Source organism: Hippopotamus amphibius, chromosome 3, assembly GCF_030028045.1.
Source record: "Hippopotamus amphibius kiboko isolate mHipAmp2 chromosome 3, mHipAmp2.hap2, whole genome shotgun sequence".
NCBI classification, from domain to species: Eukaryota; Metazoa; Chordata; class Mammalia; order Artiodactyla; family Hippopotamidae; genus Hippopotamus; species Hippopotamus amphibius.
Window position 1 is genome coordinate 28932254 of NC_080188.1, and position 144179 is coordinate 29076432.

The 144179-nt window shown below is 43.6% G+C and overlaps 1 protein-coding gene and 1 pseudogene across 6 annotated transcripts; one reads left to right on the forward strand and one right to left on the reverse strand.

Annotated features, from left to right (window-relative positions):
- Positions 1-21141: 21141 nt before the first annotated feature.
- PDGFRA (platelet derived growth factor receptor alpha) lies at positions 21142-66842 on the forward strand. 6 transcript variants are annotated; one of them, XM_057729030.1, is made up of 24 exons: positions 21142-21263; positions 26944-27144; positions 30627-30687; positions 32190-32507; positions 35811-36071; positions 37079-37209; positions 39203-39374; positions 39466-39655; positions 42191-42306; positions 43262-43388; positions 44429-44622; positions 45377-45471; positions 45689-45821; positions 47505-47609; positions 47987-48097; positions 48346-48499; positions 49375-49541; positions 52100-52215; positions 52571-52693; positions 53856-53967; positions 55208-55307; positions 55420-55525; positions 56808-57049; positions 63776-66842. In XM_057729030.1, the coding sequence occupies exons 2-24, from the start codon at positions 27094-27096 to the stop codon at positions 63921-63923; spliced, it is 3333 nt and encodes a 1110-aa protein (XP_057585013.1). In that variant the 5' UTR covers positions 21142-21263; positions 26944-27093; the 3' UTR covers positions 63924-66842. The 6 variants fall into 6 exon arrangements, with proteins under 6 accessions (XP_057585013.1, XP_057585015.1, XP_057585018.1 ...); XM_057729034.1 differs by lacking the exons at positions 21142-21263; positions 26944-27144 and adding exons at positions 22012-22029; positions 22203-22443; XM_057729031.1 differs by lacking the exon at positions 21142-21263 and adding an exon at positions 25408-25508.
- A 33725-nt stretch (positions 66843-100567) lies between these two features.
- On the reverse strand, positions 100568-101039 carry LOC130848420 (oligosaccharyltransferase complex subunit OSTC-like; annotated as a pseudogene).
- Positions 101040-144179: the final 43140 nt, after the last annotated feature.

The following is a 144179-nucleotide window of genomic DNA, read 5'->3' on the forward strand; positions in this document are numbered from 1 at the left end:
ACTGCCTGAAACCAAGTTCTGGGCTCATTCGGCAGATGGGACTGTGGAGAGAAAGGAACTGCAGAGGGGACAGTGCCCAGGACAGTAGCTGAAACAGTGGACTCATCCAGGACCAGGTTCTGAGCCCCTCCCCCAGGCAAAATGCCATTTCAGACCAGGGTCCCATCCATTTTTTTTTTTTTTTTTTTTGGCACACGGGCTTAGTTGCTCCATGGCATGTGGGATCTTCCTGGAGCTGGGATCGAAACTGTGACCTCTGCATTGGCAGGCGGATTCTTAACCACTGCGCCACCTAGGAAGCCCCCCATCCATTTTTGAGCCTCTGACTAGTTCCTTCAAGGCGACCCAGCTGCACCCCTGGACGTTTACAGCCTCAGGAGATATTTAGCAGCAAGGGGCAGGGTTTGGGGAGGGGAGGGGCTGTTGGAGACTAGGTTACTTCATCCTTCCAGGCCTCGTTTTCACTATTTGTAAAAAAGAAAAAAGAAAAAAAAATAACAATTTCTACCTAATAATCTGTTGGGGGGTGGGGTTAAATAAAATAACAGGTGCAAAGCATCTAGCATACTGGTTAAGATGCAGTAAGAGTTCCATGATCGCCAGGTTTTTATTGTTTCACCTGATACTTCTGTTAGAGTAGGTTGCACATGTGTAAGTCACTCCCATTTGATTATAAGTCTCCTGGGGGCAGACTCTGAGTGTATTCAACTTTTTTTTTTTTTTTTTTTTTTTAGGAACTAAGCACCCCTTGAAGGCAGGGACATTTTCTTATTCTTGTAGATATCTGTTCCTTAGCAAGGGACCTGGCACATGGCAAACAATGTAGAAACTGTGTTTGTTGAGCGAATGAGTGAATGAATGAATGAAAACCACAGTGAAGTGAAGAGAATGGAAATCTGAGAATGCGGTGTGATTCCGTGTGCCTGTTATTTTTGCTTGAAATTGATTCTCAGATCTTCTCTGCTGGGATCTGGCTGACATACACTTGCTGGGTTGACTGGATTATATAATTGCTATTTTCTGTCTCTAACTACTGTGATTATGACTCAAGTAGTGGATACGTTTATGGTGCTATGTAAATAATAATTATTTTAATTATGGTTTGACCTGTACAATATATTCTAACAACGTAGCTGACTGTGCATTTGTGTATGTGCACTCTTGAGAGTGGTGGAAAAATCTCCTATTATGAAAGTACAAAGGAATCTCCCCTCTATGCACATGGTAATTTTAGAATTATAACATGGAGATGTACAATACCACTGTAATTACAGCAAGTTTGCAGAAAGAAATGGCTTTGAAATAGTATATAATCTGTGTTGTATTTAGATAATATAAAATGTAATGTTATCGACAATATTTTATTTGTGATGCCAGGAAAAATTAGTAATGGTGATTTTTCAGGCTCCCTATAAGAGTATGAAAGTGCCTTGTAGATTGAAGTGTGATTTAAGCAACATAATTTGTGTATGATGCTTAGCCAAGTGCCTGGCGTGTAGTAAGTACACAGTATTAGGTATCCATTTGGCAAAAGCATATATGTAAGTAAGCATTTGATGGAACTGATGAGCCTTATGCTTTTTTTTTTTTTTTTTGGCCGTGCCACGCAGCATGTAGGATCTTAGTTCCCCAACCAGGGATTGAATCCATGCCCCTGCAGTGGAAGCAAGGAGTCCTAACCACTGGACCGCCAGGGAAGTCCTGCATGCATTTTTTCAATGAGCTACACAAAGAATTCAAGTTCTATTCACATGGCGCCCGGGAGAACTTCATCCATTACAACAACACTATGTTTTGCATTTGAAATACACAAAGGACCATCTTAGACACTGGAGGGGGTAGAGAATGGTTGGGGCCTAGGGGTAGGACAGAAAGACGAACAGCAGAGTACCTACTTCTGAGGAACATACAATGAAATGAAAGAGACAAAACGTTCAAGGAACAATAAACTAGAGGTACAATAACAGAACTCTTACTGAGCACTTACTGTGTGCCAGGCACTGTTCTAGATGCTCTGCTCATACTACCCCATTTAAGCTTCAAGTAGATGAGGAAACTGAGGCACAGGAAAGTTAAGTAAGGTGTCACAGATAGCAAGCAGCAGCTGATTCCATTCTAAGCTGTCTCACTCCAGAGTCTGCTCTCCTGACCCTAAACCAAACTGCCCCCTCTAAGTGCGTGCATATATCAGTAATACAAGTATAACCTTCAGGGAGGGGTGAGAAAACCCACTGTGGGAATGTCAAGTAAGAGAGAGCAGCTTCCTAGAGACTTTGTAATCCTTAGCACCTTTTATTTCAATTGCCTGTTTAGCTGTCTTTTCCCTTGTTAACTATAAGCTTTTTGAGGACAGAGACCTATCTGGACATCTTTTTATCCTGAGTTCCTTGGAGACCCTCAGGGTTTACTGATATGATCTCCCACCAAGTTTTTTTCCCCCTGAAATTAGATATTTTACACAGCAAATGACTACATTTAATTTAAAATACCATATGTCCTACAGAAATGCATGTTTATATAGTGCTAAAATATGCTGAACATGCAGCTCATTTTTTGAAACATACGTTTGTGGCTAAATCAGTAGGATTACTGGAGCCAAAGTAAACCTTTTAAATGTACATGCCATGGAAGATGAATGCCTTCCAACTATCTGGCAAGTCAATTTTATTTTTTTTTAATTTTTTACTTTTTAATTTTTTTTCAGATCTTTATTGGAATATAATTGCTTTACACTGTTGTGCCAGTTTCTGCTGTACAACAAAGTGAATCAGCTGTATTTCTACATATATCCCCATATTCCCTCCCTCTTGAGCCTCCCTCCCACCATCCCTATCCCAGCCCTCTAGGTCATCACCAATCATGCAGTTGATCTCCCTGTATCATGCAGCAGCTTCCCACTAGCTATCTATGTTACATTTGGTAGTGTATATATGTCAATGCTACTCTCTCGCTTCGTCCCAGCTTCCCCTTCCCCACGTCCTCAAGTCCATTCTCTACATCTGCGTCTTTATTCCTGCCCTGCCAGTAGCTTCATCGGTACCATTTTCCTAGATTCCATATATATGCATTAGCATACGATATTTGTTTTTCTCTTTCTGACTTACTTCACTCTATATGACAGACTCTAGGTCCATCCACCTCATTAAAAACAACTCAATTTCATTCCTTTTTATGACTGAGTAACATTCCATTGTATATATGTACCACATCTTCTTTATCCATTCATCTGTTGATGGACACTTAGGTTGGCTATTGTAAATAGTGCTGCAGTGAACATTGTGGTACATGTATCTTTTTGAATTATGGTTTTGTCAGGGTATATGCCCAGTACTGGGATTGCTGGGTCGTACAGTATGTTTTTAGTTTTTTAAGAAATCTCCATGCTGTTCTCCATAGTGACTGTATCACTTTACATTCCCACCAACATGCAGGAGGGTTCCTGGCAAGTTAATTTTAAATGAAAATGACAAAAAAAATCCTGCTCTCATTCTCATTTGAATACTCTGTACTTTCTCTTCTACTCACATCTGGAGGGTGCCTAGCCTCTCCTTGTCCGGTAGGAAGTCTATAGCAGTGATTGTCAGATGGGTATTGTTTGACGGAATAGACAATAGAGGGAAATCAGGTTAACACAAGAGAGACTGAACATATTTAAGCAATGCACAAAATTACCAACTTCTAATAATGTATTCTCAAAATTCTTGCTGGAACACTATTTTTCACATTATCAACTTCCGTCCCCATTGTTATTGAAATGTTAGAATATTTAATTTCTTTATTACACTAAAGTTACTGGCTTTAGGGTCTGAGCCAGCAGATCCCTAATGCCTGCACCACTCCCTAAGGATAACTGAAGCCCTTAAGAAAAGGACATTCCCTCTTGGAAGGCATTAGGATGCTTCCAGGGATATGCAGGGCAATTTGATTCTTTTAAAAATTTCACTTACTGGAATACCCACACCTTTCCCCAAGGACTAAGTCATTTTACCCTTCTTTAGGTAAACTCTGTCTTTTTCTGGAGACTCCTCACTCATGGGTGAGCTCTGGCCTGCTTGTCTAAGTGTTGTGGGTTCATCCCTCAAACCCTCTCCCTGTCCACATCGGGCCATGTTTTTCCCATGCACCCAGGAAAATACCCCTTCCTTTAGTGAATGTCAAAACTCCACACTCAAAGATGACATTAAACGTTATTTTACTTATAGTTTAAAATAGACTGGAGGGACTTTCCTGGTGGTCCAGTGGTTAAGAATTCACCTTCCAATACAGGGGACTCGGGTTTGATCCCTGGTGGGGGAACTAAGATCCCACGTGCCTTGGTGCAACTAAGCCCACGCGCCACAACTAGAGAGAAGCCTCTGTGCCCAACAAAAAATCCCACATGCCACAACTAAGACCTGACACAGCCAAATAAATAAATAAATGTTAAAAAAAAAATAGACTGGAGTCATTCACTCGTTTTTTTCAATAAACATTTGGTGAATGCCCTGTCTGCCAGGCATAGGGGCTAGAGTGGTTTATGAGGCAGACAGGCTCACAGTCTTCATGGACTTTACAGTCTGATGGAAGAGACCAAAAAAAGTGGGGGAAAAGGGGAGAGAGAAATATGTAACTACAAACTGCTTTAAGCACTTTGTGATTAGCTCTGTCAAGGGAAGAACAGGAGCAAGGGGTTGGGGACCTCCTAAGGACAGACTTTAAATCTGAGATATGAAAGGGTGGAAGGAAGTCTTGGGAGGAGGGTGGGATGGAGTGAAATTTTGCAGGCTGACGGAGCTGTATGTAGGTCCAGAGTGGGAAACAGCTTAACAAATTTTAAAAAAGAAAAGACTAGTGTAGAGAGGGAGAAAGAGAATGACATACAGTGACTTTGGAGGGGTACACAGGGTCACATTTAGTAGTCTGGGTTTTTTTTTAAATTTATTTATTTATTTATTTATTGGCTGTGTTGGGTCTTTGTTGCTGTGCTCGGGCTTTCTCTAGTTGTGGTGAGTGGGGGCTACTCTTTGTTGCAGTGTGTGGGTTTCTCATTGCGGTGCCTTCTCTTATTGTGGAGCATAGGCTCTAGGCACTTGGGCTTCAGTAGTTGTGGCACGAGGGCTCAATGGTTGTGGCTCGCAGGCTCTAGAGTGCAGGCTCGGTAGTTGTGGCGCACTGGCTTAGTTGCTCTGCGGCATGTGGGATCTTCCTGGAGCAGAGATTGAATCCGTGTCCCCTGCATTGGCAGGCAGATTCTTAACAACTGTGCCACCAGGGGAGTCCCTGGGTTTTGTTTTAAATTCAATGAGGAACCGGGGACTTCCCTGGAGGTCCAGTGTTTAGGACTCTGTGCTTCTACTGCAGGGGGCACAGTTTCGATCCCTGGTCAGGAAACCAAGATCCCACAGTGCGTGGCACTGCCAAAAAAAAAAAAGAAAGAAAAGAAAAGAAAATTCAGTGAGAAGGCACTGAAGGCCATTAAGTAGGAAGTGACGCTGGTCAGATTTATGAAATAGCGCACTGTCCATGGCTAAAATTAAAAAGACAGATAAACATCAAGAGTTGGCAAGGATACATGGCAAATGGAGTGCTCACACCTTGCTAGCGAGAGCATCAATTGGTACGACTACTTAGAAAATCGGCAGCATCTACTAAAGTACTCGCATCCCACCACCCAGGAATTCCACTCCCAGGTATATTCCTGGCAAAAATGTATACATAGGCTCACCAAGAATCGGGCATGAGAATGTTTGTAGCAGTTTTATTCTTGATAGCTAAAAACTGGAAACTACTCAAGTATCCATCAACAATAGAACGGCTAAATAAATCGTGGTGAGTTCATAAAATGGAATACTTCCCAGAAATGAGAATCAACAAACTACAATTACAAGCAATAACATGGATGAATTTCATTAACAAAATGTTGAGTGAAAGGAACCAGACACAGAAGAGAACACATTGTATATTCTATTTATACAATGTTTTTAAAGCAGGCAAAACCAATCTATGATGTTGGCACTTAGGACATGGGTACATTTGGAAGGGGGGTAGCATGCAAAATGTGTGAAGGAATTTCTGAGATACTGATCATGAATGTGCTTGTTTTATGTAAAATCACTGTCATGCATTTCATGTAAAATCACTGAGTTATACAGTATGGTTTGTGTTCTTTTTGTATATATGTTATATTTCAACAATACCTATTTCATTTGCATAAGAAAGAATTTACATTTCAAAAGGAGCACCCTGACTGCTGTGTGGGGACTGAATTGATAACAGGCAAGATTAGGTGTAGGGAAGCAATTGGAAGATGATAACCGGTGAGAGGAATCTCATGGGACTAGGTGGATACAGTGCAGATAGAGAGGAATGAACAGATTTGAGATACTCTTGGAAGGAAAAAAATCAATAAAACCTGCTAATGGCCTGAATATGGGGGGTAAGGGAGAAGAAAGAACAAAGTAAATTCCTAGATTTGGGACTTGGGCAACGGAATGGCTGGTGGTGTCATTACCTGAGATGGGAAAGCCTAGCGGGGAATCAAGTTTGGGTGAAAATCTATAGTCTGTGAATCAGGACTTCCCACCACCTCTGTGGTACGAGGCTGATCCCCAGGGAAATGGAGAAGGTCAAAACGCTTCAGAACACCTACAGCCTTGCCAGTCCTGAACTCTTGGGACAGAAAAAGGAGGAACATTCCCATTCGGCATGAGATACTCTCTTCCTAGGAGTCCACCATCTCTCCCATTTCTTGCCACCCCCGTAGCTCTGGATCAACACGCAAACTCCTGCCATCAGGAGGGCGGCAAGGATATCCTTAACATTATTCTCTCTTGGCCGGAAAGTAGTAAATTCCCATCTCTTCCCTTTAGGGCCTATATAGTTGAAATTAAAGAACTTTTGGTTGGAAAAAAGGAAAGGAACCCAAATACCGATCAGAGAACATAGGAGGGAAGAAAAAGTAAGAGTGTTTTCTGAGTTGTCCAGGTTTGACCCAAACAACGGGATATTGAAAGCAGCTGGGTGCAGGCAGGGGTCTCCAGAGCAAGGCTGGGAAGGTGATCAGCGGCTCTATGATGGGCTTGGTAGGCGGTGCCAAGGATTCTGGAACTGGATCTTATAGTATTGGAAGACTATTGAAAAGCATTGCCGGGCACAGACTTGCATTTTAAGTGGCTGTGAAGGACATCAGGTAAGCTAGCATATTCCAAAACACTTTTGGAAGGTGTAAAATGGCATTTAAAATGGAATAGAAAAACTGAAAATTAAAGTGACCCATATTTCCAGTGGTTTGTCTGGATTTTGAAAGTTCAGGATAATTGAAATATTTATTTTTCATCCAACCTTCAGGTATTATGTAGACTCAGGGCATTTATCCTCTGAATGGCATGTGTGATTGTAATATAAGTCTGAGCTACTTGGCACACAGCTTTAGAATGAAACGTGTATGGTTACAAAGAAGGCTGTGCATTTTAACCAGCCATCTTGGCAGGTCACTGTGCTCAAAGACCAAGGATTAAGCAGCACCCATCAGACAAGCTCTTTCTCGGTCTTCCAGGTAGGGTGGGGGCAGGGAATTCTTGAGCAGCCAATTCTACTTTCTCAAGTTTTATTGGTGGCTTAAGGGAAAGCAAACAGCACTCAGGCAGATAAGATAACCACTATTTGAAGTGTCAGCCTGTGGTTTTAAATTATCTTTTATTTGGAAATACATCCAATTTCATTTGAAGGCCAGGATAAAACAAGTATTCAAGCACCTGGCTATAGACAATTCCTTCATCAAGTGTGCAAAATAAAAGTATGAGGTACATTTCTATCTGCAATAAGAGACTAGTTTAGTAGGCTAGGTATTAGGTTTAACCATAGTAATTGCTGATGTCCCACTGGTTTGGGACCTATAGAAACAGCAGTTACAAATGCCAGAGTTGTCAATCTAATCCAGATTCTGTCACTGGCAAAGTTAGGTGACCTACAGGAAACACTGATGACATTTATAGTAGCCATTCCCTTTGTGTGTGTGTGTGTGATAGTCTTAGTGTGTCTCCAATTATCTCAAGGAAGGTTGAAATACATCTTAAAACAAATTTACTTTCATGTGTTTTTACAAATAAAATCATGCCGTTGCACCCTTATTTAGTAGACGATGGGTCAATGGTAGAAATTTCAGTTCAAAGATTGGAAGTCATCACAACCATGCCTGAATTCAGCCAGAATGGAAATAGGTATTGGATCTGAATTATCGAGATTCTTCTTAAAGTCATGTGTGTGTGTCAGTCAAGTGTTATTTTTGTTTGTGGTAACGTGACAACATAAAAACGAGTCTCTTAGCTGGATATATCTCTGTGATTCAATTGACCTTAATGCCCCCAAGTGACATATGGGGCCCACAGTGATATCAGGTTTTTCACAAGGCTGCCATGGAAAGTTATTTGATGAGAAATATTTCCCATGATGCTTGCAGATTCTAGAGTACTATCTCCATGGGAGAGCCTCAGAAAGTTAAATCTTTTAGCTCTACGATGCAGGACAGTCTGTCAAAATACCGTTTTTGTGGTGATAGATGCAGCACTTACCATGCCATTCCTTGCTGGCAGCTAAGGTTTTTGTTTTAGCGTTTGAGAATTCCAGCAGTGGATGCAGACTCAACATTACGACGGAGTGACGTTTGTTACAGGAGCCCATTTGGGACATTTTAATTTGAGTTGAACTTAAGTACAGGTCCTGAGTGGTCTCTTTGAAGTCCCTGGTTGGGGGGGGGGGGGCGGTCGGAGTTCAAATCTGCTAAAGTTGCTCACAAAGGCTGCCAGTCCCTGCCTCTGATGGGGTGCCCGGCCGCCCCTCTCCCCAGCCTCTACGAGTGTGCTTAAGCCATTCCCTCTGCAAGGAACACACCTTTCACCTTTCTTCCCGGGTTACTTCTGCTCACTCTTTAAGACTTAGCTCAGGCACATCCCCAGGAAGTCTTCCCCAACCTCTGTGGTTCAGTAAAGCGCCCCAATTCTGTGCTTTCATGGCCTTCTCCTCTTTATAGAAATTGCCTGTCTACCTAGCACAGAGCCTGACACTTGGTTGGGGATGGAAACTGGCTGTCGTTTTCATTGTATCATCCTCCCCTCCCCCTGGTACTGACACACGAACCTTAGCGTTCCAGGGGTGACTCCAGGCAGGGTCATCCTGTGGAACCACTCCTTCCAGTGGAACCTTGGCTTGCTGAGGGCTGGACTGGAACTGAACCGGTTTCTAGGGGTGGCTGGGGAGTCTTGGGGAAGGGAGAGGCCCTGACCTGGTTTCTCTCGGTGACATTTGGGAACACTTGGCTGGGTTTCAGGCACTAATTACGAACTCACGCACCGTGGACTGAGATTCTGAGCTGGCCTCTTGCGCCCTCTGGTGGTTCCAAAGCACAGCTGAGCAGAGCTAGAACTCAACCAGCCGGTTGGGTTTTCTCCAAGGAGGAGTCAGCGTTAACCATATAGACATCCGCCACGCAGTGAAGTCATTTCATAAACACACTTAGGGAGCAATAAAATAATTAACCACATGCACACACAACCGGGACCTCGGAACCTCTTGTGGGCTCCTTGAAGGGCCTTGGGTTTTTTATTCTGTAGCCCAAATTCTAACAGTATGTACCCAGAAGATAATCAAAAATGTGCCTTGATCAAAGGCAATCACTGTCATTGTCAGCCTGTGAAACATTAGCCCAGGGGGCTCAATGGTGGTATACGTGTCTCTATCTCCCCGAGACAACTCCACCCCCAGGATGACTCAAGAACCAGCCTTGGGGCTGTCATGAGATCACAAGAGTCTCGATTACATTCAAATGTCATGATAACGAATCCCAGGGGAACCAAATCCCGCCCCCGCCCTTGGCTGCGCTGTGCAGCTTGCGGGATCTTAGTTCCCCCAGCAGGGATGAAACCCGTGTCCCCTGAAGTGGAAGCTTGGAGCCCTAACCACTGGACCGCCAGGGAAATCCCCAACTTATCTCTTTTGGACAAGGACAGTTCCTTAGTTGAGTGTGTTGAATCATTTTGTGATTCAATCTCAGAAAATTACAGTTCCTTTGGGGGCACTAAAAACTGTCATTTCTAGAAACAGGAGAGTGTGCTTTGCTATCTCGTAACCACCCGAAACATACACTTCTTGTGGGAGCTAACTTTCTGAATGACTTAAAAATAATAGCAGAAAATAGCTACTTTCTTCAGAATTGCATGCAGCTTTAAATAGCACCTTCTCAGGGTAGATCCTTTGAGGTGCTGGACCACCTGAGGCTTCCTAGGGGAGCCTCCTGCAGCCCCGCAGCCCCGCAGCCCTGCAACCCCGGACGACTGCAGAGCACTTTAATCAGGGCCCGGTTTGTCTTCCGTTTGACTCCCCCCACCGGAAGCTACGCCCCGCAGTGCAGAGGTCTTGTTTGTTTTTCTGCCAGGCCCCTCCAGAGTCTAGCACAGTGCCTGGCACAGGCGGTGCTGAATAAACATTCGTCAGCTGGCTGATACAGTCTAGTGGGGTAAATGCTAAAGAGACAGACCGCAGAGGAAAGGTGATTTTGATTCTTGTCTTTAGGCTATGAGGGACCCCTTCACTCAAATTAGGAGCAGAAAAAGTATGATTCAAGACTCAGTGATACCTGAGTTGGAGGCTTGAGTTAGCACCCAGAGGCCAATGTACATCTGTAGCTGTTAGGGCAGGGAGAAGAGAAACTCAGGGTTCTCTCCTTCAATTCCCAAGTCAGTTCGGAATCATCATCTCCTTGCCTCGTTGGTCTGCGTTTCTCTGCCAAGAGCCTGGTGGAATTTGGCCTAAACTCTGTGGATGGTTTACCTGTAGGATCGTTTTATGACCTCAGAATGTGGGCAGGAAGTTTACCTTTCTGAAGGCATATTTTTAAAGCATGAAGAATCGTATGAGGATGTAAATATATTGAGGATCTGACAGTGGCAAAGAGAGAAGGCCAGCAATGCGCAGACTGGAAGAATATAATGCAGGGTAAGAACAAGGATATAATGAAAAATGAAAGTACAGGAACAGGAGAAAGAAGATGAAAAGAGAGCTACTGTGTCCTTCCTTTTGTATTCGTCACGTTTCCTTTTGTGTCACTAACTATCCAAAGACAAATTAAGTTGAACAAGCAGCGTTTCAGAATAACTGTTTTAAAACACACACACTCTCTTAGAATCCCACAGGAACATTGTCAATGTGAGCATGTCACAGGGAGACATGCAGTCTTGGTAGGCTTAATGGGGATGTCATGCAGCTGTGTGTGTATTTTCAGCCCTTCTCTCCCCAGACAGCTTTCATTTCTGAGCGAGGGTAGTTGTATTCGCAGTTAGAATGAGCAAATCCTTTCTGACTTCATTAGGATCAAGCTTGGCTGCATGTCACAGAAAAATTCAAAATAAGAGACTAAACAACATAGAGTTTTATTTCGCCTATATTTTCCATAAGACAACAGGTAGTTTATAAGGGGTTGTTTGGAGCTTCTTGGGTCAGGGAACTTCCATTATATTGCATTACAGGCTGTAGTTTCCATTTTCAAGATTGCCTCATAGTGTAAGATGGCTGCTGAAGCTCCAGTCATCACCTGCTTTCTATCCAGCAAAAGGATCAGATTGAGAAAGATATGCCCTTTATTATTTTTTTTCTTTTTTTTTTATTGAGATACAGTTAACATACAATAAACTGCATATATTTAGAGCATACAATTTGGTATCCCAATCTCCCAATTCATTCCCCCCCAACCCTCCCTGCTTTCCCCACTTGGTGTTCATATGTTTGTTCTCTACATCTGTGTCTCTATTTCCGCCTTGCAAACAGGTTGATTTGTACCATTTTTCTATAGTCCGCATATATGTGTTAATATACGGTATTTGTTTTTCTCTTTCTGACTCACTTCACTCTGTATGACAGTCTCTAGGTCCATCCATGTCTCTAGAAATGTCCCAGTTTCCTTGCTTTTTACAGCTGAGTAATATTCCATTGTATATATGGACCCTATCTTCTTTATCCATTCATCTGTTGATGGACATTTAGGTTGCTTCCATGTCCTGGCTATTGTAAATAGTGCTGCAATGAACATTGGAGTGCACGTGTCTTTTTGAATTATGGCATTCTCTGGGTATATGCCCAGCAGTGGGATTGCTGGGTTGTACAGTATGTTTTTAGTTTTTTAAGAAATCTCCATGCTGTTCTCCATAGTGACTGTATCACTTTACATTCCCACCAACAGTGCAGGAGCGTTCCCTTTTCTCCACACCCTCTCCAGCATTTACTGTTTGTAGATTAAGATATGCCCTTTATTATTAAGGACACTTCTTGGCAGTTACACCCACAATTTCTGCTTACATTCTATTGGCCAGAACCTTTCTTCATGACCACATCTAGCTGCAAGAGAGACAATGAAAGGAAGAATTTGTCCCAGGAAGCGAAACAAAACAAAAAACAAAAACCTCCCCAAATAACCCAGAGGCTCGATTACTGAGTAGGAGGGGAGAATGATTACTGGAAGACAATATACAATCTCTGTTGCTGGAATCATACATATTTTTTTGTCCCTGAAAGTGGGCCCTGCCTTAATTTCTCCAGTGCGACCAAAGACTGTAAGTGGGGGGTACAGAGCTGGTACTGAGTATTCTTAGGACAAGGATGTGGCTTCAACCTTGCTTGGATCTTTAGGTGATCTGAAATCCAAATATGGATACAAATGTATATTTAAGAGTATGAGTGAGGGAAAAAATAATCTATTGGGTTGGCCAAAACATTCATTCAGGTTTTTACGCAAGATGTGATGGGAAAAACCCAAATGAAATTTTTGGCCAACCCAATAGTATTGCTGGTCATATAACAGTTAAAGCTCTTATGTTTTCATAGAAAGTTTATACTCACTCATAAATAGAAAGTCACCTGATATGTCTGGCCACAATTTATAATGTTGAACTTAGATGGTAAGCATAGATAGCTCTTTAAATTCAGCCAAAGCCAATCTTATGGATTCAGAGACAAGAGCTGAATATTCAAGAGATAAAGATTCCTGGCTGTTTCTCAGCATCTGCTTTGCACACTGGAAAATGCTGGAGTTACTCAAGATTCTGTTCTGGATTTTCTCTTCATTTTAATCCTCCCTTGCCTGATTTTTTTCAAATGTATCATGTTGAAGAGTGGGTTCCTCATTCCCCTTCCCAAATTTGTGTTCCTTTTGTTGCCCAACTGAGTCAACAGCACCAGCTATGACCTAAGCCAAGGACTCCACTCTCCCTCACAGCTTATATTCAAATTCCCTCTCTCTGATTCACTTTCTCCAAATTCCCTCCCCTCAGCCCCCCGGGCCAGGGAAGCATCCACTCTTGCTAGATTACCACAGTAGCCTCCCTGCCTCCTGGCATCCTCCAGTCTACTCTTACCTAAAATTCAACTCTGCTCCCATCCTGCCCCTCCTTAAATCAGTTCTAGTGTCTCCACAGAATTCAGTCCAGACTCTTAACATCTGGCTTCCTTCTCGTTCCTCCCCATCTGACAAGTTCCAGTCATTCCAAGCTTCTTTCACTGCTGACAACCGTGTGCTGTCTCTCATCTCCAAGGCCATGCCCACAAGAGTCTTCCTGAACTAGATTCTTATTCCTCTTAGGTTCACAGAGAAGATGTCCCTTCCTTCTAAGAAGACTTCTCCAACCTCCAAGTTGGGGTTAGGCTCCTCCTATGCGCTCCTGTGCACCCTAACATTTGCACTATATTCCAACTTTATGTTTTATTGGTGGTTTGCTCAACTAGTCTATAAACTCTATGCAGGCAGGGCTGTATCCTCAGCACTTGACATGGAGTCTTGGGAGTTATTGGCTAAGTATTTATTACATTAAACTAGATAAAGATAAGCTCCTCTCAAGCCAGGCTGGAGATCCCAGTTGTACACATTCTGAAGAGTTTGGGGGAGGGAGTTCTGTGGCCCATTGAGGCAGGAGACAGATGGGCCCCCATGGCAAACAGTTGGAGTTCATTCCCTGTGGACCAATACTCTGAGACAAGAATAACAGGACAATTGGGAGAGGAGGCTGGGTCCTGCCCAGATGGAAGATAAGGGACACATATTCCTCATTCTTGAAGTCGGGAGACCTCCCCTGATACACATGCGCAGAAAGCCTCCTTGGGAGTCAAAAGCGGAGTGATGCCAAGTGGCCAAACCCATCCATAGGCCTCTCTGGTAGACTCCATCTTGGCTAAGAGATGCGCACACACACGTGGGAAAATTCTGAGATACACCAAATATGGACTCTGAACCAGGCAAATCAAAATGATTAGTCAAAGGAAACACGGAAGAAATACCCCATATAAGTGATTCAAACTGTGATGAGGGTGTGACTGTCTCTCTGAGCCCCCCATGTGTCTATCCACATGTACTTTTTTTTAAAGATTTATTTATTTATTTACTTATTTATTTATTTTGGCTGCATTGGGTCTTCCTTGCTGTGCGAGGGCTTTCTCTAGTTGTGGGGGGGGGGACTCCTTCTTGTGGTGTGCTGGCTTCTAATTGCTGTGGCTTCTCTTGTTGCAGAGCATGGGGTCTAGGCACGTGGGCTTCGGTAGTTGCAGCATGTGGGTTCAGCAGTTGTGGCGCACGGGCTTAGTTGCTCCTAGGCATGTGAAATCTTCCCAGCCCAGGGATCGAAACTGTGTCCCCTGCATTGGCATTCAGATTCTTAACCACTGATCCACCAGGGAAGCCCCCCCACCAAAGATTATTTACTTATTTTAAGTACTTTCTTTCCTAATAAATACTTTACTTGTTTCACTGCTTTCCGTCTTTGTGGGAATTCTTTTCTGCAAAGCCATTGGGCTAGGACCTTGTCACTGACCACTGGTCCAGTGACTAGGATTCAGTGCTCTCACCACTGTGACCAGACCTCAATCACTGGCTGGGAACCGAAACCTTGCTTTAAGCCGCTGCAGGCCAAGGCCACCCGAGACCACCGTGATTCAAAAGGTCTGCCTTCTCCAGCCATCTTCTTCATAACGGTCTCATGAGAAAAATGAATGTTATTCTTATGTAGGCTCTCCCAACCCACAGCAGTGAGGCTGAAATGGGGAGGGGGCACTGGTGGGCTAGACAAGAATATTCTAGCAAATTTCCTCAAGGCAAGGGCCATATCCATTCTGTTTACTACTGTAACAGCAGTAACCCTAATGTAACCATAATGCCTAATATAGAGCCAGACACAGGGCATGTGTTCGATAAATGTTTCCTGAATCAATGAATCTACTCTCTCTCTCTCTTTCTTTCTTTCTTTTCTTTGGCCTCATGGCTTGGATTTTAGTTCCCTGACCAGGAATTGAACCTGGGCCCATGGCAGTGAAAGTGCCAAGTCCTAACCACTGGACAGCCAAGGAATTCCCTGAATCAACCCTCTTAAGCTGACAGGAAACTCTGATTGGCACATGCCATAAGTTTTTTTTAAACTTACTTTAAATTTTTAAAAATTTTTATTTTATATTAGAGTATAGTTAATTTACAATGTTGTGTTAGTTTCAGATGTGCCATAAGGTTTTCTTAAATTAATTAATTAATTAACTAACCTGTTGGCTGCATTGGGTCTTCGTTGCTGTGTGTGGGCTTTCTCCAGTTGCAGAGAGTGAGGGGGGTGGCTACTCTTCACTGCGGTGCACAGGCTTCTCATGGCTTTGGCTTCTCTTGTTGCTGAGAATGGGCTCTAGGTGCACGGGCTTCAGTAGTTGTGGCACGTGGGCTCAACAGTTGTGGCTCATGGGCTCTAGAGCGCAGGCTCAGTAGTTGTGGCACACGGGCTTAGTTGCTCTGCGGCATGTGGGATCTTCCTGGACCAGGGCTCGAACCTGTGTCCCCTGCATTGGCAGGTGATTCCTAACCACTGTGCCACCAGAGAAGCCCCCGTAAGTTTTTGATGAACTGAAAAATGGGAAAAGAAACTCTTCCAAAATCAAGGTTGGGGGAAGCCTTGTTGGGGAGAGCAGCTGTGTGCGAGATGCATGCATGGGACACCTTGCCCTACCAAGTGCATCCCCTCAAAGCCCAGACATCTGGTGCCCAACCCCACAAGCCACCCCAGAGGCTCCCTCATGGATCCTGGCCCCAAGTTTCCCGAGGCTAAGGCCTCAGCTTCTCTTTTTCCTGACTTTCTTACAGACTTTCTTGTTGGTGATGCCAGGCCTGTCTTCTCATTTCAGTTGCTTTTTCCAGTCCTCCCTGGCTCGCCCCTGCCTTCTTGCCTAAGTTCCATTTTTTTGAGAGGCCCTGAGACATTGGGGGGATAAGAGCTGGGAACCAAGATGCCCCTGCTCCACCTTTAATTGAGAATATGAACTTGAAAACTAGACTGGCCTTCACACAGCTCTTGAGGCCAATCCAGGGGGAGCAGAGAACTGGAGATGAGTGTGACAGTGCCTGTGCCTGTAGAAAAGCCTGAAGAAAGAAGAGGAGAAAATTCAACTGTGTCTTCCTGGGCTTCTTATACCTCATCTCCTTTAAACTTCACAGCAGTCTGGGGATGTAATGCAGACATTATGTCCATTCATACAGATGAGGAGACTGATGCTCAGAGACGAGACATGTTTTCACCAGATCACACTGTAACTGGAACCAGGACATGGTTAGGCAGATCCTAGCACTGCTAGATGAGAATTGCTTAACCCTTCTGACTTTGTTTACTCATCTGTTAAAAGGGGATAATCATGCACAACCCACAGGGTTGTCTTGGGGATTAAATAAAATAATACCCCTATTAAATAATGTGGCTCATATTCCAACTCATGTACTATAATTAATGCAGTTGTGGGGCCAGGTTCCACTGGCTTTCCCCTGAACAACGTTTCTGCTGGAAGCTTTTAGCTTAGCTTTTTTTTTTTTTTTTTTTTAAATAACATCACTGGGCCTTGCTGTACTCCTGGGACTTCCAGAGGACAAGGCCCTTTCTTCAGTCAAGCTGACCTAAACAGAGCCAGCCCTCCTTCCCCTCCCAAGCCACAGCTGTGTGTTGGGAAGCTGGATGCTGAGGCCCCTAATAAAGAGCAGACCTCCCAATCTCCTCTTTCCCGCCCCCTCCCCGACACGGTTTTCAAATTAAAAGTAATAAAAAGCTAAGGCCTAAGAGAAGGAGAGGGGAGTAGGAGGTACAAAAACATCTCTAGATTGAGGAAGTAGGGCTCTCTCCCTAGGAAAAGGGTACCCAAAAATCCAGATCCGGAGGGATCTAGTCCTACCACATCTTTCCCAGGTCTGAGGAGAGCAGGGCCCCCTGGGCTGGGCGGGAAACAGAGCCCACCGTCTCTGGTCCTCAGGTCAGTAAGCAGGTTGAGGAGTAAGGAACCCTAGCAGAGGGCTGGCTCTGGTCTCCAGCCACGGGGAACTGCTTTCTACTTCTCTCTGGAAGACAAATCTCTGGAGAGCACCAAGGAACCCAGAAGAGACACTGCACCCTTAGTCAGCCAGCAACTGGGAAGAAGAGGAGGTGTGCCAGGGGTTCCGGAGAGAACTCTCATCCCAAGTTACACAGGCCAGTCTGGACCCTTTCTCCTCCGTTTCTAAGAACTGGGCCTCTCTGTGTCCTCAGCGTGCAGAGGCTCTCAGCAAGCTTAAAAGCCTCCGCTGGGGCAGACGCAAGGCAAGGGCGGAGTCTTCCGCCCTCTCCCTGCGGAGACCCCCACATCTGGGCGCCACATCCACAAGCCTCCTCGGAGCCTTCCCGGCGAAGTTCCCTTCGCTGGGCCTAGTGAGGCTTCTTTTCCAGGCTCAATCAAGAATTGAAGAGGGGTGGGAAAGGGACATCTAGAGCCCCCCCTCCCCCCCGGGCCAAACCACCAAATGGCCCTACATTTTCAATCCAGAAAGCAGAACTATGCCCCCACTCCATCAACTTCCTTTGAAAAACCAATTGCAAGTTGGTTTAAATGTGATTTTCGCGACTAACAGCTTTGATAACTGCTGCAACCAAAGGTCTTCGAAAACTGAAGGACCTTTTGCATTCTCCGAGGAAAGCAGAATTGGGGGGTGGAGCTGGAGAGCCGGGGGGGGGGGGCGGGGGGGGAGTCAAGGAGAAACAAAAAGCCTTCTCAGCGGGAAACGCCCATGGAAGCCAAAGGTGTGATGCCCGGAGGTGCGGCAGCGGTCGCCCAGGGGTGGGGTGGGGACCGAAAGCACGGGCCCGGGAAGCAGGGCAGGGGGAGATTTTGTTTTTGTCCTCAGGGACCATTTTGGTTTGGTTGTAAAAACTTTGTGGGGCCCTGTTTTGGTGGCTGGCTCTTCTGCTACAACTTCATTGTCGCTTGAGGGCCTAGATGCGCAAGGCCACGCCAGAACCACTTCACTCCCCAAACTTCCCACCTGGCTCAGTCCCCGAGTTGGACCTCCTTCCCAGAGGGTCGCAGCCGCCCAGACTCCGGGTTTGGGGAGAAAACTCTCATTCTTAATCCCATGATGATTCCCCAAGGGAAACACACAAGAGGTTGAAAATCAAAATCCGGATTCAGGCTGAGACCTTCGCTCAGCTGCCGAAGCCGGCAAGGGTCCCTCCTCGTGGCACACAGGGTGGCCTGGTCACCCGCGATGCCCCAGGCAGAAGCTGACAAGAAGAGACCCCTCAGTCCGCCTCGGCCAGGAGGCACTTCTTGCCCGCTGCGGCTCCAGGACCACCCAGGACACCGGGCATCGGGGGAGCCATCTGGAAGGATCTTAGAACAACACGGTGAGAGAGAAACTCGGCTCGCCCCACCTCCACGCGACGCCCGGGCTGACTGACGCGCGAAGACCCGACCTCTCCAAGCCTCCGACCTGCGGCAGAGGGCGGACAGCAAGATTCAAACCCGCCTATGAGCAGTGGGAGGGGCGGGTGGGCAGGACTCCTTTTAAGGACGAACCGCCTCTTTCCGAGGGCCTCCAGCCCTGAGGTTGCTCCCGACCACTGGGTTTATTTTGCTTCTGCAGGAGAGGCAGATGTTGACCTCTCTCCATCTTTGCTCGGCTCAGACTCGGCGAAATCTTCTCCCAACCATTTGCTTCCCTGCGCCACCCCCCACCAGTGTTCTATCCCGGGAGTCTGCTCCCCAGGCCTTTAAACCTTCTGGAATGTCACACATGGAAGCCTTTAGCAAAAGTTTGTTAATGATCATAACAAAGGCATCATTCAAATTAGGCAGGTAATTACTACCAGAAGGACAACTGGCTGCTTACTGGCTCATCCATTCTCTGCTTTAAGTCCTCGAGGAGGTACCGCCCGAAGACACCCCCGCCCGGGCCGCTTTTCGGGCCCCTTTAAGCGTCTCTGAAATGATCTGTGAAGTTACCTTTTGTGGGCGGGGAGCGCTGCGGCCCTGCGTTCGGCAGATCCCGGCGTGACCCGGCTGGCAATTTCGTAGCAGCAGAGCAGGCCTTCCTGGGTAGGCCGTGCTCCCTGCCTCGCCTCTTACCCTCTTGGGTACTTGGTATAAAAACTCAGATTTCAGCTTGACTTTATGAACAGCATGAAAGCCAGCACCCGATTTCCCCCTATTATTCCGCACTCCGATTTTGGGGGGGGGGGGGGTCTTTAGTCCCCGTTCGTTATCTACAAACATTACGGTATCCTGTTAGCATTCCGAACAAGGGGCTGTTCATATATTTGCCTTCAATGATTTCCTGAAGGAACATGTGGAAGTAATAGTGAGCAGTGCAGTCACCCCAACTGGAGATGTACGAGAGGCGGTTGCGCAGAAGGGTTGGGGGTATCAGGCCCCTAGCCCAGCCTCAGGCGTCTTCCGGAGCCTGACATCCCAGGAACCAGTCCCAGTTCAGTACAGCAGCCCTCGGAGTACTTCTCTGTGACCTTCCCTGCAGGCTGTGCTGTGTCCACCCTCATGATGAGGGAGGTGATGGCTGTCCCACGTTCCAGCCTAAACCAGGCCGCCCTGGCCATTCTCAAGAGTGTGTGTGTTGGGGGGGGGGGGGGGGGCGGGAAAAAAGGATGAGCCCCTCCGCCCCACAAGAGAATTCAAAATTAGAGAAGGCGGGGAAGGTTTAGGCGCTCCCCTCCCCCGCCTTTGCTCGGCAAGCCCACTCCGCCCGGATCTGGTTCCTGGAGCGTCAGCGCCCCCTTTCCTTCGCGAGCAGCATCGCTTTCTCCCCGCGCGGTCTCTGGCCTCGCGCCCCAGGCACAGGGTTTGGGGCTCCGCTCTCAACCGCAGGGTGCTGGTAAGGTCCGACCTAGGCGGCGGGCGGGAGCGCGGGTAGCGTCAAATGGCACCCTCCCCAGAACGAGAAGGTGACAGGCTGGTTGTAGAAGATCCCCCCAAACGCTCAAGCCTGAGCCTTTTTGTGTGCGTGATAGAAGCCAGGACAACCTCGCCCAGATAACCGTGAAAACAAAGGCATGACAAGATAAGTGCTCCCGGGGAGTAAAGGTCGTTCTGTCGGAGAACGTTCCAAACCTACGCAGACCCTCGAATCTTTGTACCCTCCTTCAAACCCGTTTCCAAACAAAACCAGACAAAACCAAAGCAGACCAAAAAACACCCATCATGTTCATATTAGACTCAACAGTTTGCCTAATCCCATTAAAGGATTAGCAACGACACGGCACTTTCCCTAAAAGACCCCAGGTTCAAAACGACGCAACAGCTCGGAGACCTCTCCAGACGGCCCCAATTCTAGTTGGGCTACGAATTTCTATAGATGGGACCCTTCTCGAGTCCAGATTTATATTCTCTCTGGGCATTGACTGCAATTTTACGTGTTCTTTTTCTTCCTTTCAAAGAAAATACAAAGCAACATAGCAGCGTAGAAAAATATCCACCAAATCAGGAGGCAAACTCATTCTGGAAATGATGGGCAGTTTGTAGTTTCACGAACCTCTTTCCCGTCAGAGCCTCCACACCTCCCCCTTCCACCACCCCCACCCCATCTGGTCTGCTTCTCCCCGCCCCCCAGTTGTTGTTGAAGTCTGGGGGTTGGGGCTGGACCCCCGATTGCGTAAGAGCAAAAAGCAAAGGCGCAATCTGGACGCTGGAAGATTCAGAGCGCACGGAGTTCGAGGGAAACTCTTATTTTGAAGAGGTCAAGGGGAGGGGGGGGCTTCATTTCCTGACAGCTATTTACTTAGAGCAAATGATTAGTTTTAGAAGGATGGACTATAACATTGAATCAATTACAAAACGCGGTTTTTGAGCCCAATACAGTTGGAGCTAGAGGGAGAGAAACAGAGGAGGGGACTACAGGAGAGGATTGAAGGCCGTGGACACACTTTTTGCTCCATATGTAGGATTTTCATTGCGAATTGACATAGGAGGAGAAGGTAAGGGAGGAGAAAAAGGATTTTTGTTTCTAAGAGGAGTCCCTAATCAGGCCCTTTGGGCTAGACGAAGTGAGGTTAACTTCACTTAAACTTTGGGCGATGAGAAAAAAAAAAATTGGAGTGGAATTCTAGTTGTGTGTCCAGAGAGTAATTTATTTTGAATAAACTTCACTTGGAGGGAAGATAACCATAGAGTTCGAAAGTCTAGGAGTTTTAAAAAACACATTTTTTCCAGACCTATTTTTAAAAGCAGTGTTTTTCTAACAACTCTATGGCCTCCCAAAGAAATTGTTTAGGCTTACATTTTTGAGGTTTCTTTTGGGGTTGGGGGTGGTATTCCTGTATACTGGGACGAGCACCAAGTAATGCTGGGAGTTGGGGCAGAGGTGTTTGCCCTCTTCTTGGCATTGGGTCCTGGAAGGCGACAGGTTTTTAATGAGTATTTTCATTCCTCGCCCGCGGTTTGGCGGGACAGCGCTGTAGCCGGTGGTGTGGAGCGCGGCCGGTGGACCCAGGGAGGTGGGGAGCGAAGAGCGCCGAGTGGGGCGCGGAAGGGACTGAGGAGAGGGGAGGCGTGAAGGGCTCGGCTGGAGAGGGCCGGACCTTGGGTGCCCGCCGGGTGCACATGGCGCCGACCCAGGGCGCGTAATTACTGGACGGCGCTGCGCCCGCTGCGAGCCGGGGCCAGATTCAGCACAACCTTGGCGGCTGCGAGACGAGCAGAGGGGGCGCGGACTTGGGCGAGCGTTTGGGGAGCTCCTCAAAGGTTTGTGGGGTCAGTGAAGTGCGAGGCACAGAGGGCGCCAGCCCCGCAGTGCGCTCGGGTTGCGCGCCCTAGCGCGGGGGCGACGGCGGCGCGGGCGGGCAGGCAGGCGGTCTGGAGTAATGACAAACACATTTGGCCCCGAGTGAGGAAATCTTCGTCGCCTCGCATTCCAGCAACTGGGATTTGAGGAATTTCGAACTGCGCTCCAAGGGGCCCTCATTGTGCGCGGTGGTCCCCACCCCCACCAATCTCTGCGCGTCCCCTTCCTCGGTGGAACTGTTTCTGAAAAGCCCGGGGCTCTGCTGCTGCCCAGTCCCGGCTGCAGGAAGGAAAGAAGAAAGGTCGCCAAAAAAGTGGAGAAATTCTTGGGAGGGAAGTTAGGGACAACTCGGAACGGAGAAACTTGGTTCCCAGGTAAGACAGATGGGAGGCGAACCGTCCTCACTACTTCCCTCGGGGCACCCGGGCCCTGCACCCCCCTTGCGTGCCCCTTTCCGCGCGGGGATGCGTGGCACCCGCCGCCTGCACTGCAGCCTCTCCAGTGTCTCTGTATCTATTCCACTCTCTGCCCCTGCCTCCCTGCCCGCCTCGGAGCCGTCCCCTCGCGCCCCTCCTTCTTCCACCGTCTATCCCCATGGAAATCGGCTTTTATACGTGAGATTAACTTCTCCAGGCAGCGCCGGGGGAGCGGGCGGCGTCCACTTGGCTCGGAAACAACTGCGATCGGCGGTTCGGAAAGGGTCTCGGCCAGCTCAGAGCGAGAGGGAGTGTGGCTCGACCGGCGAACCGCTGCGTGAAGGGGCCAGGACCCCCGGCCGCCTGGCCAGGTGTGAAGGAGCTGCCAGTAGCCTGGCCAAGCGTCTCAGCCTTGGAGGAGGCGCGAGGTGCTCTGTCCGCTGTCTCTCCCGCTGCTAGAGCGCCCTCCCCGTGCTGTGCTCCCCCAGCCTGCTAGGACCCCAGGATGTGCAGAAAGAGTGCCTGGAAGACCTTGCCACTTACGGCATCTCCAAGGGTGAGAGGCAAACTGGGGCTAAAGAGGGAGCGTGAATGACCCTCGTCAGGTCCGGACTGCCCCGCTCTCGGCCCGGCCGCCCGGAAAAGCCCCGGGCTGCGCTGTGTGGGAAATGGCTTTTTGGCTCCTCAACCGAATTGCTCAACGTTTTGGACCGACTCGCCTCGCCGCGGTCGCTCTCGAACAGAACTAGGTAGCTTTTTGGAGCAGGGAGGGGCAAACGGGGCACGACAATCAGCCGCACAGCTCGCCGGACGAACACCCCAGAGACCGGCGGGCCCCGGGGCCGCTGGAGGGGGAGGCAGGGGCGCCCGGGACGTAAGCACCTCATTTGTTGCGGCGCTGGCTCTGGTTTTAACATTCCCTCCCATCCTCAACCCGCACCTCCATCTGACCCACCCGGGTCCTGGTGCTGCACCCCTTCTTTGCACCCCTTCTCTCTTCTCTTTCTCTCTTGGCTTTCTCCTCTTGGCTTTCTCCTCTTCACAATCCTCACGGTAAAGGGGGCCCTTCCTCCACTCCCTGACAGGCGAGGGCCAGGCCAGCCTCAGTGACATTCTGGTGAGTCCCTGCTTCGGACTCTTGGACAGTCTTGCTTTTGGTTTGACCCAAGTGTAGCTGGACTCCAGGACTGGAGTCCCAAGAGCGAGGGGTGGTGGAGGGTGGGAGACAGAAAGACGAGGTAGGAGAAGGCACCGGGAAGGAACCCTCAGCTGCCCCTCGGCCCTTGCACCATCTCGAAACGCAGCCGCGGCTCCCGGCCCCAGGTCCGCTTTCCTCCCGGGACACGGATTGGGAGGGGTGTAGGGGGAGGGGCATCGGGCCGGGCTTTCCAGCTGCAAACGCGTCTGGCGCCGAGGCGGGCCCGTTTTGTGCCTCCTGGGGACCGGCCGTGGGCGGCGCGCAGTGCCGGGACGCGTCCTGGGGACGTGGTGGCCGGCGCCTTCCTGCAGACCCGGGTGGGTGGGACTCCTTCTGGCCTCCGGGGAGCTGCGATAGGGTTACATGTTATTGATGGAAAAGTGACAATTCTGGGGGAAAAGCTAAAAGCTTGTTCGGTGGCCGAAAGGAGCGGCTCTCAGCCTGCCTGGCGTTTGCCCTTACGGGGTCCGCGCTCAGCATCAGCCGTCGCGGTACGGGGTGGGGGGAAGGTCTCGCCGTCTCGCCTCCCAGGGGGATGCAGAGTCGGGGCAAATTGCTTTTTCCCACAGCGCTCTGCCGGTGCTTGTCTTTTGCTGAAGCGGCTTGGTGGCATCTCCTTTTGTTTTAAACTGAACAGTGAGCCAGGGATACGTTGGAACAGTAGACTGCAGGGGACGGAGGACCTCGCGGTTGGGGTGCTTCCCTCCCCGCCTGTTGCAGTCTTCCTCTTCCCCGCGAAAGGGGCGCGAGAGGCGCGGGCGGCGCGCGTGTGCGCAGGGTGGCCTCGGCCAAACGCGTCTTCGAATGAGAGGGGGAGGCTGGGCTCTTACAGGCGGAGGGGGCGCCGCCTCGGCCGTGGCGCTGTCCCGCCCGTAGGAGGCGCTGGCGCGCGACTGTAACCCTAAACCGCCCCCCGTCCTTCTCCCTCCACCCCGTCCGGCCCCTTCTCAGCGCTCAGCCGAAAACAATACGCTGAGCGTCGTGCCCGGGGCGCAGCGGCCGCCGCAGCTCGAAGGCTGGGAGTGCGGCGGACGTGGGCGCTAAACCCGGGAGCGAGCGGTCGTTGTCCTCAACCTCGGGGTGACCGGGCCGCCGAGGGCGTGGGCCGGCGGGAGGGGGCGCGGCCCGCCGGGCGTTGGTGCGGGCGTGGCGCGGCCGGAGGCCGCACGGGGCGGGCGAGGAGGCGGCCCCGCGCAGGCGGGCGAGCGGCGGCCCCCGCGGTGCTGTCGGGGCCCCGGAGCCGGAGCGGCCGGCGGGACCGAGGAGCTGGCCGGGTGAGATTCGCGGGGCTGCCGCGCCCTCTGGCGGGCGTGCGGCGCGCGGGCCGGCTCTCCGCCCGCCTCGGGCCGGGGGGGAGGAACGCCGCGCGGAGACCCCGGGGAGGGCGCCCCTCGGTCACCTCGGCCGCCCCCGGACGCCTCAGCGGGCACTTTCTGTGCCCGGGAGGCGCCGGGCTGGCGAGAAGGGCGGAGGTCTCCGGGTTTGAGGGTGAGGGTGGGGGCGTCATTGTAATTAACTGTGGGAGAAGCGGAGAATCTGGCGTCCCGGGCGCTCTTTTGGGGGGGGGGGTTCAAGCCCCTCGAAAGTTCTCGTGCCGCGCAGGCGGCCTCTTGCTGTTTGTTTGTCTTACGACCCTGCTTTATTGTGCGACGGGAACTGTGCTCTCCAATCAGCCCGCAGTTCCCGGGCTGCACCGCCGTCGCGGCCCCCGCCGAGGGGCTTACGAGGGGTGACAGTGACATGCGAACAGATTGGACAGCGCGGGCCCTGCCATGGCGTCGGGGCCCAGGTGGTCTCCCTCCCCCGAGCGGGCGGAAACGGCAAGGTGGGGACAGCCTTGACGAAACAAAACCCTGAGCCGCCCCGCCTCCTCCCGAGTGGCTTTTCCTGCTGAACCCTCTCTACCTTTGCGACCTGGGATGGCAGCGCCATTTTCCTGGCTCCCGAAGCTCAGTTGCAGGGGTGATGGTGATGGTGGGGGTGATGGTGATGGTGTCTGGCCCTCAGTGAATTCTCCTGGGGCCCCGCCGAACGTTAAACCTTTTCGCCGGCAATTACCCTATTCCTGCTTCTATTTTGCGGGCTTTGAACTGAGGTCACTGCGAAACCCAGATGTACAACTCTATAGAATAAGAAATTGGAAGTTAAGATTCGGGACGTTTTAGCACAGAATTTAGCAGCATCTGAGTCCCCAAGAGCCCCGGACTGCCTGTCCTTTGGAGCAATACTGCCACCTGCTGGTCTTACTTGAGCACTGCAACGACCCTTTTTCGGGGAGAGCGTTTCGCGGAGATTCTAAGCAAGTCGTGGCATCAGGGAGATGCGTTTTCCACCCGGCAGGACCAAGTTTTCTTTTTCTGTGAAGTTGCAAGAATCATTGGGCTGACAACATTTATCTTACAGGCTTTTGGGTAGTCTTTCGCCTTAGTTAATCCTTTGTATTTACCTAAGGAGCAAAGCGCTGACCTACCACGTCTGATTATTAGAGCAGACCTGTGAAGAAGATAGGCGGGTTATTTGCATTTCCTTCTACAGTGAAGCCCTAGTGTTCCGGGACTTGGTGAGCTCAAGTATACTGCAAGCTGCTACACCTAAGGCTGTCCCATTAGGTGTCACAACAGTTTGGTGACAGTTGAAAGGAAGTGACATTTTAGTCTCCTATAGTCAAATAACTGGTGCAGGAGAGCAGAAAGGTTTATGAGCTCAGGCAGTCCCTTAAAATGTTCCCATATAAAAATACTCCAGCCCTCACCCATCACTGGAATGTCTAATGGAACTCAAGGAGATAAAAACAACAAAACAGGCTCTGGTGAGGCGCAGTAAACACACCCTCGCTGACGTTGTCACCAGGGTAGACCAGCATTTGGATTGCCTGGGCTGAAGTTACAAGAACTTTTGTCTCAGGGAAAAAACAGCACATGTAATTTTCACAGTTAGAATTAACTGAAGAGGGCTGAAATTAACTGAACCTCGGAAATCTGAATCTTGAAGTCGTCAGTGTCTTTTGGGCCCGTGAGAGAGTTTTCTGTGGCCTCTAATCATGCCAGGGTGGGGTGAAACTCAATATTCAGTGGCTCTGCAGCGGGATGCATTTTGCAGTTGGTGATCCGGAAGCCAGCTCTCTGGCTTTCTGAGAAGAATGCGGTGCTCTCTCTTCTGGAAATAGTGTCCTTGCATGGCTTGTCCTGTTTACTCTCTAGTTTAGCATGTTGTTTTTGATTGTAGAGTCACAGTTAATGACTCTTCGCTTCTGTTTGCAGGGACAGAGATGGCAACCTGTGAAAGAGAAAGAATAGTGGCTGCAAACAGATTTCTCTGTTTACATAACTGTATATGTTGGTTCAATTTGAAATAGTCTTGATAACTACACCAGGCTTCGCTGCATGTGAGTTCAGATCCGATTCTCCACTATGCAGGTGGTGCAGGGCCAGTCAAGTGGCCTCTGGGGCCTGACTTTCTCAGTAAGTAGAAGCTGAAGTAGCCACTCTGATGTCCCTCTCATCTGAAACATCTTTGGAGCTTGCAGAAAAAGAGGCAGTGTGATAACCAACAGCTGCAGTTTCTGAAGCTCTTTCAGTTAAAGTATAGAATGTAGTCATTATAGTAATGCAGCAAGGCAAGCCAGCAAGTCAGGTGTTCTTGGTCCTTGTTTACAGAAGAAGAGACTGAGGTTCAGAGAAGTGGGCTCGGTGTCAGATGTGGGAACAGAGCCTGCTCCAATGCCATTTCTGTCATATCTTCTGAGCGAAGGCATGAAGGGCAAGAGACTGGGCGGTGGGAGGAGAGACCACACTCCTTTGCCTAAGGGTGAAGGCGGCAGAGATCTCTTGTCTCTGATTGTTTCTCCAGCCTGTGGCAATGAGTTGTAATTATAGAGGACTGAGGCTGAAGTCCAGCATATAGTTGGCATGAGCGAAATGATTATGCTTAAAAAAATTTTTTTTGGATGAAATCCATTGTTCCTCCTTGCAAAGTGATTTATTTTTGCTGACTCATAATGTGCTGTTTCTCTGAATTTGTAACGTCAATTACTTACATTTGCACATCTGACTTTTGGATGAGCTCTAGGATGGGGTTATGATTAAGGATGAGCATTTACTCCCAGAGTGGAAAAGCACTGGAAATAGCAACATGACTCCAGGAGATTCTCACTCCAGGGCCAGTAGGAGGGGAAGCCTCTCTTCTTTCCAGTTGTTTTCCATTACCTCCCTGTAGGGCTAACAGCCTGCAATTATTCACGAGTAAATTGTCTGAGTTACAGATGAGTAATGACATGAAATTTCACAAATATGCCTGGATTTCTAGCCAGGGAATCACTCTTATCAGAGAAGGGAGTTTGAAATCACAAGCAAACACATGTTGATTTTCAGTATTTATCATTATCGCTTTGCTCTGAGGCCCTGTTTTCATTGCCCACTTTGTATGTCACTAAGTAATCCTCCCTGGCATCGGGTCCCCTATATCTGGATGCACAGAAGGAAATATGGTGGGGCCTGGCCAGGGTAAGACGCTCCTCAGAGCCTGCGCTGTGAAAGCAGCAAGCCCCTCTCTTAAGCTCGGGAATGCTTTAAAGATGCATCACTGGCAAGCCCAGCTAAAGAAATGGCAGGATATAAATGTGATAAAACCCAAGACATGGAGCTGGTGCTGGAGGGCTCCTTTGAAGTGGGATTATCAGTGGGAGGCTGATATTTACACTTACAAACACTCAGGCCCTTACTGCAAATTGTGGTAAATCAGGCCCGCCAGCCTGGCTTTGGGGCCCGCTGTGCCCGTCACTGCAGCAGTGAGGAAACCCTGCACCCCTGGCACATGCCGGGATCCTCGGAAGCCATCAGCCAGCCAGCATTGTGCAAATTGCATGTGGGTTCAAAGCACATTGTGCTTCCCTTACTGAGGCAGTAAGCAGAGGAGGAAAGCAGGGCCTCGATTTGCATGAGGAAATAGTTGTGGGTGGGAGGAGCACAGAAGGTTGAAACACTGACCTTCCCTTGAGAGAGACCATATGGTGGATTGGAGAGGGCTTGGTTTTTGCATTTCACAGGCTTGGTGTTAGTATCCTGGCTTTACCAACTGCTATGTGATTTTGGGCCATTTGCTAAACCTCTCTGAGCCTCAAGCGGCACTTTTTAAAATCAGATATTTCACAGGGTTATTATTAACAAACATGGCATACACATGACAGCTTTGCCTTAGTAACTACTGGTTTCTTGTTCCGGCTTTGGAGAAAACAAAATTATCATTTTCTTTCCTGTCCGACACACTCGCTCCCAGTTACCAGCATTCCATCTTTCACTCTTTCTTCCTCCTCCATTTAATTGGTAGAATTTAATGAGGCAGAAATCTGATGCCTGCAGATAGGTTTGTTGCCACTTCCAAGCAAAAGTATATGATGAGGCTCTCAGGCTCCACCAAAAACTACTAGGCTATTATCAACTGGATCCTTTGCAACCAAAAAAAAAAAAAAAAATTAGAAAGTTAAAAAACAAACTAATAAGGAGAAGAAAAAAAGGGCTAAACACAAGCATACATTGAATTTCTTCTTTTGTTTTTTAGACAGTTCACTCAGAAATCATGTACATACACCTTAGTTTCCAAAGTCAGTGATGGAACAAATTAAGTCCCACGAACTCATTCCATTGCACGAGTTGAGGTTTTGAGCAACTCAGGGACCTAGTACATCCCAGACCAAGGCTTAGGTAGTTTTCTATGGGTCATTTTAAAGCTTGCACCCCTGCCCAGGCCCCTCAGTGGAGCCTCTTCCATTGAAACTTGGGTGCTCAGCGGCCCCAGCACCAGCAAGCTCATTCTGGTCAACTTTGGAAAGATCACTTTCTCAGTGACTTCATGTGGGAAGTGAAGGGGGAGATAATAAAGTTTGTGGGGTGTGCATGGAAAGAAAAGGATAAAGGAGAGGGGCCTTTTCAGAGGATGGACTGGAGTAGATTCTTCACTGCAGGGCAATAGGGGTTCCTCTTTTCATTTTTCCTTCTGTTAATTCTCCTCATCCTCCCTTTCTTGCCCATTGCTTTTCCCTATTTGTGTCTTAGGGACATTCAGTTTCAACCTCTCCACTTCTCTTCCATTCCCCAGAATTTGTTGCAGGAAATCAGAGTGGAAAACTTGGTTTCTGCAGGTACCTGTGTGAAAATGAATCATCCATTGGATTTTATCCTGTTGTTACTGCAGCCCTGAAACACAGGAACTTAGCCACACTATTCTCTCTCACTTCCTCTCCCCTTTTCACTTCCTTTACTGGCTCCTTCTTCCATGCCTGTGCCCTGGGCTTTCTGTGCCTTGTTTAGCCCAACTGTGAGTGTAGCAACTCCTGGGAGAACTTGGGCTGGGGGCCCAAGCCTGAGCCTGATACAGACCTGCGTATGACATCCCACTCTAAGTGACATTGGGTTAGGGCAACCAGCAGACCCTCTATACCAGAAGGGCGCTTTAGTATTAAGATATTTGTTGGCAGCCTAAGCATCTTTCCCACAGGTTGCCAAGGATGTGACCATGTACTTCCCGTTAGCGAAACATGAAGCAAATGACAACCCATGTTGAGTGAAAACAGCTCAAGTTTAGAAGTTGAGTTAATACATATGTTTATTTGGTTTTCGCAGTCTTAATTTAAATGGTTATAGAGGAACAGTTTTTCTATACTTTTGGATATATTCCAAGACAATAAAGCGAGACTTTCTGGAATTTGAAAGCTGCAGGCAATCAAAAAGGTTTTCGGCTTCAGACGGCTCCTGCCATGGTCTTGGGGCTGCACCAGGCTATCTGATTCCTGCTTTTTAGGTATCTTGCTGTTTAAACTGTGAATCTTAAAACAGGATATGGTTGAGTAAAATGATGCTGTTAACATTTTCCACAGTGCAAAGTGCTAAGAGAACTCGGCTCACAGGTTGTTTTATTGACTAACATTGTTTCTGTTTGACTTTTTCAGTTTTCCAGAACTATGGGGACTTGCCATTGGGCACTCCTGGTCTTAGGCTGTCTCCTCACAGGTATGGATCCCAGGTCTATTTGAGTTTCTTGTCTTAGGGGAAGTCTTTTTTTTTTTTTCTCATAAGTTCTGTGCTCTGGGGGTGTATTATCTGTATTCTGCAAACAGTCCAAAAGAGTAAAGAGAAGTAGAAATCTATAGGACGTTATCTAGAAAGACCACAAACCTTCAGTTCTTTTTGTTGTATTGCACTAATTCCAATTCAAAAAGAATGTTCTCCAGCAGCAATTTTAGTATATGTGTAATTACAGAATTGAAATGTTGTTAGGAATAATAGTCTAACTTACCTACCACGCTCTTCCATTTCCTTGGGACATGGGTTTCCAGTAGAGGTGGATCAGGGGAATTCAAGAATGCTCAAAGGAACGAATGATGGAAAATTCTCATCCAGGAAATCATATCTGTCTTGTTATACCTGTCTTAAGCAGAAGATGCTTTAATTGCTGCAAAATCTTAGAATCACCTTTGGCTTTGAAATGGAATTAATAGACCGACCCTTGGGGAAGCTTACTTAACTGTTTTCCACCAGGAGGATGCCATTGGGACCATTTGTTGAAATATTTATTGGATTTTCTTAGTTTTCATCCAGGTATTTATGAATTGCAGATGTTCACCCTGACACCAGTGTTTTTCTAGTCTGAGTTGACTTAAGCCTATTAGTTTCTTTAGGTCTTATCGAGATGAATGGTAGAATTTAGCATGATCTGTGATTTGGGAGTCCTGAAGTCCACTCGGTGTTTCCCATCTGCAGAACGGTAGTGACCCCGGTGCACTTACCACTTCCCTCTCAACAAGCTGACCAGTCGTAGTGGACTCATAGTGAAGTTGGGTGGGATTCCCACACTAGGCTCAGAGGGACATTAGAGAACATTAATGAATAATTAATTAAGTCATAGTGTCTCTTCTACCAGTTTTATAGAACGAGGAAACGAGACTGATGTTTTAGGTTCTAAGATGAACTTAAGAGTTTTTGCTCTGGGGCTTGACTCTTTTTGAATTGAAATCCACATCTTCCTGCGTTGGTTTCTGGAAGTCATTAGCGAGGAGGCACGCCAGAGCGTTGTGAGAAATGGAAGACGCGTACTTCTTGAGCACGGATCTGCCTTGTGCGTTGTTTAGCCCATCTGTCTGGCCCTGCCCTCCTCCCGTTTCTCTGTCCACGGGGAACGCGGACGGTAAAGAACCCCTATGTGCTTGAGCTTATGCCATCTTGGGATATTTCATGGTCACACATAAGAGTCTAAAATATGGAATTGGAGTCAGACGTCCTCTGTCCATCGGAGTGTTTGGAGGGGTGCATCCAGGGGGGCCTGGCGGGACTATTGAGGCCTTTGGAGCATTTGCTGCTCTCAGCAGATGAGGTGCTGTTACAATAGGGGGGCCTGGCACGGGCATCCAGGCTCACGGATTTTTGCGTAGAAACGGTCATTGTTCGTAGAAGATGCTCTGGGTGAGACCGTCCTTTCGGATGGCATCCTATTCAGAGCATGTTTCCTTTCACAGGGCCGAGCCTCGTCCTCTGCCAGCTTTCATTACCCTCCATCCTGCCCAATGAAGATGAGAGGATTGTGCCGCTGAAGTCATCCTTTTCTCTGAGATGCTTTGGGGAGAGTGAAGTGAGCTGGCAGTACCCCATGTCTGAAGAAGAGAACCCCAATGTGGAAATCAGAAACGAGGAGAACAACAGTGGCCTTTTTGTGACGGTGCTGGAAGTGGTCAGTGCCTCAGCGGCACACACAGGGCTGTACACTTGCTACTACAACCACACGCAGATGGAAGAAAGCGAGATCGAGGGCAGACGCATTTACATCTACGTGCCAGGTGAGTCGCCTGGGTCCCCTGGACCAAGCTTGTCGTTGTCCCATCTCTCCTGTTAACTGTATGGAGAGTTTTTAAAAGTATAAAAATAATAAATATTTATCGGAGAAAATTTGAAAACTACAGGCACACACATGACCTCAAATCAAGATCATTTGTCATGCTGTCATCCAGAAATATTCACTGTTAATATTTTGGAACTGTATTAAGTTTTGAAAACCATTTTCATTGTGGCATCTGTCATTGGCATTGTTCAGAAATACTGAAATGGACTCATTTCTATTGCGTTCAGTCAAGTTCAACAAACATTTACTGTGTATTCTCTGGGTGTCAGGCACTGCTAAGTGTTGGAGGATACAAACATTCATTAGGTGGGCCTCATCTTGGACGTGCTCATAGTTCACTCTAGTAGCTTCCAAATAACCATGCTATTTCTCAAATTCAATAAAACATATGCCGGCACGCCTCGGCGATATTGCAGGTTTGGCTCCCGACCCCCACGTTATAGTGAGTATTGCAACAGAGCACGTCACACAAGTTAATTTTTTTGGTGTTCCAGTGGACGTAGAAGTTACGTTTGCATTATACGATAGCCTATTAGGTGTGCAATACAGTAGCATTATGTCTAAAGGAACCATGTACATACCTTATTTTAAAATATTTTATTGCTAAAAATACCATCATCTGAGCCTTCAGTGAGTTGTAATCTTTTTGCAGTAGTAACGTCACGTCACCGATCACAGATCCCTGTCACAGATATAATAGTAATGAAAAAGTTTGAAATATTACAAGAATTACCAACGTGTGACACAGAAACACGGAGTGAGCGACTGCTGTTGGAAAAAATGACACTGATAGATTTTCTTGATGCAGTGTTGCCATAAACCTTGAGTTTGTAAAAAATCCAGTATCTGAGAAGCAGTAAAGCAAAGTGCAGGAAACCACGGTGTGCCTGTATTTACTTTGTTTTTTTTGGCTGCGCTGGCCCTTAGTTGTGGCACTTGGGCACTTTGTTGTGCGCAGGCTTCTCTCTCGTTGTGGTGCGCGGACTCTGCAGCTGCGGTGGGGTGCGGTGGGCTTCGTTGCCCCGTGGCATGTGGGATCCTAGTTCCCCGACCAGGGATCGAACCTGTATCTCCTGCATTGGAAGGCAGATTCTTAACCACTGGACCACCAGGGATCACCTGCCTGTATTTACTCTTGATGAGTTGGAATGGATTTTTTTCTTTTTTAGTAAAAATTCATCAAACCATAGGTTGATGTTGTCTCTTGTCCTCCAAGAAGCACATGCCAGAATAGGAGTAAGGTGGGATTAAGTATGCAAGGGTTTTACTAGGGGAGAGGCTTATGAGAGAAAATGGGGAGGGATCCAGCAGAGGCTGGGAGAGCTGTCTGCCTGCTTTGTAAGTGTGACCCTGAATGATGGAGAGTGGGAAGGAAGATGAGTCTTAGACCTCTGGGTAAAGAAGGTTGGGGAGTCCTCCAGCCTAAGGGACCCCTGTTCCACACAGTCCTTGCCTGGAAGCATCTCTGGAGGGCATATCCTAGGGTTGTGATGGATTTCAGAGCCAAAGACCCTATAGCTGGAGGAATGTGTGGTGCTTTCCCACAGCAGCCACCCTCATCAACTAGACTTAGCCATGAGCTTGAGATGCCTTTGGTCTACCAGCCCCCTAACATTCCCTGGCACTCCTGTGTAATGATCTGTGTTTGTATCTGTACCTTATCTATATCTGTATCTATATCTATATCTGTGTCTGTGAATATTGTCTTCTTCCAAGGACAGTTGTTAAAAGAAGGACCACCATGTTTTTTAAATATTGCATAGGTTGTACATGGTGGTAGGGGAGACTTGCATTTTAAAGGAAGCCCTGGCTGATGTATTATGGATATCAAATTGTGTATTTTAACCTGAAATTAACTTGCAGCTTTGTTTGCTGGAACCTATGCTAACAGAGCTAAAGAATTTGGCACTCCTCTAAACACAAATTCAAGTCATGGCAATTTTAGTATGTAGATGGGTGAATTAAAGGGGATACACACACACACACACACACACACACACACACACACACACAGCTAGAGTACTTGGTTTCAAATAAACAAACATATAAACCATTTACAGCTCTTGCCGTCCATGTTATTTTAGCAGAGGTAGAGTAAGGGGGTTTCAGAAGGATATCTTCCTGCCTTTCTGCCTTTTCTTTTTAAGTTTTTAAAATCGGCTTCTCTTCCCGCCGTCTGTAACTGAGGGTGCTCCATGGCTCTAGACCCTCCTCACTTCTGTTCTGACACTCTTATCTATATCGGCCTTCCTTCCCAGCAATCAAAAAAAAATTATTTCAGAAAGGGTAGCTATTTAGAATATCACCCAGTGTCATTCCCACCATAAATGCCCCCCTGTTGTGAAGGCAGTGGTAGGAAGTTGGGTTTGTTAAAGGTCCCTGGGTCTTGGGGAGTTTTGAGTTTTGGTCTGCCTAAGGTTGTCCAAGGATTCTTCTCGGGTTTTGTTTTTTGGTTTTTGTGGGTTTTTTTGTTTTTGTTTTTTTGCCGCACCACGCAGCTCGTGGAATTTCCCTGACCAGGGGTCGAACCCTGGGCCCTCAGCAGTGAGAGCACGGAGTTCTAACCACGGGACCACCAGGGAATTCCCAGTCCAGAGATTCTTCTTGTTCCTCCCTTGCCCAAGCACAGACATCTGGCTAGGGCCCTGCATTGTCAGAGATCCTGTTTGCAATTATGAAGAGTTTCACAAAGCATGTGAAACTGATGCTTGAGACTCAGTGCTTCTTACCATAGTAGCTTAAGTAGCTGGTTTTCTTTTGAAAAGGAAATTCTCAAGCTATGGAATTATACATTTTATTTATTATTTGAGTCATTTTTTTAATAGGTAGGTTTCTGTACTACTTTTCAATAATACTGAAACACGCCATAGGCATTATACAAAGCATTTAATAATTTAAAAATTATAAGTATTTTCTCATGTTTCGAATAGATCTGATTATTTCATTGTCCTTTTTGTTTGTTTGTTTTTAGTAGTTGTTTAAATTCTGACCTCAATTCCTGACTAATGTTTATACTTAGCATCAGTATTTTTTATGAGGGTATAGGCAATGTGGCATTGTTCATACTTTAAAAATCACCTTCTAGCTGTTATGGTGGTCAATTAGTATATGCTGCTGTGTATATGTGTGAAGGTAAAATTCATTCCTAACATGATTAACTGCAAAGGGGTAATTTTTCTGCCTAAATGTGTAAAGATGAAATTAATCCCTAATACGTTTTTCTTTCTTTTTCAAACCTCAGACCCAGATGTAGCCTTTGTGCCTCTAGGAATGACAGATTACTTGGTCATCGTGGAGGACGATGATTCTGCCATCATCCCTTGTCGCACGACTGACCCTGAAACTCCGGTGACCTTACTCAGCAGTGACGGGGTGGTGCACGCCTCCTATGACAGCAGACAAGGCTTTAATGGAACTTTCACTGTCGGGCCCTATATCTGCGAGGCCACTGTCAAGGGAAAGAAGTTCCAGACCATCCCATTCAATGTTTATGCTTTAAAAGGTACTTGTGTCCTCTCTCTCCTTAAAATACGAGTTACAGGCAAAATAGTCAGATGCATGCAGGATTTTTTTTTTCAAACCTAGCCCCTGGTGATGGAGAGCCCAGATTCTGATGTGGGGACTTACGATCCCACCTTTACCCTACAACGTTAAGCTGACCTCTGTGGCTGTAACAGTGCGGAGTTTAGCATTACCAAAGGCAAAAGCTTTTCTACCCCTGTAAGATTTTGTGTTTGACTTCAGAATACTGTAAGGAATTCTTTTCTCACATAAGCCTCTTACTGTTTAGTCACATTCCTGACTACAAAGGCCTTAACAACAAACACACACCTGTGGGAGTTGGACCCCTAGATTAATTTTAGTAACTTAAGAAAAGTGATTTTGATTTTGAGAAAAGCTGGTAGTTGTCTGCTTCATCCCTTTGATATGAGTGCTTAATGCACATGGGAATGTATAAACTATGCTTGGGTCAACAGATTTATTGAACACTTACGTGTAGGTATGGCGTTAGCAAGAGAGTGCCGTTTAACTCTTGTGAAGGGCGTATTTGATGCCAGGCTCTGTGCTAGGTTCTCGAAGTGCTGAGAATAAAATGACTGGGGAGCAGAGTGGGAGAGGAGAGAAGAATAAATGGTGGGGTGGGAGCAAATGCCTAGGGGAGTGCAGGTCAGTAAAGGCTGAGTAGATCCATCAGTGAAGGCAGTTGCAGTCGTAATTAACCCAAATGCTTGGGGATTCGAATGTGGTCTTCTGTTTAATTGGAATTTATTTTTACTATTGGTATTGTTCTGCACGTGTGTCTCTATATACGTGTGTACGTGTGTCTTATTTTGTGCCAAATTATGTATGTCAATGCAAATCAAGGCTTCTGAGGTTTTCAATATTTTGTCTTGATCAAAGTGGTTTGCAAATTATTTTTCAGGGTCCTCTTAAAAAAACCCAAACTTTATAAGATCCTGACTATACTGTGGATATTTAGGTCCTTGTGTTTGTCATTTTTTAAAATAGCAACATCAGAACTGGATCTGGAAATGGAAGCTCTTAAAACGGTATACAAGGCAGGGGAATCGATTGTGGTCACCTGCGCCGTCTTTAACAACGAGGTGGTTGACCTTCAGTGGACTTACCCTGGACAAGTGGTAGGTACCCTCAAGGCCCCTGGTGGCATGGAGTGGAGCACAGCAGGGCTCCAAAGACCCATCCCTGCTGGAGCACCACATTGCCCTCTTCTAGACCTCAGCTTCCCATCTCTAAACTGCACGCTCTGACCAGATGACTTCATGGCTCTTGGAGCAGTGGGAAAGTCTGTGATGATGATAGCTGGGCAGACCCTTCAGAATCATTGAGATTTCACACTGAGCCCTCTTTCTCATAAGTAAGAAATAGGAAGGTTCTGTGACTACAAGGTAACAACCAAAAAATTAAAAACATATGGATTTTAAAATTTGCTGATTGCTGAGAGAGTCGTGACTTCTTTTCTCAGCTTCCATGCCTTTGGGTTTCGAGGCGTTTGATAATGTTGGTGGCCTGCCCCCCTTCTGTTTCTGCTTTGTGGACACCCACGATGCGTCTGCCTCCTGCCTGCCTGGTCTTTCTTTGCATGGCTTTCCTTCAGTGAACAGGCATAACTTGAGTCATTCAACAAAGATTTAGTGATGTTTGCTAAATCCCAAGCACTCTGTTAAAAGCTGGCCCGTGCACAGGAAAAGGGAGAAGAAGGGAGGAGTGGAGATGGAAGAGGGGAAGGGGAGCCACCATGCCGTCTCTGGCCCCTGGGGATTTACACGTACGGTCTCATTCATTCTGGGATGTTTTTGTTTTTTTTTAATTGAAGTATAGTTAATTCACAGTGTTGTGGTAGTTTCAAGTATACAGTAAACTGATTCAGTTATACATACATATATTCTGTTTCAGGTTTGTTTCCATTATAGGTTATTATAAGATATTGAGTATAGTTCCCTGTGCTACACAGTAGGTCCTGTTGTTGTCCTGTTTTGTACACAGTGGTGTGTATTTGTTAATCCTGGGTCTCATGCATTCTAATGCATTGTCATAAGTGTATATGAGCCATCGTAAAAGGCTGTGATGGTCCCACGAAGAAACAATTAACAGTGTATAATGCAGGGGCCTCATGGAGAAAAAAACCATATATGTGTGTGTGTATATATATATATATATTTTTTTTTTTTTTTCCCCTTCACTCCTAGTTTGCAAATTTCTGCTCCTTGCTCTTTTTTGGTATTTTATAGTCTCTCTCCTTTTATCCATTTCTCTCCCCCATGCTTTTGCTGCCCCTTTTCTTCCTCTCTGGGGCATCTGATTGAAAGTTGGGCATTTTCACACATTGTCCTGTAAACCTCACGTATTGAAGAGATGTTCATAGACCTATATATATATATATATATATATATATACACATCTTCCCTGAAATACAAAGCTATCTGATTTTTCCGTTCATACTTGATTGCCTTTAATCCTTAAAACATAAACATTTCTTTTCATTTATTGGAGGTAAATTTTTTTCCCCTCAAAACCAAACTATGTGCTGTTTGGCCTCAAAATATATAATCAGAGTATTGGTTTATAAGTCATATTCTTGTTTGATATAGAAAATAATGCAGACTTATTGTTGTAACTTCATAAAATTTAGAGAAACAAAGGAAAAGTCGCTTCCCAGAACACCCCCTTTATAATTTTAGGGAGATATATCCTTTAAATACTTTATAAATGTATTAATTAATAGGTATTATACTTTAAATAATACTTTTGTTGTATATTTTTTCTGTGGCAGTATAGCACAAACACCTTACTATGTCATTAAATATCCTTTTAAAACAGGATTTTCAAAGGATCAGGGAGCTTAAAAAGAACCTTTTTTATTAGACTTTATTTTTTAGAGCAGTTTTAAGTTCACAGCAGAGTTGAGCAGAAAGTACAGAGATTTCCAGTATAGCCCCTGGGCTCACACGTAAGCAGCCTCCCCCTTCACGGACATGCCCCCAGGGCTGTGCACGTGTTACAATCCATGAACCCACACTGGTGCATCATTATACTCAGAGTCCAGGGCTTGCATGAGGGTTCACCCTTAGGAGCTAGCTTGTTAAAGTCGGTTTTCCTCCCCTTCTTCTGTAGAAAGGCAAAGGCATCACAATGCTGGAGGAAACCAAGGTCCCGTCCATCAAATTGGTATACACGCTGATGGTCCCCGAGGCCACGGTGAAAGATAGTGGAGATTACGAATGTGCTGCCCGCCAGGCCACCAAAGAGGTCAAAGAAATGAAGAAAGTCACCATTTCCGTCCATGGTACATGCTGCTTTCTAAAATGTCCATCGCCGTGCTGCTCGCGATCCACTGTGTGGTAGTCGTTGTTTAATGGAAACTCTTCCCTGTACAGAGAAAGGCTTTATTGAAATCAAACCCAACTTCAGCCCGTTGGAAGCTGTCAACCTGCATGAAGTCAAACATTTTATGGTGGATGTGCAGGCCTACCCCCCTCCCAGGATAGTCTGGCTGAAGGACAACCTGACTCTGATTGAGAATCTCACGGAGATCACCACTGACATAGAGAAGATTCAGGAGATAAGGTAAAGAAACACCCTTCCCAAGTGTGCCTTTTCTTTTCATTGTGTACCCTAGGTAGACTGAGGTTTGTGCCTGTCTTACAACCCAAACCAAGAGTCAATATAGAAAATTTAGCAGTCAGAAATAGGAGATATTAGAAATGAGGTACCTTTCACAATAACATTGCAGTGCAGTAATAGTAAGTTGGTAAGTATTTAACGATCAAATGAGAAGAAAGAAGATCTGAAAATCTCTGTTCCCAGTGCAAGACCAGTTCCTGGATTCAGCAAGGAAAGGGGGACAGAAAGTAAAATTGGACCCACTTGGATTGAATTTGTGTTCCTTGGTATCTATCCGGCACCCATATTGCAAGTATTGTATGGTGATTCCAGTTCCAGGGCAATTATCACATAAACCGACATGAAACAAAACATCGTTGGCTTAAGTTGAAATGCGTTTACCCCAGTGAGGCCTCCATGGGAAATAAGAGTAGAGTCTGGTTAAATTTGGTTAGGAGAAAACATTCAGTGAGTAGTTTGGATCCTTGCCCTCTGAGGAGACGGTAGACTGCTGCCATCTCTTAACCGGTGGTGGAGTTTTGGGTAAGTCAGCCTTCAGCCTCAGTTTTCTTACCTCTAATGTAGGATTAATAATACCTTACGTCCTTTAAGGCGAGGAACTGGACCAGATGATATTTTGAGATCTCTTGCAGTTTTAAGCTCTGATTAGAATCTAGGAGTAGACAATACCTCTTGAAGGGCCCAGCTCATCCAGCCCTGCACGTTTGTCAGAAACCATCCCAGGGAGATACAGTCCTCTCTTTCAAGCCTTCAGGGAAGAAGAGGAGACAGAACCCCTCCCATCAGTTCACTCAACCTCTGCATTTGCTTTCTTCTTTCTGAACTAAATTCCATGTGTAATTGAGAGGCAACATGTGGGAAAATGGAATGACAACCTTTGTAGAACAGTGATGGAAAAAGAAGCGGGATACTGAATCTGGAAGGCTTTCTGATGACATGAAATGGAGGTGCACGAAGAGGTGGGCAGTGCCCAACTTTCCACTAGGCTGTGAGGCCAGAGAGGAATAGAGTCTTTCCGGCTCATCCAACACTTGAGACACCTGTCTGAGTGCTGTCTGTAAGCTACTGTCAGTAGCGATGGCCAGACAATGGTTGTTAGCTGAGCAGTCCAGGGGAGCAGCTTGTTCAGTGCTTCGAGAGTTCCTCCAGCACATCTTCTGGTCCCCGTGACGGGCCAGGGAACATAGGATGCACATGATGGAGCGGTGTCTGGCTTACCTAAAACTAGTGCGTCCACCAGCTTCCTTGGCTGAACAAGTGCAGAAAGTGAACGACAGAAGATCTTCTGGTCATCGGCAGCCAGAGGTGCTAGGGGACTCTAAGGAAGTCCATTCCGGAAGTGTGTCCAGTGTGGTGCAGCAGAGGGAAAGCCAGCCCAGCATGCTCTTGTCACAGGTCTCAGCGCCCGGTGTCTTGGGCTAGAAGACTCTGCATTGATTGGCAGGGTATTTTGGAGTCTCTGAAATGCTTTCCTATAGATTATTTCATGTAGTTAATTCTCAAAATGACACTTGCATTCCCACGCTACCCATAAAGAACCCGAGGCATGGAGAGGTTCAGTCATGCCCCAGGTCTCCTCCCTCCGTGACCAGTGCTCTCCCTCGCGCTCTGTCTTTCTCGCGTTCCCAGTTCCACACTGCGCTGTTTTGTAGAGGACAGTCAGAGGGACGGTTACTTCATTGACTCACACACGCAGGCGCACAGACACACTCCTGGCCAAATGTCATTTATTACGTGTGCAAGACACCTTTTGGAGAAACTTCCCTTTAATGAAGTATGAAGGAATATGTTTCTCTGATTTATTATTTATTTTAAAAAGATGAATCCTGTCCTTTAAAATCATTTAAGCTGAAAGACAGTATATTGTAAGAAACCTTATTCCACTCCTGTCCTAGTGTTCCTGGGTACCCCTCCTCTCCACCCCCAGGGGAATACTTTTATTAGTTTTGTTAGGTTCTTATGAAACCTTGCAGAGTTTCTTAAAGCAAATACAAGCAAGCAGGAGTTTTATACCCTAGTGACCTCTCTGTATCAAACCAGAGACAGTGTCCTCATTCTTTCTCCCAAGGATGTTCCATTCTTTGGCTAATCCCTCAAATGATGAATAGTTAGGGGAAGCAAGTATTTTTTTAAAAGGCAAAAATCAAGGACCTTTTTTTTTAAAAAAGGAAAGTTGGTGGGATGGGTTTATACCCATTTAGAAGTCTGGCCTTAGCAGAACTGACTGCTCTTGTAGCCACATAAGCCATTGCTCATCTCAGGTTGTCTTGTCTTATGTTTAAGAATTAAGTGTCTATGACTCAGACCTTCAATGCGTAGAAAGTGTACCAAAAATCCCAGAAAAGCGATGATACGTACAAGAGAAAAAGATGTTTTTACTTCTTCACAAACACAAAATTTGAATTAAATATGGTAATTACTTAATGATGGGCATTTATTTGGCTGCAACTTGCTGAAACAAAGTCCTTTTCCCTTAAGGTATCGAAGCAAATTGAAGCTGATCCGAGCTAAGGAAGAAGACAGTGGCCATTACACTATCGTAGTTCAAAATGAAGATGATGTGAAGAGCTATACTTTTGAACTCTTAACTCAGGGTATGTAAGGGCTGTATGCAGACAATGCCAGCTCAGGGGATTGGTGACTGAGATTCTTCCAAGGAGAGCCTGGCACTTTTCCCCCAGGTCGTGGAGGGAAAAGCAACCCTTTTAGGGGAGAAGCAGGGACTGTAGATGTCACAAGTCAGGGGTAGCTTCCTTGGACTTATATAAATCCACGTAATTCTGGGAGGTTCCAGGCTAGTTTGGAATAGTTTGGGAATTCCTAGGCTCCATTAGCTTGCTTACCACCTGCTTCTCAATCTGGTACCTCCAGTTCTGGGAAGAGTGAAATGATGCTTTTTGGTCTGGATGACCTTAGATTGTTCCAGAGCGTTTTGGCCTTTCTGCTTTACTTTCCTTGCAGACCTCGTACAGCGGCCCTTCTCAGAAAGGAGTGCCCAAGTCTATTTACATTCCGGTTCGGTACCTATTCACCTACCTTGGGCCGTGTACTGTCTTAGGTGGGCTCCTTTGACCCTCACAATCAGTCTGTGATACAAGTATTAGCATATTTCTAACTTATTTCATCATAAGTTAAAAATATTTAAAATCTAATCATATCCCACAGATGCACTTTGGTAAATGCTGCTTTAGATTATATCATTTAGATGAATCCATTAGATGATTCCCAAGCTATAATATAATTTTAAGACCTTCTCTCCTTTCAGGCCAAATAACCACAGGGGCTTTTTGCTTTTCTCACTCCAGATTTAAAACACCAAAGGGCACAAATGCCAAATCACTGAAACTGTGACCATGCTCTTAACCAAGAAGGTCTGTTCAGACTAGAGTGCTACTGTGCACATGACTGGTCTCAGCCCCCCTCAGTGGTTGCCTGACGTGTCGGTTTGAATGTCACGTGGACAAGTTCTGAACTCGTATTCCACTTCATAATTCTCAGAAGTTCTGGGACACCAATCATTCAATTCTGATTTCTTTTCACCTCTTGCAGTTCCGTCTTCCATTCTGGACTTGGTTGATGACCACCATGGCTCTAATGGGGGCCAGACAGTGAGATGCACAGCTGAAGGGACGCCTCTTCCTGATATTGAGTGGATGATTTGCAAGGATATCAAGAAGTATGGAAACCACACATTCCTTTTTCATTTGTGGTCAGAAAGTTTCTTCCTTGGCACAAAGGACCTCAGATGCATTTTATTTCTTTTACTGGACCTTTTTCTGTGTTTGTGATTCTTATTTGGCCTAAGTCTCATAAACTACAAGATAGGATTGTGAACGTGGACCGTGCACGCGTGCACATACACCCATGTGCACTTTTGTGTTCATGAATGTAAGAAGGTCTACAGCTTTCATCAGATTCTCAAAGGGTGTCTAATATGAAAAGTACATGAATTTAAAGAACTGCTGTAGGAGGGTTTTTACTTCCCTGGCCCACATTTCCAGCTCACATTTCGTCTGTGGTGAATGTTATTTGGTGGCTAGACGGGCATGTGAAAATAAATGAAGGCAGTGCCCAGGTGACTTCTCACTAGCTGCTGTGTGGTGGGAGTGACGTCACCAGTCCCTCCTTCACCTCCACTCCTCAGCCTTCTGCAGCGGGGACGCGAGCAGCACCCTTGCACTCCCACCCGCAGTGGTGGCTGTGCTCAGAAGCCTTGTTGCTTCTCCTGGAGGTGGAGACTCCTAGACCCACCCCCTCCTAGGCCAAAAGGCACCAGATTGGATCCAGACTGGAGCTGGAATCTAGGTCTAACCCTGTTGACACCTGAGGGGCTCTGACAGTGTGGGTGGAGAGAAGGGAGGGCCCCAGGCCTCTTCAGAGGGGTGGGACGTTGGGCTAGTTACGCGTTCTTGCAGTCCGGCTTGCGCATGGGGTCAAGGCTTGGGATGGGTAGTTCTATTGGATTGAACTTGTTTATCTCTGCCATGTCTTCATAAACCGTTAACTTTTAATTACCCACATGTAGGGTATTCTCTCTTTAAGAACAAGGTTTAATTTTAGTCTGCACATAAAATAAGAAAATCGACCTGTAGCCCCCCCAGATTCAGACAAGGTCAGGTGACGTTGACTTGCCGTCTGAGACGCTTCTCACTGTTCCACCCACCTCCATGACTCCTTATGATTGGCTCTGTATCTATACCCTTTTTCTCTCTCCAGATGTAATAACGAAACTTCATGGACAATTTTGGCCAACAATGTCTCAAATATCATCACAGAGGTCCACCCCCGCGACAGGAGCTCGGTGGAGGGCCAGGTGACATTTGCCAAAGTGGAGGAGACCGTTGCAGTCCGATGCCTGGCCAAGAATCTCCTCGGGGTGGAGAGCCGAGAGCTGAAGCTGGTGGCTCCCAGTGAGTAGCTCACGGGTCAGGACAGCACGAAGTCATCGGCCGAGCCTGTCTTCCCTCAGGTGGAACTTTGAATCCCAGATGGGGTCCTGTAGGAATGAAGGTCCCTTGGTGGAAATTCAGCTCCGGATGCTCTTAAAGAGCCATCTCTGGGCATCTGTGTGGGAGCCCTTTCTTTCAGATTCAGATCCCAAACCGCATCTTGCAGAGTCCCCTGGGCATTTTGCTTGTCTAACTGTATAGCTACCCAGTCTCTTTGGTCCGAGTGTGCAGATGGAGGATGGGAAGAAGGGTCTCCTGCCTTGTTCTTTTTTTAAGAAAGGTTGAACTCTTGAAAAAAAAAAAATCAGTGAAGCCAAAAGCAGTATAAATAAACTGCAACCTTTCAAAATAACTGAACTTGTTTCTGGATTTATGTTCTGAACTTATGTTACTGATGGTAGCTGTCAATCTCATTTATTAATCTTTATATTCCCATTCACATGTTGTCCAGAAGGTTAATGTTGGAGCACCGTTGGAGAAAACATTTTGTTCCCAACTGAATTTTGTCCCTTTCCCTTCTAACGGGAGAGTTGGAGTAATTTCATGCATGTAGGTAATTGAGAGATGGTCTTGTCCGCCCCCAAAATGAGCCTGATAGTTCTTATGCTTCTCCACCAGTAGTGAAAGATTTCTGGCCCAGAAGCAGCCGCCCTGCCTTCCTGCCCTCCCACATGTTTGTGCAGATCCCCCACCGTGCCTCTCTCTCGTCCTCCAGCTCTCCGTTCTGAGCTCACGGTGGCGGCCGCGGTCCTGGTGCTGCTGGTGATGGTGATTATCTCACTCATCGTCCTGGTTGTCATTTGGAAACAGGTAGATATTTTTTAAAGGACTAAAAATATTTGAAACCAATAAGAACAAGAAGAAGAGCCACCTAGTTCAGTGCTTGGCACAGAGAAGGAGCTCAGTAGCTATATGATGAGTGAATATTATTGAATCCTACTGTGTCCAGTCATTTTGCTGCTGCGGTTAAGCTCTGGTACGTTCGGACGTTGGTAATTCACCAGTTACCTGTCTTGGTTATTTATAGAAACCAAGGTATGAAATTCGTTGGAGGGTCATTGAATCAATCAGCCCCGATGGACATGAATATATTTATGTGGACCCGATGCAGCTGCCTTATGACTCGAGATGGGAGTTTCCAAGAGATGGACTAGTGCTTGGTAAGCTCCTACTGGAGTGATGTCCCAAGACTCCCTTTGATTTGTACACAGCTTTACTCTTTACAGGCCTGTGGAGGAATAAAGGACCTGAGCTTGTGCTTAGTAAAAGCTAAGCATTAGAAACTGGCTTTCAGAAATATTTTTGTCTTGAAAATGAATTAATTGTATCACTGCAATGATTTTTTTTTTACCTCCTTCCATAGCAAATTACAGCTAAAGAAAATTTTACAGAGGGGAAGAGAATATGAGGAGGCTTGCCAAAGATACTCATCAGCGTGGCTTTGCTTTGGAAATGACACCAATTGAAAATGAGATGAATTTCTGTGACTGAAAAGGAACAGAAGAGAAATGAATGAGGACAGTCAGAAAATGTATTTTGACCCAGTACATTATGAGGACTATTAGATACTTCTTTAAAATATAGAATATAAAATATAGGTACATTTTAAAGCAAACATGAAAAAATCATCAAGCCAGCTAATCACAAACTTTTCAAATATTTCAGTCTTGGGCTGAGACCAAGTACATGAAGCTTTAGTTCAAGGGATTTTTTTTTAAATCACATTCTGAATGAATGAAAACAGGTCAAAGACAAATGAAAGTTAGAGCTAGAGGTTGTGTCATCATGACTATTCTAACAGTATGTACTTTGGAGGATGCCAAAGGCATTTTAAAATTATCCATTTGTCTCATTCCAAAATACAGCCAAGTTAGGTCTTCTTAGAGAGTTACTTAAACTGAAATCAAACAAGACACTCTATTCAAGTACCTATACCTGGGAACTAAGTTTTCTTTATTGTATCTTCTCCCTTGTTTTACAAAAAGGGGTGAGGAGCTTAGGGAAGTTAAAAAGTAATAAAATATGGAGAAAAAGGGCAACATCTCCAATAGGCCAAGAGGCATTTCTGTGTCTCTCTGCTTCTGTGTATTGTCAAGTTGCTGGGGAAGCAGTACCTTTCCAGGAACGGTTTCCAGCCATGCAGACATGGAGTCAGAGGCAGTGTTGGCTGTCAGTGCCCTTTCTGAGCTGAGTCTTCCCCTGGCTTGGCAGAAACATCTGTTTTAGACTGTGAGTTCTTTAGGAGTGGGGACAAGAGCCTCCGTTTCATTTTGTATCTCCCAACATGTGGCAAAGTGTTGTGCTCCTAGGGCATGTTTAGCCTTTGAGCTTCCTCATTTTCTTAGCAAACAGGCAGCAAGGGAGCCAGCCCGAAGCTGTCCTCATCACTGCTTGGAATCCGTGATGTTTTGAATACTGAAGCATCTCCAGTGGATAAAGGCTTATTGATGCAAAAGATGCCTCTGTTTGTGTGCAGAAAACAGAAGGGTAGAGAACCAGGAGGTTTGGACCAGAGCCACAGAGAGCAAGTGCCACAGAGCCCATGATTTGGCCCGGCTCTCCAGCTGGTAGACAGAGCGCTCACACCAGGGAGGGCTACACCCTCCTTCTTCCCGTCTGTGTTTTCCTTTCCTTTGCGACTATTATTTGACAAAAGCAATTATGCTAATTTCCTTCCCCGTGGGCTCAGTTCTGGTTTTGACATGATGACTTGGAGGAATCATTATGCTTCCTCCATACGGGAAGAACACCACCCAGCTGTGTAGCCATGAGCGCTGGCTGTGGTAAATGAAGCTGATGAGATGCCTGAGTCTGTGTGTGTTAATGGTTCTGGTTGCCCACAGGTCGTATCCTGGGGTCTGGTGCGTTTGGGAAGGTGGTTGAAGGAACTGCCTATGGATTAAGTCGGTCCCAACCTGTCATGAAAGTAGCAGTGAAGATGCTAAAACGTAAGTGCCCTTTTCTGGGGACTTTTTGAACATGGAGATGTTAACTAAATTCCTCAAAATCACACCACCAGTAAATGCCAAATTTAGGGCTAGATCTTGGTTCTTGTGACTCTAGTTTTCTGCGTATTAGACTCTTTTGTAAATTAGGTTTATTTAGATTGTTCTTGTTGCCTGTGTGTTGGAAAATCAAGTTATTTTTATTGGCTTCTTTTTATCCTGAAGACTAGGGATCAGTTTTTAACATCTAGACTGAGCCACTTACCTGTTTCTCTTCTAGACTGTTGTTAAATAAAATGATATCCAATCATAGGATTAGCCATGTTTTTGGCTTTTTCTGGGTAGTACGTAGTTCATTGTGTGATGGATTTCTTCAACAGCCACAGCCAGATCCAGTGAGAAACAAGCTCTCATGTCTGAACTGAAGATAATGACCCACCTGGGGCCGCATTTAAACATTGTGAACTTGCTGGGGGCCTGCACCAAGTCAGGTAGGCTTGCTTACCTGAGGGTGAGGATTTTCATACAACACTGTGGTTGTGAAGACTGTCCAGGCTTCTTAATTCCCCACGCTGTACCTCCAAACACGCCAGTGAATATACGTCCCTTTAATGGTGTTGTTAACTGGATTCCATTGAGGGAAGCTCACTGTTCTTGAGTAGCATCTCTTACCAGCGTAGACACAGTAATTCATGGCTCTTTTTTCACGTTCATCTCCAACTGATTTTGGACCCCACAGGACCCATTTACATCATCACTGAGTACTGCTTCTATGGGGATTTGGTCAACTATTTGCATAAGAATAGGGACAGCTTCCTGAGCCGCCACCCAGAGAAGCCAAAGAAAGAGCTGGACATTTTTGGATTGAACCCTGCTGACGAAAGCACACGAAGGTAGGTGCAGAGAGAGGTGCTGCTGTGAATCGTTGTCTTATGAGCTTCACCAGTGGAGAGCACCCTTGTCTTGATAGAGGCCATGTCTGCAGATTCAGTGCCAGGAGGTAGCAAGACTTAGAATCAACTGCCCAGCTCCGTCATCCTGTGACATGGTGCTGAGAGATACCTGATGTCTGCAGGTGTTTTGAACCAGGATATCATGTTGGGGATAGGCTTGCTGATAGGTTTGAATGAGAGTGAGAGCTGGAATCGTTCTGGGAGCCAGTTTGCTGTTTATGTGTGGTCTACTTAAGACCTCCAAATGCATCTCTGGCCAGGGATGCCTCAGTGCTCATATCTTGTGAGAAACTATTTGAAGATTTCCAAGTTTGAGATACTGGTCCTTGCTGAACCTGGGGCTATATCTATAAGTCAAGCCAATAAAGTGATGATCCCCACTGTACAAGTCTAGAGGGGCTAAAAAGATCTCTGTAGATATGAAGTTCTGTTAAGATCAGAAAGTAGGTGAGTTCACTTCATATTAAATTACTCAATGGACACGAAATTGGTGCTAAATCTATTGAGTAGCAGAAATTGTCTGCCCAAGCCACTTGGTCACGTGGTGCAGGTTTGTGGCCAGAGAACTGAAAAACAGAATAAAGACAGAGCTGAGTTGAGATGGTCCGTGTGTTTGTGTGATCATTGATTAACGCTCATCTCCCCGACTAGAGCACCCACACGAAGGGTGTGGGTGACTGTGCTTTTGTTCCGCCTGCCACCCCCACGCCCACCACTGCCTCACACATGGTGGGTACCTGGTCGTCATCTACTGAATGTTGGGTGGTCACTCCAGAGGGACACCCTGGATAAGGTTTCTTTTTCTGTTTTTACAGTTATGTTATTTTATCTTTTGAAAACAATGGTGACTACATGGACATGAAGCAAGCTGATACCACGCAGTATGTCCCCATGCTGGAGAGGAAGGAGGTTTCTAAATACTCAGACATCCAGAGAGCGCTGTATGATCGCCCAGCCTCTTACAAGAAGAAATCCGTGTTAGGTAAAGGGGTCTTTGCTTATGCTTTGGGGGTTGTGATCTTCCGGTGGTTTAATATGATACTTAAAATACTCAGACAGTTGGTGAATAGACCTGGTAAGTAGGACTGCCAGGCGACATGGTCCCCAGCTGCAGATCTGCACAACTGGGTCTGTGACATGTTTTTGAAGGTCCGTGGTCTGTGAATTGAAAAAAGATTAAGAATAAAGACCTGATGTAATGAATTTTTCAGATTTTAAATGTAATGATCTTATTTTATTAATTTAGTTTAATTTTTTTTGTCCAATTTTATTGAGATATAATTCACATACAGGACCGTATAAGCTTAAGATGTACAGAGTAACGATTTGATGTACCTACGCCATGAAATGATTACCACAAGTTTAGTGAGCATCCATCATCTCACATAGGTATAAAATAAAAGAAAAAGAAAGCAAATTTTTTTCCTTGTGATGAGAATCCTTGGGATTTACTCTCTTAACTTTCATGTATAACATATACAGTGTTAATTATATTAATCATGTTATACATTATATCCCTGTAATGTACATTTTAAAATGTAATCATTTTAAAGAATTGTTTATTCTGGCATAATGATATTCATGTTTTGATGTTAACATGACTTTTAAAATTTTTTCTTAAAATGAAATTATGGTGGTAATTGATGTTTTTTTCTCAGTGCCCTTACTCAGAAAAATTAAAAGCTGGCAATCTTCTATTGGTTCCTAATATTATTTTTTAAAGTTTAATTATATAAATCTCTAATATCTGTGAGTTCAATAGTCCTTGCTTTTAGCTTTGCTAATATCCAGTTTGTGATAGAGACTGGAAAGTGGACAATTTGAGGTTATGTTTTCTGACAAGGGTGTTGGGTGTTTCTATTGAATGTTGTTTGACGGAAGATCTTTTTGTTTTCAAAGCAGATGAGCATGTGGCAGGGTTAAATTGATTTGTAAACTCTGGGGAGCCTAGCTGATGCCCATACGAGATGGACCACCCCACATCTGCTGGGGGGAGGTCCCTCAGTGGGGAGGAGGCTGCTAGATAGATCTTACGATGCCTTGTTCCGTAATCTTGTATCATTGGGTCTGAGACTTCCCATTGGTCCCTGCAAAAAGGTGTTGAGCTGCCATGGAAATTGTTTTGAAAATCATTAATGTACTCTGGATGCTTTCAGGGTTCTTAAGTAAAAGGTACAATCATTAAAAAAAAGAATGTGCTTGTTTTGCAAAGTGTAGTACATACTAATATTTTCCACTGCTGCAGCTCCGAGTTCCATTCACTTCTTATTGCCAGCTGGGTAAACTTCCAGCCCTTTAAAAAGATTAGCCAATGAGACTTGTCGGAACCAGCATTTCCTCTCCCCTCCTGTATTGTTAAAAATAGTTTTTTTTACCACATGGCTTCCCAGTCTGGACCTGGCTCCAGATGTCAGGGGAACCTGATTCGTGCTCAGCGCAGGCCCAGTTGGCAGGCAGACCATTACTTTCTGGCTGGAAAAATGTGAATGGCTGCAGCTACTCCTCACTTGCCTGAACTTTTTCAAAAAGTGCTGAGAGCTGCTGGCCTGGATTGCCTCCTTCCTCGAAAACCCTGGGACCCTTCCAGAGGGGACCAACTGGGGAAAGTGGACAAGTTACAGAGAAAGGGAACTACACGCAAAGTCTTGGCACTGATCTTTAAGATCGCTACCTCTAGTTGGACTGGTGGCTAATTTTATTCACAGAGTAAACCAAGAACTATGAAGGTGGCTTTAAAAAGAAAAAAAGGCAATTCCTAGAAGCTGCTTTTTCAAAGAGCCCTCGTGTACTTTCATCACGGAAGATGTGTATGTGTGTGTCTGTGCGCTAAAGGTGGCTGAGGTGATTTATTAACTAAGGTTGAAAAAAGAAATTTGGGAAGCAAGCCAGAAAATATGTGTGAAAACCCATGATACTGGTCCTTAGGGAATCATATATACATACATACATATATACACACACGTATATATACATATGTATATTTAAACCAGGTGTGTGTTTCTACAGATGTATTTATTTTTATTTTTTTATTTTATTGTATTTTTAAAATTTAGTTATTTATTGGCTGCGTTGGGTCTTCATTGCTGCGTGCAGGCTTTTTCTAGTTGCGGAGAGTGGGGGCTACTCTTTGTTGCAGTGTGTGGGCTTATTGCGATGGCTTCTCTTATTGCAGAGCATGGGCTCTAGGTGCATGGGCTTCAGTAGTTGTGGCACGTGGACTCAGTAGTTGTGGTGCACGGGCTTAGTGGCTCTGTGGCATGTAGGATCTTCCCGGCCCAGGGATCGAACCCATGTACCCTGCATTGGCAGGCAGATTCATAGCCACTGTGCCACCAGGGAAGCCCTATTTCTTTTTAAAGAGAGCACTTTTGCATACTTTACACCCCACCTGTGAGGTTTAGAAACTATAAGAAAATATTATATGTGTTCTTTGGACAAGGCTTCGCGGCCTGATGAGTGGTCCAGCCCTGAGGGAGTGTCACGGTGGGTGATGTTTCGTGCTGTCCACCAGCACCAACGCACTTAATTCCTTTCCTGCAGACTCAGAAGTCAAAAACCTTCTTTCGGATGATAACTCAGAAGGCCTTACTTTGTTGGATTTGTTGAGCTTTACCTATCAAGTTGCCCGAGGAATGGAGTTTTTGGCTTCAAAAAATGTAAGTGTGTTCAGGGGACAGAGACTTCTTTAGAGCCAGGCCACAGATCTGAGCGAGGTGAATGTGGAAGGGAGATGGTGGAGAAGCCCATAGCAACGGCTGCTTCTCTATTCCTCTTCCCCAAAGCAGAGTGGGGCATCCGACAGGATCAGGTGTCTACTTTTCTCCAGAGCTTTCTCCTTCTTGGGAGGGACTGGGATGAGCGCCTGGGAGAGGTGAGCTCTTTATGCCAGCACAGCCTCCCTGAGGGGCACCAGGCAGCTCCGCACGCCCCCATGGAGTGGCCAGTCTTGCAGAGGTGATGCTGCCTAGTGCAGGTGGATTGACCCCTGTCGTTTCTTCCGTTTCTGCGCAGTGTGTCCACCGGGACCTGGCCGCTCGCAATGTCCTCCTGGCACAAGGGAAAATCGTGAAGATCTGTGACTTTGGCCTGGCCAGAGACATCATGCATGATTCGAACTACGTGTCAAAAGGCAGCGTATGTGCTCTCGCTTCATTTGGCGTGCTCACCCTCCCTCACTTGAATCTCTGAAAGCAGGAGTTGCTTCCAGCCATTCAGTGCCCAGATTTTTAACACAGAGTCCATGCCATTCATGAATGGACTCCAGGGGTCAGTATGAAAAGCACAGCCTCTACAGACAGACTGCCTGAGTGTGAGCACCATCTCCAGCGCCTACTAGTGTGGGGACTTGGAGCAAGTTACTTCTGAACCGTGGTTTCCCTATCTGTATCAGGGAGGTGACGTTAGTACCTGTCTGCTGAGTTGCTGCGGGATTAGATCAGTGGATTCACGTAAAATGCTTAGGACAGTGCCTGGCACATTACAAAGCAGCCTATAAGTGTTAGCTATTAATATGTAAATTGTGCATTCATTTCCAAGGTTAGCACCTCTTTTTATCAAGTTTTCAAATGGTGCCTGTGACCCCTAAAATGTTAAAACCATTTGAGTTAATACCTCTTAGAGGCACAATTTCCTTAAAGTTATTCTGTTCTACACTTGCACCTTCTCCCCACTATTTCTCTTTTCTTTAAAAAATATTTATTTATCTTATTTTTTTATTTGGTTGTGCTGAGTCTTAGTTGTGGCAGGCAGGCTCCTTAGTTGTGGTTCACGGGCTCCTTAGTTGTGGCATGCGAACTTTTAGTTGCGGCATGCATGTGGGACCTAGTTCCCTGATCAGGGATCGAACCTGGGCCCCCTGCATTGGGAGTGCGGAGTCTTAACCACTGTGCCACCAGGGAAGTCCCTCCCCACTACTGCTTACAGTTCAAAGCTGTAATTGGCTCTCAGGTCACTGGGTCTGTTCTTAATTCTCAGGGACACCTGAGAATAGGGGACAGATCCATTCAGGGCTCACATATTTGGGGTAAAAATTCAGGATTAAGTATCTTTGGATGTTATTCCTTGGAAGGGCAACAGTGACCATCCATCCATCATCAAATACGTACTGAGCACCCACTAGGGGCCAGGCACTCTGCTGAGTGCTGAGAGTACAGAAGTGAGCTAAACAAAAGAGACACTCTTGTGAGGCAAGGTTGCTAGTGCACGTGATTAGCCCAGAGAGAAGCCCTTTCTGTTTCTGCTGCTGTAGATCAGTGCTGCATACGCTGGGTTTACTGTGCTTCCCCCTTCCCTGCAGACCTTCCTCCCAGTGAAGTGGATGGCTCCTGAGAGCATCTTCGACAACCTCTACACCACACTGAGCGACGTCTGGTCTTACGGCATTCTGCTCTGGGAGATCTTTTCCCTCGGTACGGGCCTGACATCTCTGCTTGTTTGGGTTGTTCTGGAACAATACTAATACTGGAAGGGAGACTGTGTTTTCCAAGCTCCAGGATGTAAATAATGTTAAGATACCTGGTGTGAGTCAAGTGCGCTGCAGCCGATGCACACGTTGTGCACTTACGATGGCTGGTGTGTGCCCGAGCAGACTGAGAAGGGGTCTCACCCCGGCCTTTGCTCCCCCTCTCCTTTGAGCTACCTCAGAGGGACTGTCTCCTACGGGAGATGCTCTTGAGGACATCCACTCCCTGGCGGCTACTTCCTCACCTTGGACTTCGGGTTAAGTGGGCTCACCTGTGGAGAGCCACCCCTCCCTCACCTCGTGGTGATGGACACTCAGTGAAAAGTAGTGCAGTGAGGGAAAGGGAATGCTGACTCCCTTCCTGGTCATCACTCTGGAGAAGAGAAACCTCCTAGTCATTCAGTCCGTCAGGCACCAGGTACAGGTGCCCCGAGCTGCCAGGTGAGGGCCATGCAAGGGAGTGATTCACAACCTTGACCTCCGGACAGTTCACCTGGGGAGATAAAACTTACACGTTTAGTGATGAACTGTGTGGCCCTGATTTAAAATTGTGGTGGATGCCAGAGAAAGGAGCCCTGGAGTAGTTTTGGAAGGAAACTAAACTTGACCTGACTTGGCCACAAAAATGTGAAACGTTTCATGAATCCACCGTTGTTCTGAGGTGATAGTAAAGGGCTTTCCCTGTCCGTCCTCCTTTCTCGATCCTAGTTCATCCTTCCATGGATGTCACTGTGGATCATCCCAGTGTGTGGCTTAACTGAGTCTTGTATGCCATTGAAAACAGAGAAGTATCTAGACATTTTAAGATTTCTGTCTTCATCATTTGAATATTTCTCATGAAATGACTTTTTTGGCCTCAGTGATTTAGAATTTTGCTGGCTTTTCTATTTTGTTGTGCATTCATAGAGCCAGCAGTCAGAAACATTGAAAAACACTTCTGCACTTTTTCTACACATGTAGAATTTTTGCCTAGGGTGTCTGGACTTGATCAACCTAGGAGTCCTGGTTAAATGTAAAATTTGGGCAGGGCTGTGAAAGCAAGCAGATGATAGCACTTCATTTCCTTGAAAGAACCGATACTTCACGGTGGGGATCTCTAAACATTTTCTAAGGATGTATCACCCCAAGTGTCTCAGCAGTGTACCACACACTTGTCAATCCTGGTTGTTTTCTTCCTGGGCCCTCAGGAGGCACACCCTACCCTGGCATGATGGTGGATTCTACTTTCTACAATAAGATCAAGAGTGGGTACCGGATGGCCAAGCCTGACCACGCCACCAGTGAAGTGTGAGCCCCCTCCCCATCCTGTGGGCCTGTGTCGATGCCCAGTGGGTCTGTGGGGGTGGGAGGTCCCCGGATGCTCCTCCCTGTGCCCACTCTGAGTCCTGTGCTTCTCCAGCTATGAGATCATGGTGAAGTGCTGGAACAGTGAGCCGGAGAAGAGACCCTCCTTTTACCACCTGAGTGAGATTGTGGAGAATCTGCTGCCTGGACAGTATAAAAAGGTTGGTCTAGGCCTCTTAAGATGGGTGGGTGGAAAGGAATGGACAGAGGGAGGAGACGACAGCTGGTCATCATGCGGGCGAGCAGTACTGTTCAACACTATTTTAAAGGAACATTTGCAAAGGAGGAAAAAGATTGTGTAATCCGGTGGCTGGGGCTTCATGGGGTGCTCCCCGGGCCTCTGGTAGCAGTGATGAGTGAAAACCCTTCCGTTGCCACATGGCTCCCTTTCATCCTAAGTGTGCAGCACCTGTAAGCACTTTATTCTCCAGATGTTTGAGTATCTGAAGCTACTGTGCAGTTAGAAGTCTCAGGGCATCTACTGCCATTAAATTGCTAATTTGAATGCACTTAAATCCATGCGAAATTGGCTTTTACCAGCTGACTGGAAGGAACAACCTCAGCTGTTATCTGTGGCTCCAGCTGGTGTTTTGTGGAATAGGAAGCATTGTTCAAAGGAACAAATGTCATTTCATGGAACCAAGCAGGATATGGTAATGAATGAAACAACCTTTCTGCTGAGATGCTGAGAAGGAAACCCAGACACACTTGTATAATAAACTCAATTTCTTAGATTCAGTCACCATGTAGACTTTCCATACTTATTGCTTCTCTTCCTTCTCAAGGAAGAGCAGTGTGAGCTGAACTGGAAGTTAAATACTTTTGTTTATTGATTATCTCACTACCCATTACCACTGCCATAAGTGAGGCAGAAAGGAGGCCGGAGGAAGGAAGGAAATTAACCACAGGAAAGTTAAAGACACTCTGGTTGGTGAAGATGTGTTGATGGGAACAGACTGAAACTGTTATTGAAAATGAGGGCTTTTTAGATCAATGGTCCCTGAGTTTTGAGTTAAATTTCTCCAGTGTTTGGGGATCAGGAAGACTGCTGGTATGGTGCTTCCATTGGAATCCCTAGTCACCCCTTATTGGGACCCATCCAAGCCCTGGAGACACTGTCTGCTGGGGACTGGAAGGGTCCATGCTAGTCCCAGAGAAGGGAGTGTCTGTGTATGGGGGCACAGTTGTAGCTACTGACTGAGGAGGGGTTCTTGGTATCTCAAGACCTGCCAGCAGGAGATCTCTGCCACTGGTGGCCCTTTCTTCATGTTCCACATCTCTGGGGAACAGTTGACATCTTGACTCTCAGTTGTCAAAACCCCACATCTGTAAGGTAGTTTGGAAACACAGACAGTTACAAAATAGTAAGTTCTGAGCGTCTGCATTCATTTTTGCAGTTCTGTCAGTAACCCTCGAATAACTGTGTGGAATGAACGTTTGCAGAGTTACGAAAAGATCCACCTGGACTTCCTGAAGAGTGACCATCCCGCCGTGGCACGCATGCGTGTGGACTCCGACAACGCCTACATCGGCATCACCTACAAAAATGAGGAGGACAAGCTGAAGGACTGGGAGGGTGGCCTCGACGAGCAGAGGCTGAGCGCGGACAGCGGCTACATCATCCCTCTGCCCGACATCGATCCTGTTCCTGAGGAGGAAGACCTGGGCAAGAGGAACAGACACAGGTAGATGCACAACCTCGGCTTCCTGCGGAGCTCTCTCCCCTCTCCTCCCCCAGCACACGGAAGGCGAGGAGCCATTGCCCCATCGTGGGGTGCTCCCGGTGCTGAATCTGTCCTGGGGGAGCCGGTGGCAGAATCCCCAAGGGATCTGTTTAGTTTTGAAAATGCTTCCCAGATCATTCTTTAATTTTTTATTTTATTTTTTTTTAGGTTGCTCAAGTATGGTTGACTTACAATGTTATACTAGTGTCAGGTGTACAACATAGTGATTTGATATTTTTATAGATTTATATAAAGCTATTATAAAATGTAGACTGTGTTCCCTGTGCTGTGCATTTCATCCCCGTGACTTATGTATTTTGTAACTGGTGGTTTGTACCTCTTAATCCCAGTCACCTACCTTGGCCCTCCCCCCACCCCTCTCCCTTCTGGGAACCACTAGTTTGTCCCCTGTATCTGTGAGTCTATTTCTGTTTTGTTTGTTAATTTGTTTTGTTTTTTCAGAGTCCACATATACGTGAAAACATACAGTATTTGTCTCTGTCTGACTCATTTCACTAAGCATAATACCCTCCAGGTCCATTCATGTTGTCACAAATGGCAAGATTTCATTCTTGTTTATGGCTATTTCATTGTGTATATATATCATATCTTCTTTATCTATTCATCTGTTGATGGGCACTTAGGTTGCTTCCATATCATGGCTATTATAAATAATGCTCTAGAGAACACTGGGATGCGTGTATCTTTTCAAATTAGTGTTTTCATTTTCTTTGGTTAAATACCGAGAAGTGGAATTACTGGGTCATATGGTAGTTCTATTTTTAGTTTTTTGAGGAACCTCCATATTGTTTCCATAGTGGTTGCACCAATTTATATTCCTACCAACAATGTACTAGGATTTTCTCTTCTCCCCATCCTCACCAACACTTGTTATTTCTTGTCTTTTTGATGATAGCCATTCTGACAGATATGAGGTGGTATCTCATTGTGGTTTTGATTTGCATTTCCCTGATGATTAGTTGAGTATCTTTTCATGTGCCTGTTGTCCATCTGTATGCCTTCTTTGGAAAAATGCCTGTTTAGATCCTCTGCCCATTTTTTAATTGGATTGTTTGGGTTTTTTTTTGATATTGAGTCGTATGAGTTCTTTATATATATTGGTTATTAATCCCTTATTGGATATATCATTTGCAGATATCTTCTGTCATTCAGTAAGTTGTCTTTTCATTTTGTTGCTGGTTTCCTTTGCTGTGCAAAAGGTTTGATCAGGTCCCATTAGTATATTTTTGCTTTTGTTGCTCTTGGGTGAGGAGACAGATCCAAAAAAATATTGCTAAGACCAATGTCAAAGAACGTATTGCCTGTATTTGCCCCCTGGAGCTGCTGGAGGTATAGGGCAGGAAGGGACGTGTTTCCCTGGTGGACAACCTTTGAGCTAAGTCCTCAGGTAATTTGATCAAATTGACACAGCAGCTATAATTGTTGAAATAATATAAGCCTCTCTTGCTGTTCTTTTTTTTTTCTTTTTTTTTTTGGTCCCGAGTCATGTGGGATCTTGTGGGATCTTAGTTCCCCAATCAGAGATCGAACCTGAGCCTCCTCCAGTGGAAGCTCGGAGTCTTAACCACTAGACTGCCTGGGAAGTCCCTCTTGATGTTTTCTTAATTAGTCATTCAAACTGAGGAGGAAGCTGAGAGGCTGGCTGTACTGGGCTATTCAATGCTACACCAGTGGTTCTTAACCCTAGCTGCAAGTTGGAACCACCTGGGGAGATTTGATAACTACTACTATACAAGCCTCACCCAGACCAACAAATTATAATCTCTGAGAGTGAGGCCCAAGCACTCTCTGGTTGATTCGTTCCTTCTTTCTAACTTTGTATTATGGAAGATTTCTAATGTGCGTAATTCAGACAGTATGGAGAGCTGTCAGGTGCCCATCGCTCAGCTTCAGTGTTTACGAACCCATGACCGTGCCTGCATAGCCATATCTACTCCTCCGCCGCCACTTCCCTCTGGATTATTTTGAAGCAGATCCTAGACATCATATCATTTCATCCATAGTATTTCAGCCTACATCTCGAAAAGATAAGGGCTCTTTTTTTAAATTAATTGATAATTTATTTATTTATTGGCTGCGTTGGATCTTTGTTGCTGCACATGGGCTTTCTCTAGTTGGGGCGAGTGAGGGCTACTCTTCATTGTGGTGCTCAGGCTCCTCATTGCAGTAGACTGCTCTTGTTGCAGAGCACGGGCTCTAGGAGTGTGGGCTTCAGTAGTTGTGGCACATGAGCTCAGTAGTCATGGCTCACAGGCTCTAGAGCACAGGCTCAGTAGTTGTGGCTCACGAGCTTAGTTGCTCCGCAGCATGTGGGATCTTCCCAGCCCAGGGATCAGACCCATGTCCCCTGCATTGGCAGGCGGATTCTTAATCACTGCACCACCTAGGAAGTGCCAAGGGCTCTGTTTAAAAATAACTATAGTTATTGAAGATAACTACAGTATCATCATTTCACCCCTGAAATTGACAATAAATAAAGGGCGTCAGATATCTAGTCAGTGTTCAAATTTCCTCGATTCTCTCACAATTATTATTTTACTTTAGTTTGTTCCATTCAAGACCCAAATAAGAGTCACACATTGCCTTTGGTTGATAGAGCTCTATAAATTTGTCCTGTCTTTTTTTTGCCCCCTTGCATATTATTTGCATAAAAACCAGAACATTTGCCAGTAGAGTTCCCACATGCAGAATTTTTCTGGCTGCATTACTATTGTGTGTTTTGTCATATGCTTCTGTCTCCTATATTTGTTGTAAATTAGTAGTTAGTCTAAAGGCTTGATCTGACTCAGTAGATTTTTGGTAACTGTGCTTCAAAGATGATGCTGTGTACAGGAGGTACACACTGTATGGTTATCTCTTTTTTTGTGACAATAGCAGCCATTGGTGATCAGACCTAGACCCATTAATTTATTACCAAGGTGATGCTAATGCACAGCCAGGACTAGAACCATTGGTTCATATGGTCCAGATGGAGGCGCCATGCTCCATCTTTTTGCTCTCTTTGCATAACCCTTGGACAGAGGCAGGAGAAGGTGGTGATAGTGGCCTCTGGCTCAAGGTCCAAGCTGCTTATGAGTTTCTCTCTCTTTCTTTCTCTCTTCATTCAGGGTATTGCGGTCTCTTTTTCATTTAATCGGCTACATATAAATATTTAGGCAGAAGCACATGACAGTATCATTTTGGAGGCTTATGATTGTGACCTCTCTCAACCAATTTAGGTATAAGATATAGACAGCCCTTGTGTATGTGTATGCACCAAGTAATTTTAAAAGTATAGTTTTTGTCTGTTTGGTTTTGTGATGAGTTTTGGAGATGGGGAAAAGTGGCCTGTCTGACTTACCTTTCTATTTATCCTCTGCTCAGAACAATTTTTAAATGTCTTTATATTCCTTTAGCAAACAGTGTTTCTCCAAGTTTTGGGTAGTTTTTGTAGAACTTCATGAGGGTGGGAAGGAGGTTGAACCGTGGGTCTTTGGAGCACCCAAGATCTGAGTACCCCAAATCTGTCATCCTTTTAGTTACTTTATGTTTGAGGTCTCTGAATATTTCAACTGTAAGGAAGGGTTCTGCTTCTAAATAAAGTTAGAAAATCACATTGGGTTTTCTAAGAAAGGAAGGTGCCAAGAACTGTTCTGGGATGCCCGAGGCTGGACTTCAGAACTTGACACATATTCCACAGAAAGAACAATTCTAGCTGGTGGGTAGTTGTTGTATTAGATAATTGGAACTTCTGTAAGGGTGATACATGTGGTCTTCTTTGAATCACAAAAAGTATGTCACAAATGACTACACTAGGTCAGTGAGACTGTGGCCCTGACAGGTAGGCTGAGATGGTGAGTGTCTTAGCTTGGGCTGCCATCACACAATACCATAGACTAAGGGGCTTCAACAATAGGAATTTATTTCTCACAATTCTGGAAGCTGGAAATTCACAATCAAGGTGTTGGCAAGTTTCGTTTCTCCTGAGGCCTCTCTCCTTGGCTTGCACATGGTCACCGTCTGTCTGTCCTCACGTGGGCTTTTCTGCGTGTGCTTCTGTGGTGTCTCTTATAAGGACACCTCCTACTGGGCTAGGGCCCCATCCTTATGACTTCATTTAACCTTAGTGACCTCCTTAAAGGCCCTGTCTCCACATATCGTCACTTTGGGGGTTCGGGCTTCAATATGTGAATTTTGAGGGATAAAAGTCAGCCCATAAAAGATGGGGGATCCCAGAGCATCCAAGCTGTGTAGGCAGGCGGGGGGGGGGAGCATGGTGGTCCTGTGGAACCCCCTCAGGCCCAGGATGCTTGGCCTTGGGAGGCGAGTGGGCCTGAGGAAGACAGGGTCGTACTGTAGAGGGCCTGGGGGTGCTAGGTCGGAGCCCGTCAGGAGCCAGGCCCTGGGCTACAAGGTGGGGACTGCGGCTCGGAAGTAAGCTCAGCCGTCAGCGTCAGGAGCCCCTGGGAAGCCTGGTGAGCAGCGAGGACGATGTGGTGCCGAGTCTTGGTGGAAGCCAGCGTCTTCCGTGCCCACAGTCCAGCCGTCGGCCAAGGTCCCAGGTAACTGGGTGGGGCCTCCTGGGGAGAGAGGCTGCCAGGACTAGATGGCTGTTAAGACCAGTCAGGTGGACTGGGGTTCACCGTGAGGCTCTAGGACCAGGGTGGAAGTGGGGAGGGAGGGTGGAGTACAGACTAGGACCTGGGCAGATGCTCAGTCTCAGGGAAGGGCCCAACCTGGGAGGTGGTGAAGGGGAACGTCAGTTCAGCAGCCCCACAGGTTCTGTGAGCTCTCTGGGCCACAGGGGCCCCGGCGGGGAGGGCAGCGGTCTGTTTCCCGTGGGCTTCTATTGGCCAGGCTCGGTCCTCCGCTTGGATATTGACACGGAAGGGAGAAGAGAGAGGCTGTGTCAGGCCTGGCCTGCCGGGCAGGAGAGGGTTGAGAGCCTGTGTTTGGTGTGCGTGTGTGAGACTCCGTCCCGTGGCTGCCCAGCGGGTGGGATGGCTTCTGTGCCGTGTGTGTAGCGCGGTGCTGCAGCCTCACCGTGAGGAGGTGAAGCACCACGGCCCTGCCTGTCAGCAGACGGTAATCTGCTGGGAGCTCAAAGAGATACATAAAAATTTAGCAATGCAAGGCAGGGTAACAAGAAGACAGTGAGCGTTCAGAGAAGGGAAGACAGGCCATAATGACAGTCTGGAGACTCTGGAGCATACTTTCTAAAAATTTTTGTGAAAAATTTTAAATGTCCGGAAAAATTGAAAGACTACATCTACCACTTGGATTTAGCGGTTGTTAATATTGTACGACATTTGCTTCACATATATATATACACCACAGTGATAGTAGGTATTGTGTGTATCACACACACACTCATACGTTTTTTTCTTGTTAAATCACTTGCAACAAAATAATTTGAAACTCCAGCACACATCTCCTAAGAATAAGGATACTCTCCTACATGACCATAATAGCCTGATCACACACGAGAAAATTGACAGCTATTCCTTGATATCATCTGATATCCAGGCCCTATTCAAATACAGGTAAGAGCTTGAATAATAGCAATAATGATCATAGCTAACACTTATTGAGCACTCATGTGCTAGGCACTGTGCCCAGTGAGGTACGGTTATTGCCTTATTGCTGTATTTATTTATTTAAATTTGTTTATTTTTGGGTGCGTTTGGTCTTTGTTGCTGCACGTAGGCTTTCTCTAGTTGTGGCGAGCGGGGGCTACTCTTCTTTGCAGTGCGTGGGCTTCTCAGTGTGGTGGCGGAGCACGGGGTCTAGGCACACGGGCTTCAGTAGTTGCGGCTCGAGGGCTCTGGAGCACAGGCTCAGTAGTTGTGGTGCTCAGGCTTAGTTGCTCCGCTTGGCATGTGGGATCTTCCCAGACCAGGGATTGAACCCGTGTCCCCTGCATTGGCAGGCGGATTCTTAACCGCTGTGCCACCAGGGAAGTCCTTTATTGCCATATTTAATCTCCCTAACAAGCCGGAATATTGTCAGGCACTGTTGTCATCCCATTTTATAGGTAAGGGAACAAGTTTAGGAGGTTAAGTGACTTGTGTGAAGTCCCACAGCTAGTAAGTGGTGGACCATTCCAGATCTAAGGCTTTCTGACTCTTGAACTCTCCTCTCGGATGCTACTCTAGTAAGTAAAGAGCCTTCACCGGGGCCTTCATGACTCAGCAGGGATTGGATGTAAGAGGAGGGGAAGGAGGGCATTCCTGGGGCCTGGGGAGAAATCCCGAGATCACATTTTGGATGTTCAGGCGGTTTCAAGGCTAGCAAGTGACTGGCCCGGTTGCACTTTGCCCCATTTTTGTCCCTCTGCTTTTTCTTCCCCAGGCCTTTTGGTCAGGCTTTGCTTATTTTCTCTTCCACTGGGGTTGAGTAGGGAAAGTAGGCAGCTTGTAGGCAACTCTGGTGGAAGATGTGGCAGAAGAGAAGGGAAGCTGAAGTGTGGAGATGACCTGTGGGTCTGGGTTTTCCCTGTAGCCCACTGCAGTGTGATGGGGGCTGCATCTGCTTTGGTGGCAAAATCATGCCCGGCTGGGTAGCCTGGGTTTGAATGCCAAAGGATGTTGCAGGAAGAGCTCCTTTGCCTTTAGGGGGCCACCTTGGAAATGCTGCCACGGTCTGGTTGCCCTGACGGTGATCTTTCCTATTCTTTCGCTTCTCCAGCTCGCAGACCTCTGAAGAGAGTGCCATCGAGACAGGTTCCAGCAGTTCTACCTTCATCAAGAGAGAGGACGAGACCATCGAGGACATCGACATGATGGACGACATTGGCATAGACTCCTCGGACCTGGTGGAGGACAGCTTCCTGTAATTGGCAGATTTGGGGGGGACCTTCTACTCCTGGAACCACCTTGGATCCTTTTAAGAAAACCACTTTATTGCAATGCAAAGTTTGAGAGGAGGAATTGGACGATGTGTAAGGAGGAGTTCCCAGCCCAGGGCCTCAGGGAGCCTTCCAAACATGAACAAATGGGGTATTTTGAAATGACCTTTTCCAGTACTGCCTCTGGCAGTGCTTCAGTAGCATCTCATTGGCGGGTGAAGTTTGGAGGTAGATGGACAAGGAAATAATGGGCCACGGAAGACCAACTTTGTGTTTCAAGGGCATTGGTGAGATTCCAACGTACACAACTTTTACTGCAACAAAACTCCAGCGTTGTAATTATGTAAATAACTAACCAAGGATGTGTTTTGATTTGTATTAACTATCTTCTCTGGACTTCTGGAGAGACCACTCAGTCCACACATGTACTTCCTGCTTGAAACCTGGTATCAGCTGCTGTTGAACTTTCTTATGAAGTACATGCAAAACCACTTTTGAACCTTAAAAGGTACTGGTACTATAGCATTTACTTTTTTATTTTTTTATTTTTTTTTTAAGTGTTGAGGAGATAAAGGATAATAATTAACCAACTTTATTAGATTTGGGTCATTTATAAGCCCAGCAACTCATTTTCATATTGTAATCTACGTTTATAATAATACTACTGTTATCAGTAACGCTAAATGTGTAATATGTAACACGTTTTCCCTACAGAAAAAGCACAATTTAAAAAAAATCCTTACTAAGTAGGTGACAAGTTTGACAGTTTTTGACATTTATATTAAATAACATGTTTCTCTATAAAATATGGTTATAGCTTTAGTGGATTAAATTTAGTTGAACATAGAGAACAAAGTAAAAGTAGTGTCTTCCAGGAAGTCAGTTTTTAACTGTGTACTGAATAGGTTCCCTAATCCATTGTACTAAAAACAATAACTGCCCTTTGAAGTAATGGGATTTGAAATAAACAAACAGAACCCCTAAATCCTAAATGTTCTCAATATTAAGGCATGAGTCTCAGCCTAATATGACTTATTACCCAGTGGAAAAGGTAACCATCAGCAAAAAGACTGGATTTGCAGAGGTTTTTTTCATGCCTGGTGATAACTGGTGGATCTCAACACATATATTTTTAATTCTGCGAACCCTGAAAAAGTCAGAAGGATGCCCTGACTAGGAGCCCCCTTCCTTCATCTCTTACCCCCAGGAGAAACAGTTTGAAACTCTGAGATAATAAAGGCATTGTTTAGTGAAGGCTGTATGTGCCTTAGCCTGGATTCTTGGTCACCGTGTGTAACTGGCAACCAGAATCATCAGATTCTACAGCCCCGTCCCAGAGATTGTGAATTATTAGGTCTGGGGGAGCAGAGATCTGTATTTTTATAAACATCTGGCGATTCTCATCAGCCAGATTTGAGGAACGCTGATGTAGATGACAGGAAGTTGCCATGGGAAAAAATAATTTGAAATTAGGAACTGGGCTAGAAATCAACCATGTAGGAAGCCTGCTATTTAAATCTTTGGCTTTGGGTGACAGTGACATTTAATGGCATATATCTAGCAATTGCTACCCTTAATTTTAACTTTCCAGTCTTAGCAGAGACTGAGCAAGCCAAGTCTTGGTTTGGGAGATCTTCTCACTGCAGAGGGGAACTGAACTCCCTCCCCACCAACTTCCCCCCAAAAGGCATGTACAAAAATGATGCAATTCAGTAATACCACGTCTCTGTATGACCAGGTCAATATTTTGGTGAAAAAAATTTAAAAGTTTTACTGATATTTTGGGGTTAGACGGGAGGACAAATTGTCATCCATCCATCCAAACTGTCAAACCAGTTGTTGTGGGTTCATTGGCATTCTATGCGATACCGCTTAATTACTGACACCATATGAATGAAACATGGGCTGTGATTACTGCAATCACTGTGTGTGCTCCTGGCAGGTGATGCTTTGGAAGATGTAGAAGCAATAACAAGGTACTTGACTACCTACTGGTGTAATCTCAATGCAGGCCCCACCTTTTTCATGGTAAGTGTGAAGACTGAGCCAGATTGGCCAATTAAACAAGAAAACCTGACTAGGTTCTGTAGAGCCAATTAGACTTGAAATACATTTGTGTTTCTAGAATCACAGCTCAAGCACTCTGTTTATCGCTCCTTGTCCCTCATCCAGCCTCCTTTTGTTGGTGCTTTGCATTTTGATGTCCTTTGAGCCTTGCATAACATCATGAGGCTGGATGAAATTTCTCACACCAGCAGGATCTAGTCCTGACGAATGCTCTCACCTGAGTTTGTATCTGGCTGCATTTTTTTTTTTCTTTTAGTGTTTCAATGCATCACAGATTTGTTTCCTTTTTGGCCTCCTGCAAAGACCCCAGATGAAAATTCGTCAATCCTTCCTGCTTTCTATTTTAATGAAGACAATCAAAGTTGGCCTGAGAAACACAATTTGTGACTTTTTAAATGATTGATGATGTCCTTAAAATGTGGTCTGCCAATCTGTACAAAATGGTCCTATTTTTGTGAAGAGGGACGTGAGATAAAATGATGTTATACATCAATATGTATATATGTATTTCTATATAGACTGGAGAATACTGCCAAAACATTTATGACAAGCTGTATCACTGCCTTTGTTTATATTTTTTTAACTGTGATATTCCCCACAGGCACATTAACTGTTGCACTTTTGAATGTCCAAAATTTATATTTTAGAAATAATAAAGAGAAAAATACGTAAATGTTCCCAAAACAGTGGTGTGGTGAATGTTTGAGAACTAAGTGGATAGGAAGGGTCTACCGATACAATTGTATTTTACAGATGCCCCTGTTCTTGTTCTTGTTTTGAAACGTGTAAATGAAGATCTTTATATTTCAATAAATGAAATATATATATATAATTTAAAGTTATGCTAAGGTTTTAGCATTTTTGTCATTAGTTTCACCATAAATTAAAGTAACCCTGTTTCATTTACTTTCTTAGCGACATTCCAGTAGGACTCTGTATTATGGTTTTAATGAAAACAATAGAAAATTCTAGATTCAAACATCATTTGAATTCTTTAGTTCTCAGACCCAGCATTTGACTTAAAGAGGACTGGCAGTTGGCTGCTCTTTGATCCTGTCTTTTGTTTGTTATAGTAGCATTTTGTGCATTTTCCCTGCACAAGGAATACAGGACTGCGTTTACTCTGGACGCCTTTCAAACATTGTTGAAGTACGTACAATAAAAAGTTAAAGTCTTTTTTCGCCGTACCTTCTTCCCTGTCCCTGTCCCATTTCCCAGAGGCAGAACTGCATCTTTTGTGTGTGTTCTTTTATCCTTTCAGCCCCCTTTTTGTGTATCTGCTTATGTACATATATACACATCTCTACTTTTGCATTATATTTCATCTCAGTGGGATTGTACTTTATGCAATGCTTTGGCATGTGCTTTGTTTTTTTTTTTTTTAAGTAGACTTGATTTCTTTTAAGAGTAGTTTTAAGTTCATAGCAAAATTGAGCAAAGGTACAGAGATTTCCCTCGTACCCAGGCAGGCATAGCCTCCCCCAGTATCACCATTCCCCACAGAGTGGTTACGACTGATGAACCCACGTGACACAGTATCACCAGAGTCCACAGTGTTTGTATCTTTAAGTGCTCTCTTTTAGAGATCTCTGTCAGAAGTCTATATAGGCAAACCTTCCTCATTTTTTATCAGCTGCATAATATCTCATTGTGTAAATATACCATAATTTATGCAATCTCCTTGTTACAGATAGATTTATAGCTTCCAATCCTTTGCTGTTAAAACGACTTCATGAACATCCTTGCACATACATCCTTGTGCAGGTATAGAAGTATTTTATTAGGGTAGATTCCTAGACATAAATTGCTAGGCCAAAGAGTGTGCAGAAATAAATTGATATTGAGCCCATGTCTTCAGATAGGATCGTCACAGTAAATTCTTGAATGTTTGCATGTGAATCACCTGCTTTGCTGATGACCTGCAGTTTTCTGGGATTTCCTCTGCCTCCCATTGCTCTCTGTGATGTGATATGTGTGGGAGGATGTGGGTTTTTGTGTTCTGATGCACGTGGAATCAAAAGACTTCAGGAATTAAAGAAAGATAATACAATTCATCTTATTTTCAACTCATGGAGAATGGAAATTGATTATGTTGTTAATAATTGGAATATAGCCTCCTGTTCCAACACAACTCCTTATTGTCCGTGTTCAGGTAGCCTGCAGATGAAAGCACACCTCCTTGGAGTTAAAGCTGAAAGGAGTTTGGCTGCAGGTTGGGTATTGGCTCGGCCTCTGTTCCAGCCCCAGGAGGGAGGCAGATCACCAAGCAACAATAATGCTGCTAATTAAACAATAGCTGCCTAATCTAGCATCAAATCAGTGCTCCAAGCTTGCTGAGAGATCTTTTTGTTCTTTTTAATGTATAATTCTACCTCTTAATTTAATGCAGGCAGTTCTTGTACTTTATACAGTCATGGTAATAAAAATGACTTTACTATCGTAAGGTTTTAAAGCCTTTTCAAAGACCCTTTTCATATTTACTAATTTTAAATCGTACAGTAGCATTTTGAGGCAGGGAAGACTTTTTACAGCTGAGGAAACCACATGATTTCTAAAGATCATACAACTCAGTAATGAGAGCATTGGGATTAGAAATTCCAAATATACTGATTCCAGCGTTGTTTGAGCTACAGCAAACCATGGAAAAGCAAGAGTTACTGGGGAATGTCAGTATTCAGAAGCAGGTTACTTTGCTTCTTGACATATTTCAAAAGACAAGTGATGGACTAGCCAGCCTGTAGAACTGTTTTATGCATTTGTATAAGAACGATTTCTTTTCAGGCTACAGTTCTAATAATGGACACCATGATTTCAATAGCCATGTGCTTCCTAAAATGCAGCTCAGGAAAATAGCTTAGAATATCTGAAACCATCATAAACTAGGTAATTTTCCCTGGGATAACATGGCAATAGAAATGCTTCATTATCTCTGACTCCAAATATATATAAGGATTAAGTCCAACCACATTGTTACAGCAAAATTAATATACTGTGTTTATAACAGACACATTTTTTTCATCCTCATCATTAAAATATATGTGAAAATACATATGTGGCCTTAATTCGCAGATTCCAACATTCTGTTCCACCCGGTTACATAAATGGCACCCGTGTCCTAAAGAATAATGGATGTTTCCTTCAAAATGTATTCATACATGGGTAATGCTTCCATCATCCACATTCTTGTCTACATTTAAAACGATGGAGACGTCAAGGACACATGGTCTCACATGGCCGGGGGAGCATATTTGCTCCCTGTTTCTGGTTTGTAGGCTAATTGGAATTTTAAAAAGATTTGCCACATTATCCTGGCAGATGGTATTTTGCTTTATCATTATTCATGGGTATTAATGACTTCCCTCTGGAGCATGTGTATCCTGTCTATTTTGAATTTCATTACATTTCGTGCTGACTGCTCCAAACAGAATCAGATCCAGTATTTTCTGTGTGGTGCATAAGCTGCGATTGTTTGGTTGGTCAAAGTTTTAGGCTTGATTAGGAATTAAGTAACTCTTTGAAATGAAGAAAACCTTTCTCTTCTCTCTCCTGAGTATCACATCACATTTTTTATTTTGTTGAGCTTGCTCTGCTACAGGATGGTGTGTGACACCCGGTGCATATGAAGACAATTCCAGAATGGATGCGTCTTTCGTTAGCCAGAGATAATTAGACACACTTTCTTCGTAGAAAGATTGGGTTTGGTTTTCTAAATGGAGAAAATGCATGAGAACATGATGCAGTGATCTGGCCCCAGAAAGTCATTTTTTAATTAACTCCTTCAGCAAATATATATGTTAGAGAGCAGCCTTTTCTTTGTTTCATTGATCTCTAGAACGCTTACACCTAAATGAGGCAGCTGGCAGACTTGATTCCAACCGGCTAATTACCTGAGGGGAACGGTATGTGACAGCAGAGCAGCACGGAGCAGAGAACTCTGGTAGGCGCAGGCCACAGTCCTTACTTGGGAGCAACAAAAAGCCAGCGGGGTAGGATATAGAAGGAGCCTTCTGATGAAAGGAAAGCTTTTCTGCAACCAGAGGACAGAAGTGTTGTTGGAACATTTGAGAACGGGACTGGGGCTCAGGTAGCCAGACCTGGTGGCCTCGATTCCTGCAATCCCTGTCCTTGCTTCATTCCAGACACCATGGCCACCTTCACACCCATCCTCCCACACTTTCATCCCTCTATTCTTTGATGTTATTGAGCTAGGCACTGCTTCAAGCCCTGGGATCCAGAAATTGGTACCAGAGACAAGATCTCTGTATCATGGAAGACAGAGATAGTTACTAGAGCAGAGGGCAGATTTGTTGGATGGCCAGCATGATGTCCCCTCCTGGGACAAAGGTTGGTCAGATTTGCTTGTCGCCCATTACAGGAGATTGGTGTTTCCCAATCTAAGGGTTCTTCAGCTGTGACACAAACCTGTTGCCTGTGTACCACCCAGCCAGGCCACGCTGCATCGCTCCCATAGGGCTCGGGGAACAGGGAGAACTGACATAAATATGAAGTGCATGCTGTTTACTGTGCTGTGAGTAGGAAAGTCCCCGCCCCCCTCCTTTTTTTTGTGGCCACACCTCACAGCTTGCAGGATCTCAGTTCCCTGACCAGGGACTGAACCTGGCCACTGCAATGAAAGCCCAGAATCCTAACCACTAGGCAACCAGGGCACTCCTGCAAAATCCTTTGTTTCTGACCCAGGGTCTCGTGTCTTCCAGTAGCATCCATGAAACTGGGGGGCTAGCTTGTTAGCTTGCAAGTAGGATAAAATCTCAGACACTTTACAGTCTTGACACTAACTCAACATAGGACCAGTCAAGTAAGAGCTCTCTTATCTTCTTTGTGTCTTCCCCAAATGATAGTCCCCCTCAAACCATGGAGGGCCCAGAGGAAACAAAGTGAGTAGGGGAGGAATGAAAAAGCTCTAGTTGGGGAAAATAGAGAAGAAATTGATCATATTCATGTCTTTGCCACTGCAGCCTTACTTCTACAGGAGGTCCAAGGTAGAGAAGTAGAAATTAAAACTTCACATGAAGTTCAGAGTTTATGATTATTATACTGGAGGAAGTAGAGAATATTTTATTATCTAAGCATGACAAGAAATAGTGAGTTGATTCTAAATCCAAAGGAATAGGAAGAAGAAACTACAGAATAGGTGTGTAGGGGGAGTTATGGGACATTAATAAATTAATAATTATTTTCTATTCTTATACATGTTCAACCCAACCATTATACCTCAACTCCATAGAAAACAGGAGGAAAATAATGGCAATTTCTCACCTCTAGCAAGAATGATTGTATTTTAACTAATCCAACATTGCAAATCAATTGTTCTCTAATAAAAATTTTTAAAAAACCCCAAAAAGTAGGGGTTCGATATGGCCAAAAAAAAAAAAAAAAAAAGAAAAGAGAATGATTGTATTTTGGTGCTGCTATTGTGACTCCTTTGCAACGAAAATGAGACTACAGCGATGGTAGAGTCTAAAAGATATGGATGGTGAGGTAATATCACAATATCGTAAGATCATGACTCTCCAGTTATGATTTTGGAAACAAGGATCCTTCCAAATTGAAATGTAAAGTGATACTTTGGAATACTTTTCTAAAAAGACATTTATTTAGTCATCATTCAACAACTATTTTCCATGTATTATGTTAAGTCCTTGGGATACTAATACTGCTAATGTTCAGTGAGCATTGTGGTAAATTGAATTATACTTTGGAAACATATTCCTCCCCCTCCCCCTCATAGGAGTAGATATTCTCACTTCATTGATGTTGGACTTGACCATGTGACTGTCTTTGACTAACAGGATGTTATCAGACATGGTACAGTAGATACTTGAAGGTTGCTTGTGTTGAAGGACATACGCTCTTGACATGTTGACAATACTGAGTTTTCCAATCTAGAAACATGCTATATCTCTTCATTTACTTAGATCTTCTTTATTTTATCTCAGTAATATTTTGTAGTTTTTAGTGTACTTTCATATATTTTTATTAATTTTTTCTAAATATTTCATTGTTGATGCTATTATAAATGGCATTTTTTCTATTTATAGCTATTATATACAAATGTAATTGACCTTATATTCTGCAACCCTGTAGATTCCTAAGGATTTTTTTTTTACATAGACGATGTTATCTGTAAGTAAAGACAACTTTATTTCTTCCTTTCCAATTTGGACGTCCTTTATTTATTTTACTTACCTTATTGCAGTGGCTAGGAATGCCAGTACAAAGTTGAATGGAAATGGTGAAAGCTGATCAGGAAAGCTTTTTTCTGCATCCATTGAGATTATCATATTTTTATTGAGATTATTATTATTTTTCATTTATTAATATGGTGAATTATATTGACTGATTTCCAAAAGCTAAGCAACTTTGCATTTCTGGGTTAAAATTCTCTTAGGTATGATTATTATCCTTTTTATGTGTTGTTGGATTCATTTGATGATGTTTTGTTAAAGATTTTAAAATCTATATTTACGATGAATATTGACCTGTGGTTTTCTTTCCTTTTTTTTTTTTATTAATGTTTATTTATTCATTCATTCATTCATTTATTTTGCTACACTGGGTCTTAGTTGCCGCACTTGGGATCTTTTAGTTGCAGCATGCAGGATCTTTAGTTTCATCCTGCAGGATCTTTTCAGTTGTGGCATGTGGGATCTAGTTCCCTGACAAAGGACTGAACTAAGGCTCCCTGCATTGGGAGCTCAGTGTCTTAGTCATTGGACTACCAGGGAAGTCCTGACCTGTGGTTTCCTATTCTTGTCATGTATTTGCCTTGGTGTGGTATCAAGGCGATAATGACCTCATAGAATAAGCTGGGATATATTTCTTCCTCCTCTAGTTTCTGGAAGAGGTTTGAGTAGAATTGGTATTTTTTCTTTTTTAAATGTTCAATATAATTTACTGTTAAAGTCACCTGAGCCTGGAAGTTTCTTTGTTGGAACGTTATAAATTAGGAATTCAGTTTCTTTAATAGATATAGGGCTAGTCAGGCTATTTATTCTTGAGTAAGTTGGGTAGTTTGTGTTTTTGAAGGAATTTGTCCATAGCAACTATGAATTTTTTAGCATAAAGTTATTGAATTTATCACCAGAAAGTTGTTGATAACATCCCTTATTATTCTTTAAGATTGTAAGATCTGTAGTGTTGTCTCCTCGTTCACACATGATAGTGATCATTTGTGTTTTATCTTTTTTATTGATGATATTGACTAGAGGTCTATCAATTTTAGCGATAGTTTCAAAGAATTAGCTTTTGGTTTCATTGTTTGTTCTCTGTCACATTTCTACATTTCTACTTCATTGATTTTTTACTCTTTATTACTTCTTTCCTTCTGCTTAGTTTAGGTTTAATTTGTTCTTTCTCTTCTAGTTTCTTAAGGTAGAAGCTTAGATAATTTATTTGAGATCTTAATACTTTCTAATGTAAGGATTTAATGCTGTAGTTTTCCCTCTAAGCATTATTTACATGCACTCTACAAAGTTTGATAAAATGCAGTATGATATATTATTCTAAGTATTATCAGGATACAGAGAAAAGAGCCTTTAATCAAGCTAGGGAGTTTTGCAGAGAAAGAAGCATTTGAGCTAGGCTTTGAAGGACTTTTTTTTTTTTTTTCCAGGCAGAGAAGAAGGTAGGAGCATTCTAAGCCAGAAGAACAATAGGCCAGGATTCATGAACTGACCTTTCCTTTATTAAGTGTGCTCACGAATGTTTAATAACTGTAGTCTACAGATAGACCATCTCTTTGAAAGGCAGGGACAGAGCCAGTCACTTCCATAAACTAAAAGTGATCAAGGGACTGAAAGTTTTTTGGCTCTTGAAGTCATCTTAGCCGATACCATTTTAAATGAGAATGGTATTGGTCCAATACAGAGCTAAGCAAAGGACTTGCGTGAAATTCTTAAGTAATGATCAGAATAAAGGTAAAATGAGATATAAATGGAAGAAATACGGCAGTGGTCTGGTTACAACTCTTAGATATGGGTACAAAGTCATTAAGATGCATTCATTTATCAGAGAGATATTACTTTGGAAGCTCCAACTTCTCATCCACTTCTATAGCCATGAGATCTTTATCTCTATATAATGTCTCACCCTCATTTTTTCTATATATTGTTTTTATTGCTTTTTTACAGTACAAAAGTTGGAAAGCAAAAATACTCAAATTCTTTTGCAGCCAGGATTTGGCTATGTGACATGATTCTGGTCCGTAAGATGTAGGTGTAATTTCTGAGGACTTCCATATTCCATGAAAAAAGGAAAGACTTCAGAAAAGAGTTTTTGTCTTTCTTACTTTGTCCTTCCCATATCTTCCTGCCTAGAACTTGAAGACACTGACTGGAGTTGCAGAAGCCATTTTTTTGACCATGAAATTAAAAACCACACATGGCAGTCCAGGAGACAAAGTCAGGCTCCTTGATGACATTCTTGTGCAGGTGCATTAGCTCTGACCTACTTCCAGATTCCTTTTTTTGCATGAGAAAAACGCACATTTAACTGACTATTGTCATGTTTTCTGCCACTTGTGACAACGGCATTCTTAAGTGTTATAACCCTTTTGCAACAAATGAAAAAGTTCTTTGGGAATGTTTGTAATTCCAACATTTAATATACTTTCTTCACCGGGTTTCCATGACATCAACCTCTCTTGGTTTTCCTCCTGCACTACTAGTGGCTTTTTTTTTTTTTTTTAATCAATCTCTTTGCTGATTCTTCTCTTCTCCTGGCTTCTATTTATGTTGGAGTGCCTTAAGGCTAAGTCTTTCAACTTCACTTTTTTTTTTTTTTTGGTCTCATCTATCCTCGTGGCTTCAAATAACATCTATATGCTGGCAACTCCTAAATGTATATTTCCAATCGAGTCCCGTCTCCTGAACTACAGATTCATGTGTCCAGCTACCTGCTCAACATCTTCATTTGGATATCAGAGTTGACCTCTTAACTTCAAAACTTGACTCCAACTTCTTCCCTCATCTACCCTCAAGCTCCCTCATCTCCGTTGATGGCAACTCTACAATCTTCCAGTTGCTTATATCCCAAATCTTGGAGTCTTCTTTGATAATTCTTTTTCTCTTTCTCACACTCTACATCTAATCTGTCAAGACTTTGGTTCTACCTTAAGCACATCCAAGATGTATTTAGAATCTGACCACTTCTCACTACCTCCATTGTTACTACCCTGGGCCAAGCCACCATCACCTTTCACCTGGACTACTGCAATAGCTTCCTAAAATGGCTACTTTGCTTTGCTCTTTCCCCTTCTACAGCAGACTTTTCAATACAGCAGCCAGAGTGATCCTTTTAAAATGAAGTAGGATCATGGTCACCCCTTTGCTCAAAATCCTGCAGTGATTCTCCATTTTACTCAGAGTAAAACAGAAAGTGTTTCAAATAGCTGTCAAAACCCTTCAAGATCCAGCCTCTGCCATCTCTCCAACTTCTTCTGCTCTCTTCTTTGCTTACTCCCTTCCAACCTCACTGGCCTTATTGCTGTTTCTTGAACATAACAAGGATACACTCATGTTCTGGCCTTTAGGCTGGTTGTCCCCTTTGCCTGGAATGCTCCTCCTTTAGCTATGTTTGGATAATTTTCTCACTTCATGTGTCTGCTCAACTTCACCTTTTCCATGAGGCTGACCCTGACCACCCTATTTAATGTGGACCTCAGCACCATCCACCACCCCACCCATGCTGCCTCTGCTGCCAGCACTTACCCTGCTCTACTCCCCCACCCCACAACTTGTAACCTGCTAACTCACTGTATAGTTTATCCATGAGCTCAATGTTATTTTCTATCTCTGATGCTAGAAACTAAGCTACATGATGGCAGGATTTATATCTGTTTTCTTCACTGATATATCCCTGGTGCCTAGAATAGTGCCTAGTCCAGAGTAAGTGTTTAGTAAATATGTTTAGTAAATATTTGGTTCAGGATTGAATAAATCCCCATCCACGGAGGGAGGAGTTACAGGAGGCTTTAGGGCAGCAGACTAATTGAGGAAGCAACACTCAAGTGTTTGGCAACTCTAGAGGTCAAATTCATTGTTGACCTAAAGCTCTTGCCCATGTGCTTCAATCCAAAATGCCTATGACATGATGGTTGTGCTCTTCTCTAATGCTAAAAGGGACAACAAACATGACAGTGAATATATGGGAGGTTTTCTAGCAGGGACACATCTGAAAAGTGCTGAAAAAGTGTTTAAATAGAGCTTCTTTTGAATCCAGAAAACTCAAACCCTCCCTTGAAGCCATTTGCCATCATAACATCCTTTTTAGACTCATAGGAAGAATTACATTCTTATTTTAAATAAAACTCAGAGTTTTGCTGGCAATCTGTTCAAACCTAGAGTGAAGCAAAAGCAAGAAGAGGCAGAGGCAGAGGAATTTCTGATCTGGAGCACCACTGGAATTAAGAACGTGGGTGGTCTTGAGTGGTTGCTATTTTCATAAGAGATACACTGGTGTATTTGTAGAACTTGAGGTGAATTTCTCAGAAACACTGACTTTTACCTCACTAAGACTGAAAATTTGTTCCACTTCTGGTATGAATAAGCAAACAGTGTTTAGTCTCAATTCCTCTTCAAATTCAGGGCTCTGGTTAGATTTCGATGGGGGCTACTTGGCAAAGAACCCAGTCCATCCATAGAGGCATGCTTCAGCGTGGAGCACAGCTCACAATAGTCTGCTTTATGATTGTGCTACAGCTGAGGGCTAGCCACTTGGTAGAGCTCCTCTATGTTAATGACACTACAATAGAAATTATTTATCCTTGTAGCTGTACTGAAGGGTGGGGACCAGGGGGCTCTCACAGAGCCGGGAATTCCGAGTGCCTCCTTCAGTTTTGCACCCTAGGCATCTCACTTGCCTTACCCCTGTCATCCTGGTTCTGCTGTAATCTGTTCTCGTTCTGAGCCAACTGGAGTTGGCATTAGATGCTCCAGGAAATCTAGAATTTCCTCATGCTGAATTCCTTTAAATAGTGTCACCATCTTGATTCTGAGAGTCTCTGGCCTTGGACAAGCCTTTCCTTGTTAGCATCTTGAAACTGTGGAGAGCTCTCCGTAGAAACTGTTATTTTTTAGAATAACAATAATACCATTTGCTGCTGGAAAAGGGCATCTTCCTCCATTTCCCTCTCTCCTCCAAAAAGATTGTCTTTCCTTTTCCCCCGAATATCATTTATTCCATTTCTGTTGCCAAATCTTTGTGTTTATGACAACAATAGGAATCTGGTGGGAAGTTTCTATAAACCAGCAATTGGGTTTAAACAAAGGCTTAAGGATCAAGTTCTGGTTGGTTGGAATCCTGAAAAGTTCTAACTAGAAAAGTGATAAACCCAGTTTTTTTTATACATTAGGGGATTCTTTTGCTGATTTTTCATGCAGTTTTTTTATACATTAGGGGAGTCTTTTGCATTCTTTTTATTTATTTCTTTATTTTATAAATTTATTTATTTATTTAATTTATTGGCTGTTGGGTCTTCGTTGCTGCACAGGGGCTTTCTCTAGTTGTGGAGAGCAGGGGCTACTCTTTATTGTGGTGCGCGAACTCCTCATTGCCGTAGCTTCTCTTGTTGTGGAACATGGGCTGTAGGCGCATGGGCTTCAATAGTTGGGGCACTCGGGCTTAGTTGCTCCGCGGCATGTGGAACCTTCCCAGAACAGGGCTTGAACCCCTGTTTCCTGCTTTGGCAGGTGGATTCTTAACCACTGCGCCACCTAGGCAGTCCTGCAGTCTCATTAAATGCAGACTTTTGTGTATGATATTGCATTAGGCAAGACCAACCAATCCAGCCCCTTGTAGCTCTGTATCTGTTGCTTCGGTCAGGTCACATGAATTTACTCGGGTTATGATAAGAAACTCTGCACCTGCACAGGGATGATGCTCCATGAATATGATGCATTGACCAACTATATTGTCAGGAAAAACTCAGAAGCTGGTTTTGCTGGGGAAAGGCACTAGCAGATCAGAGTCTTGAGAACTAATGATAATAATGATTATGCTTATAACATGCAAAGACTGCTATCATATGTCTTAAAGAAGCTTCATGATAATCACACGAGCTAACTCTTCTTCTTCTTCTTATACAGTTGAACAATGCAAGGGTTAGGGGCATGGACCCTCAGCCCAGCTGAAAATCCACACATAACTTATAATCGATCCTCTATATCCCAGATTCCTCTATATCCACAGTTCTACATCCCCAGATTCAACCAATCTTGGATCATGTAGTGCTGTATTTACTACTGGAAAAAATCTGCCTGTAAGTGGACCCCTGAAGTTCAAACCCATGTTATTCCAGGTTCAACATCATTTATTTCAGATGAGCAAAGGAGAATTCAAAGAATGTAGTAATGTCTAGAATTACAAAGGAAGAGTTGTGATTTGTGACCAGATCTTAACTTATTAAGGGGATAGAGAGGGCTTCCATGGTGGTGCAGTAGTTAAGAGTCTGCTTGCCAGTGTAGGAGATATAGATTCGATCCCTGGGCTGGGAAGATCCCACATGCCATGGAGCAACTAAGCCCATGCACCACAACTACTTAGCCTGAGCTCTAGAGCCTGAGAGCCACAACTGCTGAGCCCATCTGCCACAACTACTAAAGCCTGTGTGCCTAGAGCCCATGCTCCACAATAAGAGAAGCTACCGCAATGAAAAACCAGTGCACCACAACCAAGAGTAGCCCCTGCTCACCACAACTAGAGAAAGCCTGTGCACAGCAATGAAGACCCAATGCAGCCAAAAATAAAATAAAATAATAATAAAATAATCTTAAAAAAAAAAAATAAAGGAGACAGAGACGTTAATGCCATTGAAAGAAGATTTTTTATTACTTACATTTCCTGAGAGGAGGAAGCACACATCATGCCATGTAGGGCCATATGGGGAAGTACCAGAGTCGGTCAGGAGGCAGAAGATAAAGGGAAAAGTATAGGTACAACCTTATGGGGATTCCTGCCCCCATAACACTTTGGGACTGGCTAGTTTGAATAATTCCAGCAAGTTTTTGGGCTTAGGGGGGCTGTCCTGAGATGTCTGGCCCTGGGTTGATGTATGACAAGGGAAATACTAACTTGGTGTGAGTGAGTTAAAGGAGGTGGCTGGAGGTATGGGCTTGAGATTGGTTGGAGAGTTTGTAATATGATTTTTGTGCATCTGAGAAAGCTGGATAGCAGGGGAGATGTAAACAAATTTGGTCATTAGTTTGGCCCTGTGATTAATGATGCCAAATAGATAAATACAGTCCAACAAAGTACAGTTAGGACAAAATGGCATCAGGACAGGAGCCTGACTCCAGATGTAAAGCTCTTTCAATAAAACCATCTAAACTCATCAAATTCTCCCTCTTCCAGCCTCCGCATGCCTTACCTGACTCCAAACCTCCTAACTTCCAACATTAGTTCATTAGCCACTCAGTTGCTTTAGTTGGAAACCTGAGCCATCTGCTACATCCTTCAATCCTACTCCTGAATATCTTTTCAGTTTGTCCTCTTCTTTCTTTCTGCCTACTGCCCTTGCCTTGGGTCGGGCTGTCTCAACTTCCTGTTTCCAGAATGATCTTTTGTAAATGACAGATTTGATTACATCACTTCCTTACTTACATCCTTCATGCCTCCCTATCTCCTTCATATTTCTCAGCAGAATATAAAGTCTTTCATGATTTGACCTTTGTTCATCTCCTAGCTGTCTATCCTACAAAACTATGATATTGTGTCCATCTACTGACCTGAGCCACAATCCTAGGGCTGGTGCACAATAGGATCTTATTAAATGTTTAGAGAATGAAGATAGATAGATAGATATAGATAGATAGATAGATAGATGATAGTTAGATAGGAAGATAGATAGAAAGAGGGAGAGAGAGACAGAGACAGAGACAGACAGACAGACAGAGAGAGAGATTGAAATTCTTAACCAAATTGGTTCTCTTAAAGGACTGAGTTTTATTGGTGTGCAGGAACAGACACGTGCTAGTTTTATTTTGGTTACTGTTAACATTTTCGTAAAATGTCTATAGGATTCTTGTGCCTACAATAGGGAGTATAATGCACCCAAGGTATCAGTTTCTTATAGTTCAAATCTCTTGCAGCTAAGAACCTGGCCTGGAATAGAGGCACTGGACTGCAGATTGTTTTAAGTACCACAAGGGGTTGCTAGAGAGCAACAGAAACTCTAAAGAAACTTCTTTAAAATTTCCCCTTTTGGCCACATCCTCATTTCCTTAGTCTTGGTAGGAAGTAAGATGTTTTTTTCCATTTGAGGTTACATTTACTTAGTGGATACGGTTCTGCTGTGGATTACCCATATTTGTCTGCTGGTAATAATTTTCTTTATACCAATTCCTCAAAGACCTTTATCTGTCTTCTCTGCTGTGTGGAGGGACTCCTAATATGGTTTCCTAGTCCTCAACTTCTTGAATGCAATCTAAATCAACGTGGTTTTCAGAGGAAAAGAATAAGGTTGGCCCATGTATCCACCAGGGATCCAAAGAGCACAGCAAGCATCCTTGTGTCAATTGCTAAAAGATGCCTCTTCTGAATGAACAGATTATGAAAGGTGCCACTGCCTCCAGGGTGACCCGGCCTGACCCCATGGTAGACTATGGGAGTTAAGTTCAGGCTGGATTTCAACCCTCACTCACTCCCTTGGCCAGGCAACCTGGAGACAGAATTCTAGAAGAATTGGTGGACCAAAGGGAACTGAGAATAACATGAGGTTTATACACTTTTTTTTTTTTGGCTGTGTCACGTGGCATGTGGGGTCTTAGTTCCCCCACCAGGGATCAAACCCACACCCCCTGCAGTGGAAGTGTGGAGTCTTAACCACTGGACCACCAGGGAAGTCCCCTATATGCATATTTTAAAAAATTATTTTCTGGAAATTTTGTGAGGGAACTTTGTACAGAATGAGTGTCCACCCCATGCAGTGGAGACACTTGCACTTTCCGAATTGTCTGAAATATCCATAAATGTTGCAATTATTCAGTTATGGTTGTTAGGTGTTAATCATGATGAGCACTGTTCTTGTGTTTCTTTTCTGTATGTGGAATTAGCATTCCCTTGTGATTCAAAGATGCTCAATTACTAATAGAGTCCCAAAGGGAGGTATTTAGGGTGATCTGTTTTGGTTGTTGCACTGCCAATTCCAGATATTGCAGGAAACGTGGAAATTTTCCCTGATGATATATGAAAGAGCATTTTCATGCACCAGCCTAGCCTGATTTATTCATTCCTGTGCATGCCTACAGTCTCCTTCTTGAATTCACTCTCTTGTCTGATTATCACCAGAACCATCTATCAGTTAGATTATGTTTGACTGCATACATCACAAAATCTAAATATCAGTAGCTTATACAGTATAGAGGTTCATTTTTAATATCACATCAAAGCATCCTGGAAGTCACCTAGGCTGGTATAGTAGCTCTACAGGCATCAGAGACCCAGAAACTATCTTCCTGTCCATTCCTCCACCCTCTGTGTGTGGTTTTATCTTTTTAATTACCTCATGGTCTAAAATGGCTGCTAGAGCCCCAGCCATCAGGTCCAAGTTCCAGGGAGAAAATAAAGGAAGGTAAAAGGGCAAAAGGTACATGCTTCCTTGCTGAGTCAACCCCCTTAGGAGTCTTATTCCACAACTTCTATTTGTATCCCATTAGCCATTCCTATCTGCAAGGGATGCTAGGAAATGTAGTTTTCTAGCTGGGTACACTGAGACTCTTGACAATATAGGAGTCTGTTAATAGGGAGAATGGATATGACGTAGGCAGCCAGCAGCCTCTACCACATATGAGAATTCAATTGTCTGTTGCCCAGGAAAATACAGAGATTAGAAAACAAAATGCAGGAGTTACACACGGAGAGTTGCTGCATTGTCTTCACACTGTCACCGAATGCCTATCTATTCAGTGGCTGCTGGGTGGAGACAATCCCTCTGCCTCTCTTATCCTTTTTTTTTTCTTTTCTAAGTTAATTTTTATTGGCATATAGTTGCTTTATAATGTGTTAATTTCTGCTAATAGCAAAGTAAATCAGCTATATGTACACATATATCCCCTCTTTTTTGGATTTCCTTCTCATTTAGGTCACTACAGAGCGTTTCTCCAGTGCTGTCCTCTCTCCTGATCTCCAGACACACATAGACAGTTACTGACTTCATAGCTCCTCCTGGAAGACACACAGGACCCTCAAATTCAAGAGGTCCCCAAATGAGCCTGGAGGCCTGTTCCATGTACATGCTCAAGCCCCAGACCTAGAAGTCACCTGGACTCCTTCTTCTGGTTCCTTACATGCTCCAAGTTCTCCTTCCTAAGTCACTCCTGAATCCTCCCTCCACTCCATCTCCATGACCACCTATAAGGTCAAGCCCCCATCACCTCTCACTCAGACAGCCACCACAGCCTCTTGACTGGTCTAGCCTTGTCCATTCTTCCCTCCCTGCAATTCACACCACACAGCAGCCAGATGAATTATTATTTAAAAAAATCCACAAGCCCAATTATGTCACTCCATAGCTTCCTGCCAATCAATGGCTTCTTATTGCCTTAGGGAGAAGTCAATAACAGGGACTAAAAGGCTCTGAGTGATCTGGCCCCTGCCAACATCACTTTGCATCATTCTCCCCTTCACTCTGGCCCAGCCTCATTTATCCCACTGATGAACCAAGTTCTTTCCCTTCTCAGAGCTTGGCACACACAGTTCTCACTGCCTAGAATGCTCTCTCCTTGGATCGCCACCTCTTCATTTAGTGAATTGCGATGCATTATTTGAGGTCTCAGAACCATGCACTCTCAAACCACGCCAGATGCTTACTGTACTTGTCCTTTGAAGCCTTCATTCGCTTTCTAATTACCTGCTCAACTGTAAGTTCCTGGGAGGCAGGAACTTCTCTTCAGTTCCCTGTGTCTTTTTCCTTCTTGTCTTCCCCATGCCTGGCACAGCACTTAGCACATATCATTCAATGACACAATCCTTTGTTCATTCACTCAGTAACTCAAAACTATTTTGTTGATCTTCCTGTCCTCGTTTGCAGTTCAGCGGTGGGGAAAGACAGTAAAATAAGTACCCAAATAGTTACTTCGTAAGAGTTCGGATCAGAGCTGCAAGTGGAAAGATAGGGCATTATGAATGTACACAAAAAGGGGCTCCGACCTTGCCTTGGAGGGACAAGGAGAAGAAGGAAAAGTGAGTTTTCTATCAAGGACATAAATGGGAATGTTTTTGCCATCTCAGCTTCAACCCTCCTCTGCAAACCCATCCCTAGGCTTTCACTGGACCAACAAATATAACCCCAGTGTGAGACAAATTCAGTTGAAACCTTTTTTAACCCATCAGTGACCATAATGCTGTCTTCTCAAAGCTTCTGGTTTCAGAAAAATAAATCAGGAATGTGTCGCTAACTCCTCTGCCTCTCCCTCCACCGTTTTCCTGCCCATTTTTTTTTACCGTCAGGTACCGTCTTAGGCTGGTTCTGCTTTTACTGGAACCTGTGTGGAACAAGGCTTCACATTCCAAGCTAAGCATGCCCCGCTCTTCAGCATCCACTAGGCCCCTGAATTGGGTGGCCATGGATAAGTGAGATAGTCATAGCCCTTACGAGTTTGCACCCTGTGGTGACACCAGGATGATAAACAAGAGGTGCTTAGAGGTGGCAAGGGGGCTGGCGGAGGGTCCTAGGGGATTGGCCTTAAAGCTCTCTCTCTCTATGTAAGTAAAAACAGCAGTTTCTAAAAATGCTTTTATTCACGTTTATATAAAATTAAAGAAATATATACATACTAAAAGAATAAGAACATCAAGGAGGGTTGGACGGCAGCTCTGCTGAAGGTTATGGGATGCTTAACCCCCAGTGACTTCTCCTCCCCACCAGCCATCCCTGGACCTCAGCTGTCGCTCACACACTGCTGACATCCTCTAGATGTGATGAGCCTTTGTTGGCCGCCAAGCGCTGCTGTGTCTCAGAAAGTCAGCCCAGGAGCGAGATAAAGTTTCTGGTTGGAATTTGGAGATCGGAGCCTTCATGTTGTGCGTTTTAATTGTTCGACACCTAGATTTCTCTTGGGCAAAGCTCCGCCTCCCATATCCGCAGGGTAAGACTTCCACGTGAAATCTTTGGGCAGGGGGCTGGGGGAGCCCACCCAGGCCCAGACCCAGACCCACGCTCCTTACCTGCGTAGGTGAGTAATCCCCAAGACCTTTGGAGAATTCTTTACTTCCTGTCCGAAGCAGCAAGTTGGCCACAAGGGGGAAGCATCACACAGAGAGAGTGCTCTGGTCGGACCTGTTCTTTGTTCTGGATTTCCTATTGTCATCCACAAAAGGAAGGCAGGTGAGGCCCACTGCAGGCGGCCGCTGTGGTCTTACCATGACCGCGCCGCCTGTGGTCTTACCATGGCCGTGCAGGGAATGGACACTCAATGAATAGTAATTCACATTCATGAATATGCAGGATTTAATTTATTAATGAAATTTAAGCAAATCACTGAAAAAAGGTAAGTATAGGTGGCAAATTCATAGGTTCCAAAGATTCATCGTGTGCTGAAAATCAGATCTGGTTCCAGTGTTGGCCCCACAGTGCAGTCACTGGTTGTGTGCTTTCAGGCACATCTCTTAGCCTCATCTTTCGTACGGTCTCCAAAGGCTCTTTCTGTCTGTATTACAGGGCTGATGTGAGGATGAAGCAGGAGAGCATGGGCAAAAGTACTTAGAAAAATGGTAAAGCAGGACTGGAAATTTATTAGCACTACAATTTAGGCGAGTAAAGAAAATGCAGCTGATTAGATCTCTATACTGATATGATTTTTCTGAGGTGGGCAGTGCACTGTGTGTGTGTGTGTGACTCAATTTGGTGCAACTGAATCGAAATCTTAGCTCAATTTAATCATGGAGAGCATCTCTTCAGACCAGGGTGCCAGCTCTCCTGGTTCACTAGGATTTTCCCAGTTTTAAAACCCAAAGTCCTGAGCCTGGGAATCCCCCTCAGTCCCAGGACAACCAGGACTCAGTCTCTTTGGGACGCTTGCTCAGGCTCCCACCCCCACCTGCTCCCGCATCTTCTCCAGGAAGACCCTGGTGTAATGGGAAAGGTGGTTCACCTGACTCAGAACAGCGACGAGGAACCCGGGTCTTTAGATCCCTGTGGAAGTCTCTGATCCTGTTCTGAGGCAGTGTGACCGGGCAGCTTCAGAGACTGCTTGGGTTCCCGCCATGGCTCTCGTTTGGGGCCTTTGATCCCTCAGTCTTTGCCCTGCGGCCAGGTCTCCAGCCCCTGAAGCTCCTGCAGACAGGAACCAAATTGGCCAGGACCTCGCGCGTGGACTCCCAGCTCCCAGAACCGTGAGAAGTAAATGCCTGTTGATTAACAACCCCCCCCCTCCATCCCCCCCCCAAGGCTGAGACCCTGTCCAAAGCCTTTCAATGCTGCCCTGCTGTCCACCCCACCCCTCACTGCAGCTCGTCTGTTCTGTGGGCAGGGAAGAGGGGATGAGGGCCTTCGTTCCTGGGTGCTGGGCCCAGCAGGTGTGTGTGACGCTCGCAGAGAAGAGGCCACCAGAAGCCTTAAGGCAGGTCTTCCAGCCACCGAGACTCAGTCCAAGAGCTCAGGCCATGCCTGCCTACAGCCTGGTGTGCAAAAGGGCCTGACTCCTGGAACGCGTTCCTTGTCCCCCCTCCCCCCTAAGCTGGGGCACGTCTGGTCACCTGCTCACCATAGGGAGGACCTGGGAAACCAGAAGTGCTGCCTCAGGCTCACTAGGTGGTCCCCCTCTACCTTAACTGCCCTTGTCATATTAGAAGCAATAGCATCAGGTGTGGGCTTTTCCCAGAAGCTTGAAACTCCCTGGAGGATACCAGGGGGAAGAGGGCACCAGCCCAGATGTTTTCAGTCTTCCTCATTCATATCTGGGTGTTTATGACAGCCTGGAGTAGGTAGAAATCTAAGATGACCCCAGGATGCCCAGCCTTTGGCATACTCACACCTGCTCCTAATTTAATAAAACATTAACCTGGGTGCTGCCATGGAGGGATTTTGCAGATCCCTTGACCTTAAGAGAGGGAGATTACCCAGGTGAGCCAGACCTACTCATGTGAGCCCTTTAAGCTGATCTGGAGGTTGGAGACAGAGGAGTCAGAGAGATTGGAAGCATGAGACACGTGGCAAGGAGCCAAGGGCAGCCTTGGCTGCTGAGAGTCACCCATCGCCAGCTAGCATGACAGCGGGACCCCAGTCCTACAACCTCAAGGAAAGGAACTCTGCTAACAACCAGAACGCGCTTCGAAGCAGATCTTCGGCTGGTTGGTCCTCCAGGTAGAAATACAGCCAGCCGACACCTTGACTTCTGTCCCTTGAGACCCTGAGCTGAGGGCTGGCTAAGTATATGCTGGGCTCCTGACCCATGGACACTAAGATGATAAATTTGTGTTGTTTTAAGCCACCAAGTTTGTGGTAATTTGTTACCCAGCATAGAAAACGAATACAATGTCCCTCCTTAGGGAGAGGGTTTGAAGATGGGAGGGGAAGCATCCTTTTATCTTACTTTCTTCTCAACCCTTTCCCCCCCTCTTCCTCCCTACAATTCTTCCAATTGGAAGGGACAGGATTTTCCTCCCCTAGAACAGCCAGCCATGTGGCCACACTGCCACGTGAGAAAGATTATCTTCTCTACCATTCTGAGGAAATCTATGATCTGAAACTCTAGATGTGAAATGACTCCTGGATGTTCTAGAATGATTTGGAACTGAAGACACCCAAAGGTTAATATGGTGGTTTACTATCCCTCAAATATTGTCCCATTATGTGCTACAAAGATGCAAATATTATATATGCCCGCAGTAAATGCTGAAAAGCTGCTGTTGATTCTGAACAACGAACAAATCATTTTTACTCCTTACCATTTTCTGAATAGATCTTCGGCCCTGCTCCAAGTGGCTGGTTTTTTATTTTCTCTTCCAAATTAATTTCACAAAAGTTGTTTCAGCTTCATGTTATGCTCAGTGCTATTGTGGCTTGAAATACTCGGTGGCAACACAGATTTAGTATTGGCAAACCATCTACCCATTTTCAAAAACTTGTGTTCATCACTGGGGTCACTCAGCAATGTGTCAGGGTCTATTAGAAGTCACAGAATCAAAGTAGTGCTTTATATTGGAGGGTCAATTTTATTTGGAGATTAAGAGAATAAGCTGAGTGTTTTCAGTATAACATTTAAGATGTATTTGTAATATTTAAAAGAAATAGTGGTCAGTTTTGGAGGAGAATGGCGCATACTCATGAATCTTGAAGACAAAAATGAGTGATTTCAAAGCATTTATAGACTTGTTTTAGGCTGTCGCTCAGGACTCCAGGACCACGTGACCATTCTCTTCTACTATTGGCAACCCACTGGGAGATGGTTTTTGAAGATCATTGCTCATCCGTATGGAGAAAAGGAAAGGGGAGGGAGAAAGGAGGAGGAGGTGCCACCTAGGAATTTGGGGGAAGACTGATGGATTGGTGGTGGTGAGGTTGGTCCATAGCCGTGGAAGGAGCACTGAAGATTAAGGGCTGGTTAAAGTCACAGACTCAAAACATTCCAATCAAAAGCCTTAGTTATGGGCTATTTGTTTGTTTGTTTTTTAAATTTATTTTATGCAAGTATAGTTGATTTACAATGTTGTGTTAATTTCTGCTGTACAGCAAAGTGATTCAGTTATACACATATATACATTGTATGGGCTGTTTTTAGGTGTATAAATGAAACTATGCTTTTTCAGGTGTATGTTTTTTGGGTACATTTGTTGTATTTCCAAATATTCAACCAGAGGCACATTCCCTCAGGGAGGGTCAGGATTTTATAGTTGGAAAGCACAGAGAAATGAGTCAAAATTGAGGATTTAAAAAAATGTTTATTTATTTGGCTGTGCTGGGTCTTAATTGTGGCACAGGGGATCTTTAGCTGTGGCACGCAGGATCTTTAGCTACAGCACGTGGGATCTTTAGCTGTGGCACACGGGATCTAGTTCCCTGACCAGGGATCGAACCTGAGCCCCCTGCATTGGGAGCACGGAGTCTTAACCACTGGACCACCAGGGAAGTCCTCAAAGTTGAGGATTTGATGGCCAAAATAGACTCTTTTTAAAAAATTAATTAATTAATTAATTAATTGATTTCTTTAAGAACTTTTATTGAGATACAATTGACATACAATAAACTGCATATACTTAAAGTGTACAGTTTGATATATTTTTTTCTCATTAGTAATGTATGTGTGGCAATCCCAATCTCCCAATTCATTCCACCCCAACCTCCCCCCCCTTCCCCACTTGATGTCCATGTTTGTTCTCTACATCTGTGTCTCCATTTCTGCCTCGCAAACCGGTTGATTTGTACCATTTTTCTAGATTCTGCATATATGTATTAACATACAATATTTGTTTTACTCTTTCTGACTCACTTCACTCTGTATGACAGTCTCTAGGTCCATCCATGACTCTACAAATGTCCCAATTTCGTTCCTTTTTACAGCTAAGTAGTATTCCATTGTATATATGGACCCTATCTTCTTTATCCATTCATCTGTTGATGGACATTTAGGTTGCTTCCATGTCCTGGCTTAAAATAGACTCTTAATGCAGCAATAATACTTGGGAAAGTCACACCTTGAATTGCAAGAGCCAGGCCCTTGAGAGAAAAAAATAACATATTTTCCCAAATTCCAAAAGCCTTTCTTTAAATATTCAGTACTGGAGCTTGGAGGACTAAGCATAATTTTTTTTTTTCCTATAAACTACAGAGCTAGGAAAATGTAGGCTATGACAAATTCAATTTCCTGCCACATAGGAAGGCAATTTCAAAATTTCTAAACAAGAAGGAGGCATTTGGGGAGAGAGGAGAGAAAGACAAAGCAAAGGAGTAAGACAAAGCAAAAGACCCTGGGAGAAGGTGAGCAATGGACACTCTGTGTGCAGGTTCGGGGGTGAGAAGACAAAGGACATTTCCACCCCACATCCTTTGGGGAGGGAGCTTGTTGAATTGCATATACCATGAAAGGGTTAAATTAAATCTTTGAATTCTGTGAGATCTTCCAGGTCTGAAATTCTACGATTCTAAATCTTCTTATGCAGATTGGATGGATATTTCAAAAATCCAGATTATCAGCTTTCCTGGAATTTTCTGAGTTCCTCCTGATTGTGAAATATCTGTCAGACTGGGGTATCAGAACTACAGAGAGGTATGAGGTAGGGATCAGAATTCCTCTGCTCACGACTCCATTTTTCTACCACGAACGGAGGTGTGGGTTGTCAGCTCCGCAGACCTCTGTGAGAACTCTGAGTCTTTGGATTCTCTTCTTTGCACTTAGGGAGTAATTCCTGGAAGCAAAACAGTGACCGGTGGAGATAAGAATCCCAGTGAGGAGACCCATGGGAACTGTTGATCAACTCTTCATCTTATACTTCATTTTTTTTCTTATAAAGAGCTGAGATACAGTTTATGTACCATACACATTCATCCATTTAAAGTGTACAACTCAATGGCTGCTAGTGTATTTATAGATACATGCAGCCATCACCAGTTACTCTTAGACCACTTTCGTCACCCCAACGCGAAGCCCCATACGCCTTAGCTCTCATCCGCCTTCCTCACCAGAACCTTCCTCCCTCAGCCCTGGCAACCGCTGATTTGCTTTCTGCCTCTGTAGGTTTCCGTTCTGGACATTTCATATTTATGAAATCATGTAATGCGTGGTCTTTTGTGACTAGCTTCTTTTGCTTATGACATTTTCAATGTTCATCCATGTTGTATCACATGTCAGAACTTTATTCCTTTTTTAATATAAATGTATTTATTTATTTATTTATTTTCATGTATTGGCTGTGTTGGGACTTCATTGCTGCACACGGGCTTTCTGTAGTTGTGGTGAGTGGGGGCTACTCTTCATTGTGGTGCGTGTGTTTCTCTTTGGCGTGGCTTCTCTTGTTCCAGAGCACGGGCTCGAGGCGCATGGGCTTCAGTATTTGCGGAGCGTGGGCTCAGTAGTTGTGACTTGTGGGCCCTAGAGCACAGGCTCAGTAGTTGTGGAACACGGGCTTAATTGCTCCGCAGCATGTGGGATCTTTCCGGACTGGGGCTTAAAGCCGTGTCCCCTGCACTAGCAGGTGAATTCCCAACCACTGTGCAACCAGGGAAGCCTTAGAGCTTTAGTCTTTTCGGTGACCAAATAATCCATTGTATTTTTAAATTGAAGTATGGTTGATTTGCAATATGGTGTTAGTTTCAGTTGTACAACAAAACGATACAGTTATACATATATATTTTTTCCCGATTCTTTTCCATTATAGGTTATTACAAGATATTGAATACAGTTCACTATGCTATACAGTAAATCCTAGTTGTTTATTTTATATACAGTGTTGTATAATTCCTTGTATTGATATGCCATATCCTATTTATCCATTTGTTAGATGATGGACATTTGGATTGTTTCCACCTACACTTCATTTTGTGTGTGCTGCAGTGTCTGTGGTTCTACTACCAGGCACCTAACAATGAGATCTATTTTCCTTTCCTGAAAACATAGGTGGATTAGGAAAACCTGGTATTGCTGGGATTCAGACAAATCAAGTTTCCCATGTGTCAAGGGGTGCATCAAGCTGGTGCTCAGGAAAGAACTTCAGAGATGTCCAGGGTCTCATGTTCCCTCAGGGGTGATCAGCCTCAGGAGACCTGACTTGCATTTACCCAACTCACTAGAAACCCTAACCCAAACCACCAAACCACATGATAAGTCAGGAAGCTATTTTATAAATTTTCAATGTCTCCAAACAGACCTGGAATCAGGAGTTGGCTGGTTTATACATGATCTCCCTGTAGGAAAGTCTACATGAGAAGTCAGATTAATACCAGAAGTGCGCCTTGTGAGTATTGCTGCAGGTACAGAGGACTGGATAGCTCTAAGGAATTGACATGTAAGCCATAATAGCTGGACAGCTTTGATAAGTGTCTGATAGGCATTCTTCTGATCAGGACATGGTTTCTCAATAGTGCTGGATAAATACTGACCAACTTTTGCTCTTTTCACCATCTTCTTATTCCAAGCTGTGAGCTGATCACTGGCTCTCTATGTATATTGAGATTTCATAATGTAATTCTTGGCAACCGTAATATCCAAACTTTAAAATTGTGCACCACTATGATTAAAACTTTTGAGTGTAACCCTACATTTATTTATTTATTGATAAATTATATACATGCACTACTACCGATTTGCATGTTAAAATGAATGGAGATTTATTTATTTCTCTAAATTAAATTGAACTAAATTAAATATAAATTTTTTCTATACCCCAAATTTTCTTGTCTTCTTTAGTTAAAGAATACCATTTCAGAATTTTTTGTTTTTGTGTTAAATCCATCCCAGACCTAAAGTTACACTTTAATCATCTGATTTTTTTACTTGGGTTGACTCTCATTTGTACTGACCTTACAAATCCATCTTTTAAAGTAGCTTATTTAGATGAGATCAGAAAGGCTGATTTATCTGTTTTATATTGATTCCATTACTTTTCATTTTAGGTAAGGTGCCATTTTCTATGCATTTCCCCCAAATTCCAGGGGGCAGCCTACTAATCACAGACTAAAATCTTACAGGGGAGCTAATGTTCTGCACTTAGGCTTCTCTGAGAAGAAAAATGGTGGGGATGAGTGTCTGGGGGGTGTCACTCCTAGCAGGAATGTGGGTTAATGGCACCAAGATGGTGAAATTGGGGTAAGTAATAGAACTTGGGAACTGGCAAGAATCATTGAGCGGCAAAGCTCTTAGAAGCAGGCACTACACTTTGCCTACCTAACTATGCCCCCTCATGTAGTGATTGAACTGTAGAGATGTCAGAGGAACTAAAGTGAAGCTTGAGCCCCAGAGCAGAGAACATGATGGTTCCAGAAAATTCTTTCGTCATAACTGAGAGACACCAGTAAATTAGGATTTGGGTACCCTGGAGAGAACACTTGGGGCTCGAAATAAAGAATGGGCTGGGTTCCAGATGAAAAGGAATCTGCTTCCTGAGAGACAGGATTGCTAAAAGATAGAATTCTATCCTTAGACTATGTCAATGGTTTTAACATTGGTTGCAAATTGGAATCACCTGAGGAGCTGTTAAAATTACTGACACCTGAGTCTCACCCTGCCCGAGATTCTGACTTCATTTGTGTAGGCTGAGGCTTGGCCACGGGGATTTAAAAAAAAAAAAAAAAAACTTCAGCTGATTTTAATGTGCAGTCAAGGTTGGGAACCACTGGACTAGAGGGAAGAAGAATGAAGTGACCTCAGGAGATACAGGAGGAACCTTGGAGGGAAGAGAAGGGACCCGGAACAGCCTAAGTCATCCTAGAAGGGTGAACCACAGAGCCTTCTGTGACCTCATTCCCCAGGTCCCCATCGACACTGGGAAGAGGGTATTCAGAGAGAGAAGGCAATGGGGAAAGGCTGGGATTTCTGTGGCACCTCAGGTAGGTGGCCATGGAAACTTCTTTTTGGGGGTACCATTGGTCTTGGGTATAACAGTAGCTGTGACCCAGTAACTCCTTTGTGACTGCAAGGCAGGACACAGAGAAAGTGCTCCATAAATGGCATCTCTTATTGGATCCTTTTCCTTGTCAGTCCTCTCTGGGCCTCTCTGCACGGATGTTCTCTAGCCTAACATCTTATTTCCCTTCAATTCTGCCTTTTTCCAGGCATGGGAAGGGAGGCAAGAGAATGGCTTTCTCTGACCTAGAAATACCTGGGAGAATCTGGTATATAGTCTTCGGCAGGCATGAGAGTGAATACTCTGCAGTTGCAGCTCCCAAAATGACTTCCTTAGATGCTGCTTCCTGAAGATGTTCTCCACTGTGTCCACGCAAGCTTGGGAAACGCAGCGAACTGCAGTGCCCTCATTGAGATTCATGTTGCCTCTCAGGAGAGAAAATGCTTTGAGATCTCCTGCAGAAAGAGACCTATTTGTTTTCCTTTAACCCTCCTGTCCCAACTCATCTGGCCGTGGAATTGTTTTTTTCTGCTCAGCACATTAACATCTTGCCTCTTTCTCATCACACACTTTTGGGAAACTGCCCCAGAAACTACAATCAGTGGCTTCATTCACAAAGGACAAAGAAGGCAGCTGCATCCTGTACACACGAAACGGGGCAAGAACCCCAGTTGGGCCCTGGCCTCTCACTGAAACTGTGCCCTTTTCCACCCCCTCCACCACCCCCCCTTCCCGTTGCTATGGTAATGCCCCTGGAGAGTTAGGACCAGGCCCTCTGTTTCTTTCCTACACCCCTCCTCCCCACCCCCCTTTGTGTCTAGAAGGGCGCTGAACACGCAGTAGGTGATGTTTTGAAACATTGATTGATGGAGAGTTGGGGGGGTTCATTTGGGCCATCTGCAGGTGGGCTGGGGAGGAGGAGACGGCATTCCATGGTTTGCATCTATATATCTGGTAGAAGAGCGAGGCGAGAGGGTGGGAGAGTGCAGGTCTGGGAGCTCACATAGCCTTGGCATTGCCTGGTTTTTTGTTTTGTTTTGCTTTGCTTTGTTTTGTTTTTTTTAGTGCTTGATCACAAACATTTCACAAATTAGGGATGGCGAAGGGTACATCCAAAAAAAGAAAACATTTTGATTTCTTGCTATGTTTGGTTCGGGGGTGAATTTTTCTTTCAGTGAAATTTCTGGTCATGTTGCTTGCTAGGATGTTGTTTTTGTAATAAATAATTTTCTTTTAAGTTTGAGAAGAAAAGGATGTCCTACTTTCTCCTCTGTCTCTAACTGGTGACCGTGTTTTCAAAGACCCAAACCAGGACACAGCCGAATACACGTCCTCACAGAATATTTGAAACAGAGGGTCTAACAGGACTGAGTATTTTGTGTGTGTGTGTGTGTGTGTTTAGATTTATTTAGGTAAAACTGGTTTGTCACATTATTTAAGCTTCACGTGAACAGCATTATATTTCTACTTTTGTATGCCCTACAGCGTGCTCACCACCAAAAATTTAGTTTCCATCTGTCACCCTACAGTGATCCCCTCTACCGAGCTGGTCCTCCACCCCATTGCCCATGCCTTCACCTCTGGTAGCCAGTATGCTGATCTGGGATAGATATGTAAAATGGAGGTGCCAGTCAGAAAATTGGGCATCCTAGCTGCTGTGCCTGGATATCTCATGAGTGGCATCATTTCTAAACTATAGTAAGGCCAATTTTGGTATCCATTGATGAAACCTGGCTACACCCATATATTTTCTAAATTGATGTCCACACTTTAAAAATTTATTTATTGCTGCAAAGTCAAGAGCAGCCTTCCCAGAAAGGGGGAAAAAAACCCCAGAAATTCTATTCAGTGTCTAAGTTCATGAAAGACCTGGTTATCTCCAGTCTGCTCTGCTGCCCCAGCCCAGGCTCGGGTGCTCTATGAATGAAAGGTTTGTGGGCATCTGCTTGATGCAAACCAAGCGCCTGGGAAAGCCTCACACTACTGGTTCTGTCTCCCAGCCGGCTGAGAAGGCTTCTCAGGGTCTGAAAGTACCAATTCTTTAGGCGTGAGCACTGGTGGAGGATTATAATTTAAATCAGCTGGTTCTTACTTTCTTAAGTGTGAAAAAAGGCCAGTGATTAGGAGTGAGTGTGTGTGTGCATGTGATGGGCTTAGCATTTGTGGAGAATCTGCTGTGGGCTGAGAGCTTTACATATCTATGAGATTATATAAACTGATATCTGTTTATTGAGTCCTGTATCAAATAGACAGATATCAATTTATATATCTCTATCTATAGATAAATATAAATATATATACCATTTTATATATGCCAAATATATAGCTATATATATTTATTTCAGATATATATCTGAATATATATCAATATATATGAATATATTATCAATATATTTATATCTATCACTATATTTTTATAATGTTGTTTTAATACTGATAAGGAGAAAAGGACATGTAAGCTGAAAGTGGGTAAATACATAATATGAATCACGTAGGTCAGCCTCTAAATTTCAGCTTATTCGTATTCAGCTCTAACTCCTTTAAAGAGATGCCTGTTTCTTTAACCTTGTTTCATGGCCAGGGGGCATGTTGAAACCTCTGATAGGAGAGTGCTTTCATGAATGAGAAATATGAGTCTCCCCATCTGCCTGCCTATGGCCCACATTCCAAGTTTTATCTACCCACCTACCACTTCTTGCACGATCAGTACAGCAGAACCTACCTCCTTTAGAAAGGACCACAAGGCTGAAGATTGGAGGTGCTAACAGGACAAACAGAATAGGCACATAAAATGCAAATGCTACTTTTTTATATATGACAAGATAAAAATTCTTGTTTCCCTAAGTCCATTGGAAGGATGCATTAAATCAAACAAATTAAGACTGTAAAATGAGGGTGGGATGAATTAGGAGATTAGGATTGACATTATGTACACTATCATGTGTAAGATAAATAGCTAGTGGGAACCTGCTGTATGGCACAGGGAGCTCAGCTAGGTGCTCTGTGATGACCTCGATGGGTGGGATGCGGGGGGAGTGAGGTCCACGAGGCAGGGGATATATGTGTACATATAGCTGATTCACTTTGTTGTACAGCAGAAACTAACACAACGTTGTAAAGCAACTATAATCTCATAAAAAAAAAGACTTTAAGATGAAAGGCTGGGAGCCTTGGATTGTGTTTTCTGAAAGAATGGCTGGTTAGCTCAAAGGAATGAATAATTAATGGAATTTCACTGTCCACCCTCAAGAGTCTCGACGAGCACTGTCCAATAGGAATATAAGGAGAGATGCAAATGTGAGCCACATATATAATTTTAACTTTGCTAGTAGCCACATTAAAAAAGTAAAAAGAAAGAGGCAAAATTAATTTTGACATTACTTAACCTAATATATCTAAAATATTATCATTTTAACATGTAATAAATTCACAAGACATTTTACATACCAAGCCTCAGAAATCTAGTGTGTATCTCACGCACAGTATATCTCAATTCTGACTGACCACATTTCAGGTGCCCAGTAGCTGCATGTGGCTGGTGGCTACATATTGGAGATCAGATTCAGACCTTTAAATAAACCTAACCTAGAAGTTATAAGGGTGAAAAAAAACGGAAGCCATCTAAATATTTGACAATGCTGCATAAACAGTCATCCATCTATACAATGGAATCTTAGGTAGTCATTAAAAATAATGTTCTAGAAGAGAATTTGTAAAATGTGTTCAAGAGATAGCGGGAGCCAGAGTCTAAAAAACTATTTATTTATTTGCCAGAAAGACATTTTATTTATTCTAGATGACGTAAACTGAATAATATAAAAACATCAATTCTCTTCCACAGTTAATTGACAATTACATTTGTCAAGCTCATTAGTAAATGTGGATCCTGAAAACTCAACATATGACCTAGAGTATTATCTATGCTACTTTTCACTCTAATTTCACCTAAAGCAATAACTATTTTCAGTCCATGATCATAAATTAATAACACGTCAAAAAATTCAAATTCCACCTAGATAGAGCAATAGCCAGTGTTAAACGGCTCTTTGAGGATGGCGTGCTCTAAAGGGGAGCAGAGAAATGGGGCCAGAGTGAAAGAGCGATGTTGGGGCAACACAGATTTATTCGTTATTTGTTTCTTTGTTCCAGATGGGAGAGATTACAATATGTGTGCTTACGCATGGAAATGATCCGGCATGGCAGGGAGCAATCTCAAGAAGTGAATTGCAGAGTGAAACTTTGAGCAGGTGAAAGGAAGTTGGATGGAGTGCAGAATGGAGGCAGTGGCGTTGAGACCAGACAGTTCATCCTTTGTACCAGGGAAGGCAGAGCATGTGGGCACACACGTGGGGCTGGGAGACTTGGCAGGGGAGAATGTAGAAGTTCTCTTCTTATTGTTTCAACTTGCTCGGTGAAATAGGAAGCAAAGATTGTGATATCCGGAAGGAGTTACTCCAAGGTGCTATACGTGTTTCTTTCTAAGTGGAAATACTTAGGGTATTTTAAATGACCTTCTTTTTGCTTTTGTAGTTTTGATTTGTAACAAGTGTGTGATATTATATATTTTTTCTTAGTAGTAGGTGTCATTTCCTAGTGCCCTCCTTTCCTGCTGCTCATAAAGGTGATCCTAACCAGTCCTGCCACTTACCAATTATATGTCCTTGAACAAGTTACTTACATTTCTTTGTGTCTTGGTTTCTTAATTAGTAAAATGGAGGATGTTAATGTCTGTGCTGTTTAATCCACTGGGCTGGAAGAGTATTAAGTGAGAAAAATGTAAGCAAAAATACTTTGAAAAAGACTCAGCATGGCATGGATATAAAATGTCCTTATTGTGGTTATTTTTGGTCTTGGTAGGGAAGTATGAGGCAGGGGCGGAATCTAAGAATAGGATGGAATCATCAATTCACCTCTTACAAGCTACAAAGTAGTTTTAAGAGCAAAAACTACTTTTCTGATTCAGACAGTGCTGCATTCTTTTATCTAGCTTCTGATTAAAAGCTTTATGCTAAACTCTGGAAAACAAAATATGAAACATGTTTCCTTTGCTGTTACATTAAGTTAACGATTATTTGATGCTCTAAGCTAAAATGTTTCCTACTGAGCCACGTTTTTCTTTTTGGCTTAGGAGACATTAATTGTGACATTTACCCACATTTTTGCATTTGTATTCAAAACCACCCAGAGAATATATAATGATGATTATTCTTTTGTTATCTTTTTTTTTCTTTTTCCAAATTACTGCGATTGCATTGTTAGACATGCTTCAGCACATGGGCTCTGCTGGTTTGTCATCATTAGACCCCTTCATAGAACTCTACTAAATAAAGAAAAATCACAAGATGAAGATAAAAAGACTTATTTAAAGCATTTTGTATGAATTAAGTAATGATAGTGGAGTCACATAACTCTTCCTCAAGTATAATTCTGAACTGCTTTTGTGTTTCCTGAAATTTGAATATTTCATTGTCAGCCTCAAGGATTATAAAATGAAAAGACAATACTGAGTTTTTGCTGTTGTACAATGTGTAGACTATTGAAGATAAATGCTCATTAATCTTTGCTTTCAACTTATTTACATCTCCTCCTTTTTTGTTGTTAGACGGTATAACCCCAACATTAAAGACCATTTTGAAAAATGAGAAAAACACAACCATCTCATCATCTGAATATAACCATTTTCCCTTTTTCATATTCTCAGTCCATTTTTGTCCTTTCACGTATGCAGCTTTCCATGGCCGCAATGTAAATTGCAATGTAATTGTATGTATACAATTTTGAATATGAATTTTTGGAGTTGTATTTAAAAGAAGGTGTTTCTCAGGTACAGAATAATTACCCAAGTTATTGTGTTAGATTGTGTTAGAAAAATACTGATATCAGGAGAACTTGTGGGGTCTCCAGAAAACCCTCTGGATGGAGGGTTGGGAGCAAGATCTGATGTGGTGGTGGTGGTGGATGTCTTCTCAGATGTCCTTGATTAAAATTTTGAGCATTTTTAGCCCCTATTTTGATGAAAATCCTGTGATTTACAATATCTCAAAACAAGTTCAACAGTGAAATATTTTCGGCAATTGCTGTCGCTTATTTCACACACCACCATGTTTCAAGCTTGCGGTAGGTTGAATGTAAAAGTGGTCCCAATTTTTTACTCCTCCTTGTATTCACACCCTTTGCAACGTGACTTTGCAACTATTCCCATTAAGAAATACAATCTGTTCCTCAGTCCTGGAATCTGGGCTGGGCTCCTGTTATGCTTTGGCCAGTGGGATGCAGCAGAAGCAACGGTGTGTCAGTTCTGAGCTTAGGCCTCAGAGATTGTCTTCAGAGGTTGTGTGCACATCCCGCAATAGCCAGCTCTAGCCTGCTGGAGGATGGGAGACCACGTGGGTTAGGGCCACTTCAGCCCAGCAGGGACCTCGCTCCCGGCCAACCACCAGCTGACCACGGATGCATGGGTGAGCCCAGTCAAGATGAGCTGAGCAGGCCCAGGTGAGCTGAGAACTCATACATGGTTGCTCTTTTAAGTCACTAAGTTTTAGGGTGATTTACTGTACAGCATTATTTTGGTAATACGTAACTCTTATGAAGTTCTATCACATTTGACACTTTGCACAATTCTATTGAATATTTTTTCCCCTTGAGTTTCTATTACCACAATAAGTTAATTATTGGAGTGGGAGGCTCTAGGGAGGGTGTATGCTTTGCTTCCATTGCCACCACGAAAGGCCAAGGATTGGTAGAAACTGTGGATTCCCCGAGAAGTACTTCAAATCCCCATTGAATTCTTGAACTCAGACAGTCTAGCTTGGGGCTTTCATGCTTCCTTTCTTCAATGGGGTGAATGTGGAGTAGGACTGCCTTTATTTTATTTTTTCCCTCTCTTATTGAATCCATCAAGTCTATAATCTCTTCTCAACAGATTTTCAAGTGAGCAGGAAACTGGAAAAGATACATGAAAGTTGGAGTGCTATTGTTAAAGGAGAAATGGTCTCTATAGCTGCAAGGTACCATCTAATTAACCTCAGAATCAGGAGAGGATCCTGGGAATAGAAGTGCCCAGTTCACAAGCAACTAACTAAACCACCTGAAATTTAAGCAATTCATCCTTTTGTAGGGGAGGTGCTGCTGCTGCTGTTATTTATTTTCATTCTAATTTTAAATGATTTACAGTATAGATGTACATTCATTCAGATGCAGTATTTCTCAGTACAGTGTGTGTATGACAGATTCCTCTTAGGGAATTATGTCATTGATGGCCTCAGGTATCTCACAGGTCAAGTGAGTTCCCAGACAGCAACGACCCCTCAGCAAACAGCCAGTCTTGTCCTCTGTACAGCATTGAGTTCCTGATTTCTTATTAATATGCTCTGATAAGGAGGTTAATTTACTTAGTTGAGGAAGAGGGAGAATGGACTAAATCTGCTCTTCTATCTTTTAAACATTCACTGTATATGTTCTGCTGCAAAAACAGCACATACAATTATTATCATTTTTTTTTTTTAATTAGAAAAATTATTTCCATTCCTTTCACACATCTTATTGTCCAGGAAACTGTCTTCCATATGTATCTGAAATAATGGACCATCACATGCTCTGTTTAGAGGCAAAGCACCACAGGTAAAGCTGATCAACTGTCCAGGGCTCTCACTTTATGGAATCTTTCTTCCTGATTTTACATTAATTTCTGAAAGTCAGAAATGTCATCTCCCAAAAAATGTTAAGGGGGTTATAAAAAATAATTACTTTATTCAATATGATATCTGTAGAAGTGGAGTATATTTTCTTGAAGAAATGAAAAACTAAGAAGAAAATGCCGTGTAACATCATTGGCACGTCAATCTAGATCAGCAGAAAAGACTCTGTTGTAAGCTTGTCTCCTTGATACCAAGAAGACATTCTAGTCCAAGCTTTTAATACGCTTCCTGTATTTTCACTAGATGCTTTTTTTTCTACTGCTTTTCATTCATCTCTTCCCATATTTCAAATCAGAGTGTTGGTATAGCTTTAAAACGTCATTAACAGGAGCAAATCCAGTATCCATTGATTTCTTCTCAAAAGGCACTCTCACCCATTAGACAGCTCGGCAGTTTCATCTTCACGAATACTCTAGCCATAAGAAAACTCAGTAGAACACAGATGAATCCAGTGAATACAAGAAGAAGTCTACTGAGTTTTGGAGTGTTTGATGCCTTGAATCAGTCGAGGATTATGAAACCCAAACCTTTCATTGTAGACAGGAAGCTGCAGGATGTGAATGTACCATAATATATTTTCCTTTTACTCCCTAGGCCAAGAAAGCTGTGGGCCTCTGTGGCCCATGCTCATCAGTCACAGAGTCAACACTTGAAGTTCGACAGTAACATCATAAATTGTTCCTCTGTCAATGAGGAAGTAAGACACCACCACCAGAGCGCATACCATCACGGCCAATGGCATGTGTACCCAGGGTGGCTTCTTCAGTCTCGGATTGCGTCATTTGAACACTAAGAACAGAACTCGGTACAAAGCCTCCGTGTTGGTCATGGCAGGGGTGGCACTCTACAATTATTATTATTATTTTTTAAGAACTTTTATTGAGATACAGTTAACAAACAATAAACAGCATATATTTAGAGTGTACAATTTGGTATTCCAATCTCCCAGTTCATTCCCCCCAACCCTCCCCGCTTTCCTCACTTGGTGTCCATGTGTTTGTTCTCTACATCTGTGTCTCTGTTTCTCCCTTGCAAACCAGTTGATTTGTACCATTTTTCTATAGTCCACATATATGTGTTAATATACAATATTTGTTTTTCTCTTTCTGACTGATTTCACTCTGTATGACAGCCTCTGGTCCATCCATGTCTGTACAAATGTCCCAGTTTGTCTACTAACTTTGGGTTTTGTTTGCTCTTCTTTCTCTAGTTTCTTTAGGTGTAAGGTTAGATTGTTTATTTGGGATTTTTCTTGTTTCTTGAGGTAGGATTGTATTGCTATAAACTTCCCTCCTAGAACTGCCTTTGCTGCATCCCATAGGTTTTGGATGGTTGTGTTTTCATTGTCATTTGTCTCTAGGTATTTTTTGATTTCCTCTTTGAATTCTTCAGTGATCTCTTGGTAATTTAGTAGTGTATTGTTTAGCCTCCATGTGTTTGTGTTTTTTACAGTTTTTTTCCTGTAATTGATTTCTAATCTCATAGCATTGTGGTTGGAAAAGATGCTTGATATGATTTCAATTTTCTTGAATTTACCAACGCTTGATTTATGACCCAAAATGTGATCTATCCTGGAGAATGTTCCATGTGCACTTGAGAAGAACGTGTAATCTGTTGTTTTTGGATGTAATGTCCTATAGATATCTATTAAATCAAGCTGCTTTATTGTGTCATTTAAAGCTTGTGTTTCCTTATTAATTTTCTGTGTGGATAATCTGTCCACTGGTGTAAGTGGGGTGTTAAAGTCCCCCACTATGATTGTGTTACTGTCGATTTCCTCTTTCATAGTTGTTAGCATTTGCCTTATGTATTGAGGTGCTCCTATATTGGGTGCATATATATTTATAATTGTTATCTCTTCTTGGATTGATCCCTTGATCTTTATGTAATGTCATTTCTTGTCTCTTGTAACATTTTTTATCTTAAAGTCTATTTGATCTGATATGAGTATTGCTACTCCAGCTTTCTTTTGATTTCCATTTGCATGGAATATCTTTTTCCATCCCCTCACTTTCAGTCTGTATGTGTCCCTAGGTCTGAAGTGGGTCTCTTGCAGACAGCATATATGTGGGTCTTGTTTTTGTAACCATTCAGCCAGTCTGTGTCTTTCGGTTGGTGCATTTAGTCCATTTACATTCAAGGTAATTCTCGATATGTATGTTCCTATTCCCATTTTCTTAATTGTTTTGTTTTTGTTTTTGTAGGTCCTTTTCTTCTCTTATGTTTCCTGCTTAGAGAAGTTCCTTTAGCATTTGTTGTAGGGCTGATTTGGTGGTGCTGAATTCTCTAAGCTGTTGCTTGTCTGTAAAGCTTTTGATTTCTCCATTGAATCTGAATGAGATCCTTGCTGAGGAGAGTATTCTTGGTTGTAGGTTCTTCCCTTTCATCACTTTAAATATATTGTGCCACTCCCTTCTGGCTTGCAGAGTTTCTGCTGAGAAATCAGCTGTTAACCTTATGGGAGTTCCCTTGTATGTTATTTGTCATTTTTCCCTTGTTGCTTTTAATAACATTTCTCTGTCTTTAATTTTTGTCAGTTTGACTACTATATGTCTTGGCATGTTTCTCCTTGGGTTTATTCTGCCTGGGACTCTCTGTGCTTCCTGGACCTGGGTGGCTATTTCCTTTCCCATGTTAAGGAAGTTTTCAACTATAATCTCTTCCAATATTTTCTCGGGTCCTTTCTCTCTCTCTCCTTCTTCTGGGACCCCTATAATGCAAATGTTGGTGCATTTAACATTGTTCCAGAAGTCTCTTAGGCTGTCTTCGGTTCTTTTCATTCTTTTTTCTTTCTTCTTTTCCTCATCAGTGATTATCACCATTCTGTCTTCCAGGTCACTTTTTCATCCTTCTGCCTCAGTTAATCTGCTATTGGTTCCTTCTAGTGTATTTTTCATTTCAGTTATTGTGTTGCATATTTCTGTTTGTTTGTTCTTTAATTCTTCTAGGTCTTTGGTAAACTTTTCGATCTTTGCATCCAGTCTTTTTTCAAAGTCCTGGATCATCTTCACCAACATTATTCTGAATTCTTTTTCTGTAAGGGTGCCTATCTCCTCTTCATTTAGTTGTTTTTCTGGGGTTTTATCCTATCCCTTCATCTGGTACAAAGTCCTCTGCTTTTTCATTTTCTCTATCTTTTTGTGACTGTGGTTCTCAGTTGCACAAGACGAAATACTGCTGATACTGCTTGATACTGCTGTCTGCCCTCTTGTGGAGGAAGCTATCTAGGAGGCTCATGGGTGCTTCCTGTGGGAGGGACTGATGGTGGGTAGGGCTGGGTCGGCAGAGCTCAGTAAAACTTTAATCCGATTTGGTGGATGGAGCTCAGTAAACTTTAATCTGCTTGTCTGCCAATGGGTGGGGCTGTGTTCCCACCCTGTTGGTCTTTTGGCCTGAGGCCACCTAGCACTGGAGCCCACAGGCTCTTTGGTGGGGCTCATGATGGACTCTGGGAGGGCTCATGCCAATGAGCACTTCCCAGAACCCCTGCGGCCAGTGCCCCCATCTCCTCGGTGAGCCACAGCCACCCCCCACCTCCACAGGCAACCACCCAACACCAGCAGGTAGGTCTGGTTAAGTCTCCTATGGGGTCACTGCTCCTTCCCCCGGGTCCTGGTGAGCACACTTTTTTGTGTGCCCTCCAAGAGTGGAGTCTCTTTTTCCCCCAGTCCTGTGGAGGTCCTGCAATCAAATCCCACTGGCTTTCAAAGTCTGATTCATTCCTCCTTCCATTGCTGGACTCCCAGGTGGGGAAGCCTGACATGGAGCTCAGAACCCTCACTTTAGTGGGTGGACTTCTGCAGTATAACTGTTCTCCAGTTTGTGAGTCACCCATCCAGCATTTATGGGATTTGATTTTAACGCGATTGTGCTCCTCCTACCGTCTCATTGCGGCTTCTCCTTTGTCTCTGGATGTGGGGTGTCTTTTTTGGTGAGTTCCAGTGTCTTTCTGTCAATGATTGTTCAGCAGTTGGTTGTAATTCTGGTGCTCTTGTAAGAGGGAGTGAGCACATGTCCTCCTACCCTGCCATCTTGATTCTATCTCTACAATTATTTTAAAATTTTTAAAAAAATTTGTTTTATTCAAGTGTAGTTGATTTACAATGTTGTGTTAATTTCTGGCTGTACAGCAAAGTGATTCAGTTATATATATTCTTTTTCATATCCTTTTCCATTATGTTTTATCATAGGATATTGAATATAGTTCCTGTGCTGTACAGTAGGACCTTGTTGTTTATATTTTTTTAAAGTTTTAAAATATAGAAAAAAAGAAGAAAAGTAGACCCTCATAATCCTATGAATAGTTTTGGAGCATTTATTTCCAGTCTTATAAATATTTTTCTGGACAAAATTGGAAATGCAAATGAATAAACAAACAGAAGACACTCACATACAACCTAAATAGGGGGAGGAGCAAAGTCAGAAATTCAAGCGGATTTGGAAGATGAGTACATGGCCATCCCCTCCTTTAAAGAATGAGTGTGATCCAGGTGTCAGAGGGTGATAGTGGTGAGAACAGTGAAGTTGTCAGGCAGGCTTAGGTCAGCATGTGGCAGAGAGCAAAATTCACCATTAATAACAAAAAGCAGAGCAGATGTCAATCTGGAGCTCCATAAATGCCAGGCATCTTTCTAATCCCTTTCTATACAACTCATTTAATTCTCCTCACAACACTGTGATTAAAGTGTTACTATTATCCCCATTTACACAGGAGGAAATGTTAAGTAACTTGCCCAAGGAGGGAGCTGGGGTTCAAAACCATGCCATCTGTTTACAGTGTCCTTGCTCGTAAACGCTATGTGACTATTTTATTATTTTTTTATTATAATTATCAATCTGTACTCCCCACGGGACTCCAACAGGTATCTTAGCCATTTAGAAGGAGCCCATTTGGCACAGTTGTGGAGAGTTTCACCTCACCATTGCAATCATTTCTTGACTTTCAAACATGTTCCTCTGAAACCGAAATCTGAGTGTCATCCATCACCATTCATTTGTGCTATTGCCTATCAGCACCTTTTCTTCTTTCCACTTTTCTTTCAGAACACAATAAATTACATTCAATCAGCAGTCATGGAGGAAACTTTCCTTTCCTCCCTCATCAACAAAGCTGATCGATGGGTGCGAAAGCCCTAGGGAAGCAGAGTCTGCTCTAACTCAAGGATCCCCGCCTGAATAGAGGATGGAATTAACAGACCCAGAGCAGTTTTGCAGCTCAACATTTGTGCACGTCTGGCACATGCACACATCATTAGCAACTCTATTTGAGAAGCAGAATCAAGGAGGTGAGCAGGAGAGAGCATCTCATTAAATGGATATTCAAGAATGAGGGAATTCAGAGCATTTAGGTAAAGCTTCATGGCTAAAATAGATGAACAAATAGTCAGGTAAGTTTGGGAGGTGTCGACAGACAATTTGCATAATTTTGCCTCTTCACCTTCCAAAACAGAGTCATGTTATGGAGTGAACTCCCAGAGCGGCTGCCTCTTTTACTTAGCTCCCTGGGCTAAAACGAAGCCTTTATGAGGGCAAAGATTTTGCTGCCCTGTTCACTGCTCTAATCTGGGCTTGTAGCACATAAAATTAAATATTCATGGAATAAGTTAATGTATACTTGCTCAGAGCTTACTTTGACCTGAGCTAGGCAGATAAGGTCTGGCATGTTCAGCAGGAATCAAAACAGCTTCAGAAGAGTGGTAACTTCTAACTAAAATTGATTGTTATTTAAAGAGTATGGAATCAGTAGTAAAATATTAGTAGAGTGCCTCTTCTGTGCCCACCATTATTCTAGGCAACAGAGGAGATACAATAGAAGCACAATCAAAGGAAGACTGTGATTGGCTAGACGTGCTCTAAGTTCATTATTGAAGGCTTGTTTTTGGTCAGGCATGTCCACTAAGTTCATTATTAGCATTAGCATGTTCAATTCTCTTAACACCACCTACGGAGTAGGTTGGTAAAGTACAAGTGTGATCATCTCCATTTGATATACGAGGCAACTGGTACCAAGTCAATTTAGTAACCTGCCCAGAGTCCTATTCTGGTAAATGTGGAGCTGGGATTCCCTCCGCCATGCTCTTTACTGCCATTCTCTGTGTTCTCAGGCTGTTAGGAATTTACCCTTCATTTGGGGACACAAAAGGAACACATATGAAGCAGAGAACAATTAAATCTTAAGCTCTGTGGCCCTGGCAGCAAAAGGGAGAGGATAGACTGGAGTGTTGAGAGAGAGCTTCTGGAAGGAAGCTATACTAGATCTGTCTAGAATTTCATCATTGGTTTGTTTGTATACCCATCTCTCCATCCTCCCATCTACTCACCCACTCATCCTCCCAGACACTCACCTAACAAACATTTTTTGAGCTCCAACTACGTGCCAGACCCTGAGCACTGGGGTGGTGGATTTTGTGCTGACATAGTCATATGTTCCCAGACTTAGCTTCTCTGCCTGAGAGGGCTAGGATGAAACTATACACACGTACCGATAGAGGGTCTCCCCTAGGCAGGACCGTTTGATGCTGTCTATCAAAACTGAGAATGCAAGGACATTTAGTACTTCAAGCCCGCCTGCTGGAATTACCCGTGGTGAAGTGACCTGTGCACAAGGGTATTCTCTGCTGTACTGTTTTCAACAACAAAGTATCAGAAATAGCCCCACATTCATCAAAAGGGAACTGATTAAATAAAACATGATAGTACACCCACAGAGATTACTAAGCAGCTATAAATAGAAGGGAAGAAGCTAAAATGAGAATATCTTTAAGACATCTCAGTGAAAAAAAAATCAAACAGGATATGTATAGTAGGCTACCATTTGGGTAAAAGATGGGAAATATAAACATACTTGGTAGGATATCTCTAAAATACCTCTGGAAAGATAACACCAGACACTGAGCATATCTGTGGCTTTCAGTGGAGGGAACAGGTAGTTGAATGGCAGGAAGGGCAGGAGAGATTTTCACTGGATACCATTTTGTATATTTTGAATTTTCAACCTTGTAAATGTATCATCTATATTCCCCTCCAAAATACTTTTTTTCTTTCAAAAATTCATGCACCCAGACCCAAGTATTAGTGGTGTATCTATGAGTGCCAGAGTTTTAATTTTGGTACCCCAAATCTCTCAAGGCACCAAGAATGGAATATTAGGTGTCAGAATGGGGTAACATCTGGAACCCACAGCAGCCTGACTTGCACCTGAAGTGCTGTGACATTTGGTTTCTGTCCTTGGCTGGCTCAGATACCCACCCACCCCCCACCTTCCTCTTCCATGGCCAGGGGGCTTCCCCCAGACCTTGGGTTTGCAATTTACAAGAGGGTGGTCAGGGTGGGCCTCACTAAGAAAGTGACATTTGTACAAGGCTTGAAGTAGATGAGGAAACGAACCCTGAGGGTATTGGGGAAGGGATTCCAGAAGGACTTAATAGCAAAGTCAAAGAATTGGAGGCAGGTGTATGCCGGGCCAGGTGGAAGGCGTGCCTAGAATGGAGTAAACAAGAGGGAGGGAAGAGATGGAGACAGAGGAGTAAGCGGAGGTCTGTGTGGGGCTGAGGGAGGTGTGGTCAGGAGGGTCTTCCACTCCCTTTCTCGAGGTTCCATATCCAGACATTGCCTGTCTGTCCATCTCATGTCCTAGTTCTACCAACTGGCTGCTGCCTGGTTCCTGAGACCCAGTCCCTGTCCTGCACTCAGATCTGGTGTTGGTGTCACAGCGTCATGGCTGGTCCTGGTGACCAGCCCAGGGACCTGGTCTCTCCCAGGTCAGGGAGTGGAGCCCGAATTCCGGTCTGTGCTGGAGAGCGCAGCCAGTTCAGTCCCCACGGGAACTATGGGGACCGTGAGGACAGACAGGAGCAAGGAATCCAGAGACTTTCAATCCTCATGCTACGTTGGGCCTCTTCACAATTCTCAAATGGCACACCTTTACCTCCGGTGCCTTTGAACTTGGAATTCCCCATCCTCAGTCACTCCCTATTTCACTCAGACGAGTCTCAAATGCCCTCCTTCTCAGAGAGGCCTCCTGTGACCTCCCGATGTAAGATAGCACCTCCTGTCCCCACAATCCCCTTACTCACCTGAAGGTTTTCAACACACATCTGGACGTGTTTGCTGTCTCTCTCTATGCTTGAATACCAGTGTGGACGCAGTTAGGACTTTATCTAGAACCTCCAAACCTGTAGGTGGTTTGGCTTCCTGGTCCTTGTCTCAGTGAGTGAGTCTGGTTCCAGACTTTGGTCCCTCCCAGTCAATGCTATCCTGCTGGAGAAGCAGGCTCTGCCCGTGCTGGAATGGGAGTCCCAGGAATTAGGACAAGACAGCAGTTAGGAGGAGCAGGAATAAGGAGGAATTAGGTGCAGTCAGCTAGAATGGTATTAGGGACAGGCACCCCAGGAACACTACGCCCTAACTCTGTTCCCTATCCTGGGGCAGAGGAACGCAGAAATGAAGAGGCAACATCTGCCAACATTTTATAGGAAGAAAAAACAGGAAGAAAATCCTTTTACCTGCTCAGAATTGTATTTCCCTCAGTCTTAGCGGAGCTTTAAGAGGGGCGTGAAGTGCTCATCATTTTAAGGGTCACGGTTGTCATGACACGGCCATCTACTTTTGTTCTTACTGATTCTTCATTCTTGAGAAGCAGCTTTGATGCTAGTAGACTGGGGTTCAAATTCTGCCTCTGGCATTTGTTGACACTGGGCAAATCAAGCCTTTCTGGGCCTGTTTCCTCATCTAAGATGGGCTGGGGGAAGTAGGAATGAGGAGTAATATCTTCCTCCCACCATTAGCAGATGGAAAATGTAGAGTACAGTCTTTGGTATGTAGAAAGTGCTTATTTAATGTTCAGCCCTCTCTTTCCTCAGCCCTCCTCCACATCCCTCACCATAAAAGGTCTTTTCCACGTACTTAGACGTCTGATAATACCTGTAAGCTATGAGGACTTGAAAAATGTAGCACATGATCTTTGAGTCCTTTGTCATTTATTATGCCCTTGGATGTTCAACATCCTGGTCACAGGTCTAATATCTGTAAGAGCTGATCAATTAACATTTTTTGTTGTTGTTGCTTTTGGAGTCACGCTATATTTTGGTCAGTCTTTTCACAAGTGCATAGGTATGTTAGTCAGGGTATTGGCTCAGCTGCTATAACAAAAATACCCACAAATGTTGTAGTGGGATAGGAACTTGTGTCTTTATTACATACTAATCTAGAAATAGGTGGTAGGTCTAGGTTAGAGGCAATGAGCTAGGAGGGCATCCAGAGACCTAGGTTCCTTCTCTCTTGTTACTCTTTGAATCCCTAGCATGGTGTTTTTGTCCACAAGATCAAAGCTAGAGCAGCACCACTCTATCCGCATTCTGGTCAGAAAGAAGAAGGAGGGAGAGAAAGTCCACAGCGAGTCCATTTCTTTTAAGGAGATTGCACTCCTGTTCCTTTGGCACAAACGTAGTCATATAGCCACGCCTGGCTGCAAGGGTGCTTGGGAAAGTTTACTTCTACCTCCATGGCCATGGGCTCTGCTAAAACTTGATAACTGGGGATCTATTATTAGAAGGAAGGAGAGGAGAGTGGAGTTGGGGAGCAGTAGTCTCAACACTCCTGGTCTGAAGGGAACCAGGTGAGAGTGTGGCTGGCTAGGATGAGCCAAGACCATGCCCACTGGAAAAAGGCAACTGCTGACAGAGGTGGGTTTTAGATAGAGAGTACTCATTTTCCCCTTCCCATCAAAAAGAAAAAGGCATCCAACAAAACTGAAGGTAAACAGTTGCATGCCCATAGTGTGTTTGTAAGGGTTTCATACCATTCTGATCAGTCCACGTTGCTTTAGGACACATCTGAAGCTTTTTGAAATGCAGAACCAAGGTTTTACTTCAATGCATGAAACTTTTTTGACCCTTGACGATCTTTAGGGTCAGTGCAGAAACAGAAAGCTGGTGTGGACCATGTGCTCTTTTGATGATGTCTGTGGTTACAGGCACAGCATCTTGACTAAGATACCAGGGCTTATAACTTGTACCTTCACTTACTCCAGCATCCATGCTTCAGTTTCCATTTCCACTAACAAGGGCCAGAGCAAGCAGAATGCCACAGAATTCTGGGGAGAGAATCACTCTAAACAGTGATTATTAAGTTCTCTGCCAATGTCAACTGCAGCTGCATGGTGATCGATTTACCTCCAGGATCACAGATTGAGCTGAAATAGACAGAACAGATAGTAAAATTAGTTCACATTTGTATTATCATTAAGGAGTTGAAAGAACCATTTTATATCAATTTGGTTTTTTGGTCCTCTCACTTGAGGTGGATGATTATTTTGTTACTGGTATTCTTTTCAGTTTACAGATGAGAAAACTGAAATGCAAGGAGATTATGGGTATTAATCAAGGGCACGTAGATGGTAGGTGGTAATACCAATGGTATTGAGATTGATTTAAAAAATTAAATCAGGACATGTTTGTTGAATGAATGGGTAAATATTGATAATAAGTGTGGTCATGCCGGAAAACTTTGGATTCTGTCATAATAGTAAATAGGAGAGCGAGCTCTCACCGGCAGCTCAGTGAACTTTCCACCTCTGCCTGCTTTGTACGTTAGGCTAGGGAATGGCACCTGCACTTGTCACATTCGGTGGCCACTCTCTAGTTGATAAAGCAGGTTCACACACATCAACACCTATCACACATCCTGTAAACTCACCAAGGATGGGGTCTGAGTCTTATTTCCCTCTGTGGCCACTGCAGGGCCTTGCACGTAGTAGGTACCTTCTGAATTTCCACACCATGAGTGCTCCCATTGGTTCTCAGGACAGCTCAGGAGGGTGAGCAGGACAGATGATCTCCCCGTGGAAGAGGCCCGCAGACTGAGGCTCGGGGGTGCTGAGGGACAGGCTGCATGTCCCAGAGCAAAGAAGCAGTGCTGGGCCAGTAGTTTCCAGGTTACTGACCCCCGCGTTTCTTGCATTGCCCCACACCCAGATCAGCCCTTTATCCATCTTCTCTCTGGAGCCAAAGCACTCACTTTCAGGCACTTCAGAGGGCCATCTAAGTATCATTTTTCTCTCAGAAGAAGCCTCAGTCTTTTCTTTAGGAAATAAATTGAGAACTTGAGACAATCGGTCTGGTTCTTGCTTCTTTTCAGTAAACGTGGAAACGCATCCTTTAAAAAATGCAGTTGCTGCTCTTGAAAATACAAGTGGCCTTTCTTCCCCAACATCCTTGCTACAGAGAATTTGGTCACAGGTCTATTTTGTCACTTGATTTTTCTGAAAAATGAACAGGACAAGAAAAACTTCCTTCAGAGTCCTCAAGGCCTGACCTTGTGCTTTGTCCCCCAAACCCAACCCTCTTTCTCTTTGCACCGTTGGACTGAACTGGACTGAAATTCTATGCTCTGGAGACAACCTCCATTTCTGATTCCCATTGACCCTAAGATTCACTACCCACTTTGCCCCTGAGACCTGATCCCCTTGTTCTTCAATTCCCTCTCTTGACAAATGGCATCATTTATAAGTAAAACCCCCAGGAGCCAGCTCCCCTTCCTCCTGTGGCAGGCAGACTGTAAAAGGGCCCCCAATGACCCCCGCCTCCTGATGTTCACACTCTGGTGTAATCCCCTCTCCCGAGTGTGGGCAGGACTTATGATCTGCTCCTAGTAGACAGAATATGGCAAAGGTGACGGGGTGTCCCTGCTGTGATTAGACCTCTGTCCTGCTGGTAGTCTTTCTCTGGCTGACTGATAAAGCCAGCGGTTACGCTGGGGAGGCCGACATGGCAAGGAGCTGAGGGCAGTCTCCCACCAATAACCAGCAAGGAACGGAGGCCCTCAAGCCAACTGAATTCTGCCATCAACCATGTGAGTGTGGAAGTGGATCCTTCTCCAGGTGAGCCTTCAGATGAGATCCCAGCCCTGACTGCAGCCTAATGAGACGCTTGAAGCAGAGGCCCCCACGGAGCCATGCCTGGATTCCTGACTGATAGAAAATGCAAGATAATGTGTGTGTTGTTTTAAAGCCACTAAATTGGTGATAATGTTTTACACAGCAATTGATAACTAATTCACTTCATGGCATCGAATTGGGCACCCAGTTCTATTGATTCTTCCTGTCAGAGCTCTTGAATCTGTATGTTCTTCTACACTCCTACTGCCTTCGTCTTGCATCTGTCCTTACCAGCCCTCGTCTGGATAAAACCATCGCCTCCTGTATCAGTCAGGGTCCCACAGGAACCAGAGGCAGTCTCAGAGGGTCTAAATGAAAAGTGATGTGGACAGGTTAGGAGCACCCAGGGACCTGCAACAGAAGGACGCCATCATCACCCCAGACCTAAAGGGGCAAGGAGAGCGAGTGGTGGTACCAGAGTCAGGTGGAAGCTGACGTGGAAAAGGGGTTGTCTGGCCAGAGCTGTGGGCTTTAGTTAGAGAACACAGTGGCTGCCAGATGGTGGGAAGGCAAGGGGAACAGGTAAATAGGTACCCCAGGCTCTCTCGTCCTGTCCTCTAGTCTCTCCTGTCTCCCACTGGAAAAATTCATTCAGAAGCCAAATTGGTCTTCTCCTGCCCTTGGACTGGGACTTACGCCATCTGCTCCTCTTGTTCTCAGGGCTTCTGACTCAGACTGAGCTACACCACCAGCTTTCCTGGGTCTCCAGCTTGCACATGGCAGATTGGGGGACCTCTCAGCTTCCATAATTATGAAAGCCAGTTCCTCACAATAAATCAAATAAATCATTCTCTCTCTCTCTGCCCCTCTCCATAGTTCATATTTCTTATGAAATATATCTTAAGAAATATATATCCTCATTCCCCATATTTCTTATGTATGTGTATATGTATATATATACACACACATATATAATAAGTTTATATATATATACAGACATACACATACATATACCATCTGGGAGACTTAGCACTTTGACTTGTTATGTATGTTTACTGGCTGCCTCTTTTTTCTCTCAAGAGCAGGGACTTGGGTTCATTGACCTTTTTATCCCCAGGGTCCAGAACAGATAGAACCCCGGTTGTTCCTGGCATCAGAGCAAGCTCCGTGGTGTAGGAAGCCCTCGCTCAGGTGGGGGCAGTCAGCGAGCTGCAGCTAGGATGTGGCGGGGGTGGCCCAGCCGTGGGATCCGCTACACCCAGCCTCCTGGACTGGGCGAGGAAGAGAGCATGAAATCTTTGTTTCCCATTTAAAAACACCCGCTCTTGGGGGTCAGTCTGCTTCTTTGAGGCAGGATGGTCAAATATTTTTGGAAGATGACAAGGAGAGTCAGGGCTTTTGTTCTTCGTTTTAATTACTATTAATACTCCCACTTTAAAAAGGGTCCTGTTTTGGACAATAAATTAATTGATCATACTACCCCTAGAAAATGGCTGTGACTGTGCCCACCCCCACTGCCATCATGAAGAGCTGAAGGTTCTGTGTCCACTTCTGTCCTGATTGGGTGAGAACCGGGACTGCAGAATGTTGGGAGCGCCCCTCTCGCCTGTTAGCACAAGACAGCTGGACACTCAGAGGGCCGGGAGGGGCCCTCATCCCACTCAGCAACCTGCAGCCTGCCTCCCTCCCTGCCCTCCAAGTGCCCTCCACATGTCTAGCTTTCAGTGCCTCCTCGCTTCTCGGGTTCCAGTCCAAATTCCTCTGGGACTAGAGGCTGCTGGACCTTATCTGGAAAGCTTTGCCCTCTCCCGCGTCAGATGTTTTTCTCTTGTTTCCATCTGGAGCAGGTTCCGTAATTCCCAGTGTACTCTGTGACCAAGACTGTCTGGATGATAGCAAGATCTGGCACAGGGTGTGCTGAAATAAATGAGAAAAACCAGGAGGGCTAGGCACGATGCGTTCCATAAGACTCATTCTTCTGTTCATTCATTCACAACTTTGGTCAATATCACTGAAATATCTAGCAACACAGTTCCCAACCCACTGTAGGTGTTTAGTGTTTGTGGGACTGTACAGATAGGAGACAGATACAGGGCTTCCGACAGCCAGGTGGGTGAGAGTGGAGGTGCAGCAACCCTACCTCCTCTCCCACTCAACTCAGGGTGTGGATTCCCTTCACGACTCGGCAAGGATGGGGTGTGCCTTGTATCTAGTGCATCAGCTACATGACTCTGGGGGTAATAATAACGTTAAGATCTTTTTTTGCTCTGGTTTCAAGTTTCCATGAAGCAGGTAACCTTGGCCTCTTTCTGCGCCCTATTACTTCTTCCCTGGCCCGCTCCTTACCTGGCTGTCCACATGAAGGACATGTTTGGCTCTGCTCTGAGTTTCATGGGGCCAGGGCTCTGGAGGAGATTCTGTGATGATTCAATGCTGCTTGGGACTGCGTGGTGAGTTTAATTCTGGGCAAGGCTAAGCCCCACGCCGTGTTCCCCCATATCAGCTATATTATAATAGAGAACATTTGCTGTCCATTTTCCATGGATACCTGTGTTGATCTATCAATTAGTTCTCAACTCCAGTGGGAAAGAGGGATGTTAGTTTTTGGGTCTTTTCAAAATCCACCTATATAGGTCCAATTTCATAGGGTTGGTGTGAGAATTAAATGAATCTTTTTTGTTGTTGTTGATTTTTTTTATCTGTTTGTTTATTTCTTGGCTGTGTTGGGTCTTCATTGCGGTGCGCAGGCTTTCTCTAATAGCTGTGGCGAGTGGGGGCTTCTCTTGTTGTGGAGCCAGGACTCTAGGTGCACGGGCTTCAGTAGTTGTGGCACATGGGCTCAGTGGTGTGGCACACGGGCTTAGTTGCCCCGCGGCATGTGGGATCTTCCCGGACCAGGGATTGAACCCGTGTCCACTGCATTAGCAGATGGATTCTCAACCACTGCGCCACCAGGGAAGTCCCTAAATGAATCTTTAAGGTAGGACCTGGCACTTAGTGAGAGCTCAAAAATGTTAGCTGTTGTTACTATTGTTATTAGTATTGTTATTACAAGTTATGATTGTGAAATAATAATAGTAACAGGAACCTGATTCCTCCCTATACCTAGTCGAGAGAAAAAGAGAACGCTACGAAATATGTATTTCAAGCATTGGCAAATAAGGTTTCGGACGAGGGAAGGAGAAGTGGACAGAAATGCGCACTGCAAAGTGGAAACTGAGAGAAAGGAAGTGGGCCCTATGGAATCAGCTGCACTAACATCTAGCGAGTCCCAGACACCTTCCCTGAAAGAAGGTTCAGGGCTGGCCTCCAAGTGGAATCAGCCGCCCCTGTAGCACATCCTGAAAAAAATCATTCTCCCATCTCTGGGGGCAGGAGGGCCACACCCATTGTCCTCTGGAAGGCCAGGAGCATAGAGGGGTTCAGTTTCTTGCCTTTTCCCCATTTCTTGCTCCTGGAGGGAAAATGAAGAGGGGACTGCAAGCCAGAGACCTCAAACCATATTAAGTCCGGGGCTGCCTGAGTCTGAGGGGAGGGCCATCAGTGCAGACTGCTTTGTTTATGCATTCAAACCTCTAATGGTGGTCAGGTTACACTATTCCTATTATTTACAGTTAACCTTGATTGAGGTGCTACTGTGTATCTACCTCTGCTCACTCTGTTTAAGTGCTAACTTGCTCAGGGAATGTCTCTAAGGAAGATACCAGTAACTCCTTAGAAGCTTAGAGAGGAACTTTTCCCTTTTCTTCCCAGTTATTTTAAAATGCAACAGTTGGGCAATTTACTAGGCATTTTTAGGTTATCATTGGTGCTTCCTACAACTTGCCTGAGGCTGACACCATTTACGGGGAGCTTCCTAATTTCCCAGTGGCTCCCCAGTGCACACCAGGACTTTTATTTTCATTTTGAAGGAACTCAAAGAAATGTAATGATCCTAGAGGGGGTGCAAATGGTTGAGAGATGGATATTAAGAAAATGTAAATGTTCCATTTTACATTATTAACGAGGACAGCTAAAGAGCTGTGCTGGCAGCAGGCACACCTTTTAGAGTGTCTTAAGTATGTCGGTGCCAAGAATAGCAAGTGAAGGGAGAGTCCGCCCTCCCCCAGTTGTCTATTCCTAGGGCATCCCAGCTTCATACTTGGTCCCAGTGATCCTGGCAGGAGCAATATTAGAGGGGATCCCCTTTTTCATCCCCTTTAGTTTCTCTGACCATCCACTTTCCCTTCCCTGAGGAAGACAGTTGAGGCAGGGTGGGTAGTTGATTCCAACAGCCAAATAATTAGAGTCTGGGGTTGCTTTGGGGCACTGGAGCTCTAGAAGTAGGGGGTAGAGTTGAATGGGGGAGACTCTAATAAGCCTGAGGGTCCATAACCTTGAACCCCTAAGCACCTCAAGCACTGCTTCATTTATGGGGGCTCCTGTCACGCCCCTAAACTAGCATCTTCTATGATAATGAACCCCCCAGACCCTGTCTCCATTGGCCTCTTTCATGAAATGATTTACTCACAGTGGGTATTTACTTTCTCTAATGCCAAACCTTCAAAACTCATGTATTTTCTTAATAGCTTTCCATTTGGGCCATCATAAAAGTATCATTTTAAGTGGATAGCAAAAGTCTTAAACATTTGACCCCATATTTTTACCTTAAGAACATAAGTGAGGGTCTGGGAAAAGATTACTGCTAGGATGTTTGTCTCAATATTAATAGCAGAAAAAAAATTAGAATCAACCTAGTTATTCATCAATATAGGGTGGGTTAAATAAGTCATGATGTACCCATATGAAGGAATATTGTGTAGTCATGAAAAATGTCATAGGATTATATTCATGGACATACAAATATGTTCAGAAATACTAAGAAAAAAGCAAGATGCAAAACTGCGTGCACAGGATGATAATAATAAAAGCCATCATTTATTGAGTTTCTACGATGTGTCAAGCATTGTGCTATGTGCTTTTCCTGCATTATCCTAAATAATCCTAACAATATTTCCAGTGAGGTAGGAGGTATATTTGTCATTTCTAAGATGAGAAAAATTAGGCTTGAGGAAAGTAAATTACTTGCTGTTATAGACTGGATGTTTGTGTCTCCCAAATTCATATGTTGAAACCTAATCCCGAATGTGATTGTCTTTGGAGGTGGGGCTTCTGGGAGGTGATTAGATCATGAGGGCAGAGCCCTTATGAAAGAGAGTAGAGCCCTTACAGAACCCTAGAGAGCTCCCTCGTCCCTTTCTCCATGTGAGCACAGAACAAAAAGATGTCTATGAATCAGGAAGGGGGAGTCTCACCAGACACTGATCTACCAGAGCCTTGATCTCGGACTTCCCAGCCTCCAAAAGTATAAGAAATAAATTTCTGTTATTCAAGCCACCCAGTCTATGGTATTCTGTTATAGCAACCTGAATGGACTAAGATGCTTGCTCACGGTCACATGCAAAACTGAGATTCAAGTTCTGATTACATAGTCTGTGTTTTTTGGCTTAAAATACACATGTGCTCAAAGAGATTGAGGGATATCTGAAAAGATGCATAAAACAACGTTCATGGTAGTTAATGAAGGATGATAGGACCACAAACAACTTATTCTCTTTTTTTTTTGCCTATTTGCATATTCTAATTTGTCTTCAGTGAACAGGTATTCTTTCTTTTCCTCCCTCCTTCCCTTCCTTCCTTCCTTGATTCCTTCCTTTCCTTTTCTCTCTCTTTTTCTTTCCTTCATTCACTTATTCAACAAGTATTTGTGGAAGACTTTCTGAATTCTAGGCCCTGTTCTAGATTAGGAACAAAACAAGCAAAAATTCTTCTTCTCATGGAGCTTAAATTCTAATGGAGGGGACAGACAGACAGTGAACCACATGAATAAGTTCTTAGTAAATCTAAATGTAATCAATGCAACAGAAGAAAATAAAACACGGAAGGGCCATAGGGAGTGCCAGGGCAGGGGACTGGGATTGCAGTTTCGAAAAGAGTGGGTCAATATTGGCCTCAATGAAAATATGACATTTGGGCAAAGACTTTCGAGAAATGGAGTCAGGCAGGCAGAGAAGTGGGGAAAAGTGCTCTAGGCAGAGGGGAGATAAGCAGAGGCCTGGAGATAAGAACATACCTGGAGGACTCAAGGCCTAACAGAGAGGCCAAGGTGGCTGGAGTAGAGTAAGAGATGGGCAGGGAGGAGGAGATTAGGTCAGAGATGTATCAGGGATTTGCAGGCTGCTGGGAAGACTTGGACTTTTCTGAGAAAAATGGGGTATATACAAGGTGAATGTTTCTGGCAGTGAAGTGACATGATCTGACTTATTTTCACAGGATAACTCTGGCTCCTATGTGGAGAATAGCTGTGGGGGTGGGGGCAAGAATAGAAGCAGAGAGAAGAGTTAAGAGGCTACTGAAATAATCCAGGCCAGAGAGATTGTGGCTTGGACTAGGGAAGGGTTTCTCCACCTATGCGCCGTTGACATTTCAGGTTGGATAATTTGTTGTGGGGGCCTGTCCGGTGCTTTGAGGGATGTTTAGTAGCATCCCTGGCCTCTACCTACTAGATGCCAGTAGCATTCTCTTAATTGTAACAACTGAAAGTGCCTCCAGATGTTGCCAAATATCCACTGAGAGGTGAAATTAACAAGTGTGGTTGACAACCCCTGGACTAGGGTGATAGCCATGGAGGTGTGAGAAGTGATCAGATTCAGGATTTGTTGAGTTTAGCTAGAAAGAGAGTAGTCAAAGCTGACTCCACGGTTTTGGCCTGAGCAACTGGAGGGTTGGAGCCGCCATTGACTAAGATGCGGAAGACCATCAGTGAAACAAGTTTGGGGGCAGAGCTATCTGGAGTTCACATGAGAGGTCTGGACTGGAGTGAAGTACAAGTATTCCTCACTGTTTATATCAATATACTTTTAGAAGAGGCAGAAAGGAATTAAAGATTAAGATCATGGAGGTATTGGACTTCCTAGGTGGCACAGTGGTAAAGAATCCACCTGCCAATGCAGGGGACGTGGGTTCGAGCCCTGCTCTGGGAAGATTCCACATGCCACGGAGCAACTCAGCCCGTGTGCCACAACTATTGAGCCTGTGCTCTAGAGCCTGTGAGCCACAACTATTGAGCCCATGTGCCTCAACTATTGAAGCCCACATGCCTAGGGCCCGTGCTCAAGCCACTACAATGAGGAGACTGCGCACCACAATGAAGAGTAACCCCCACTCGCAGCAACTAGAGAAAGCCCGTGTGCAGCAATGAAGACCCAACACAGCCAATAAAATAAATAAATAAATAAATAAACATTTAAAAAAAAAGATCATGGAGGTATTAATGGTGTGACAATGGCCACAGGGAAGGAAGCATTGCCAAGGGGTCTGAGGATGTTGGGGTCACAGACTTATTCTGGGAGGTCAAGCATTCTCAGGTTGGAGACTTAGAGTCACATGTGTCTTATCTCAAAGGATTAGTGGTTACTCTGCACTTTAGATTCTTTCTGTTAGGATAGGTCACCAGGATATCTCTGAAACTTTAGGACCAAAGCAATGAGTTGCAGCCAATCCTCTACTCGCCACAGCCTTGGATCAATATTGAATTATTTACTAATGTACTTTTGCTTTAAATATCCAATGTTTGGTTTTACCCCAGCAAAGAGAGCAGCATGGTTTGGAGAAGAACCCAGTGCCTGAATACCTTGCATATCGGATTTATAAAACTGAAAAAAAAATCCATTCTCTCTGGTTACAAAAATTCCATTGTGCCATACCTACAATTCTTTGCCTACAGCCTGAGCTGAAAAGTATTTTGCTAAAGCACAGCTATATATAGAAACTTCTTATCTGTCTGAAGATATAAACAACTGCAGGAAGTTTGGAATATGTTGCTAAGACTGTTCTCTTGGTTTCCTTGTCAGAGATTTTCTTGCCATCCTACAGGGAATGTGTTGCTTTCTATTTGGTGTGTGGTTTCCACTGCTCCCTTCTTCCTAAACTTTCAGCAGGCACTCTTGCTACTTCACTGCTGAAGAAATTGCCTAAAAGAAAATGACGCCCTGATTTCCAATGAGTGTGTGGATCTTTCAAAGTCTAGGAAGACAGTAAAATCTCTCTATTTCAGAATGTAGGTGGCAGGGGGGAGGAGTCAGTAGGGAGAGAGTTGGAAAAGCCCTGACTTTAAATTAATGAAAATTCTGAGCTAAAGAATTTTGTTTTTATTGTATTTCTTTTAAGTAAATATAGCAAAACTAAACTAATAAAAATTCTTTAAGCAGAAGTCCTGCTGGAATACATTTTAATAAGTGTGAGAAATATATAATGTGTGCACATTCTTACTAAAGTGCTTTTAAAAATATTCTGCAAAGAGAATTTTTTTAAGAGTGTCTATGTTATTAACTAAATTGGTATATTGAAAAAACGCAGTTTCACAAAGTCTGTATTAGTGGTTTACAATCGACGATGGTGATCCTGCCCTTGGTGTCACAAGGCTTGCCCAATTGCTTAATTGAGGTGATTGTTGTGACAGGGGGATGATATTTTAAACATAAATTAAGGTTAAGAATAATATAAATAATCATAAAATGTTTTTTAAACTTTTTTTTTTTTCAAATTTATGCTATGGGTCCATAAATCGTAAGATTATTTTACCTTCTTAAGTTCAGGTAAACTAAGCATTGCTCGTTTTTGTTGTTGTATTTTGTTTTTTATTTTTTTCATCTGAACAAAGAAACACAGGTAGAATTGCCTACATTATATTCAGGGTCCAAGAACTGAGGTCTTTACTTCCTTACCACACCCTTAGTAAAACCACTGCAAGCTGTCTTCATAATTCCCCAAAACAGCATGTTTATGGACATTTAGGAGACTTCTAGAATCTGTCTGCAATGATGGAAATGTTCTACATCTGCTTTGTCCAATATGGTAGCCACCAGCCTTTTGTGGTTTTTGAACACATGAACTATAACTAGTGTGGATGACTGAATTTTTAATTTCAATTCATTTTAATTTTAATAGCTACCTGTTTCTAGTGGCTACTGTACTGGACAGCTCAGAGTCTAGGCAGTGTACTAAAGAAATAGAATTCTATACAAACTTAACATAATCCTTTCCCTCTTTCTTCTCCTCTCCATCTCTGCCATCCTTCCATCCTTCTTTCCTTAAACATGCTCTGAGTGCCTATCACATGCAGGCTCTGTGCTTCGTACCAGGGAGTAGATATTAAAGAAACTTCTCTGTCCTCAAGAAATTAACAAAGGTTGGGATGACAATGACAGGTTGTCGGAAGGACAGGTGTATAGTCAGAGCCCAATGAGCATGCAGGTATGGCTCTCTTCCTCAACTATATCTATATCACAGGTACCCATTTTTGCTACATCTTATTTTTTTAATGTTGAATATTCATCAGAAGTAGCCCAGTGAGGTTTATGAAGAAAGCTAAGTGAAAGATGGTTGACTTTGAGATCCCAGGAATGTGGAATAAAGAAACAGAGACATGGGAACAAGAGGAAATAAGGATTAGTTAGGGAAGGATGGAAAAGGGAAGGCTCTGGCTAGAGGCATAATGTAGTGGTTTAAATGAGTGAGGATGGAGAAGACCAGGGAGGAACTGCTGCAGGAGGCTTCAGAGCATGAGGATGGGAGAATCTGGAGAAAGGCATGAGTGCCTAGGTCACAGTTTGTCTTGGCCTAGGAATTATGCCTAGAAAACTAGTCAGGAAGGTCCTTGGGTCTTTTGTGTATATCGTCTGCCCAAAAGTGTTCTGATTAAACCCAGAATAGCCAGGAAATAAAATAGAAGCTAACAACATGTTGGCCAGTCAGGCAGAAGGAAACCTGGGTCATGTTCCTGATTTTCCCTGGAAGGTACTGTGGGCTCCAACTGTGACTATATATATATATATATATAGCCCCTGCCTCAGGACTTTCAGTGCTATCCTTATTCCTTATAGTCCAATGACTGTCTGAGTATGATGTTTCCAATGAGTCATCTCTGAAGAGGACCAGCAACTATTCTGCTTTGTATTTATGGAATGAGGGAATAAAAAGAAAAGACCTACGTTCCTGTGACTAAGTTAAAGATGACACTACCCAGTACCTGAGCAATGGTTATGAAGGAGGTGGAGGGTTTAAGACAACAGATGTGGTGTTGAAGTTTTGCTGAGCACCAAGGGTTCTAGTCATCATTCATTCATTCTATTCCTACATCCATTCATTCATTCAACTGACATCTGTTTAAGATCTTTAATATGCCAGCAACATAGGCACAGTAGGGAAGAAGACTTATGATACATTGGGGGAGAGAGATGCTAAGCAAATAATTATGAAATCTAAAATAATTGATTTAAACTTTTAATCTCAGCTCTGAAGAAAAGTTACAGGGTACATTATAGAGAAATTTGACCTAACCCGGGAATCATGGGAGGATTCTCCAAGGAGGTGACATATTAGTTGAATAATTTCTCAGGCCGGGTTGGAGAAGAAGGCTTTTTAAGCAGAGGAAACAATGCACCGTACTCTTCCTTCTTAGCTTCCTTTGCAACTGGCATTGTGTAGCCATTTATTTACTTGTTTACAATTCTATCTCCCCATCTAGACTGTCTGCCCTAGGAGATCAAGAGATCAGGAGTTGCATTGGTCTTGGTCACTGCAACACCTTCAGTGTCCAGTCCAGTGCCTAGCACATATCAGGTACTCAGTAAAAATTTATTAGATATAAAACATGTATAACATTTGTAGAAGCTCACAGGTAAGAAGGGATTTGGAGCATTTAAGAATCTGAAAGGAGGCTGGTGTGGGAAAACACAGAGTGAGGGATGAAGAGATTCAAACAGGGATATAGAAGTTATTTTGGGCCCTGTAGGCTATGTGAAGGATTTGGGGATTCTGTCCAAAGACCAATGGGAAACTATAGAAAGGTATTAAGTGAAGAAGTGATGCAATCAGATTTGCATTTAAAAAATATTTGTCTGCTTGCTGTATGAGGAATAGATTGGAAGGGAGTAAAGATTGACACAATGGCCAATAAGCATACAAAAAGATGCTCAACATCATTAGACACCAGGGATATGCAAATCAAAACTACAATGGGATACCACTTCACAACCACTGGGATAGCTAGACTAAAAAGACAAATAGGACTTCCCTGGTGGCGCAGTGATTAAGAATCTGCCTGCCAATTCAGGGAACACATGTTCGATCCCTGGTCCAGGAAGATCCCACACAATGTGGAGAGGCTAAGCCTGTGCTCTGCAACAAGAGAAGCAACAACGAGAAGCCTGAGCACCACAACAAAGAGTAGCCCCCGCTTGCCACAACTAGAGAAAGCCCACGTGCAGCAACGAAGACACAACACAGACAAAAACAAATAAAAATTTAAAAATATGTAAATAAAAAAGACAAATAATGTGTTCATGATTATATGAAGAAATTAGAACCCTCATGCACTGATGATGAAAATGTAAAATAGTGCTGCCACTTTGGAAAGTAGTCTGGCTGTTTCCCAAAAGATTAAATATGGAGTTCAATATTACTCAGAAATTTCAATCCTAAGTACAAACTCTAGAGAAATGAAAACATGTCCACACAAAAAGTTGCACACACACATTCATAACTAAATTATTCATAATAGTCAAAAGGAATAACTCAAATGTCCATCAACTGATGAACGGGTAAATAAAATATGGGGAGTGATTACATGGTAGAATTAGAGTTTTCTACCATATTCCCCCCAGAGACCACTGATTTGGACAATCAACAGGTGAGAGAGATTTTGGAAGCCCAGGAGTCCAGTAAAGAAGTTCCAGCACATCAAGATGCAAGGATGGTTCAACATTCACAAGTCAATAAATGTAATACACCACATTAGTATAATGAAAGATAAAAATCATATGATCGGAGAGAAAAAGATGGTGGCAAAGTAGAGGGAGGTGGAATGCATCCCTCTCCACAGATGCACTGGGAATGCACCGAAGGATGCAATAATTCCCACAGAGAACCAGCAGAACACCAGCAGACGACCTTGGACACCAGAAAGGACCACAAGGATCCCGACATAACCGGTAGGGAGGCATCTACTACGGCTCAAAGAGGGTGAAGCAGCGGAGCTGTGGCAGACGGGAGGGAGTGAGAAACACACGGAGGGTCCGCACTGCAGCTCAGCGTTCCTGGACCAAGACAGCTGAACAGAGGGTCCGGGAGTGGGAGCGTGGGAACCAGAGAGCTGGTTCAGGGTGAAGAAAATTGTTGCCAGTAAGGTGACGGACCGAGAGGACAGAAGGAAAGAGCTCCGCGGTGAGGAGTGCCTGCCCCTGAGAGCTGCCCGGCCATGATGGCGGCTGGAGGCTGCAGGCTCACGGGCGGGGGGAGGAACCGTGCACATAGCCTCTCTCTTTCGGTGCCTCTGCAACAGGCAGTGGAGAGATGCCCTGTGGGCCACCTAAGGCGCTCAGGGATAACAAGCAACCTCAGGCACTCGGGCGGGACTAGATTAAAACCCCTTGGAACTCTGGCAGCAGAGAGGCTGCAGAGAAGATAAAAAACAAAAAAAACCCAAGAGAGGCCCAACTCTGAGGCTTTCTGTTTTTACCTGAGCCACTGGCGTCCCTCTGCAACAGGCACCTCCAAGCCCGACTGAAACAACAGTGTGCCACTGCTCACTCACTCCCAGGGGAAGGAGCCACTATTGTACCCTCTCCCTCCCCACACACCAATGATTACAGACAAACAATAAAGGAAGCTCTGCTGGTCAAAGAATAATACAAAAAACCCAAGGTGAGTAGAAGGACACTTACAGCTGAGACTCTAAGGAAACAGAAATATTAGTATCAGTCCTATTGAACTGGTCCATTCTGGGATCAGTTCTGGATTTTTTCCCCTTTATTAATTATGATCTTAGTCCTAAGGGATCTACAAGTTTCATAACATAATTTTTTTAATGCTATTTTTTATTCTATTTTAATTTTTTTGCCTTTTTATATACTTCGATTTCTAGCTAAGTTTTTGGTAGTACGGACAATACATCTCTCATACTTTCCTTTCATCCCTATCTTTTATACATTTCTATTCCTTTCTTTTTATTTGCATATTTCCAATCACACTACACTCTTCTGCTCCTGTTTCTTCCATCCATTTTTAGTTTATTTTATCTTAATATACTTATAAGTAACACTATCAATCTGCTCAGACTCCTTGCTCTATTCTCCAGATGATGCACCGCCTTGGTATTTAATATTAGGTTTTTGTCTTTATCTTAGCTCTTAGTACAATTGTCTAATTTCATTCTGAGAATCTCCATTCTGTCTGGTGGTACTCTAGCTCTTTTCTATATTAGATTCTAGCTTACAAAATCTCCCTGGATTAGTGTTTGTATGAGTAAGGTATTATCTGTTTGTTTCTTTGCTTTTGCTTTTGTCTCTGATTTGTTCTGTTTCAGTTGTCAATTTCTGTTGGGTTTCTCTTTGAATATCTGATAGCATACTGGGGTTCCATCAGGTCTTTCCAGAGCCTTATGTCCTAATGGATTCAGTAATTGTGTGTCTTATACATGTATGTGTTTCCTAGACTTAGTAATTGTTTAACCCAACACTTGGACATTAGTCTGAGGCTTGGACAGTCTTCTATAAACACCTCTATCGCCAGGACAAGCAACCCCAAAAGTCTGGACAACCATGAGGAAACAAACACCATGCAGGCAAAGGAGCAGGAAAAAAACCCACAAGACCAAATAAATGAGGAGGAAATAGGAAAAATGCCTGAAAAAGAATTCAGAGTAATGATAGTAAAAATGATACAAAATCTCAAAAACAAAATAGAGAAAGTATAAGAAACAGTTCATAAGAACTCAGAAAAACAAACAGCAATGGATAACAAAATAACTGAAATTAAAAATACTCTAGATGCTATAACCAGCAGAATGACTGAGGCAGAAGAACAAATAAGTGAGTTGGAAGATAGAATGGGGGAAATAAATGCCACAGAGCAGGAAAAAGAAAAAAGAATAAAAAGAATAGAAGACAGTCTCAGAGACCTCAGTGATAACATTAAATGTACCAACATTCGAATTATGGGCATCCCAGAAGAAGAAGAAAAAAAGAAAGGCTCTGAGAAAATATTTGAGGAGGTTCTAGTGGAAAACTTCCCCAACATGGGAAAGGAAATCATTAACCAAGTCCAAGAAGCACAGAGAGTCCCATACAGAATAAACCCAAGGAGAAATACACCAAAGCACATATTAATCAAACTAATGACAATTAAACACAAAGAAAAAATATTAAAAGCAGCAAGAGAAAAGCAACAAATAACATATAAGGGAAAGCCCATAAGGATAACAGCTGACCTTTCTACAGGAACTCTGCAGGCCAGAAGGGAATGGCAGGATATACTAAAAGTCCTGAAAGAGAGAAACCTACAGCCAAGAATCCTCTACCCAGCAAGAATCTCATTCAGATTTGAGGGAGAAATCAAAAGCTTTCCAGACAAGCAAAAGTGAAGAGAATTCAGCACCACCAAACCAGCCTCACAACAAGTGCTAAAGGAACTTCTCTAAGTAGGAAACACAAGAAAAGGAAAACACCTACAAATACAAACCCAAAACAATTCAGAAAATGGTAGTAGAAACACACATGTAAATAATCACCTTAAATGTAAATGGACTAAATGCTCCAACCAAAAGACACAGATGGGCTGAATGGATACAAAAACAAGACCCTTCTATATGCTGCCTACAAGAAACCCACTTCAGACCAAGGGATACATATAGACTGAAAGTAAAGGGATGGAAAAAGATATTCCATGCAAATGGAAGTCAAAAGAAAGCTGGAGTAGCAATACTCATATCAGACAAATTAGACTTGAAAGTAAAGACTATTACAAGAGACAAGGGAGGGCACTACATAATGATCAAGGGATCCATCCAAGAAGAACATATCACAATGGTAAATATCTATGCCCCCAATATAGGAGCACCTCAATACATAAGGCAAATGCTAACAGCCCTAAAAGGGGACATCGACAGTAACACAATAATAGTGGGAGACTTGAACACCCCACTTACATCAATGGACAGATCATCCAAACAGAAAATAAATAAATAAACACAAGCTTTAAATGACACATTAGACCATCTCGACTTAATTGATATTTATAGGACATTCCATCCAAAAATGACAGAATACACTTTCTTCTCAAGTGCACACAGAACATTTTCCAGGATAGATCACATCTTGGGTCACAAATCAAACCTCGGCAAATTCAAGAAAACTGAAATCATATCAAGCATCTTCTCAGACCACAACGCCATGAGACTAGATATCAATTACAGGAAAAAAACTGCAAAAAATACAAACACATGGAGGCTAAACAATTCACTATTAAACAACCAAGAAATCACTAAAGAAATCAAAGAGGAAATCAAAAAATATCTAGAAACAAACGACAATGAAAACACAACAACCCAAAACCTATGGGATGCAGCAAAAGCAGTTCTAAGAGGGAAGTTTATAGCAATACAGTCCTACCTTAAGAAACAAGAAAATTATCAAATAAACAACCTAAACTTACACCTAAAACAATTAGAAAAAGAAGAACAGAGAAACCCCAAAGTGAGAAGAAGGAAAGAAATCATAAAGATCATGTCAGAAATAAATGAAAAAGAAAGGAAGGAAACAATAGCAAAAATTAATAAAACTAAAAGCTGGTTCTTTGAGAAGATTAACAAAATTGATAAACCGTTAGCCAGACTCATCAAGAAAAAAAGGGAGAAGATGCAAATCAATAGAATTAGAAATGAAAAAGGAGAAGTAACAACAGACACTGCAGAAATACAAAGGATCATGAGAGACTACTACAAGCAACTATATGCCAATCAATTGGATAACCTGGAAGAAATGGATACATTCTTAGAAAAATACAATCTTCCAAGACTGAACCAGGAAGAAATAGAAACTATGAACAGACCAATCACAAGTACGGAAATTGAGGCAGTGATTAAAAATCTCCCAACACACAAAAGCCCAGGACCAGATGGCTTCACAGGTGAATTCTATCAAACATTTCGAGAAGAGCTAACACCTATCCTTCTCAAACTCTTCCAAAATATTGCTGAAGGAGGAACACTCCCAAACTCATTCTGTGAGGCCACCATCACCCTGATACCAAAACCAGGCAAAGATGTCACAAAAAAAGAAAACTACAGACCAATATCACTGATGAATATAGATGCAAAAATCCTCAACAAAATACTAGCTAACAGAATCCAACAGCACATTAAAAAAATCATACACCATGATCAAGTGGGGTTTATCCCTGGAATGCAAGGATTCTTCAATATATGCAAATCAATCAATGTGACACATCATATCAACAAACTGAAGGATAAAAACCATATGATCATTTCAATAGATGCAGAAAAAGCTTTTGACAAAGTTCAACATCCATTTATGATAAAAGCTCTCCAGAAAATGGGCATCGAAGGAAATTACCTCAACATAATCAAAGCCATATATGAGAAACCAAAAGCCAACATCGTTCTCAATGGGGAAAAACTGAAAGAATTCCCTCTAAGAACAGGAACAAGACAAGGGTGTCCAATCTCACCGTTATTATTCAACATAGTTTTGGAAGTTTTAGCCACAGCAATCAGAGAAGAAAATGTAATAAAAGGAATCCAAAATGGAAAAGAAGTTAAATTGTCAGTCTTTGAGATGACATGATATTATATATAGAAAACCCTAAAGACTCTACCAGAAAACTGCCAGCACTAATTGATGAGTTTAATAAAGTAGCAGGATACAAAATTAATGCACAGAAATCTCTTGCATTCCTATACACTAACAATGGAAGAGCAGAAAGAGAAATTAAGGAAACTCTCCCATTCACCATTGCAACAAAAAGAATAGAATACCTAGGAATCAACCTGCCTAAGGAGGCAAAAGATTTGTATGCAGAAAACTTTAAGACACTGATGAAAGAAATCAAAGACGACACAAACAGATGGAGGGACATACCATGTTCCTGGATTGGAAGAATCAACATCGTGAAAATGACTGTACTACCCAAAGCAATTTACAGATTCAATGCAATCCCGATCAAATTACCAATGGCATTTTTCACAGAACTAGAGCAAGAAATCTTATGATTTGTATGGAAACGCAAAAGACCCCGAATAGCCAAAGCAATCTTGAGAAAGAAAAATGGAGTTGGTGGAATCAGGCTTCCTGACTTCAAACTATACTACAAGGCCATAGTGATCAAGACAGTATGGTACTGGCACAAAAATAGAAAGGAAGATCAATGGAATAGAATAGAGAACTCAGAGGTAAGTCCAAACACATAGGGGAACTTATCTTTGACAAAGGAGGCACGAATATACAATGGACGAAAGACAGCCTCTTCAATAAGTGGTGCTGGGAAAATTGGACAGCTACATGTAAAAGAATGAAATTAGAACACTTCCTAACACCATACACAAAAAGAAACTCCAAATGGATTAAAGACCTACATGTAAGGCCAGACACTATAAAACTCCTAGAGGAAAACAGAGGCAGAACACTCTATGACATCCATCAAAGCAACATCCTTTTTGACCCACCTCCTAGAATCATGGAAATAAAATCAAGAATAAACAAATGGGACCTCATGAAACTTAAAAGCTTTTGCACCGCAAAAGAAACCATAAACAAGACTAGAAGGCAACCCTCAGAATGGGAAAAAATAGTGGCCTACGAAACAACGGACAAAGGATTAAGCTCCAAAATATACAAGCAACTCATGCAGCTTAATACCAAAAAAGCAAATAACCCAATCCACAAATGGGCGGAAGACCTAAAGAGACATTTCTCCAAAGAAGACATACAGATGGCCAACAAACACATGAAAAGATGCTCAACATCACTAATCATTAGAGAAATGCAAGTCAAAGCCACAATGAGGTATCACCTCACACCCATCAGAATGGCCATCATCACAAAATCTGGAAACAACAAATGTTGGAGAAGGTGTGGAGAAAAGGGAACTCTCCTGCACTGTTGGTGGGAATGTAAGTTGGTGCAGCCACTATGGAAAACAATTTGGAGGTTCCTTAAAAAACTACAAATAGAACTACCATATGATCCAGTAATCCCACTCCTGGGCATATACCCAAAGAAAACCATAATCCCAAAAGAAACATGTACCATAATGTTTATTGCAGCACTATTTACAATAGCCAGGACATGGAAGCAACCGAAATGCCCATCAACAAATGAATGGATAAAGGAGATGTGGCATATATATACAATGGAATATTACTCAGCTATAAAAAAGGATGAGATAGAGCTATATGTAATGAGGTGGATAGACCTAGAGTCTGTCATACAGAGTGAAGTAAGTCAGAAAGAGAAAAACAAATATTGTATGCTAACTCACATATACGGAATCTAAAAATGGTACTGATGAACTCAGTGACAAGACAAGAACAAGGATGCAGATGCAGAGAATGGACTGGAGAACTCGAGGTTTGGGAGGGGGCAGGGGGTGAAGGGGAAGCTGAGACAAAGTGAGAGAGTAGCATAGACATATATATACTACCAACTGTAAAATAGATAGCCAGTGGGAAGTTGCTGTATAAGAAAGGGAGTTCAACTTGAAGATGGATGATGTCTTAGAGGACTGGGACGGGGAGGGTGGGGGGAAGTCGAGGGAGGGAGGGAATACGGGAATATGTGTATAAAAACAGATGATTGAACTTGGTGTACCTCCCCCAAAATAATAGATAAATAAATAAAATTAAAAAATAAATTTCAAAATAAAAAAAGGTAAAAAACAACAAAAAAAATCATATGATCATCTCAATAGATGCAGACAAAGCATTTAAAAAATCCAACATTATTTCATGTTAAAAACTCACATGGTAATGATACTTAACACAATTGTATTGCGTTTTGAAAGATGCTGAGATTAAATCTTAAAAGTTCTCATAACAAGAAAAAACTTTGTAAGTATGTATGTTAACTAGACTGCGGTGATCATTTCACAATAACACACATATGTTGTTCACCTCAAACCAATGTTAAATGGTTAAATGTCAACTAAATATTACCAGTGTTACCATGTAAATCAATGTTAAAATGTTAAATGTCATTTGGATCTCAAAAAAGAAAAAAGAAGACTCACAAAAAATTGGGTATAAAAGGAACATACCTGAACGTTATAAAGGCCATATATGACAAACTCACAGCTAACAGCATACTCAACAGTGAAAGGTTGATAGCTTTTTCTTTAAGATCAGGAGCAAGACAAGGGTGCTCATCCTCATCACTCCTTTTCAATATAGTACCAGAAGCCCTAACCAAAGCAATTATAAGTAATAAAAGGCATCCAAATTAGAAAGGAAAAAGTAAAATTTTCTCTACTTTCAGATGATATGATCTTATAGATAGAAAATCATTGATTCCACACATGCCAAAAAACAAAAACAAAAACCTGTTAGAATTAATCAACAAATTCAGTGAAGTTGCAGGATACAAAATCAACATATAAGAATCACTTGTATTACTATACACTAACAATGAAATATCTTAAAAAGTAATACAGGGACTTCCCTGGTGGTGCAGTGGTTAAGAATCCACCTGCCAATGCAGAGGACACGAGTTCAAGCCCTGGTCTGGGAAAATACGACATGCTGTGGAGCAACTAAGCCCATGAGCAACAACTACTGAGCCTGTGCTCTTGAGCCTGTGAGCCACAACTACTGAGCCCACATGCTGCAACTACTGAAGCTCACACACCTAGAACCCATGCTCTGCAATAAGAGAAGCCACTGCACTGAAAAGCCTGTGCACCACAATGAAGAGTAGCCCCTACTTGACACAACTAGAGAAAGCCCGTGAACAGCAATGAAGACCCAACACAGCCAATAAATAAGTAACTAAAATAAATAAAATTACTACAAAAAAATACAGAAAATAATTCCAATTATAATAGCTTCAACAACAATAAAAAACATAGGAATAAATTTAACCAATGAAGTGAAAGATCTCTACACTGAAACTCTACAACTGCGATGAAAGAAATTTAAGACATGATTAAATGGAATTCATTTTTCATGGATCAAAAGAATCAGTATTGTTAAAAATGTCATAGTAAAGAAACTATCCATAATACCCACAGCTATCTATAGATTCAGTCCAATCCTTATCAAGATTCTAATGCCATTTTTCACAAGAATAGAAAAACAATCCTAAAACTCATATGGAACCACAAAAGACCCTGAAGAGCCAAAGCAATCCCGAGAAAGAACAAAGCTGGTGACAATACACTTCCAGATTTCAAACTATATCACAAAGCTATAATAATCAAAACAGTATGGTATTGACTTTAAAATAGACAAATGAATGGAACAGAATTGAGAGCCCAGAAATAAACCCATGCATACAAGGTCAACTAATATTTGACAAGGGAGCCAAGAATCCTCAGTGGAGAAAGTATAGTCCTTGCAATATATGGTGTTGGGAAAACTGGATATCCACATGTGAAAGAATGAAATTGAACCCCTATCTTGGACCATTTACACAATTTAACTCAAAATGAATTAATGACTTAAATGCAAGAACTAAAACTAAAACTCCTAGAAGAAAGAAAACATAGGGGGAAAAATCTCCCTGACATTGGTCTTGGCAATGATTTTTGTATATAACATCAAAAGCTCAAGAGCAAAAATCACCAAGTGGGATTACATCCAGCTAAAAAACTTCTGCCCAGAAAAAGAAACAATCAACAAAATGAAAGGCAACCTGCAGAAAAAATATTTTCAAACCATCTCTTTGACATGGGCTCAATATCCAAAATATATAAGGAATTCATACAACTCAATGACAAAAAAACCCAAATAATGCAATTAAAAAATGGGCAGAGGACATGAACAGACATTTTTCCAAAGAAGATTATGCACATGAAAAGATGCTCAACGTTGCTAATCATCAGGGAAATGCAAATCAAAACCACAGTGAAGTATCACCTTACACCTGTTATAATGGCTATCATCAAAAAGATAAGAGATAATGTCTTGGCCAGGTTGTGGAGAAAAAGCAACCCTTGTGCACTGTTATTTGGAATGTAATTGGCATAGCCACAATGGGAAATAGATTGAAGTTTCCTCAAAAAGTTGAAAATAGAACTACCATATCACCCAGCAATCCCACTTTTGGATATATATCCAAGGAAATGAAATCACTATCTGGAAGAGCTGTCTGCATCTCCATGTTCATTGCAGCATTAATTACAATAGCCAAGATACGGAAACAATCTAAGTGTTCATTGACAGATGAATGGATAAGAAAAATGTGGTATATAGATGTATATGTGGAATACCATAAAAAAGAAGAAAACCCTGCCCTTTTGACAGCATGAATGAACCTTGAGGGCATTATGCCAAGTGACATAAGTCAGACCAAGAAAGACAAGTACTATATGATCTCACTTATATGTGGAATCTAAAGGGAAGCAGAGGTGGGAAAGCATAGAAGAGAAAATGTATGTAATAAATCTGAATGCTTTGAAAGTTGTCTCTAAGAGCCCCAGGAAAGTGTATCCTCACATGGAGCCTGTAGTTTGGGCACAGAAGTTTGAGGTTCTGTGGAAATCCTAGTCATAGCTACAGCTTGGTTATTTAAACTATCGTCCACTAAACAGTTTCGAGCTTTCCTGGAAGCACTTCAACTTTAAAGACCCTCTTATCTGCCGTGCCATTAGAGGAACCAGCATGGCAGCCATTAGATTAACTTAATAGACTTTTATACAGCATTTGTCAACATCCATATAGCAGTGATACCACACAGAAATGCCAGCAGGGGATGTACAAAGCATGTAACTAGTGAGAGTGAGATCAATGGGAACCATCAAGGAGTTGAAGGCTCTTGATATGTATTAAATAATAATAGCTTCCCCCAGGGTCCCCATGACATGGCAGATGAGAGGGTCTTTAAAGTTTAACTGCCCCCACTGGAGAAGCTAGACAGTTTCATCCCCAGGGCAAACAATCAGAGAATGGACAAAAACAGTCTTAGGCAGGCTCATGGATTAAAGAGAAATGTCTATCTCTGAGTGGCATATGTGATAGGTTTGCATTGGTTAATCCCTTTTCTGTCCTGAGGCCTGCGGATGCTCTGTGATGTTTACATGACTTGAGAGAGGGAAGAGTTAGAGGCTCCCAGTGTGAAGCAGCAGGAATTGGCTGTCCAAGTCAGCCCATGTCTGGATGAATAAGTGTCAGAGTCAACGGCAGGTTATCAGCGGGCCATACTTGACTGTAGACCCAGACCACACTCTCAATGGCTTTACTGGTGATAAGGGTGATATTCTGATTTCCATCTGCTCAACTGAGGTAATTACCTAAACATGGATGGAGAGCATGGGTGTTATTTCTTGAGCTCCCTGAAGCCCCACTTTCTGTTGCGTGAACCCAGAACCATGAGATATTGACAAGGTTGAGCTTTTGGAGAGCAAGTAATGGTGGAAAGTGAGGTTTCTGAAGTTGTCTTGCTTTGGGCAGTTGTAAGCCTTAGGCTTAGTAAGTGGAATTTCTACCGGGGTGGGGCATCACTCCTGTTGAAACTATTCACTGGGCGGGGCTGGTTTTGTTCCAACATGGGTCTTAGCCACCACTTGCTTCTTCAATCTCAAGGTGCTGAGCGCTGCCTCTTGACTTGAAACTTTGCATATACTGCTTGGCATAGGCACTGGTTTGTGGGTAAGGTGTGTCAGAGATTAGATCATTTTAAGCATGAGCAGGCAGAACAATATTTGCGGCTTTTACTGTATTTCTCAGCTGTGTCTGCAGGCAGAGACTTCAACTGAGAAAAAAAAAGAAAAAAGTGTTTCATGTATGCTACAGAACACTAATATATGAGTTAGTGGCTTAAATTGTTAAGTGTCAGACCTAGGAAACAATGTGACACAAGACACCCCCAAATCCGCTAACTGCCTTCAGTGCCCCAGGAAGCAACTGGAGATGTAACCCACAACTATCTGGCTTGTCTATTGGTTCCTAACATGTGGTTTCATATTGACTCTGGACTTGTTGATTATGTAAGCTCTGACCATGGCTTTAAATGACTTCACCATAAGGGTGATGGGTTTTGTTGATAAACAGACCAAAAAAAACTTAGAAAAAGAGAAAAGAATGAGAACTCATAAACGGAATGTGCCATCTTCTTGAGATGAGGTAGAGAAACAATTAAATAACACTACTGCACACTCAAAGTCCAAGAGGGCAATGAAAAGGACCCATGCCTGGAACTTTCTGTCTCTAGAAATCAGATTGCTCTGGAAATTAAGGAAGAACCAGAGTGGCATGCAAAATATGCCTCCTTCTTACCACTGGGACAGGAATATAGGTAGCATGAGAGTGAAACACAGGAGAGCAGGCTGATAAAGCTGGAGGAAGAGAAAGTTTTCCTTAGGAGAAAGGGTGCTATATTTCAGATACAGAAAGGAAGAAAATCTAGGAGCCTAAGATAGAGAAATGGGAAGAGAAGATGCATACAGGTGTGATGACTCTTAACAAGGGAGTTAGGAAGGAGGAGATGCTTTAGCTGTCAGAAGATCTGAAAACACGGATTGGGGATCGATGAAATCTAACAGATAAAGAGAGGCAAGAGAAGTGTCCGGAGTGGCTTCCCCAGAAGGAGCTAAGATCCAGAAAAACTGGGAGAAGCAGTCTCTTAGAGATGTTGCTACAACCCACAGTAAGAGCAATTAGGGAGCCATCCTTGAGAATTGAGACAACTATCCAAAGTCATTACATAATATGGGGGTGGACCTAGGAGGGCTGACTAGAAGGATCAACATAAAACATCACAGTATTATTGGGTGTGCACCAATGATTAATGCAAAGAAGCATGCAGGTTCTACCTGTTACCTGGGGACTCCTGACCAATGAATTTCTCAATTTATGACATTAAAGGAAGACCTAGCAAAGATGGGACTTACCTAAGGGAGGCAGGCAAGAGTGGATTAGCTGTTAGTCTGATAGGTCTCCCTGGTCACTCCTTGTGTAGGTCACCCATCCTACTCAGTGAGTGCCAATAGCCATATTTGAACAGTCATTGCTTTTGTCAGTCTTACAACTCACTGACTTTTTGTGTCTCACCTTGAAAGAGCAGATGTGAGAAATGCGTTAGAAAACACGAGTAGGGGCCACGTGAGAGAGGAAGGAAGGAAGGAGGACACGTGAATCCTGCAAACATGCTAGGTCTTCTCAAGGGAGAGGAAAGGGGAACAGCTCCAGATGTAGGTTAAACTGCTAGAAACTCAGTTCTCTGAGAGGAGTGGGGAAATAGCAGAGGGAAATGGAACATGGCGTGTGTCCCTTGGCTGCAAGTAAGCACATAGCAGGGAGCAACAGCCCTTGACGCCTAGAGCCATTAAAGTTTTTTGGTTTTTTTTTAATATTTATTTATTTGGTTGCACTGGGTCTTAGTTGCAGCTGGCAGCTTCCTTAGTTGCAGCTCACTGGCTCCTTAGTTGTGGCATGCATGTGGGATCTAGTTTCCTGACCAGAGATCAAACCCTGGCACCCTGCATTGGGAGTGCAGAGTCTTCACCACTGCACCACCAGGGAAGTCCCCTGGAACCATTAAAGTTTGAGGAAAACTGCATCCTAGGAAGCACGTAGCAGAGGTTTGGGTCCAAACTCACTGCCCCAGGGCACAGGTTCTGGACTCAGCAATGGTGTGTTCAATTCAGGTGTCTGTCAAAGGTGGTTCCTCACTGGAAGTAAACATGAAGTCAAGGGGGACAGCTCCCCAGGAAGCAGGTTTTACCAGCCTCAGCAATTCTGATTGTCTTCAGGGTGATTGAAGCACCGTAATGACCCAGTACTAACTGCATACTCACAGTTCCAAGAGAATCTTGGGCCAGTGTCCTACCCTCTGTTCATGATGAAGATGTCGGCCACACAGGACTCAAAGAGAAATGGATGCAAACAATATTCTGTCTTCTCCTCAGATATCAATCTCTGCTATGGTCTTTGGCAATATCACACACCAACTCTAGAAACCTATTTTTTCCTGGAATAGCTCAGAGTGCTTTTGTTTTTTAATTTTGTGGGTATAAAGCTAGTGTTATATTAATTATATCTTTTAAATCTCTGGATTCTTTAGAAAGATGACATTCATGAGAGACTTTGAGCCTTGAAGAAGCTATATTTATTCCAATGAGGGGAAGATAGGAGATACTTGTAGAAAGAATCTGAAACCCTCCCCCCTCCACCCACTTTTTTTTGCCTTAAGAACTCTGATTTCAGCTTGAGAATTTTGGACTTTAGCTCACAAGGGCAACACGTTTTGCTTTAAAGATTGATTACTTTGCATTTTAATCTACAAGAGGATTTAGTTTTTGGACTTATATTTCTCCCTAAGAGTTTGATAATAAAAAAGCATTTTTATGATTGGAATATCTTTATGTTGTCAATACATCTAATTTCAGAGCCTCAGGTGAGCTGTATTGGATGACATGCTTTGGTATGGAAAATAGGAGAGTGAATTTTCAGCCTTCGATTAGCGTACTATTTGATCCTTGGTTCATGTACCGATTAGATCTGTTCGTGAACCTCCTGGTGGCTAAATCTGTACTCCCACCTGTAGATGCAGAAGACCCGTTAAGGAACAGTGATGAGTGGTAGCGGGGGGTGGGGGGGGGGGAGGATCTCAGGAAAGTGGAACAGGACTTTCTCCAGGACACAGTGCACTCCTCCTCCCATGTGTCTGCTCTGGAAACTTCCACTGAGTAACTTTGCTGGCTCTTCTCTGCCCTGTGTGAGTGGTGAATTTGGGAGCAGGATCAACTTCCTTCTGCTTCTCTCCCTTGGGCTCTGCCAGCCTACAGAGAGGGCACATTCTGGAATGGATGCCCAGATACAAACTAAGTGTAGTGGGGCAGGCCTTGTCCATCAGGGGATGCCGTGTGGTCCAGCACTACTTATGGCTGATGGATTAGTTGAATTCAAAGAAGCAGAATCAGCTAGTTCATTTGACAGACATGGGATCACAGCCTCCAACATTGCTTTTTAAAAAAAAATTAATCGATTAATTAATTAATTTTATTGGCTGTGTTGGGTCTTTGTTGCTGCACATGGGCTTTCTCTAGTTGTGGTGAGCAGGGGCTACTCTTCATTGTGGTGCATGGGCTTCTCATTGCGGTGGCCTCTCTTGTTGCAGAGCACGGGCTCTAGGCATGTGGGCTTCAGTAGTTGTGGCACATGGGCTCAATAGTTGTGGCTCACGGGCTTAGTTGCTCCGCAGCATGTGGGATCTTCCTGGAGCAGGGCTCCAACCCGCATCCCCTGCATTGGCAGGTGGATTCTTACCCACTTCGTCACCTAGGAAGTCCCTCTAACATTGCTTTCAATCAGTGATCTCCATCTGTCTGACTCTGGTGTCTATCCCTTAGTTCTCTTTTCTACAGAAACATCAAACAGTGTACATTGCATGATTGACTCTTGCATGTTTGGCTCTGACTCATCAAGGAGAAGAACATGGAGATTAGAGTGAAGGAGACATTTCCAAGGTTGTAGCCAGCCCAGAGGTTCTTGGTGGCAGTAGAGGCAACCCTGATGACTAAAAGAAATTCAAGACTCTCATTCCAGAACCTGTAAGCATAAGACATATGTGATATTGTGATTTATAACAAGAAATTGTGCACAGAGCTCCCCAAATCCTTGGAATTTCACATAAAGAGAGTGATAAGTCTTTTTATGATGTTAATGAAATGAGTTTTGGAAAGCACCTAAGGATAGGAGCTGATTGCCAGAAGAACTAACCAAAGTGATTGGAGGGTTAGAACTTTCATTCCCACATCCCTGACCTCTGGGGAGAGGAGAGGAGCTGCAGGTTGAATTGATTGCCAATGACTGATGATTTAATCAGCCATGCCTACTTAATGAAGTCTCCATAAAAACCCCAAAGAGACCCTTTGACCTATAGGAAGTCAGAGCTGTCATGTTGGCATCTGCAGACTCTGAGTTTCCAGGGAAACACAATGAAATGACTCTCATTTCCACTCCTAATTTTGGGCAAAATGCACATGGAAAAAACCCAAGTTCTTCATTTTCTAATTGTCTTACAAAGTCTACTTTTTATGCCCATCTCCACTCTTCCTTTCAGCAAAACTGATTAAGAGAACATTCATTTCTTGCGTAGGCTATCTTACAGAAGGTATATGGTTTCAAGCTAGGTTATTTTAATTTTAACTAAACTGAGAAGATTGGAAGCTGGGAAGGAGGATGATATACCTCCAGGTCCCCACTCCAAATATTTGTTCCTTACTGTAACACTAGGAGAAAGTATGTTCTCTCCCCCAACACGTATATGTGCTGCCCACATCCCCTCCCCAACTCAGTCTTAGAGCAGGTGGGACATTCTAATCAGGTCCTGCAAAGATGCTCTTTGTTACAAAGGCCACATCCCACATTGTGTGCTATTTCTGTCCTCTCTGTGACAGGGTGATAGCTCCATAACAGGGTGATTTGCTCTGAGAAGAAAAAAAGCTTTTCTGGACTCAGGACATACAGAGGATCCACCAGCACTGGACTGTTGCTGTGGACTGAATTGTGTCCCCCCAAATTCATATTGAAGCCCTAACATCCCGATGTGATGGTATTTAGAGATGGAGCCTTTGGGAGATAATCAGGTTTAGATGAAGTCATGAGGGTGGGACCCCCATCATGGGATTAGTGTCCTTATAATAAGAGGAAGAGACACAAGAGCTCGTTTTCTATCCTGCCAGGTACAAACCGGGAAGAGAGCTCTCACCAGAAAACGACCATGCTGACATTCTGATCTCTGACTTCTAGCCTCCACAACTGTAAGAAAATACATTTCTGTTGTTTAACCCACCCAGACTGTGGCACTTTGTTGTGACAGCTTTAGAAATCTGAGTCTTTCATCCAAGTACAGTTGTCCCTTGAACAACACGGGTTTGAACTGTGCAGGTCGACTTATAGGAGGATTTTTTCAGTAGATAATACTATAGTACTACACTATCCATAGGACACAAAAGTCTTACTGTAAGTTCCACTCTGAGGTGCTTAATTAGAGTTAGGATTTCCACGTATCTCTAAGAGGGAGACACAATTCAACCGAAAACACTGGACTTTCTCTCCTCCTGCTCCGTATTGACTGGCTTCCTGGCATAGTGGAAAGGGTGGCAGAAGGGCCTCAATGATGGGGCATCCAGTTAGAAAGACCACAGGCCTTCCAGGTCCTGGGGGGCCATGTCAACAGGGCCACCCGAAAGCCCATCTGTGTGGACTGAGATGCCTTCCCCATGGGCTCCCAGATGCCCTGACACCCTGGAGCACAGACATGGTGGTGAGGGTCCTTATCTCACAAAGAAACGAGGGTTATTCTTATGAGAGAGAATTTAAAATGTTATGTTTCCTGCATAGTTAAGCTTGCAAACCAAGATTTATGCCCACCGTACCTGTGTTAACATTGTCCCCAGCAGAGCTGTCATTATTGCCTACACCTCTTTTCACCCAGGCTCTCGGCAAGCCAGGTACTGATCTTGCCAGCAGCTATGTTTTCTAGGAAATGTTTTTCACCAACTACTTGCTTTTTCTCTCCTATACAGATTTTCCTGTTCAATACAACTAGAATCGATATTGGTAAATTACATGTATATATATAAAACCTACTGCACTTTTAAAAGAAACAGAGGGTGAAACTTAGAAAACAATCTGCCTGGTAACGTTATCTCTTTCTTTCTCTTCTTTTACCTCTTTTTTCAAAGAATAAAATCTTTCATTTGATACTTATGGTAGACAGAATCAAAGGGAAAAAATGACCTATGGAAAAGAATATGATTTCATAATTGGAGAAGGAATTGTGTTCAGAGATGGAAAGCATGCAGTGATTTTCTAGAGTGAAAAGCAATTTCCCTCAAACACAAGTCATAACTCTTTATCCTTTTCACAATTTTGCAGTTTCCATATTTTCCCAGAAAAATAAACCCCAATTTCCTGACCTTGGTTTAAAAGTTAGATTTGGGAAACCTGCCACTCAGCTGGCTCATAGTCGTTGATTTACAGGAGGAAGCCTCATCCTGCAGCAGGTCAACATTTGGGGGTGTCCCAGGCTCTGGTCTCACCCACTTTTATGTCTAATTGGCTGTTTGATCTCAGAGGGAAAATAAATTCAGTGCCCCAGTTTTGCTTATCTCATCAGAAAATGCAATTTAAAAAAAATCAAGGATGCATTCTTCTTCGGTCATCCTTCTATAAAATATTGAGTACCTCCTACATGATGGGCACAGAGCTAGGCGCTGAGGATACAGTGAAGAGGACTGAGGTCCCCATCTGGGAAGACAGGCATATACCTTAAATCAGAACCTAGATAAATGTCAAGAAAGGAGGTACCAGGTATATAAACGAGTAAAAGGAAAATTTGAGCTCTCTTGGATTCAGGGAAGGTTCTAAGAAAGGACCCTTCATGCTCTGATCTGTAGGCAATCAAAGGCATCTGGAGTGAGCATTTTAGACAGAGGGTCCAATATATGCAAAACTGTGATGTGGGAGGGAATGCAGTGTACACAGAAGACTGAAAGTTGGGTGCAGAGTGGAACGATGAGGCTGAGAAGTGGGCAGAGCCAGCATGTGCTCATTCAGGGCCTTCCCAGCCATAATGAAGACTTGGTCTTTATCCCAAAGCAATGAATGGGAACCGTGGTGCCCACGTGGGGTGTGTGTGTGTGATCATCTGTCCACATCATCCCTCTGGTGACAGGTGCCATAAAAAGTGAGTCTCCACAGACATAGAAAACAAACTTATGGTTACCAAAGGTGAGGGGGAGGGATAAATTAGGAGCTTGGCTGCTGCATAACACAGGGAGATCAACTCAACGATATGTGATGACTTAGAGGCCTGGGTTGGGGAGGGTGGGAAGGAGTCGCGGGAGGGAGGGGATATGGCGATATACATATGGATGCAGCTGATTCCCTTCGTTGTACAGCAAAAACTGGCACAATAGTGTAAAGCAATTGTAGTCCAATAAAGAGTAAATAAATAAATAAATAATTTTTAAAAATTAGGAGCTTGGGATTAACAGATACACACTACTATATATAAAATAAACAACAAGGACCTACTGTATAGCACAGGGAACTATATTCAATATCTTGTAATAATCTGTAATGGAAAAGAATCTAAAAAAAGAATGGATATATGTATAAATGAATCACTTTGCTGTACATTTGAAAGTAACACAACATTGTAAGTCAACTATATGTCAATTTAAAAAAAAGACTCATTGATTCAATCTATGAATAAATACTTTAGGGAAAAATAAGTGAGTCTCTAAAATTCTTTGAGATTCTAATTTTGAAGACAACTTTGGGTTCACGAGCTCCTCAGGTGTGTCCCTTGGTTCACTATCCATTTGCAGAGAACCAAGCCTGAACTGTGATCAGTGTATGAGCCCGCTGCAGCGACAAGCTTCCCGGCATCAGATGATACCATCTTTATTAAAAATATAGACAAGTAGATAATTACATAGATCATCTGGAAAGATGCACATCGAAATGTTATCTCTGGGTTATGGGATTTATCAGTGACTTTCAATTTTCTTTTTTGGTACATTTTATATTCTCTAAGATTTGGAGAGTTACTTTTTAAAGAGCTCCCTGAAAATACAACTGAGTAGAGGAGTGTCAGATTCACATACAAGTCACCAGGCACACAGGGCCTTTTTTGGGGGGAACTGAGTAGGATGCGATCAGGTTACTGTGAAGGCTGGGGCTCCGAAGGAATACCAAGGAAGGACGGTGCTATGGACTGAATTGTGTCCCCCCAAATTCATCTGCTGAAGCCCTAACCTCCAGAGCGGCTGTATTTGGAGTAAAGAGGTAATTAAGGTTAAATGAGGACACAAGGGTGGTCCCTGATCTGATAGGATTGATGTTGCTGTAAGAACAGACACCATAGAGCTTGCTGTCACTCTGCCATGTGGGGTCACAGCAAAAAGACGGCCATCTACAAGGAGGCTGGCTCCTACTAGAAACCGAATCTGCTGACATCTTGACCTTGGACTTCTCAGGCGAGGATTAAATGTTATTTAAGCCAGCTGGTCTATGGTATTTTGTTATGGCACCCAAGCTTACTGAGACAAAGAGGGTTAAACTCCATGGTGGCACTCCCTCTGGGAAGACTTCATAGAGAAGGAGAAATGTGAGTTGCACTTTGTTCAATGTCATTACATTTCAAGTTATCTATGTTCTTTTTTTAATGAGGTTTTTAAAAAATTAATCAATCAATTAATTGATTGATTGATTGGCTGCATTGGGTCTTCATTGCTGCGTGCAGGCTTTCTTTAGTTGCAGAGGGTGGGGGCTACTCTTCATTGTGGTGCTTGGGCCCCTCACTGAGGTGGCTTCTCTTGTTGCAGAGCATGGGCTCTAGGTGTGCGGACTTCAGTAGTTGTGGCACTCAGGCTCAGTAGTTGTGGCTCAAGGGCTCTAGAGTGCAGGCTCAATAGTTGTGGCGCACGGGGCTTAGTTGCTCCGCGGCATGTGGGATCTTCCTGGAGCAGGGATCGAACCCGTGTCCCTGGCATTGGCAGGCAGATTCCCAACCTCTGCACCACCTAGGAAGTCTCTATCTATGTTCTTTTTATGAAGAAAAATCATGTCATCATTCAACCAAAAAACAAAAACAAAGAAACCAATAGATCCCAGTAAGAAGCGTGTTAAGTGTGTCCTAATGTGCATCCATGTGTGTGCAATGCTTGGAGGGACAGAAACGCTGGCCCCAAATAAGATTTGAGCCAAGTTCTCTATCCACAGAAATGGAAAGAAACAGGGATTTTGCACTGCACTCTATGCTGAGGGGCCTTGGCACCCAGATTCTTAGAGGACTTCATTCGGTGAGGACAACATTACAGGGGTAGCACAGACGTAAGAGGGGGCTCTTGTCCAGACAGAAGCAGAGAGCATCTCAGAGGAAGTGGGGTTAAAACCAACTCTGAAGAATGGATAGGAGTTCACCAAGTTGATGAGGGGATGGTGGCAGAGATGGGGTGGAGAGAGAAAGGACTCTCTTACATGAGCATGAGGGCAGGAACTGTGTCTTTTTGTTCTCTGTGCCTGGTACGTTA

Coding starts and splice junctions, on each gene's coding strand:
- PDGFRA (XM_057729030.1), top strand. CDS start 27,094: ATGCAGGTGGTGCAGGGCCAGTCAAGTGGCCTCTGGGGCCTGACTTTC. Junction 43,389..44,428: donor ATTTGCAAGGATATCAAGAA/GTATGGAAACCA, acceptor TTCTCTCTCCAG/ATGTAATAACGAAACTTCAT. Junction 45,822..47,504: donor AAGAGATGGACTAGTGCTTG/GTAAGCTCCTAC, acceptor GGTTGCCCACAG/GTCGTATCCTGGGGTCTGGT.